We start from the raw sequence: 143,285 nt of genomic DNA on the forward strand, positions 1-143,285 counted from the left end.
CCCAATATCTTGTCCCAGTTTTGGGACCTTTTTACTAACACGCACTGCCGCAGTCTGTAATAAATTCCAGATTGTGCCTTGGAAAAAAAAAGCCCACATACTGTTTTGTCCCACTTCCTACATGCAAAATAAAGTGGTGGGTTAAAGTCCGACCTCTCATTTCAGTGTTTTTGTTTGTTTGTTTTTAGATTTTATTTATTCATAGAGACACAGAGAGAGAGAGAGGCAGAGACACAGGCAGAGGGAGAAGCAGGCTCCATGCAGAGAGCCCGACGAGGGACTCGATCCAGGGTCTCCAGGATCCAAAGGCAGGCGCTAAACCACTGCACCACCAGGGCTGCCCCGACCTCTCATTTCAGTTTGAATCTTACCCACTATGGGTTTTAACAGAATCTCAAGTGGTGTTTTTTCAAATTCTATGCATTTGACAAATCATTATGCTGAAAACTTACTGCTATTGAGGGATGCCTCAAGAGGAAGATACCATGAGTCGCAACCCATGACTATTTCATTCCCTGAGGATCACTTCCTCACAGGCAGGTCAGCCACGTCAGCGGAGCCCACTCAGACATCTCAGTCCCCACCACCTGAAGGCCTCTTTTCTGCATACCATTCCCCAAGAGCTGGCTGCCCAGAGACTTGACAACCTGGTACCGACTCCTCCCCCAGACACCCTCCCATTCCTCCAGCTTATCTCTGCTGTCAGAGAAGAATGCAGCCTCAGGCTTGTGCATTCCGGCTCCAGCACTTAGGGGAAGAACCCTCAGCAGAGCCTTCTGGCATTTGGAAAGCAGGGCCAGGGCCAGGACATCTGGCTGGAGAACCACCTGCCGCTTAGCGCAGCCGTCCTCAGCCCGTCCCAGGCTGCTACAACTGCGAACAGAGCTGGACAGACCCCCTGGGGGAGCACCACTTCTGTCTCTCGGGGACAACCCATATTAGGGGTATTGCTTTCTGGAGTTCTGGGGATAGGAGGGGGAGAGCCAGAGTCAGAACCCCTGGAGACTGCCCAGTGACCTGATGCTCATCAGGTATGTTTACTTAGCCGTACCTACGGGAAAAGACCTACAGTGCTGATGCCAGGGCAGGAGAGACCTAATCAACTAGGCAAAAGAGCCTACAGCCCAGAATAGATTAATGAGAATCAGGTCACCTTTCCTTCCCACTAGATTACTAGGATTCACCTCTGTGACCTCAGACAAGCCAATTTTCCTCTTTAGGGACCACTGTTCTCCCTCTAAAGTGGACAGGGAAGGGTGGAACCAGACAAGTTGTAAAGTCACTTTTAAGGAAGAATCTACAAGTTGGATTTTGATCTAAGTTCAGAAAAGAAGTATGGCCAAGTATATAATTGATTGCTGGTGCTTTTTTTTTTTTTTCCCCTGCAGGCGTTGGTTTTACTAAACACTCTGACCTTGTGATCTTCTTCCATGAGATCATTCCCCTCCAAATCCATGAAAGTACTGGGAATCTGGGTTGGAAATTTCTCTGTGACTCATTTCTCTCCTTCCACTTCCACCCCAACCCCACCCCCCATACCCCTTGTCCACCCCCACCTGATCTTGTTCAATGCTGTGATGCTGGTGGGCCTGAGAATTCAATGTTTATGGTTTTGAGTCCTGCCCCATCCACTCTTGGGCACTGCAGAGGACATTGACTTGCTGCGTCCTCTTCTCATTCATTTGTTGAACATTTCTCCCAAGGGATACTGAGAAAAACAAAGTGGCCCAGTTCTTAGGAAGTTGAATCCAGGGACTCCTGGGTGGCTCAGCAGTTGAGCGTCTGCCTGCCTTTGGCTCAGGGCATGAACCTGGAGTCCCAGGATCGAGTCCCAAATCAGGTTCCCTGCATGGAGCCTGCTTCTCCCTCTGCCTGTGTCTCTGCCTCTGTGTGTGTGTGTCTCTCATGGAGAAATAAATAAAATCTTAAAAAAAAAAAAAAAAAAAGAAGTTGAATCCATTCATTAAGGAGAAGCCTTGCCAGTCCACCTGATGGCAGTTAGCCTGGGTCACCTGGGAGAGAACATCAAGGGCAGGCCTGCCTGGGCAAAATCTTGAAGGGTGCTATTGCTGATGCTATAGATGCCCCCTCCTATCAGCGTTGCTCGATGCATGCTCAGGACAGGCCAGGGGTGTCAGGGAGTTAAACCACAGGAGGAAACCTCAAGCCAATGAGAAGCAGAAGCTGGTGGGTAAAACTCTCAATTCCTCACCACATCATCCTGAGGTGTGCTTCGCGGAGTCTCACGGGGTCCCAACGGGATCGAGTGACCTGCTCATTAACACAGCCGCGGTGCCTTCCCTCCCCTGTCTCACTTCCTAATCCCTCTCCATGCTCTTTAGGGTCACCTCCCAATTTGCTTATCTGTACCATGGGAATAATAGTACCTGAGGAGGACTCAATGAGATAATACATACGGCATTAGGCTCTGACTATAGTAGATGCTTGGTTTAAAAAAGGTGGTAGTGGTGACAAGCTGAGTACACCCACTGGGGCAAAGCCAACCAGCCACCTGGGCAAGACCAGTAAGCAAACTCTGCCATGAAGTATTTACCATCAGACTCCCCAACTCAAAAGCCCAACTGGGAAGCCCACCAAGGGTGTGTCTGCTTGGATTGGGCATGACAAGAGCAAACCAGACAGCCAAGCTCAGACACTGGGTCATCCTGTCCAGGCCAGGCTGTCCAGGCCGCCATTGGTGAGCTAGCCAGCAAGCAGTGAGGACAAGATATTGGCTCAAAAGGCCTGGGGCTCTGGGTAAGTACAGGGCAATGACTTCAGCTGGGTTCCTCAGCCTCCTTGCCCCACTGTTGTGCAGAAGAGCACCCAACATTGCTTCCTGGGATCCTCTTTTATTGGCTTCCATGGGGGGCCAACTTCCTCTTCAGGGTCGCTGTTTCAATAGATTTGACCCCTCTCATCTGGGGAGCCCTGCCTATACTCCTCAAACCTCTCCTGGCCTATAGAGTAGACCTGGCTGGTTTAACTCTGTGAGAAGGTTGGCAGGGAGGGGCTCTGGGGTCTGGGCCCTGGGCCCCCTGGATAGTGACTGCGTTGCCCCAGACAGGGTTGTACAGAACAGGCCTCTTCCTGCAGCCAGCTGAGGCAGATGAAGGAATGCTTCTAAGCGGCAAGGCCCCAGGCTGGCTCTTAGGCTGATATTTTGAGGCTTTTGAGAAGGCCTCAAAGGAGATCTCAGGGGACTTGCAATTATCCAATTAACACAACACACCAGTTCCAAGGCGTCCTGGAATTCCTCAGGGCTGCTCAGATAAGGACTGACAGGAGGAAAGATCCATGAAGTTCTGGTCCTTGTCTGTATACACAATGCTGGGGATGATTAATCCTCAGCCTGGGGGCGGCAGTGGGAAGGGGATGGAGGTGGGGGATGCAGATCAAAGCCTCTCAGACAAGATGACTAGTCTTGGAACTCTGGGAGAGAAGGGCACTGTCAGCTGTAAACAAAGTGTATTTAATATCATCGCTGCTCTTAGTAATGCGCATCCACCACCCCAGCCATGGGGCAGCAATGTTCTTTCTGCACTTCCGCCCCCTTTACTTATCTTCACAAGATAAACGGAGACAAATATCCACTCTGTCACCCCAGCGAAACCCATTCTTGGGGACTCCTGGATTTGGTTTTGTTGCAGGATTACTCTGCCTTTTAGTGCCTGCGGTTCTCGGTTCTCGCTTCAAAGAATGAAGAGGTGGACCAGAGGAAAGTGGCAGCAGCAAAGCAAAGTTTATCAAGCATGAGTATGAAGCTCCTGGAGAGGGAGGGAGGCCAGAGAGGGCTGACCCCGGAGTTTCTAAGTTCACCGAGTTTTGCAAGCTGTTTTGCAGAACTATCGTAAGCAATCCTGGGGTGCTGAGTCGTACCACTCAGGGCTTTGTTTACGTTATCTGTCTGCCTATTAGGTTAGTGTCTCTGTGCTGATGGTCATTTTTTGCTGACACCTGGGGGCTTAGGTCTTAACCACCCCACTCCCTGTGATAGGGACAAATGCCTTGTGCTTCATTGTCTTATTTCAGGATAGAAGTCATTTCTGCAAAGGCTGCAAAAAAAGAATGTCAATCTGGTCCTGTCTAAACTGCAAAACAGGGTGTCAGTGCTGTTTTCTTTCAGCTGTCCTGACTTGGTATTTTCTTGTGGGGGACCCCGGCCCTAACTACCGAACTGTCCAACTAACTCCTAACAGTTTGAGCCTGGCCCTGCTTCCAGACTCTTCTGAGGACCCACTCTCCTGCCAGTTTTTCCTCTAAAGTCCTGCAAGCCTTCCTATGGACAGAGGTGCCTTCCTCCTTTGGAGAAAGGGGCTTCCTCCTCATACCAGCTCATCATTCAGCCTCCAACTATCCCAGGAAGTGGGAATCACCCAGCAGGAGGTTCAGATTCCTCAGAGGTGAGAGTGCTGCCTTTGCCTCACTGCACCCACTAGCCCTCAGACTTCTCTCTGGCCAGCCAACTCCCTCCCTTTGTCAGGCCTTGGAAAGGCAGTGCAGGAAGAGGTAACAATGGTGGAGAGCAGGAAGGAGGTGCCAGGCCCAGCACCAGGGAGAAGGGAAAAAGGCAGTGAGAGCCTTGGCTAAGGACCACAAAGTCTTGGTGGGGAAGGAGGGGCTGCAGGGACTGGAGTAGCTCAGGCTCTCTCAGTAGGTGGGGCCAGGAGCAGGGGTACCTGGGAAACAGGCCTCTCTCTGGAATTCAGAGTTGCACGGCTGGCTGTCTAAGTCACCGACCTCTGGAATCCATAAGACAGGACAGAGGACTGTGAAGAGCATCCAGGGGTGCCATACTCCCGCAGAGCAGCTTAGGGTGAGTATGACATTCTCCCAGACCCGTGGCCTCCTGGCCTCAGTTTCCAGGATCCTTCCCATCACCTTGACCCTCAACTGGCAAGAGAGAAGCCTGGGTGGCTGCTCAGAAACCCGGTGGTCAGCAGAGACAGTGGGGTTGGGGAATACGACCCTGCAGAACTGGGGCCACATGGAGCAGTGACCTCAAGGCCAGGCCTGGTGGGAAGTAGCTTTGCCGCTCCCAAACCAGCCCCCGGGTTTGTGATCTACCCCTCTCCGGTTCCCCAGCTGCTCTAGAAACTCCACACCTAGGAGCCTGCAGCCACCCCCCTAGGGCAAGGTTGACCTCAGGGGTCCTGGCTGTCGTTGGAACCAGCATGAGACCAGGAAACGCTGGACTCTGGGTTCCCATGCCTCACAATTTTCTGGGGGCTCTTTTCTTCCCCAAAGGCAACCCTGAGTGCCCTCTCAAGAGGAAGTTCTGCCCTCTGAATTCATTTTAAAATATGACCTGCAAACCAGGTCAAATGCAAATGGGACTCACTTGTGGCTGAACCCTTCTAAGGGGAAAAACGGGGGCAAGTGAGTTTTGCTGGAATTGTCAAAGTCTTCTGAAAGTCCCATGCTTCTATTCCGGCAGAGCTTCTCCCGACTGAGGTCATTCACTGGCTCATTATTAATAGATGTTTCTGGAGCAGCATCTGGGCACCTGGGGAAAGTTTAGAGCAATAAGGGACACGGTCCCTTCGCTCCAGAAGCTCATGCAATGGGAACAAGGGAGGAGGTTCCTTGGAGGTTCAGGCAGGAGGGGACAGATGGAGGAGGCCTCCTGCAAGACGTCACCTGTGGATGCTAGCCCACGGCGAATGAGAGGGAAAGGCATCACTGGGAGCAGGAAGGGCAGGAGGTGCGGCAGGAGCGTCCCGCGTCCTTCGGGGAACATCCAGGGCCTGTGCACAGCCCCTCGGAGCAGGAGAGTAGAGGGGCTTACCTGCCCCTTCGGGGAGGGTTTCTGTGGGCTCACGAGGCTGCGGGGCTCTTGTCTCCCCAGCCGCTCACCATGTGGTGGGCCCCGCTGCCGCTGCTGCTGCTGCTGCTGCCCACCGCGCTGCGCCCCGGCTGGGCAGGGCCGCCCCAGGAGAGGGGCCCCCTTTTCCGGCCGACCCCGCAGGACCCCCGGGCCAGCGGGGCCGGCAACGCCACGGCCTCGGCCTGCGAGGGGCTGCCGGCCGCGGGAGCCTCGACCTTGAACCTCGCGAACCGCAGCCTGGAGCGCCTGCCCGGCTGCCTGCCGCCCGCGCTGCGCAGCCTGGACGGCAGCCGCAACCTGCTGCGCGCCCTGAGCGCCGCCGAGCTCGGCCACCTGCCGCGCCTGCGGGCGCTCACGCTGAGCCACAACCGCATCGCCGCGCTGCGCTGGGGCCCCGGCGGCCCGGCGGCGCTGCACACGCTGGACCTCAGCTACAACCGGCTCGCCGCGCTGCCGCCGTGCGCCGGGCCCGCGCTGCCCGGCCTCCGCTCGCTGGGGCTGGCCGGGAACCCGCTGCGCGCGCTGCAGCCGCGGGCCTTCGCCTGCCTCCCCGCGCTGCGCCTCCTCAACCTGTCGAGCACGGCGCTGGGCCGCGACCCCGGGGCCGGCATCGCCGACGGGGCCTTCGCGGGAGCGGGCGGCGCGCTCGAGGTCCTGGACCTCAGCGGCACGTTCCTGGAGCGCGGTGAGTTCGCAGCCGGGCTGGGAGGGCGCCCCCGGTGGGCGGGGGCGGGGGTGCGGGGGGTGCGGGGGGCCTCCCCAGAGGGTGGCGACCGGGCTCCTCGCTCGCGCTGCGGCTCGAAAATAACCCCACCTCGATTTCTGGGGCGCAGCGGGCCTTGTTCGAAGGTGGGGACTGTGATTCCTCGTCGCCGCTTTGCAGGGGAGGGGACCGAGGCACGGAACGATGAGTGTCCGGCCCGCGGTCTCGCCGCTCCAGCTCGAACCGGGCATCCGGGGTCCAGAGCCCAGCCTGAGCCTCTGCTCCTCTGCTACTACCCAGCAGAGCGCGCAAGTGCTGGCAGGAGGGGGGGGGGGGAGGCATGGCTTTGGGGCCCATTAATGAATGAATTTGGCACCAAGCATGCAGTTAGCCTGAAGCAACAGGTGCCCTGAGGATGAATTCATGGATTTTTCTACTTTGGCCCAAATTGTTTCTGTGAACGTTGAGTCTTCAAATAAGACACAGGGGGGAAGGGAGTACCACTTCCCCTGTACCTGGCACGTTTTGACTGATTCACAAGGTTGGTTTTTACTTCTTTAAAAAACACTTCGCGTGCCTATAATAACCTGTTCCACTACAGACAGAAGGAGGAGCGGGAATGGGGAACAGGGGAAGTGGTACATCCTCCATTTGTTAGGGGAGCCACAAAATTAGGTTTCTGGGCCTCATCCAGCCTTGCTTCTCCTCTGCTCCTTCCTTACCTCTCTCAAAAATGTCACCACTTTCAGTAGCCATTAGAGTGAAGCCTGGGGTAGTTCACTGTGGAGTTCAGCAAGAGGATGAGGTAGGAGAAGCCTTGGAGACCCTAACCTGGGTTTCAAGTCCTCGCTCCATCCTTTCCCAGCTGTGTGGCGCTGGGCCTGTCATTCTCCTCTCTGACTTTGGCTACCTCTGGGGCTGGAAGGAAGGACAGACTGGTCACCTCTGAGGGCTCTTCCAGCTTAAGTGGTCCATGCTCCTGAGCTTCCCAAAGCTGCTAACTGTGCCCATACTCAGCAATGGCCTTTACAACTCACCCTGTCCCTTTCATCGTTTCTGTAATGCTGTGTCAGCCTCTCGGGTGTGTGCCCTCCCGGGTAGTGGGCAGTTTCCCCTCTGTATTTCAGTGCAGTCAGGGTGGATCAAAGACCTGCAAAACCTCACATCTCTCTACCTGAGGAAGATGCCCAGGCTGAGAATCCTGGAGGGGGACATTTTCAAGATGAACCCAAACCTGCGGCAGTTGGATTGTCAAGACTCCTCAGCACTTAGCTCTGTCCACACGCACATCTTCCAAGACACTCCTTGCCTACAGGTCCTTCTACTCCAGAAGTAAGTGTTTCTAAAACACATGTGAATCACATAACTGATTTCTGCCCATTGCACCAAGCTGAACGCGTGTAAGCATTGTATAGCACTAACCAGACCTTAATTCCTCTCCCTCTGCTCCTTCGCATCCTCTCTGGATTTCTGTGCTTCCTCGTGCTTTGGGTGATATTTTGGTCGGGTACCAGATAGTACATTGGCCTAATAACTGTGCAACAAACTCTCATGCATGTAAAGTTTCCTTTAAGCCCAGGCTGAGAAACTTGCTGGGGGAAGAGGGGATGAAGCATCAGGTTCTTCTCTATTTCTGGATCCACTTGCCTCCCCCCACCTCCCCTCTGCCACCCCAGGTATTTATGCAATTCAGCCCTTTCAAGGTTTGAACATGTCTAGGGAGGAAAGGTGAGGGAGTAGAAAGGTCCTACTTGCAGCTGGGACCCAGGATCAGTCCTTTCAGGCCTGGTTGTCCAGAGTGTCACTGTATATACCTTCCTTATCAAGAGCAGCTACTGTCCTGACTTCAACAGGAGAAGCAGAATCCCTTTGCAGATGACCCCAAGCCACCTCCTTTCATGGGAGCCCGTATCTGGGCCCTGGGAAGCACCTTTGCCTCCATCATCACTTTCAGTGTAGACACTTCTTTCTTTTCTCTGCTAGCTCCAGCCACAACCAGAATATTCACTTTGAGGTTTGTCATGAGAGAAAAGGAAACAGAACATGCAAGAGCACTTAGCTCAGTGTCTGGCACATGGTGCGTGCTCTACCATTCGTGAAGATGATATGGTGGCTGTGAAGAAGGTGATGGGAATAATGGCAGCAACAGTGATGGTGGTAATGGCGTTGATGTTGGTAGTCATGGTGAATTGGTGATAGTGATGGTAATCGTGATGATGATGATGGTGGTGGTGGTGGTGATGTTGGTGAGAGTGATATCCTCTCTGGCTCTGACTCCTCTTCTGAGCTTCAGACTTGTGGATAAGGTATCAGATGAGGAGCCACAGCTCAAATCCTGACTCCATCCACTTTCACAGTCTCTGCAGACCCCAGGTTAAGAACACTTGTAACCCTGTCACTCCATTGAGGCAAGAGGTCGGTCTAAATCATAATTTGATTGAGCCTCCTGCCAAGTGAAAACCTTGCAGTGCTTCCCATGGCCTGAAGGAGAAGGTTGAACCCCTTCTGGCTCATCCTAGGCCCCTCTCCCCCCAACTCTACCACCTGTGCTCCAGCGTGGGGGAAGGAGCCACTTGCTTTCTTGTGCTCTCAAGTCTCTCCATCGGCCCTGCTGGGCCCTCTCTCCCTCTTCTCAGCCTGGCCTACTCTTGGCTCTCCTTAGCCCACCCGCCCCCTCCCCCGGGGAAGCTGTTCTAAATACCCAGTCATGTTTGGCTGCCCTAGCATAGCTAGCACCCACTGGTGAGGAGATGGCCACCTCCCTGGCTGCTCTGCCAACCCAGTGTGCCCAAAGCCCTCCAACAGTCCCCTCTGACATGCAGGAGGGAGGGGCAGTATTTCAGCAAAGAAGTGAAAAGAGGTTATTTGGGAGAGCAAATAAAACTTCTTTCACACTAGGTCTTTGTAGTTCAAATGGAGAGACATGCAACACACACCAGGATGTGAGCCAGGCCCTCCTGTAGCCCCAAGTAGGTGGTGATTCAACTTGATTTTATCACATGCAAGTTGCACAGGTGGCAGAAAGGGCCACCAGATAGGGAAAGGACTCATTTTCCTTACCTGAAAAATGAGCAGAATATTATTATGTCACTATATTGTCAGAATGATGTCAACGAGATGATGAATGTAAAGTACTGGGCAATGTTACCTGTTCAAAAATATGGTAATCCTTTCCCTCTCCCCCTTCAGGCAAAAAGAAAAATATTTCCCTGGCATGCTGAAGTACTAAGTAAACTCTCATCCTAAGATTCCACTCTAGCTCTGTGAAATCTGCTGAAAGCAAGCATGCATATATGTATATACTCATATATGTGCATTAAGAATCAATATAAATAGCACACACATGTATCTGGTGTTCCAGAGGGGACAAGTGTCAGGTCTCCATCACCCTGGAGTGTTAGAGCAGATCTGAGGAGTCGGTCCTTACTCACCTAGCACATGAGCTTCTCCCCAGAGTAGTTGAGGAAGGCAGAAGGTTCCCAGGCAGGTGGAGAAAGCCAGCCTTTAGTCAGAAGAAACCTGAAAGTCAAGTACAGCACCTGTAGCTCAAGATGAATTATAAGTATGTGTAAAAGAAGCCAGGAGACTCAAGGAATTGAGAAAGTTCAGGCCAAATGCTCTGTAAGACTCTAGGGAAGAAAGAACGGAGGATTGAGAGGGGCCCTGTCATTGCTGAGTGTGCTAGACCCTTTGCAAAATGGCCCCAGGAATTCCTCCCATCCTTGCGGACACACCCTTTGCAATGTGACTGCAGCTCCTCCCATCAAGAAGTAGAGTCTTTTCTCCACCTCTGGAACCTGGACGTGGCAATGTGACTCGCTTAGGCTAGTGAGACATTAACAAACGTGACATAAGCAAAGACTTGAAAGTGGTTGAGCACTGGAGCTTTCCCTTCCTGGCTGGTGGGGACCCCCACCACACCACCACCACCATGTACACTAGCCTGGGCTAGCCTCCTGAATGATGAGGAGTACATGGAAGGGGCCCCAGCAAACCTAGCTGAGGCTCCATAGACATGAGGCCAGCCTAGTCTTCCAGCCCCAGCTGACCTGACCCAGACCACAAGAACCACAGACTCCTAAGAACAAACATTTGTTATTTAAAACTACTAAGTTTTGGGGAAATTTCTACTCAGCCAGAGCTTAACTGATACACTTCAGTGAGGCATCTTCCACCAAAGGACTGGTGCTGAGTGCCATCAGCACTCAGTTCAACTGCCGTAGTATATATTCAAGAGTGTTCTCATTAATAAACAACTTCTTCCATCTCTTGTGACTGGTCTATAATAACAGTATCTCACTTTTATGTAGAGATTTACACTTTTAAGCAGTTTCATTATCACAGACTCTTTCTGATGTAACAAACGGGCAGGGGAGTATTGTCTCCATTTGATAGGAGGGGTGATAGTGACTGAGTTGGGCTGGTATCTTGACAGATGATAAGTGAAGTCTAAGGTCTTTAAAGAGTTTTGTCCAAAGTGGTGTCATCTAACCCCTAACAAAATGATTTTGCGGTGAAACCACCATGGCTCTCTGGGAGTAGTTTTGACTTGATTTTTAAGGCCTGACTTAATTAATTTTTGTGTTTCAGCTGCAACTTGAGTTCCTTCCCTCCTTGGAACCTGCATTCCTCCCAGGTCCTATCCATCAGCCTCTTTGGCAACCCCCTCATTTGCAGCTGTGAGTTGTCCTGGCTCCTCAGGGATGCAAAGAGGACCATCCTAAGCAGGTAATACATTTACAAAGCAGAGGACTAAGAGGCGAGCTGAGTTCTCACAGCTTATGTCTTGCTCATCTTGGGCAGGGTGGCCATCCCCCATGTAGTCACACTCAGGGCCCCCCAGTGAGGGAGGCTCTTCATTCCAGCCAGCCAGAGTGGCTCAGAGCATGGAGGAAGGAACAGACATGGCAGTTTCAAAGGGGCAAAGCCAGGAGGTGGGGCTCATCACTTCCACTCTCACCTCAGTGGCTCAATGTCAGTCAGCAGGCCACGTCCACTACAAGGGAGGCTGGGAAAGATAGTCTAGTTTTGTGCCCAGTAGGGGGAAAAATGGGCTAAGTGAACAGCTATATCCTCTCTGCCAAGATAGTTTTATCTTTGTTCTATTTTATGGACAAGTGGGTTGGGGCCCAAAGGGGGCGGTGCCTGCTTAGGGTCAAGCAGCTGTTGGATGAAGGAGGCAGGATGTGTCTTCCTTCAAAACTGTGCTCTTAACCACTGGGCCCCCCTAGTGAGTTCCCCAAGATGCAGCTGGTCTCCTGCATCATTCAGTCTAAGGCCAATGGGCTTACAGAGCTCTTGTGGACCAGGGGAAAAAGCAGTCCTTCAAAGACTTCCCATTGGGTGTTGGCCAGATGAGCTGTTTTTGCAGTGGGGAGCCATGCCCAGACTGGCCACCAGGAGAGAATGGGGGCAGCTAGGGACACCTCCGGTGACGAGAACCCTCACACCAGCTCCACAAGCAAACCTCTCCTCCTTGCAGCTCACTTCAGGAGACCCTTCCCCGCATCATGTGTGGTTGTTTTTTCACGTCCCACCCAAACCCAGCTGTGAAGTGGGGCTCCCATCCCCTTCATGTTACCTCCGAAGGACCCAGATCCTTTGCAGTGAAGGGTCTCACTCTAGTTTTAATGAAGAGGTTGAGAGTGCTGCCTCTTCACACCACTTACCACTGTTGATTTCGGCTGTATTGCTTGACCACTCTGTGCCTCTACTTCCCCATCTGTAAAATGGGATAATAGTGGCTACTTCATAGGGTCATACGGATTAAATTAGTTCATACAATACAAGCGCTCAGAAAATGTTAGCTAGTATTGAGTATTGTTACTAGTAGTCAGCCAGGAAGCAGATGGTCGGCCACCAAACGGCAGACTGCCTCGGAGAATGGGGACCACCACCCCCCGGCCTGCCCTGGGTTTGGGTTCCGCCAGCGGCTGTCCTGGGCAGCTAGTTCCTCTTGCTGAGCTTCTCTGCCCAACGGGGATGATGAGGGGCGCCTCCTCCACAGGCTGCCCCTAGGGTCAGCGAGGCGAAGGGCGGCCCGTGGGTAGCATGTGGCGCCCGCAAAGCCCAGCACCCGAGGAGCCCCGCCTCCAAGTACCTCCTAACTTGCTGGCGTCCCCTCCAGGGCAGCAGACACGGCGTGCGCACCAGCCTCGGGATCCCACGGCGTCTCCGCGGCCCCCCTCCCGCTGTCCCGGCTGCCCGCCGCCTGCCCCCGGGCCCGAAGCGCCGCCGTCCCCGAGGCCACGCGTCCCCCTGGGCCCTTCGCCCACGCGCCGCCGGCCCCGCGCGCCGCCGCCCCACGGAGCACCGCCCGCCCCGCTCGGCCTGCGGGAGCCGGACGCGGCGTCCCCGAGGCCCCGGGGCTGCCCCCCGCCTCCCGCGGCCCGCAGGCGCCCCCTCGGGCTCCCCAGCCGGGTCCCTCCGAGGGCGCCATTCCAGTCTTGCTGCTGGGCGACTCCAGCGAGGAGGAGGCGGGGGCGGGGGCGGGGGCGGGGGCGGGGGCGGGGCAGCACGGGCCGGCGGCGGCGCCTCCGCGGGACGCGCCCTGCGACTACCACCCCTGCAGGCACCTGCAGACCCCGTGCGCCGAGCTGCAGAGGCGCTGGCGGTGCCGGTGCCCCGGCCTCAGCGGGGAGGACACGGCGCCGGACCCGCCGCGGCTGCAGGCGGTCACCGAGGTCGGCGACACGTCGGCGCTCGTCCGCTGGTGCGCCCCCAACTCGGCGGTGCGCGGCTACCAGATCCGCTACTCGGCCGAGGGCGGCGCGGGGAACCGGTCGCAGTCGGTGGTGGCCGGCATCTGCGCCACGGCGCGGCAGCACGCCCTGCACGGGCTCTCGCCGGCCACCGCGTACCGCGTGTGCGTCCTGGCCGCCAACGCCGCGGGCCTGAGCCTGCCGCGGGCCTCGGGCCTGGGCCGGCCGCGGGCCTGCGCCGCCTTCACCACCAAGCCCAGCTCCGCGCTCGTCCTGGCGGGGCTGTGCGCCGCCTGCGGCCTGCTGCTCGTCGCCAGCCTGCTGCTCGCGCTGTGTCTGTGCCGCCGGCGCCGGGCCCCGCGCCCGCCGCGCCGCGCCGCGCACCTGGTGGCCTACAGAAACCCGGCCTTCCAGCCGCCGCCCGAGCCCCGGAGCCGCTCGTAGCCCGGCGCCCTGCTCCCGCCCGCCTCGCGCCGCCTGTGCGGGGGGGCTGGGGAGCTGCGGCCGGCCGAGGCCCGCGCCCCGGGGCGCACGGGGAGCCGGCCACGCGCGGGCTCGGGCGACGAACCACGGGCTCCCTGCCTCCCGCTCCTCCGGAGACCTTGGAGCTCGCACGCCCCCGGGTCGGCGACGATAGACTGGGTGTGAAAGTGGGAGGAGACGGAACGGTTCGTGCAGTTCAGCCCCTTTGGCCATTCGAGGTGACATTCTCAGGTCATTGCAGGGAAGTAGGGTCCTGGTCCCGGTCAAGCTTCCTGCAGTCTTCTGGGAGCATCTGAGAAACGCAAGGATAAGCTGTCCTTTTTGAAGTCAGTTTACTGTACTTCTCCACAGTCTAAGTGGTCAAAGAAACTATGAACTCCTTTTCTTAACAAAGCATAATAAGGTGACTTTCAGGATCTTTTTTTTTTTTTAAGAGAAGAAATGAACAAAAAAGAACCTCAAGGCTCTAGCTAGAGGCCAAAGCATTTTGCTCTCAGTTCCATCAAACAGTGCCTTCATGATTTGTATCTGAGTATGGATTATGTCTTACTACATCCTCTTTTCACTTGCATACCAACTTTAAAAAAGTGATTTTATAAAAATTATGTGGCTCCAGATTTTTAATTTTCTACATTAGCATTTATTTTACTTTTCTGTCACTATTATAACAATGATCACAAACTGGGTGGCTTAAAACAACAGAGATCTATTTTTACAGTCCAGGCAAGAAAACCACAACGGAGGGTATCCATAGGACTGGTTTCTTCTGGAGAATCTTGAGAATTATTCCATATCAGTCCTGGTTGCTGGCAATCCTTGGTGTTCCCTGGGTTGCAGATAAATCCATTCTATGCCATCATTGTCTATGGCATTCTGTGTCCAAATTTCCCTCTTTAAAAATTATTGCCCTCCATCTTTCCAGAGATATAATTGACATATAACTTTGTGTACATTTATGGTATACAGTGTAAGGACTGGATACCCCTATATATTGGGAAATGATTACAAAATACTTAGTCAACACATCCTTCAACTCACATGGTTACTTTGATGTGTGCTAAGAACTCTTAAGACCTACTTTATAAGCAAATTTCAAGTATACATTAACTATAATCATCATGCTGTCTTCTGAGGATCATTAAATCTCCCGAACCTACTCATCTCGTAACTGAAAGTTTATACCCTTTTATCACATTCATCCATTATCTTCCACCAGCATGAACCACCAATCTACTGCTGTTTCTAGGAGTTGGGTTTTGGTTTTAGATTCTATATACAAGAGGAATCAAACAGAATTTGTCCTTTTCTGCCTTATCTCACTTGATATAATGCCCTCAAGTTCCATCCCTATCATTACACATGGCAGGATTTCCATTTTAAGGTTGAGTAACATTCAGCCATAAATTTTATAAACACACACACACGTTTTATCCACTCATCCATTGACACTTGGGTTATTTCCATGTCTTTGCTATTATAAATAATGCTGTAGTGAACATAAGGGTGCAGATCTCCTCTTCAAGATGATTTCATTTTCTTCCAGTATATACCCAAAGTCAAACTTCCCTCATCTTATTAAGGCCCACCCAAATCCAATAGGACTTTATCATCCAGGGTTACTTCTGAAAAGATTCCATTTCTAATAAGGTCACATTCATAGGTACCAGGGCTTAGAACCTGAACATATCTTTTGGGGAGACACAATTCAACCCAACCAGCATTTATTTGTTTAAAAAAAAAAAAATCAAGTTTGATTCTCACATATCTTGCTTCCAAAATGTGCTGTAGCACCAAAAAAAAAAAAAAAAAAAAAAAAAAAAAAAAAAAAAAAAAAAACATGCTGCAGAAATTCAGTATATCCAGGTTTGACCTGAATAGGTATTTGAAGTTTTGAAAAGGCTTTCTAAAATTCTAAGGTGATTCCAAGTTTCATCACATATGTAACCCATGAGAACTGGATTAAGCAATCTTTTAAGATACCTACCAGCTCGTGATTAAAAATTGGAAAGCAAAAGCCAAAATTGTGACTAGCATAGACTCCAGACATGTAATCCTCTCAATGCCTTTTTTAGCTATCAGGACCGAATCCTATTTTATAAAGGAGGCACCAAAATGAAATTTGTTGTGCTTGACTCTGTATGCATGAATGTACACTCAAACATGCCTAATAGAATTCCAGTGTTTTGCAAACTAGCACAATTCATGTTTTACAACTGTCCAATATCCAAAACCCTCAAGAAACTTGTCCCATTTTTTTCTAAGGGTTGAGGTTTATTAACCAGAGCCAGATGAAGACCTTCATATTAAAGAGACTCTGGGTCCAACACATAAGTAACTCCAAACAGCATCAACACTAAACCATGAAATAAACATATGAAGTGCAAAATCCTAATTTTTCCCATAATCACTCTATCTCGAGTTCTCTCATTTTAAAACATTTTTGTGCTCCCACTTTGCTAGTGCCAAGACATGTTCAATGTGTCTCTTGGGTGGGAACTCCACCTCCAGCCTTACTCCCTCCCAAGTTATGACACTACACAGGAGGTTCCAGAAAGGGAGACTGGCCAGCTGCTAGAGGCCATCCTTTTCTTCCCTCACACCACCCTCCGTCTGATTTGGTGACAGTGTCCCTGGCTGCAAGCTTCAGTATGTTTCAAGCCAAGGGCAACTCAGCTGCCAGCCTGGGAACAAGGAAGTCAAGACCAAATGCAACAAAGGAGCATACTGATCCAAGGATGCCATTGCCAAGAAGCATGCATTTTGCTTCTTATAACTCCCATCTTAATTTAACACAGCTCAACAAGCTGTCTGGATAATCTCATTGCATCATTCCATATTACACTTATGTCTTACTACATCCTCTTTTCACTTGTATACCAACAGTTGGCAGCAGCTGGCCTCCACTGCTAAGAGGAAGCAACCAGCAACAGCCATTGTCTTTCCTCTTCCCTCTCTCTGCATCTCCCACTCTTTCAAATATTGAAGTGTAGTCAGTCAGGACTTTGTCAGATGGTCCCAAACAAATTATTTTTACAATGTAATTGCAAGTGATGTATCTGAATGAACTTTATGAATCAGAAAACTTAACACAACAGCAAGCACCACAGCATGCTATACAGAACACCACCACCGAAGGTACTTTTCCAGCTCTTTTATTCCTTTAATATCTTAACAAAAGATACCCCAAAAATTTAAAAACCTTTGAAAAATATACAGTTTCATATTATTTACATGGGAGTACAGGCTCCAATATCATACAAACATTGCTATGTTAGAAACAGTGGAAGATATAATATAATTCACTGCTTCCTGGATGGTGTAGGCTAATGGACATGGTTTTGTACTTCTACCACCTTGGTCGCTTGGTATCCTAGTACATAAACTATTAGGCACCTGAGAGTTTGGAAGACTACTGAACATGAACTTCAATACCTTCTGTTGTGATCTTAATTATTTTCAAAACTTACTGCATTTTCAATCTCTTTACAAGTTTACTTCATCCATAGCTAAGCTACCTTGTCATTATCCTAACTGATCAAATATTAACCAAATGAACTATTAATGTGTACACAGTTTAAATATCAAACATAAGATTATGTAGCCAAGTTGTGTAAGATAGATACTTAAACCCAAGAAATTCCCTAGTGCTTTGTAAGCAATCTAAACTCTGTTAAACAGAAGTGGCGACTCCAGTTTCCATGCTCTAGACTATGTTTTTAAAAAATGTATTAAAAAGTGACTGATGATAATTGGAATAATTGGTACCTTATAAATTAATCAAGAAACCTAAGATAAAAAACTCTAAATTATAGTTTTATTTGTATTTAAAAATACATTGGAAATTCTGCATATGCCCATGATCAAGCTTATTTTCAATGCACATTACTTAAATTTTGATGACATGGTTTGTTCTGACAAGTCCTTTTTCAAGCTGAACACCGAAATACGGAAACTCCTGTAGATTTCCACTTGCCCTGCCACCAATGATGTATATTGCTTCCTTGCTAATGATGATAGATGGCTTTCATCTCCCTTTTATCACCTGAACAGTTTTTCGACCATAATGATAGTAACTGTAAGCTGATGCAGCTGTGGTGAAAGCTGTAAAACACCTTTTATGGAAGAGAACAAAAATTTAGTTGTCAGGTCAAAAACACAGTAACCATGAGAATCACAAAAAATACATTTAGTAAGAACTATTTAATAAGCAACAACACTACGGGCGTAATTCTTTTAGCTATAGGAAGCTAAAGCTACTGCTTTTAAGATTTCATGTGAATTAGTCATGTCAAATAGAATCTAGTTAATGAGCCTGAAAAAGGTAATCCTAGCAATTGTCATTTTTACCCAGCCGTTATTCTAGGTGTCTTATGCCATCATCTTATTTTCACAACAACCTTCTCTTACCGAGCAGCATATGGATCCCCAGAGAACTTAGCTACAGGCCACAGAATCTTGTCTGAGCCTGGCATGGTTCCAACTCTAGAGCCCATGTGCTTTTTCCACTGCCCTATGCTGCTTAGGGTATTGGGCTAATACCCAGCAAAATTCGAATATCTGAGTCATCTTAAATAAAATCCAGTTTTTTGTTTGTTTGTTTTAATGATTTTCCCTTAAGTGAACTGCCAATTAACCAGATTCCCTTAGAAGTTCCATGGGTGATGTTCATCGCTTGCTGAGTACTCGTGGCCTAGGGGCTTACTTTCTATAGTGCACCCATGTCTGCTTCCACCAGCTGAGTGGGATGTCCCGGAGACTATTTTCGTTTGTTACCAAAGCTGTTTGTGCCAGTTTGATCATCTAAATCCACCTGAACCAATGAAACATACATGTAGGGAGAGTTGCTATTTCTGAGAACTAAGTGAGATATTTTGCAAATACTTTATAACAAGGTAAATTGCTAAAAACTACTGTCAACATAGGCAATGATTGTTGAAAGGTTGGAAAAATGGTAAAAATATAGAAAGTTTCTAGGTAAGATTGCTTTACAAATGTCTTAAGTTCTTATATCACTTTTAAGAAGCAGAAAACAAACATCAGAGAGGTTGTACTATGGATATAGTTTAGTCAAGAATGAGAACACTCCCACAGACAGATCAATACTTAAAGAAAAGGCATTAGTCCTCTATCAAAAGATGTAGAATGAATCAGAAAAAATGTACACATGTATTTTAGAAAATAAAATGTTTAGCATGTGTATCATCTTTAAAGCTTCTTTAGCTTAACTGACTTTGGTTAACTAACCATTTTCTGGCTCAGACTGCATCAAGCAAGGTTTTAGTTAAAGTATACTAAAACATAGTGCTTTGGTTTCAACGGGGCACATCTGGACTCCAAAAGTTTAAATTTGACACGATTTCAAGGTGATATATTTCAAAGCTGTAACTAAGGATAATAAAATAAAAATAAAACTACTTTCTCCAAGTTTCCCTCCCACCATGCCCCTCTGCCACTATGCTGGATGCACTTTCCCCTAACCTACTCTCCTACACCGGACTTTACTCAGGGCCAATCTTCACGTCAGTGGCCTACCCCAGTTTCTCCCTGTATATATACCCCAAATGGCACTTCTTCCTGAAGTTTTCCCTTCTCTCCCTACCTGGAAACAAGTATCCTCCCTCCCCCCAAACCCCAATACTTTATCCATACCTCTCATCACTTTTAATTTGCATGAAAGCTTCTGTAATTTCTATATCCCATGCTTGATAGTAAACTTCAGAAGAGTATCAGTCATAAAATATACCCCCCAGCTTTACCCAGTTAGTGCTCAATAAACACGGTAAGAACCAAGTTAATTCTAAAATTGTCACAATAAGACATTTTGTTGACATTCTCAGAGAGTAATTCTACATTTAGCTTACCAGAGTATCTGAAGATAAATGCTGTCAGCATAATTGAAAACTGGAGCTGCCAAAGAAGCTGCTACCAAGATTAACTGGACTGCTGTGTTTACCTAAAAAAAAAAAAAAAGGCATAAATGAGTGGTACCAAGGAGATCCTGTTGCAAGCTCAAGAGACAAGGGCACAGCCCACAATGCTGTAACATGACATAACCTCAGCGTGCTTGGTGTTGTAATATGTGAACTTCACTAACCGACTCACTCATCTGTCTACACAGGTGCCCTTTACAGTGAGGATAGGGGCATCTGTCAGAAAAAACTACTACCTTGAATTTCCATAGCAATTCAATAATGTTGCAAAGTTCTTTGCCTTTTTCAGTTTTCTGTTAAAATAGCCCTGTGAACATTGCAATAATAAAGTTACTGCTTCACAGATGAAAATGTAATGAGTTAAGTAACTTGCTTGTAGTTATAGCAGGCTATAGGACCTAACCCAGAACCTAGTTACCCAGCGCTTCATCTAGTGCTCCCTCACTTGCCTAAAGGTCAAACACTAGGGTATCAGTAATTTGAAATGCATCTATCTCTATGAGAGAGGCTCTGGAGGAAATGAGCATGTTTCCGTACCCTACAAGCCACAGAGGAGAACAGGAAGAACACAGAACCAAAAATGCACTGGAGACTGCCTACTCATCCTGAGAAGCGTACTGGGGAAGAGTGTGATAAGTATGAAGCAGTGGGAAATGTGCACAGAAGCATCTCTATCGTCCATTCTGCAACTAAAGACAAGGATTCCACTTCATCTTAAAAAATTAAATAATAAAACTGGAGAACTTCTTGCCCTTTTTGGGTCATTTTCTAAGCAGTGCTACACTCAAACTGTACTTGATACAAATATAAGTCACTTGAACCTCAAAAAAACAAACAAACCCATAAATGTAGGCAAAAGTCCACCCCAGGAAGTTTTAGGTATAATACTAATAACCCTTCTGTCTCAAAGATGATCTGGGTCCCTAACCTGTTAAACTTCTGTCACAAAGGATAGGGCAAAAGGATGATTAGAATGAACTTACCAAGGCTACTAGAAAAATAAACATGCTTTAAGGCATTAACTGTGTGTTCTCTGTATGCAAAGAGTGGCACAGGTGCTGTCCTGAAAAGGGCTCAGTAAGACTCGATGGAAAACTAAGAGTAGCAGCTGCTTATTAGTAAGTAAAACTTTGTCCTATCCTTTCCATGTAATAATTGTGAAAATGAAGAGCCTGATTTTATGGTGTTTACACCACAGAAAGGAGGGTAATGAAACTACAAAGGAGCCTCCATAATTTCTTTGTATCTCAATCAAGATGAGATTATAATTCCACTCCCTCCCCTTCCCTAAACGGTGACCTTAAGACCTCATGCAGAGACTTAACTATTCAGACCATCAAAGGCAAAACATAATGCATAGCTTAAAGACCCCAAAAGCTCAAAGGACAAAAGAACTGGGTTAATGACCTCACTATCTCCTACAGTCTCAGTGCATGAAATAGGTCTCATTTTCAGCTGCTCCAGACTAAGGTTTATATTCATTATAATAAACATTTACAAGGCAGTAACTTAAAAGCATGTGTGTGTCTCTTACCTTGCTGATGAAGGTTGGTTTTAACCTAGCAGTGGCATAGCAAGGATTGAAATACTTAGAAAGTGTTCGCTGGCAGAGGACAAAAAGATAAAGTTTATTCAATTTATCATTCAAGTTTAAAACAAACATTTTGTTATTATATGTAATAAATAGTGACTGAGTATTCACTGCATGCCTGGCTCTATGCTAGACAAGCCCTTTATCTGCACCTTCTTTTAATACCCTAAAGGAACAGTGTCTATATTCTTTTCAAATCATACACAGGTTACTGAAAACAGATTTTAATTTATAGATTACTCAATTCCTAGAAAAATCTAACACAGTAACTATCCTGAAGTGACCACATCCATTTTCTAAATAAACTCAATAAATCTCCCTTGTTATTTTCTTTCATAGACGAAAAAATGAAATGAATCAAATCCTGCTATTTTCACTGGACTGAGAAACTAAAGAGGAGGTTATTATGCTATCCCTAAATGCTCAAGTATCTGTAGAGCAATGAACTAATATGCAAACAAACCATTATGTGCTCATACAACTTTGATTTTAAAAACTAGTTCCAGACAGTCCACAGTAGAAGCTAAACCAGGCAGCAAAAGAGGCTTGGTTACATAACCACTCCTAACAGTTTGCTACTATGGATAGGGCAAGTTGGTCTGGGTTTTATGTGCTGTCAATTAAAAAGGTTTTGACTCATAAACATGCCTTTTCAAAACTGATCATTTATGTGTTCACTGAACAACAACCATTGTGGGTGATTTAAATAGCAAGATGAGAGTTATGTATGGTTTTTAAAAATTCTTGGAAAAAGGATAAAAAATAATGGCCATAAATTAGTCTCATAAAGTTAAACTCAAGATACAACAGAGTGGGTTTTTCTTTTAACATTAAGTTATAAGTAATAATAAAAGAATTTTATTTTTTAATTAATTTTTAAAAAGATTTTATTTATTCATGAGAGACATAGAGAGAGAGGCAGAGACACAGGCAGAGGGAGAAGCAGGCTCCATGCAAGAAGCCCTATGTGGGACTCTATCCCAGGACTCCAGGATCACACCCTGGGCCGAAGGCAGATGCTTAACTGCTGAGCCACCCAGGCATCCAAAGAATTTTTTTTTTTTTTTTTAAACAGACTCACCGGTGTTGGAAGAGTTCGATATCTGACGTAAAAAACAGCAGCAATCAACATTACATCTCTTGAAATTATCATATAAGTAAGTGGAACTGAAAATCAAATGTAAAATAATTTTGATTGGGATTTAGAAAATTACTGGTATTACATATACAATAAAGCCACATTCAGCCTTATCATGAACTGGTGTTTCACATAAGTAAAAATGTTTTAACAAAATACTTATTGATGTTTTAGGGTCCTTAGAGTGAACCACTGATTTTTATATTCATCTTTAACCTACCCTCTAAGTGAAAGACTATGGCTTTTCCTTTTTTTTAATTTAAATTCAATTTGCCAACCTATAGTATAACACCCAGTGCTCATCCCATCAAGTGCCCATCACCCAGTTACCCCATGCCCCCTAGATTATGGCTTTTAAAGTCTAAGCCTGCCTTTCAGAATGTCTATCCTCTTGCCTGCTTTCCTTCTTACCCATTTTTTTTTCTTACCCATGTTTTTAAGCTGTAGTTATTAGTATTAGTGTCAGCTCAATTCAGCCACTATTTTCTCCTTTGTTACTCTTCAGCTTTGTGCATTTGGAAAAATGATCACCATGCTCACATGGAATGAATGAAACAGTAGGGATCAGAAAAGATAATGGAAGACTCTAATCATGCTGACTCAGGAGCTCTAATGGCTTCTATCTTCCAGACTATTTTACATGTAGTAAAATTTGCTATATGTAACACTTGTGAAGAAGCTGGACATTTTCATTATTGTCTGGCCAGTTCCTATCCAGGAAATTGCTATTTTTTTCTCCTACCCCATTCAATGAATTTTTTTTTAATATCTTTTTTTTTTTATTTTATTTATGATAGTCACACACAGAGAGAGAGAGGCAGAGACACAGGCAGAGGGAGAAGCAGGCTCCATGCACCGGGAGCCCGACGTGGGATTCGATCCCGGGTCTCCAGGATCACGCCCTGGGCCAAAGGCAGGCGCTAAACCGCTGCGCCATCCGGGGATCCCGCCATTCAATGAATTTTAATTTAAAAAGAATTCAATCAGTTGATAGTTTTCTCATTATTCTTAAGATTCTATAGCTTGGGGGTGCCTGAGTGGCTCAGTTGGTTAAGCATCCAACTCTTGATTTTGGCTCAGGTCATGATCTCAGAGTCATGAGATCCAGGCCCTGAAGATTCTCTCTCTCCCTTTTCCCTCAGCTCCTCCTTACCTCCCCTAAAACATTCTATAGCATGGCCCCAAAGCCAGAGCAAGCAAAATATTTTATTTATTTTTTTAAAGATTTTATTTATTTACTCATGAGAGAGAGAGAGAGAGAGAGAGAGGCGCAGAGACACAGGCAGAGGGAGAAGCAGGCTCCATGCAGGGAGCCTGACGTGGGACTCGATCCTTGGTCTCCAGGATCACAACCCTGGGCTGAAGGTGGCACTAAACTGCTAGGCCACCTGGGCTGCCCAAATATTTTAGATTGATACCCAAAGAACCCCTGCTCCCTTGCTGAATAATAATGGGATGGCAGAGGTTCTGTTTCATTTCACATTCTCTACACTGTAGGAAGTCTTAAATATGAACATACATTACTTTTATTAGAAAAAATATTTCTTAAAAAAGAAAAAGGTCCTGACACTCAAATTGCTTCAAATTAAAAGAGGGTTATGTGTATCCCTTCCATAATACTTCCAAACAGCTCTTTTATGAATTACTTTTGAGATCATATTTATGATCCTCTCCAGTTCTGACATTCTATTCATTCTGCAACTTGAGTAGACTCTAATTACAGATTATAATTTAAATCTCTACTGGTTATGGCTATGATGTAAGTATAGATCGTTGGCCAATCCTTAATGACATGACTATCTGAAAGAGAAAATACTTATCTACCACTCAAGTCATGGCATTTGGAGCACACAAAAGACACAGCTGTCTGAGCCAAGTAACAAAACAAGTCAGCTATGATTTTTAGAAGCATTTTTGTGTCTGTAAAACAGACTTTTCTACAGCAATCATTAGCTAGCAAATTCTAACCATCAGATTTTAAGATGCAGCAAACTCATGCAAATTACATAGAGTAAGCCTGCTAAACATAACTCTAGAAGACAAAAAACACCTGTTAGTGTATTTAGTCACAGGGGAAAAGAGGCTAGGATTTAATCCTAAATAAGAAGTTTCTGCAAAAGAGATGAGGCAATTCAATAAACTACAAAGATTTGGGTTCTTCTTCTAACTAGCAACAACCCAAATTGCCATTTATTATCTGGCACTGTTTTAAGCATTTCATACATATGATTTAATCTATATATCAACTCCACAAAACAGGGACCATCATTACCCCCATTTTACAGATAAGGAAAACCAGCCTTAGGCAGATTATATAATCTGGCCAAGGTCACCAGTTAGTGAGTAGTACAGCAGTACAGTAGAGTAAGTAGTACATATAGCCAGAAACCTAGGAATAGAACCTAGGTCTAAGGAATTCATAGCCTATGCTCTGGTCAGTGTATGAGGCTTCAAACCAGCAGTGTGAACTGCGATTAGCATCTCTGGACTCAGCTTACCATCTGTAACAGTCTGGTGGTAGAAATAACTGTTAACAGAAATGAAGTGTTCTCCAAACTGACTGCCCACCACACAATCACTCTGGAAGAGCATCATAGAAGCACAGATGAAAGAAGCTACCTACCTGGAGGATTCGCATGCAGAGCCAGGCTAGGACCCTGCCTCACCAGGTGCTCTCTAAGGCCTCTGCCAACTGACAGTATTATATGCAGGTTCTTACTTTGGTCCTTTGGACAATTTTATTCAGTTCCCTGGCTTCTGCATCTTCTAACTATTCCTCCTTTCTCTCCAGCCTTCCCTTCCCTTTATTTCCAGGGCTAAAACAGTTTTCATTTTTGCCTATCAGAGTATGTCAGTGTGTTAGTGAGGGTAGAAGGGTGTAAAATGTGTCAAGGATTGCCCCAAGGTTTTCCTCCCTACTTGCTAATCCTATCTGAAATAGGTAATGTCTGCAACAAAGGAGTACATTACAGGCAAATTTTATTAGCATTCAAGGGAAATTAATAAGACAAAGTTACTTTTACATATTACAAGTGGTCATTATCAATATCATACATTACATTGAAAATAACAATAATTATTCCAGAAATCAATTCAAATCAGCAATAAGAATTTGCTATACAGTAAACCAAAAATAATACAAGATATAGAAAGGAACTGTAATTTAGTAAATATAGCAGAACAAACGCACATAAGTAAAAATTAACTTAGCTCACATCCAGACTGTTATAACAAATGAAATAAGTTATTTTCATCTTTATCTCTCCTCCCATAGAAAGAGCAAAGAGAAAAGCAGACTTGTTTATTATCCTAGCTGAGGAAGAAAGCACATTTCTTACTCTTGAAGACAACAAAGCTATCCAAATCAAGGTGGATGGAACTTTTACAAAAATGCAAGCAGTATAAAAATAAGATGCAAGACAGCATATATACCATCTCTTCCCCTAAAACCCTTCTAAAATGACAGTGAAGGAATGAAAAGAAAAAGTCACAAAGAGAATGGGAAGAGAACTCAAATTTCCCAGTTCTAAGTTTATTAGTAAGAGCTACTTTAATTCAAACTGATTAACAATATCATTAAAAGCCCAACAAATCCCAAGCAAGATAAATAAAAAAGAAACTCATACCAAGATATATCACTATGCAACTGTGGAAAACCCCAAAGACCAAGAGAAAATCTTTAAAGCAGCCAGAGTAAAAAAAACTTACCTTCAAAATAGAAATGGATTAGCAGTTGGCTTCTTATATACCAACAGAAATGAAAATTGAACAGTATATTAAATATGCTGAAATGACTACTAACCCAGACTTCTACACTCAATAAAAATATCCTTTAAGAACAAAGGGAAAATCAAAGAAAGACAAATACTGCCCAGTATCACCTATATGTGGAATATAAAAAATAAAATAAAATCTGAAATAGAAATGGCAAGTAAAAAAGTGGTTGCCAGAGTGGCAAGTAAAAAAGTGGTTGCCAGATAAATAGGGAGAGGTTGATAAAAGGGTGCAAACTTTCACTTTTAAGATGAATAAAGTCCGAGGATCTAATGTATAATATGGTGACTAGAGTTGATTTCACTGTATTGTATTAACTGAAATCTGCTAGGAGACTGGAACTTAAATATTCTCACACATACAAAAGAATAAAATGTTCTCATATACACAAAAGAATAAAGGTAAAATAAAAATATTTTCAGAGACACAAAAGACAGGAATGTACCTACCACCAGCTGACCAATATTAAAGAGATTTCTAGAGATAGACTTTAGACAAAAGGAAAATGATCCTAGATGGAAGGTCTGAGATACACCAAACAATGTAAGCCAGAAAAAAAGTAAATATGAAGATACATCTAAATGAACACTGGAAAAACAGTATCATGTGAGTTTAAGAAGTATATAAAAGTAAAGTACGGCAACAATAACCTAAGTTGAGAAAAGAATAAATGGAGGTAAAGCAGGGGCCCATGGTGCAGATTCATTAACACTGAATTTTGATAAGGATGAATGATATAATTTTGAGAATAACTAAGTGGAAACAGTATATAACACTGCCAACTGGCACACAGGGAAAACAAGTATAATGATAAAATCTATATAGATGTAGAAATACACATATGAGCCAAATGAAACACAGAAAATGGAAGACTGCTACACAAACATTAGTAATCACAGTAAACGTTAATGGATTAAATGTTCTAGTTGAAAGAAAATATTTTTAGACTGGATAAAGAGAACCCATCTATCTTTATGCTATTTACAAGAAATATCTAAAATATAAAAATATGGAGAAGTTGAAAGTGATTTATCTATCAGGCAAACACTGACCACAAGTAAGCTAGTGCAGTTCTAGCAATATTCAACAAGACTTTAAGGCAATAATCATTACTGAAGATATGGAGGGCCACACTTCATAATAAAGCATTCAATTTACCAAGAAGACAAAGAAATCTAATTCGTATGCACTTAACAGCATGACTTCAAAAGACACAAAGCAAAAATGAGACACAAAGAAAAATAATGGAAAACTACACAGGTAGGAACTAGTGAGAAACTAACCTACTCTCTCTCTCAGTAACTGAACAAGTAGACCAAACAGAAGTCAGTAAAGATTTAAATGTCAGGATTTAAAATTTGATCAAATGAATAAATATATAAATAACATCATGCCCAACTACCACATACACCGTCATTTGAAGCACATGTAAAATGTTTATAAAATGATTGTATACTGGGCCAAAGGGCTAAAAGCAGAGCATGTTCTTTGGATATAAGGTAATTATGCTTGAAATTAATAATAAAAAGATACCTAGAAAAGTCCACAAATTAACTTTTATTAACCCCCTTAAGTCAAAGAAAGAATTACAATGAAAATAGATTCTTTTGAACTCAATAATGGCAACGGCATATTTTACCAACATATGAGATGCAGTGAAAGGAATACTTAAGACAAAATGTACAGCCCTAAATGCCAGCTTTAGAAAAGCTTAAAGGAATGAGTTAAATATTCATCTACAGCTGTGCCGTTCAATAAAACAGCCACTACCCACATGGGAAGATAAAGCACCTGAAATGTGGCTGGTCTGAATGAGAGGTGTTGTAAGTGAAAACTAGACACTGGCTTTTGAGTTCATAGTATGAAGAAAAATTCACTAATTTTTTATGGTTTACACAATGAAATGATATTTTTGATCTAGAAGGTTAAGTGTTATTAAAAGTATATTTACCTGTTCCCTTTTGTTTTTAATAGGCTACTAGAAAATTTTAAGTTATATATTTGGCTCCCATTATATTTCTACTAAACAAATGCAATCTAAAGAAGTTGGAAAAAGAACAGCAAGGGAAACCTGAAGAAAAGAGCAATATTTAACAAAGTAGTAAGCATATCAGAAAAAGTTGGTTCTTTGAAAAGATTCATAACTGACACATTTCTATTAAGACAATTCAAGGGAAAAAAACAAAGAAAGGACAAACTAATAATCAGGATGAAGAGGGGAACACTACTACATATCCTGCAGATATCAGAAAGTTAATGTGGATACCATAAAGAGTTGCTAGTAAATCTTTATAAACGTAGTTGTAATGGACAAGTTCTTAGAAAAACACTGTAACTTACCAAATAGACAAAAGATGAACCAGAAAATCTGAATCATCCTATAACAAAAAAATAGGCATCACCTATTTGAAAACTCTTTCCTAAACTCCAGTCCTCAGTGCTTCAATAAGTTCTACCAAACATTTAAAGAAGGAATACTGCATTTCACACAAATATTTCCCAAGAATGGGGGAAAAAAAGACTTCCTAACTCTTATGAGGTTAATATATATTTGATAATAAAACCTAAAGTATACCTGTTGGATATTCAGAGAAAAAAAATCCAGGCCCATCTTGTAAATATTGAAACAAAATCTTCAACAAAATAGTAGAAACCAAATTTAGCAATATTTTCGTAATCTGTCATGACCAAATTGGATTTACACCAGGAATTTCACACTGTTTTAACATTAGAAAAATCAATAACATAATTCACCACACATTAACAGCTCAAAATGAATAAACAGGACTCTCATAATACATGAAGAAAAAAATTTGATAAAATTTAATATCTACTACTAATTAAAACGCCTAGCAAACTCCAAATAGAAGTGAACTTCTGTATCCTAAAAAAAGGATATCTATATAACCCTACAGGAAACATTTAACAGTGAAATGTTGATAACTTTCCTTTTGAAACTGGAAACAAAACAGACACCATTCCTATTCAACACTATAGTGTGCAGTATAGAAAAGGAAAAGAAAACAATTGAAAAAGAAGAAATATACTATTAATTACAGATATTATATAATTGAGGATGTAGAAAATCCAAGAGAATTTATATTTATATTAGAGTAAGAGTTTAACAAGTTTTGCTAGACACAAAAATCAACATCAGAAATAGAAAGGATTTTTATCCTATCAACAACAGGCAGTTATTACAAAATGAAATAGTAAAGCATCAAAATTAACAAGCAACACAGAATAAAACTAATAAATTGGTTTCCACCTCTCCAAAGAAAACATTCTAAGATTTTATTTATTTATTTTTTAAATAGTTTTTTGGTTTTTTTTTTTTTTTTTAAGATTTTATTTATTTATTCATAGAGAGGCAGAGACACAGACAGAGGGAGAAGCAGGCTCCATGCAGGGAGCCGACGTGGGACTGGATCCTGGGTCTCCAGGATCACACCCCGGGCTGCAGGCGGCGCCAAACCGCTGTGCCACCGGAGATGCCCTACATTCTGACATTTTAAAAAGACTAAATAGAGTAGATATATCATGTCTGTGAACTGGAAGATCAATACTGTATAGATATCAATTCTTTCAAGTAGAACTATAAACTCAATACAATCCCAATTAAAATTCCAACAGGCTTTTTTGGGGAATTTGAAAAGCTGATTCTAAAATTGACAAACAGGGGCGCCTGGCAGTCTCAGTTGGTAGAGCATGGAGCTCTTGATCTCAGGGTCCTGAGTTTGAGCCCCATGTTAGGTGCAGAGATTGCTGAAATAAACTTAAAATATGTTATTTTAAAAAAATAAAGTTTGTACACAAAATGGAAACAGCTAAGAATATCAAAGATGGAAGAATTTATTCTACTAGATATCAAGACTTTTAGCAAAGCAGTAATAATTACAATGGTACTAGTGCAAAAGTAGACAACTCAATGGGGAACAACTAAGACAACCCAGAAATGAACCCATGTATATATGGACATTGCAGTGAGTTTATAAAGTACAGATTTTTCAATAAAAAATGCTGGGATAGGGGTGCTTGGGTGGCTCAGTCATTAAAGCATCCAATTCTTGGTTTCCACTCAGGTGGTGATCTCAGGGTTGTGGGACTGAGCCCTGAATCAGGCTTCACACTCAGCACAGAAGCTCCTTGTTCCTCTCCCTCTGCCCTTCCAGCTGCTTGCTTTTTCTCTCTTGAATAAATAAATAAAATCTTTTTTAAAAAAAAAAAAAAGTGCTGGGATAATCTGGTACCCACAGAAATAGCTAGAAAATTTTTAGGAAAGATAATTTTTTTCTAAAATATCAACTAGAAAAATGTAAACAACAAAAGAAATTCTGAAAACTTTCCAATACAAAACATGATCACATATAAAGGAAAAGGTACCAGAATGGCATGAGACATCTCAACAGCAAAATGGAATTTGGAAGTCTATAGGACAGGGTCTTCAAAAATCCTGAGTAAAAATGATCTGCAATCGAAAATTACATCCAATTCAAATCTCAATCAAGTATGGAGGTAGAATAAACACATTTTAAGTGTCTTTAGAATAAAGACATTGTGGACTCTAAAACTCTGGCTGCCACGCTGCATCCTTGCACAGGAAACTAGATCGCACTCCACCAAAAGGAAGCCATGGGAGCTTTTAGAAAAATAGACCCAACACAGAAGAGAGACGACAGAAATTTCCAGAATAATAGCAAAAGAAAAGTCTCAGCTTGCAAAGCAACCTACACCAATTATTTAGGTAAATCTCACAGCAATAGTATCTATTATACTAAAACCTGGATACAGTTTCTTTGTTCAAAAGGGAAATGTCTGACCAACCTTTGCATAATAATGTAACAAAATACAAAATAACTCAAAAAACTGGAGGCAGGAAAGTATATACACACACATACAAGATCATTTGGATTTTGAATAATGTCAACAGAATGCTCTTTAGGTTCCTTTCTCCCCCCAACAAATTATATTAGAATGAGAGTACCCCTGCCCCTTCAACACCCCCAACCATATACACACCAAAATTCTGACTTTCAAAGGAAAGAAACATTAACCCAATTTTTAAATTTAGTATGGGAATTTAAAAGCCTAAAAGTAAACGAGAAAAAGAACCTGTAGACTGAGGAGACTAGACTGAAACCCCATTACACTTCTTCCTATCAAATGACAATAATAACATGCTATTGAAAGACCATGTGGCAGCATTTGCTTTATTCTCGGATTCTATTTCTAATACTTGGAAATTAACAGGTTAATCTAAACAAAGGGAGAAAAACTGAGAAATACAGCTTAAGTATAAAATGAACCACCAGAAAAGTACATGCAAAATACAAAGCAGAAGATCGTAAAATTTTGTTAAGAGTATTCAGATAATGTACAAACTGTATCTATGATTTGAAATTGTGTAATAATTTCTAAGTAAAACTAGTGATGTAGAATTTTATAAACATTTTCAGGATTTCAGAACTCTCATTTTTTATGATGAAACTATACTTAATAAGTAATAGATTTAAGAAAACTTTAAATTGCTTTCAAAAAGCCAGGCACTAAGAATATAAACTTATGGTTTCAAAAAGTTCTAAACTAATATGAATTGGTAATGTGAAATAATATTTGCTTAAATTTAAACAATCTAAGAAAACAACAGATTCTACTAATAAAACAAGGACACAAATTCTAAAGTAAAATAACAGCTTGACAAGCAAAACAGTTCAATAGTTTAAAATTAGGGAAACAGTTTAAAGTTGAAAAATATACTTTTGGAACAAAAATTAAACATCTCTCAATCAAGAAAAATCCTAAACTGACTAATGTCATTCTTCGCTATGCTATTTAAAAGTACGCATGATGGCGTTCTTACCTGGAATAAGATCTGCATAGGTCAAGCTAACATATAAGATACTGATAAGTATTTTATCAGCAAGTGGATCAAGAGCACTTCCCAAAGCTGATTTTTGATTGGCCCAGTTTCGAGCAATAAATCCATCCAACTGAAAATAGAAGTTTTTTTTAATAAATGTCATAATAGGTACAAAGTAGATATTTTGAAGGTTAATAGATACCAGGATAACAACTCTGTTTTAAAATGTTAATAAAACCTCTTCTATTTCTTACCCCCAAATCTTCTCATTCTTTTACTGGTATATGTTTAGTTTTCAAATTGCCAAATAGTCTATAAATAATTTCACTTTTCTACAGTACTTTTCTTTCTCAAGGCCTCCCGGTATTTCTTTTCTTTTCATAAGGCCTCTTTGTGGGTTGAACCCAAACACAAATTTAGAGATTTAAGGAACCCAAAAAAATCCCACTGAAAGCATGGCTGACATGGATTAGGAGCATGGATTAGGAGCCCCTCCTTGGGCTATTTCACTACAGCCAAAATGGCTGCTTTTGCTCACGAGGCCTACCTTTTAACTGTTAGACTTTGGTTTTTACTCCTACCTACTTTTCTAAGATATGACCCAATACTCTAAGTTTTCACTATTACTATTTTTCTTTTTTGTTTAGTCCAACTGTTAATTCCATGTCTGACTGTACGTGAATAAAAAACTCAATCCTCAGGGGGCAGCTAGGTGGCTCAATCAGCTAAGTATCTAGCTCTTGGTTTTGGCTCAGGTAATCATCTCGTGGGTCATGAGAGTAAGCCACATTCAGAGGCTCCACATTCAGTTCCAGGCTCACTGAGGAACCTGCCTGAGATTCTCTCCCTCTGCCCCTCCCCTCACAGGCATGTGCGCATTTTCTCGCTCCTTTAAAATAAATAAATAAATAAATAAATAAATAAATAAATAAATCTCTTAAAAACAAAAAAATCAGTCTTCTGTACCTGGCCTACTTAAAAATTTTGATACGCAAATTGCTTACTCACTATTCCTGGAAATAAATTATATCTCAAAGCAGAGGTCACACATGGTTACCAATGGGCCAATTGGGGCCTGGCAGTAGCTTTTTGTTTAACCCACCCAGAGCTTTTAAAAATGTAAATTAGTTGCCAATATTTAAATAGTCACAGTCTTACCACAAAAATCCAGATCTCTAGCTTCACTTGAGAAATGGAAAGAGCCAATCACCTGGGGCCACAGATGAATTGAAACCAAGTATCTATCACCTATTCCCATTAAATAAGGGGGGTTATTTTCTGGCTTTCCAAGTCTCTACTTGACTTTTATTCATTTTATTTAACTTCAAGCTTTAACAAATGTTTGAATTTTCTAGTCCTATTTCCAAGGAGAAAGTAACTTAGACATAATTAAACATGTGCATTTTAAAGGATAAATAAGTCCTCTATATCCTAAGTATTGTAGTGAGTTAGAGATAGCAGTACTACAGAACCATATCGTAAGTATTGTAGTGAGTTAGAGATAGTAGTACTACAGAACCATATCGTAAGTATTGTAGTGAGTTAGAGATAGTAGTACTAAAGAACTATGGTTAAGAACTTGCTCTTTGGCAGCAGAACATAACTGGTTCAAGTCCTGGCTCAACCATTTACTATATGACCTTGGGGAAATTATTTGGCCTAAGCATCCCTTTCCTCATCTGTATAGCCCACCTCAAAGGGTTGATTGTCTTCAGGACATAATGGGATTAATACTTCTTTAGTACTTAGTAAATCCTCAAGAGCACTTAACTAGCTATTACTACAGCAACAGAAAGAACCTACTTTCTTATAAATATACATGTAACAATGTCTAACAGAAAGTACCTGGAACTTGGTTGGCATCAGGGCCTTAGTAGATCCAGGTTTCAGTTCAGTTTTTGATCTCAAAGAACGTCAACACCTTCCACTTTTTTACTAGCACTCCCATCTGGATCTCCCTGTTCCTCTACCTACATTAGATTCCAAGGTCATCAACATCACTGCTCCTTTGCAAATATCTGTAACTCCCTTACTTCACTCTTCATCCACCCTGCTTACACACAGCTATCCATGTACTTAACTCCAGGCCTGCACCTAATCAACTGACCAGTGCTCAAGAATACTTAAGTGGGTGTCTCACTTCCAATTCAAGACTATAAATCTCCCATGGGCACTCAGCACTGCCTGGCAATCCCACATCTGCTTGTTTACCTTCTCTTTTCACACTGTCTGTTCTCACTTCAAGCCTACTCCTCCTTCATTCCCAAAGCCTCTCACTCTTATGATCCTATCTATACTTTCCTGGAAAAACAGAAACAAGATTGTCAGCACTGTTCCCACCCACAAGTCCACCGCCTACCTGCTGCATCCATACACATTCTCTGCCTTTCCCTGATTCATGATCGCAGGCCCTCTCACCTTCTGTGATTTGCCTCTCTTCTCCCCCATGTCTCCTGCATCAAGCTCCTCCTTTCTATTTGATCATTTAGTTAACCAGTTAATTAACAACAAAAATTTCCCCAGGATATATAGCTTTAAAAACTAGCCTTCCTTGACCCTACTTCCCTATATCCCTACAAAGCAAAGCTTTTTCAAAACAGTATCTTTGAAATCTATAATTGTCATTATACCTCACGTTTGTTGCCAACCACTCTGATTGTCTCTACTCCTCAAGAGGGTTCTCATCAAGATCACCAATGAATTCTACACTTTTAGCATACCTTACCTCAACACAATTGAAGCAATGACTTCACTTAACTTCTGGGACACCTGATGGCCTAATTTTCTTCCTTTCTCACCAGCTGTTCTCAGTGTCCTTTACTGGCTCCTTTACTTTTGCTCCACTTAACTGCTCATTTCTCTGACTCTGTCTCTTCTGTAACCCGGCCTGACTTCACCCAGACTTGACCATCCACAGCTGATAACTCTCACATTTATCTGTAACCCTGACTTCTTCCAACTCCAAACTACTACTACCCAACTAATACCTCTCTCTGTCGACAGGCACAACAACGCTTGGTACTTTTTAACTCTGTCCTACAGAGTGTTGTTCATCACAAAACTGTTACCTTCATGCACCAGTTGTTAAAAAATAAAAGTAACAGCCTATCAGACATAATTCCCTCACTACACATTAACAATCCATTGACAAATCAACTCTATCTTCAAAACATATCCCAAATTCATTCACTTCTCCCCAAACTCCCACCCCAGTCCAAGCTACTATCATTGCCACTCCCCTATGTAACTGTAAGCTCCTTAACTGGCCTCTCTGCTTCCACTCTTGCCTTCCTACAACTTCTTTCCCATTTACAACATAAATCAGGCCTGGTCATTCCCCTGCTTAAACCCTCCATGACTCCAGCCATCTGCCCAGTGGGCAATCTAGAGGCATCAAAACCTCCATGAAGTAAATGTGAAATACAGTGCCAAATAACTTAGGTTTTCACATACACTGCCACACGGATTTTGAAAAATGTAAATGAGGCCTGAGTTTGGTGAATATTGCAGTCTCCTGTGGCAGCTTAAAAAAGGTACAAACAAAAGAAGAGCAAATCCAGTAACAAAAAGATCTTGTTACATTAAAAAAAAAAAAATCCATTATCAATACAATGGCCTTTGACAGACCTGGAGTGTGTCTGAGTGGAGGCCTTCAGGCTTCATGAAGAGATAAAAGGAGGAACCAAAAAAAAGAAAGACTGTGAAAATGGGGAGAAATAGTAACAAACAGAAGCTAAACTCTGGAAAAAGAAGTGGGAACTATTTTGAGAGACTATTTTTAAAGCATATTTGGAAATGCTATATAATAATGCAAATGTCCTCCTCTGTTTACCCTGCAAATTCTTCACTATTTCTATATTGCTCACCAATGCTAATGGGAGAGTGGAATTTTGTTTCTGTGAACCTCAAAGGGAATAGCTGACATTACAGATACTGTACAACTGTAATTTACAGAAACTTAATCTTCATTCTCACTAAATAAGTATCACAAGCAATACTTTTAAAACATAAATCAGTTTGAAGAGGCACCAAATCATTATTGCCTGTCTGAGTGCTCACATGGATCTCAGACCAGTCTTGTATGAGGATATAATGTATTTATTTCTACAATTTAACTTTGCCCTGATTTTAAATTTTTCTTCCTTATTTTCACCAGTTTCCTTTACTGGGTTTTTGTAGGACATGTAATTTTAAAAACCATTTCAAATCCCTTATGCAACAAGGTGGGTGATAAATACAAGTAATGTCATACATACTGATGGCTGGTTAGCCCCAAAAGCCTATTTCACACGTATTTTGTCCTCTGCTATAAAATTATTTTCCAAGTTCTAATTTGATATAACCTGAATAAATACTTCCCTTTCTCAAAACTGACAAAGTGGTATAAAGGGGTTCTTTTTTCATTTTCCATCTACTGGGAGAGTAGAAGGAAGGATGCCTAAGGCCTGACCCAGGACAGGACCTTCTGCTAGGCACTCAGAGGGGTGCAGAGGCGGGATCAGAAACCAAATCCTGTGTGTGCCTATAGCCTCCTACCAGCATAAACCTGAGTAGAGCTCTGACTTCTACAAGCTCCGTGGTCACAGGTGACCCACTGTTTCCCCCTCCACCAGTAAAACTAAGTGTTGTTACAGATCAGAGTATTTCTATCACAATAAGTAGAAAAATAGTCTCACAACGTTTCTCCTTTATTTCTATTCCTAAAGCAAACACTTGGCTCCCTGGGAATTTCTAAAGGCAAATTTTCTTTTACAAAAAAGTTAAAAACCAAAAATAAAAAGCAGCCCCTCCTATGCCTCCCAACAACTTTCACCTCCTTCCTTAGATCACTTAAAAAATTGGAGTCCCACACAGATGCTAAAGACAAGTCTTTATACAAAGTACTAGGTTAAATTTATCTTGAGGATTTCCTTCTAGGAAAAAACAGACTAAGTCTCTGCCATTTCAGTGTACCAGAGACCCTGGGATTTGAAAAGAAAGCAAAACGGGGCGGGGGGGGGGGGGGGGGGGGAGAGTACATTTACAACTTACCAAATCAGTTAGACCAGCTAAAGCAAAAACTCCTAGTGCAATATTAAAATCCTCTTCAATAATCAAATAGCCCAAAACTGGGGCCAAGCCAATTCTCGTCATTGACAACATATTTGGGATTGTCCATGGGTTTTCATACTGAAACACAAAGACAACAAAATTTATATTAAATGGTAACTTATTAGAAAAATACATCAACTTAGGAGTCAGAAGCTACATAAACTTTAAATTTAGTACTCTGAGTTTTAAAATCCACTGTTTACAGACCATAGCTCTAAAACTGTCCAGAATACAAAAGATGAAGATATGTCATATGTCCACAGACTAAAGTATCTGCTATATATAGACAGTATATACAGTGTGTGTGTGTGTGTGTGTGTGTGTGTATACGGGGGTGGGGTGGGGAGAGACACATATATAGAGAACAGAGTATATGTACATGTTTCCCAAAGAGAGAAAAGAACAAAGATGTATTATTTACGATATAGGTCAAGGCATTAATATAGGACTTTATGATTAGAATTCAAACTTTATAACACTCTGCTTTTAAAAATGTAACTTCAAGATCTTATACTTCAAGTAGACAGTCTAGATGGAAATGTCAGAAAAAAAAACAAGGCAAATTATCAACCCCAGGCATTTTGGCTTAAAACATTTATTGCAAATAACCTCCCTCTCTCCTCAGCACATACCCATCAAAAGAAGGCTAAATGCTATATACAGTGTATGGACATTTGAAGAGGAAAAATAATTTAATTCCATAATCTCATGGCTAAATGGATAACTGGTGGAAGAAAATGGAACTAGAAATAGGGATTGAGAGCCTTAGGAAATAAAGAGAAATGTAAATCTGTTCCCAATAGCCATGAAAATGAAATGTTAAGATTCCCACCTAAAATCTGAGGGTTTTAGGATTCCTTGAAACTTCATTTGGAGCCAAGCTGTTTGAAGTTGGCACTAACAAAAGGGCTCTTTGGCAGCTACTATGAAAAACGTTACTTCCTTGCCAAACAAAATCTGTTTCATGAGGATATTTCAATTTTAAAAAAACCTCGCCCTAGTGGAGCTAGGATACCCTGCCCAACAGGATACAGAAATAATTACAAGAAAATGTCTCCCTAAAGCCTGGACTTTTTCTCCACTGGTGAAGGCTGCCAACCCATGGGACTATCTCCTCACAAGACTAACCCTACTCTTAATCACTAATCAATTAAAAAAAAAAAAAAATTCAGCGTCGAGGTTCAAGTTAAGTGACAGTTTCTATTTCTAAAGAAATCTTTTAAAATTCCATGAACCATCCCATAAGAAAAAGCAGTTCTCTATAGATACTAAATTTGTGTGTATAAACAAACTGGCAAGAAACATTCAGCTTAGTTTTGGAGGTTACTGTTGAGGTCAGATGCCAGAATACTGCCACGGAAAGCTACAGGAAAACTTCACATTCTGCGGGAAACAATCACTAAACAAGAAGCAGCACAAACTTCTACTCAGGGACCCTGTATTGAAAGTAGGCCACCTTATGTAATTAAATGGTAACATTCTTGGAACGCGTTCCAAATTGAAGTTCAAAGGCCAGAGTGTCTCAGAATCCAGAGAAAAAGAGAAGTTTGTTTACCATAACGTGGTACAGAGCTAGTCAAACACTGATCCAGTGTTGCAGCAACTTGGAAGAAAAACACATAGTTCGTGACTGAGAAACACGAATCACAAAGCAAAAGGTCAGGAGAGAGCCCCCCGATGAATGTCAGAAATATCCATAGGGCAAAATTAAAAGACACGGTGCAAACAGCCAGATCGCTTCATCTGGTGAACTAATCGACAGAACTATAATGTTGTCGGAACCGTGAAAGAAAGTTCTTTTTAGCTCCACATAAAATACTTTAAAGCACCTCATTAATTTCTAATCATTAAATTTGTAAAAGTTTCTACATTAAAATTAAGAGAGCTAATCTCAGATTACCCAACCAGATAACCTGTGGCATACTCGACCAACTACTGCCGTTCTGGGAAGGTCTTCACCCACGATATGGCAACCTCAAAGCATCCAGCATTCAAACCCTGACATGCTTTAGCTATTAGTGGAGCTGAGACCCCTGCCAGGATGTGGCCACCTCAACCCATGCTGTACAACTGATGAAAGCGGTCCAAGGGCCCACTGAAGACCTAACAATTGAAGATGTAATAATTGCATGAGTCCTGCTAACATGACATCAAAACCTCTCCCACATTCATGCTCCGGGGTCTTCTGCTCGGGCAGTACTTCAACAGGTAAGTGGAGAAATATTTTGTTCTATTACCTCAAGAGGAGAGTTGTAATCTTTTTCTATAATTAGAGATTAAAGAATTAGTAGTAGGACTTATTCAAGTATCCTTCATCTTACATAAGGTTAACAAAGGTCAAATGACAGTCAATACACAAGCCAAGAGGCTTGTCTCCTTTTCTAGAAATTCTTACTGACTTGTCCTAAACGTTGAGGAATGGCTTCAGAGAATCAAAAACACACTTAATAAGACAAGCGAAGGCTATTTTTACCAATGCAATAACCAGAGGCCGGTCCAGCTAAAGGTGCGGACGGAAAGGGGAGTCAGGGGAGGAGGGATTCTAACCCGACCGCCGAGGCTGACGGTGGCCTCCTTTGGCACCCCTGAAATTCATCCCAGGGCTTCTCTTCAGGGCACGGCCGACAGGTTCTGGAACCGAAACGTCCGACTTGGGCCGGTCAGAGCGCGTTATTCGCGTCCGAGTCCGATCCCCCCGCGGGGGCCCGCGCGCCCACCCGGGGATGCCCCTCCGCGCCTCCCCGGTACCTACCAAGCTGGCGGCGCTCGCCTGGCCCCATCGGCCGCCCCGGGCCTCGGCGGCGGCGTCCCCTCGCGCCACGGGCCGGGGGGCCGCCTTCCCCGCGCCGGAGCAGTGGCCCCGTGGGCCGACGCCAGGCAGCCGCAGGCCGAGCGCGGCCGGGCGCAGCCACCAGCGCTCCGCCAGGCAGCCCCGGCAGCCCGGCCCCGAGCGCAGCACGGCCCCGCGGGCGCGCCCCTTGCCCGGCCGCGCCCCCGGCGCCCAGGCCGCGCTGCGAAGGAGCCCCCACGAGCCGCGCGCCACGCGTGAAGCCAGCATGGCCCTGCCGCCGCGCCGCGAGGACACAGGCGGCGAGCGCTCAGCAGCCTGGGGCGCCGGCGAGTCCCCGCTCCGCAGAGTCTCCGCAGCGTCGGAGAAGCTCGGGAGCCTCCATGGCAGTTTTCAAACCCCAGCACGCCTCGCTTATACAGGTGGCCAGCAGCCGCCAAGGACCGACGGCTTCGCGACGCTTTTGCGACACCGTCGGCGCTGGACTTCCCGGCGCCCCCGGCGGTCGCGGGAGCGCGTGCCGTTAGGCGCCTTGGGGTGCGCCGGGAGCCGCGGGTCGGCGGCGGCGTGGGCGTCTCTCGGCTCGCGGGGGTGAGCTGAGGTCGGTGCGGGCTAGCAGGGCGGGGCGGCGGCGCGGCCCCATGTGGCTCGGGCCTCACGCTGAAGCCCTCCTGCAGAACGGCCCCCTCCGAGGTGTGGGGGGCGCCCCGGGGCCCTCGTGGGACGTTAAATATTAGTGAGGTCGTTAATACAGGCTCCCTGCCCTTTTGCCTCTTCTGGACGTTTCGTAAACCAAAGACGGGTATTAGGAGATGCCAGTAGTGGCGATTACGGATTGTGTGCCAGGAAAGTGCTTCGTACAGCTAGATTCTAGTGCACTCTCCCATTTAATCCTCCCAGCAACTCCAAAATAGGTTCCTTTTTATTACCTTTACTTTAAAAAAAAAAAAATTTGTTTATTCATAAGAGACAGAGGAGAGAGGCAGAGATCTAGGCAGAGGGAGAAGCAGGCTCGCTGGGGGAGCCGGATGCGGGGCTCCATCCCAGGACCCGGGGAGCAAGACCGGAGCGGAGAGCCACCCGGCTGCCCTATTACCTTTACTTTCACAGATAAGGAAATTGAGGCTTAGAGAGGTTAAGAAACTTGCTTCTTAGAGGAATATGCAGAATAACTAAGAATCAGTTCGTTGTTGACTGATTAGTATCATTATACATTAATACTGCAATTATATATTAATTACTGATGTATTATTATGCATTAACATCGCAGTGTTGCAGAACTGTTTTCTTAATTGAGTTCTGTGTCAAACTGGATTTGAATGGTTTTTGCGGCCTCGCCACCATCCCAACCCCCCCCCCCCCCCCCCGTCTGTGATGACAGACCCACCTTAAACTCTTAGTTCAGGAGAGGAAAAGACCAACTGAATTTGAGAATCATTGTAGATCTGAGTATTTATCAAAAGAAATCTTTAATTACTCATGCATATGCTGAAATACCGACATTGAAACTTAGACTTTTTGTACCAGCAATGTAAAAAGATTAATTTTTTTTAATCATCTCGAAACCAAATATCTACAGTTCTCATACACAGACATCGGATAATCCTGTCAAGTGAGAGAGAATAGGCAGTATTTCAGCCTCTCCTTTGCTTTCCACTCACTGAATTGCCTTTATTCACTCTTTGCACTTCTTACCAATTTAAAACAGTTTCTCATTGTTTCTTGGGATTTTTCTTCTCTCTGCTCCACAGATGTTCTTGCTGCATCCGCCTGTAGTAGTTGGTATAACACGATCTTTTCTCTTATTGTGGTAATCATTTGCCAATATATACTTGTTTCAAATCATCAAGTTAAATATACACAATGATGTATGTCAATCATAGCTCAAAGCTGGAAAAATTTTAATAAAATATAGCAAACTAATATATATATATATTTTTAAAAAGCCACCTTTACTATGGACTACTGATATTACAGCTTATTATAAAGTAGGACGGTAAAGTATCTGGCATTTTGGCCTAAAAGACAATGACCACTTAATACATACAACTGGAAAGTAGGGGTGCTTGGCTGACTTAGTGGAGTGTGTGACTCTTGATCTTGGGGTTGTGAGTTTGAGCCCCATATTGGGTGTAGAGATTGCTTAAAAATCTTTTAAAAATAAACAAAAAATAATGAGTAACAGTGCTTCTAGCAATGCATTTCCCTAACATTTTCAGACAGGAGAATATCCAAATATTAGTCCGATTTCATTTTCTAGAACGTGACAGGTGTCAATAAATGAACAGGATAATCTGGGATGAAGGATGGAGAAAATGCAGAAACCCAGGAAAATAATTCCAGATATAAGATATTAGGTACATATAGTAAATAAAGAGTATAACTATATTTCCTAACATTGTTTGGAGGAGGGCAGAGGAAACCTAAAAATTCTACAGATAGTATTTGTTTTATAATAAGTTCATTTTCTGTTTTATAAATTCTGTAATTGTTCATTTCTAACCAATGGGATGAATAGATGAGCAGCTTACATGTCTGAGGGGATTGGGAATCTCTATCCCTGGAACTGTCCCAAATTTGGGAAAAATAATTAGAAAAATAAGTCTAACAAAAATCCAAATAAAAATAAAAATTCATTATGTAGGGGCACCTGGGTGGCTCAGTTGGTTAAGTGCCTGGCTTTGGCTCAAGTAATGATCTCAGGGTCCTGTGATCTTCTCCCTCTGCCTCTCCCCCTGCCCGTTCTCTCTCTCTCTCTCTCTCTCTCTCATCAATAAACAAAATCTTTTTTTAAAATCCATATGTAGGGGACCCCAGGGTGGCTAAGTCATTTGAACGTCTCCCTTCAGCTCAGGTTATGGTCCTGAGGTCCTGGAATGGAGCCGTGAGTCAGGCTCACTGCTCAACGGGGAGTCTGCTTCTCTCCCCACCCGCCCTCATGCTTGCACGCCTGCATGCACACTCTGAAATAAATAAAATCTTTTTCAAAAATCCGTAAGTAAACTCTTAGGTCTCATGCTTGAAATTAATTTCGAATTTTTATATCTCTACCCTTTTTATTAGTATAATTTTTTTAAAAAGCAAAATATACTAGTCAGGTATCTTATCCCAAGTAATCTAGTCAATCATGTAAGTGCTAATATTAAGAGAACAAAAGAATATGAAAAGAAAAAAGATTGTAAATAATTAACCTTGGATAATTAGCCAGTTGACAGTGTACTTTAGTGCTTTGAAAACGTAAATACCATTTAGAGCCACTAATAGCTATTGTGCAATCACAGCTATACTGTGTTTGGTTCCTTATCCTTTAATTGATTCTTTGCTGAGGAAGTTGTTAGAAATAAAAATCCCACCCATAGAGAGTAGTAATATCTTGCCACTTTTATGCTTTCCTTGGTAAGTTGCAAAGCACTGAAGGGTCTGGTTGTGCTAAATATCAACACATCTTAGGCTTTTGAAAATTCTGCAACCCATTCTTTCTCACTTGTCACTTCTATTTGAAGCATAAGCTTTTTGAAAAAAAAAAACTGTGCCAAGTCTATTATTTTCTACTGATAAATTGACAAACTAGAAACGTGTTTGTCTCCTCATATATCAGACATACAATGAGGCATAGGTTTGTTATTTATAAGTTTTCAGTGTGGGACACACTAAACTTGAGTCACTTTCTGTTTCTTGAGACCAGAAGAAAATAGTGATAATGCAAAGTAGCTTTGCAAATGGATCTCATATAAGTAATAATGATTGGGAGTTAAAGCAAACCAGAAAATTGACATTATTTCTCTAGGAATCAAGTTAAACTTTGTAGGAGTGAGCCATAATCATTGACACAAAAAAGCCAGTAACTAGTAACTTAAATAAGGTACAGGTTTAAATCCTTGTAACTGATAGACCAACAGCCTTAAATAGGAAGGAATAAAATGATTGGGTTTAGATTCAGAACAGGAGAGGGAATTTGTTATAGGGCAAAGCTCCTCAGGACTTGCAGAGATTAGCTCCACCTATACTCTATAATTTAGTTTACTCTTTAACTTACTAAGAGTTTAAAGTATTAAGAGATCTAAACTAATTCTTTTTTCGTCATCTTCTAGTGCCAACTTTTCCTCATTCCTCCCAATAAGAGTACTGCTGGTACTAGAATATATGAACTATCAAGTCTTTACCTAAGAATTTTTATGCAGTCCATTCTTGTAGGAACCTCTAAAAGAAATAAAAATGCTCACGTAGGCAGGCATTATCTACAAATAAGGGAGTAAAATGGTTTTAATATATGGTAATAATGGTTTTAATATATTTAAACCTCTGCCCTTAATAAATATTTTTAAAGTAACAAAGGGATTTTTAATATTAGTGTATGACTTGTTTTATTTTCCATTCTATTCCCCTTTGCTGTCAAAAATTTAAGATTCTTTTCCTTTTTGTAGCTTAGAGACAAAGCTACCTGTTGTTGGCAGCTTTCTGGTGATCACAATGCTGTTTTAATGTTATTATCTATCCTTTCCATTTCAGGACAAGTGACTGAATTTTGGAAAATGAGAAATCACTCCCACTCCCCACTGGAAAAAAATTAAACCAATGCTGTGGACTCCTTCAGTGCTTTACTTCTGAGAGAAACCTTCAAATGTGAGTACAATTTTTTTTCCTCCACAGAATCCTAAGCACCTTAGTTAATTTTAAAAGTGTTCACATAGGGGCACCTGGCTGGTTCAGTTGGTGGTGCATGTGACTTTTGATCTTGGGGTCATGAGCTCAAGCCCTACATTGTGTGTAAAGATTATATAAGAAAAAAATAAAGGGGTTCATGTAATTACCGAAAATGGAATGCAAGTATGAGAGTTTTATATTTTAAAGTGTTTTGGGGGGCACCTGGCTGGCTTGGTCAGCTAAGCGTTCAGCTCAGGTCATGATCTTAGAGTCCTAGGATAGAGCCCCACATCATGCTCCCTGCTCAGTGGGGAGTTTGCTTCTTTCTCTCCCTGCTTCGGTACATGCGCGCTCTCTCTTTTTCTCTCTCTCATATAAATCAATAAAATCTTTAAAAAAATAGTTTTTTCTCTCTCTCATATAAATAAAATCTTAAAAAAATAGTGTTTCTGAATATGACGCATACTCTTCAGCTGTTAATTTCCTACACACACTTCATATTCCTTAAGAATTGAGCAGAGTTGTTCATATTTGTATAAACCATGTCTCCATACAGCTCAGCATTAATTTTTTTTTTCAGTTAAATCAAGTTATTTAATAATGTTATTTCTGGTAAACATGCTGATACATAGGAAAAGAGGGTGTAATGCTGGGCAGCTTGGTACTGATAGCATTAAACATAGTTGTGTTTCCTGACAACATTGGAGTCAGACTAGGTCCCTTCTGACGTTATGAGCAAAAGTAAAGGGCTGGATCCCTTTTGAAATATTTTTCACTGTTTTCTCATTAAAACTGAGATTTTACTCAGTAGAACTAGGTATTACCAAAGTAGGGTCAGCTTGTATAGCTGTCAGCCAGAGTTTGGGATGGATTTTCTGGTACAAAAGCCACCCTCTCAGGATGCCTGGGTGGCTCAGTGGTTGAGCACCTGCCTTCTTTCAGGGCGTGATCCTGAGTGATCCTGGAGTTCTGGGATTGAGTCCCACATTGGTCTCCCTGCAGGGAGCCTGCTTCTCCCTCTGCCTCTCTGTGTCTCTCATGAATAAATAAACAAAATCTTAAAAAAAAAAATAAATCCACCCTCTCTCTTCTGTTCTTGTCCATTCCAAGTCCATTTCCTGGGAGGAAAATTAGATTAAATATGTTCTTTCCCTTTTTCCCACAAATACTTAGAAAACTGTTATATGCCAGCCAGGTACTAGATTCTAGGCAATCTGCACATGTCTCTATTCTCAGAAAACTTACATTATTGGACCCTAGCCCCTAAAAGATTAAAAAAAAAAAAGCCTTCCATGAGATGTTTTCCAGGCCTCCTATATAAACTGGCGAAAACTCTAAAAAAATATGCAACACAAATTTCATATAAAATTTTAAAGGATGATGATTGTAGCCCAAGAGCCCTTTCTCCTGCAGTCACATCTTCTGACACTGTCCCCCTCCTGCCTCCCTCTGCCACTTTTAATGTTCCTTCTGATTATCTCAGGCCGGCTCCCCAGTATGGAGTTTTTGTGAATTCACTATAAGTATCTATACTCATAACTAGAAGTATTGTATATGATCTGGGTGGAGTGCTTTGGATAGGATGTATGCATGAGGGTTTAGTTGCAGGAAATACAAATCCCTTGTAGCCGCGGTAAAAACAAGGATTGCAAAATGGAATTGGGTGCTTGTGATATTGTCAGAAGGGCCGGAGGAGTGGGTGCTTCATGGTGGGTCTCCAGAACTGACTCTCAGAAAAATGTTGCAGATCTGGCTTGCCACAGAAGCTTCTACCCCCACAGCAGTGAGAAAGGTGGAGAATGGGGTGTGCTGCCATCACACCACAGCTGCTTCTCAATGGTTGGTAGAATTCTGCTGCAGAGAAACTAAATGTCTCCTCAACTACACATGCCACCAGAAAACAACAGGCAGGGGGAAGATTGTTCTCTTCACATCCACCTCCAAATCTCACAAAGGATGTCCAGTCCCTGCAATCCAACTCAAACTCAGAACACCAGCTGCAAAAGGAGTTTGGGAAGTGTCATTCCTTTGCTTCCCAGGCTCTGCATGGCAGATACATGAGGAGGGAGGAATGAAAGTTAGTATCAAATCACTGTATTTACAACATTCATCACTTTGGCTAGGCAATATACATCTACAAAATTCTACCGATTCATAACCTGTGTAACAAGAGCAACTACAACAGGTTCATGCAAGAACCACATTTCTCTCCTTTATAAAAGGAGAGTTGTTTGTGCAAGCCCATCACTGTGTGGTGCATATTCCTCTTCTGTTTCAGCTACATTCTCACCCTGATAACCTCTTCCAAAGGACTAAATTATCAAGTTAATTATCACCGATGCATTTAAAACACTAGAGGAAAATAAGAGGGTGGGAAGCAAATTGAGTAATGTACAGTGCAGGCCTCTCCACAACTGCACATGAGGTTGTTAACGTTTAAAACGGTCTTCCTCCATTCCCATTCCTTACTCCCTTTCCATCTCAGCTGCTCTGGATTCTTTACCTGATAGAGTGACTCAAAGCCTCATTCCTGAGGAGTCTGAGCCTTTAGAGATCATGCCTATAGCCTTCCACCACTCCTTGCTGGTGGACGTGTATATAGTAAGAGCTGCCCCAGAAGATTCTTTAAGATTCAGAAATCTTAGAGATTTCTGCCTCTATTTGTAGGAGTGACTCAGTTCCCCCCCCTCATTCTCAGGTCTGGCATTAATCCTCTTTTTTTCTTCTTCATAGGCTTAAGAGCCCAGTATGTTTTGGTGGCAGTTTCAACTCCCAGTTCAGTGCAGGCATTGCTGTGTCCTCTGACAGATGTATTCCTCCTTTATTATTTTTTTTTTAATTTTTATTTATTTATGATAGTCACAGAGAGAGAGAGAGAGAGAGAGAGAGAGGCAGAGACACAGGCAGAGGGAGAAGCAGGCTCCATGCACCGGGAGCCCGATGTGGGATTCGATCCCGGGTCTCCAGGATCGCGCCCTGGGCCAAAGGCAGGCGCTAAACCGCTGCGCCACCCAGGGATCCCTGTATTCCTCCTTTAGATAGAAGGACCTCTAGCTAGTAAAGCCCCATTTTATGGGGATTCAAAACAAAAACGTTATGAATGGTCATTAGAAGAACAGTGAAACTGTTCTAAAATTTGCATCTTGTTTCCTAGGCCCACGTATTCTGGCTGTGGGAGAAACAACCATAGAGTGGTCACTAGCTTGGAGAAGTTCACATAGAACAGTACCCCAGACTTACAAGGTGTTGCACCTAGCTGGCATGATAACAGAATCTTCATTATCTGTTCCAATGTTCCCTAGGGCCAGATGCTTTTGGTTAAATGAGGTACATAGTAAAGACAGTAGCATATGAACTTCAGCCCATTGCCTTATTTCTTCAGTTGTAAAGTGACTTTATCAGGGGTAATACTATGTGGGATATCATGGTGGTGAATAAATTGAATAAATTCACATATGGCATTGTTCAGAGAAGCAAGGCAGGAAGGACATCCAAAATAAGCTCCCTGCTCACCCCCAGTGAAAACAAATTGCTGCCTCCTAGAGGCCCAGTGTAATTGATCAAACACCAAGTGGCAAGTTAGTCCCCTTGAAGCATGGTACTGTTATTTCAGGATAGATTGCTCCACTGGCTGATTAGATACTCAGCAATGGTGATAGTATATGTCACCCTTGGTGAGGGGAGGTTCAGGCTTGGTGAGCGTAAGCCAACCTTGGCCTCATGGTCACTATGTTCATGAATTCATTGAGCAAGGACTCGGGAGGCGAGAGAAAATGACTAGCTGACATTCATGGAGTAGGTGAATCCATTGAATTGTGAAGCTCCTTTACAATGCTCCTTTAGTGAGCATTCACATGGACTGAGATATTCTCATGCTCAGAGCATATTCTGAGAAGCTCATTCACACGCCTCTTCCCCAGACTGACTTTCACTCAGCAAATATTTACTGTGTGCCTGTTACATGCCATGTACTGCTATAGGAATGGGAGATTTAACAGTGAAGATGATAGTAAAAAAAAAATTCCCATCCCTACGGCTTACATTCTAGTGGGACTTAAGGAAACGGGCATGAAAAAGACTACCTAGTATATTAGATTGTATTGTTTGCTACAGAGAAAGCAGGGAAGGATGATAGAGTTGGGGGGAGTGCAGTTTTGAACAGTGTCTAAGAAAGATGGCACTAAGAAGGTGACATTTGAGTAATGACCCAAAGGAGTTGGGAGGATGAGCCATGTGGCTCTCTGGTGGAAAAGCATGTTGGATGGCAGAAACATGTGCAAAGGACCTCAGGTAGGAAATATGCCAGGCATGTTTTAGGACCAGCAGAGACCAGTGTGGCTGAAACAGAGTGATTGAGGAACATGAGAGCAGTGAGAATTGAGGTTAGAGTGTGAACATGGGAAAAGGTGTGAAAGACATTTTTCTATTTAGTAGCTGCTCCCCTTAGCTACACCCACTCACCCACCTCCACCTCCACACAGCTCTAATCTACAGTGGTATTCTGAGTTTCCTGAGATTCATGTTAGCTCACAGGTAATACATGACATTTGTTTTTAGGCGTATCTTGCATACAACAGTTTGTGAACTCATCTGAGTCTTTTTGTTTCAATAGATGAGTTGAGTCCATTTGCATTTATTAATGTGACATATTTAAGGTGACTTTTGTCGTGAATATGTTGGGCTATTTTAAAACTTTTCCTGATGTAATGTTTTCTTGTTCTGTTTTTGTTTCTTTTCTAAAGTTTGTACCTGGGATTTGTTTTAATCAGGTATGGTAAGTTCACAGACACAAGACAATTGCTTTTGAAAGCATTAATTATATTTACCAACGGAAGGGGGCATACTGTTCCACAAAGGACCACATGGGGAAGCACCCAGGTTGGTCAGGAGGCAAGAGGGAGGGGAACGCTAGGCCTTTATTGCTGTGGTTGTGGGAAGTATTTAGGTGGGGGATATCCCCTACTGGGCAGGAAGTGAAACAAAAATGTTGGGGTTTGTGGTTAGAGGGTTAGTTGCAAAAGCTGGGATCACAGAGGAGATGTAAATAAGTTTGGTCTTGTGATTAATGGAGGCCAAATAGACAACCCAATATGGAAGAAAACTGGAAGAGATTCTCCTGATAATTTATTATCATCTTTTTCCCTATAATTTTATATAGTTGTTATAACCTTTGAGTTTTTAAACAGTAGTTTTCTTCTTTAATATAATGTAATATATTTATACTTTATATATATACACACACACATGAACAAACTATATATTACATATCCTTGTCCTGTCTCATCTACCACTTTATTTTGATGTTCTGTCTTTTGTGAAATATGCTTTTAATTCTATTAATAGATTTATCAGCTTTATGTATCTTTTAAGCCCCACCCCAGCCTTTAAAGATGAAATCGTATTTATACCATTTTCTCCCTCCTTTTTTTCAGACTCATATTTACATTATGTTCTATGGCAATCATTCCCACATTTATCTAGTTTTTATCTGACAGATAAACAATGTACATTGCCGGTTTTTCTTCCTGTTCATCTAGTTTGCTATTATTGGTCATATTTTAGTAGATTCTACAAGAATGGCTCACTTTCTGAGTTCCTGTATGTTAGGAAGTGTTTTTTGGCTTTATACATGAATGGTATTTGTCTGGCAATCGAGTACCATTTGAACACTCTCCTAACAAATGAGAAAGCTTGGTTTTATTGGTCTTGCCTCACTAAAGCAGAACCCAAAAACTTCCCTAGCATTCTATGGAAGGGACATTTAATCTAGCCTTCTTCAATCAGATGTTTCTAAATGAGATTTCTATTTCAAATGCAGCAATTTAAGGAGACCCCATGAAGAACACTTTGTTGCTCTTTTGGTGTGTGTGTGGGGGGGGACATTCTTCCACTTTTCTGCAGGGGCAGTCATTTCCCAGTGTCTCTAGTATAGAAGTGGCACCAGTGGGCTGTGGAGGCACAGTACTTTCCTCTAGGGTGTGCAGCAGTAGAGTGGTAGTGGCTTCCTCTTCAGGTCAGTTCTAAGGCATGGTTTTAGAAAGTGCTCCTTGCAGCATAGAATTTTGGTCCACCAATCTTCCAATAATTCTGTGAGCTAACCAAAATTCTTTAAAAAAAAAAACAAAAACCATAAAACAAAAAAAAACCCTCATTTTCCTGCTTAATCAAGTCAGTCAGTTTCTGTTGTTTGCAACCCAGATGCTGCAAATTATAGCCAAGTGGGCCAAGTCTGACCCACTACCTATTAAGTAATTCTTAAGAATTAAGAATATTTAGCATTCTCAGAATGAAATTTTTATGAAATTCAGATTTCAATGTTTGTGAATACAGTTATATTGGAACACAACCACACCCATTTATTATGTATGGCTGCTTTAGAGCTAAAATGACTGAGTATTTGCGACAGAGACCAGAGCCCAGAAAGCCAAAATTTTCACTATTTGGCCCTGTACAGAAAAAGTTGGACTCTTGGTTTGCAATTAAGAAATCTGACTAAAACATCTGGGTATAAATTCTTTCTTAAAAACCTTGTAGGCATTGCTCTATTGTTTTACTGATAAATATTGCTTTAGAGAAATTTGAGAACAGCCAGATTTTTTTTTCTCCTTCAAGGTAGCTTATCTGTGTGACTTCTCATTGAACCTCTCTTCTGTTTCTGTACTCCAGCAAGATCCTGAGAAGCTGCTGCTGTCAACCTGTATGCCATATTCACACTATTGCACAGGGTTTTACTTTTTGCCCCAAATGGAGTATATAGCTTATTTTAAGAGAAATACTTTGTTGGTTTATTCTACAGTATTCACCACCAGACATCATCTCAGCCTCTTCCCTCTTGTAAGGCTACCTAGATCATCCTCATAGTTTTTGGCAGCTTTTCCTAGTATGTTAGAGTTTGGGGGTTCAGTTGTTTCCTGGTTCATAGAAGATGCACTATATATTTTTATCCTTCAGTTTCCTTATTAGTTTTGAGCAACTTCACAGGAGCGAAAGGGGAGAATGCCTCCATCTTGTTGCTAGAAACCTTTTATTCTCTTGTTATTTTTCGTATTTTTTTTTTAAATTTTTATTTATTTATGATAGTTACAGAGAGAGAGAGAGGCAGAGACACAGGCAGAGGGAGAAGCAGGCTCCATGCACCGGGAGCCCGACGTGGGATTCGATCCCGGGTCTCCAGGATCGCGCCCTGGGCCAAAGGCAGGCGCCAAACCGCTGCGCCACCCAGGGATCCCCCGCTGCGCCACCCAGGGATCCCTATTTTTCGTATTCTTAAATAAAGTTGGTTACCTACTTTAAGTTCTGTGTCCCCATTTATAAGTGGTATAATCACCCACTGTATGTGTATCCAGCATACGGGTATGTGTCAAAATCAGTCCTACCTGCTGGGACAGAAGCAGCAGAATAAAGCAAAATCTTTGTCCTTACAAGGCAGAACAAGAGATGGTAGCTTGGTCCAGAGTAATGGAACTGGAAGTAACTAAAAGTGCTGAGTGAATTTGCTGATGGACTGATAAGAAGATAAAAGAAAAAAAGAGGTAAAGATAACACCAATATTTTTGGCATGAGAAACCACCAGGATAGTTATTAAACATAAAATTTCAGAATACCTGGGAAAAGAAAGATCCAAGTACCTTCCCAAGAAGAGAAAAAAGTTCACATGCCAAGAACAAAAATCATAATGGCCTTGGATTTCTAAACAGCAACACTGAAAACTAAAAACAATAGAGCAACATCTATTTTTAGTCTTACAAACTAAAATTCTATACCCAAACTATCAATTCAGGGGTAAGGGTAGAATTTGCCTTATGAACTTGTTCTCAGGAAGCTACTAGAAGATGGGTTCTACCAAAAGGAGTCAGTGAAACAAGAAAGAGGATGACATAAAAGCCAGGAAATGGGACAGAAAATGAGAAGTCTCAAGATGATAGCTGTGTAGTTCAGACTGGAAAATGCTAGAGAAATCCAGAAGAGGTTTCAAAGAAGTTAAAATAGATTTGATTTGTTTGCATGTTCTGAGAGGAGACTTAGACGTACAGTGGAGCCTCAGGACCAAATTAGTGGTAGATACAGAGAAAGCTAAATAGCTGAAAAACAAATTAATTATTAACTCTAAGGAAAACAAAAGTCCAGTACCAGAAAGGAAATGAGTAATATTCAATAGTCATAATAACGTTACGGCTAAATATAGATTTAATGAAAACCAAGACATATAACTAAACTGGAATGAAATGGGAAAGTGTGTGTGTGTGTGCACGTGTGCAGAGGGTTTAGAGAAGAAGAGCATCTCACCTTCTGTGTGCTAAGTTAATGAGGCTCCTTAGTTTTTTTTTTTTTTTTTTAAATCTTAATTTCTTTTTTTTAACTTTATTTATTTATGATAGTCACAGAGAGAGAGAGAGAGAGAGAGAGGCAGAGACACAGGCAGAGGGAGAAGCAGGCTCCATGCACCAGGAGCCCGACATGGGACTCGATCCCGGGTCTCCAGGATCGCGCCCTGGGCCAAAGGCAGGCGCTAAACCGCTGCGCCACCCAGGGATCCCTCCTTAGTTTTATATAAGTCTTGCACAGCTATTGACTTAAAACAAGTACATATTTAACTTTGGTAATACAACATAATATAGTTTAAAATTTTTTTAGTAGCTAAGATGTTAAATATGTCAATAAAAATTATCTCCAATTTTTTTTGGAACTGAAAGTTGGTTTCAATTTATTTCTAAAGGTATTCAGTTTTTGTGTATCAGAACTAATTAAACATTAAGATGTAATTTTGTAAATACTTACCCAGATGGACATTTAATATGAAAAACTATGAAATATTTATAAGAATAAAAGAGGTCAAAAATAACAATATGAATAATATATATTTACATCATTAAAATATAAACATTTTTAATCTTTCAGAGGAGCTGTAAAAAATAAACACCTAACTTTATCACTTCTTAAAAATCAACAGTCTCTTCGTATTACATTAGTTTTAGGACATCATTTTCCAGAGAACAGTATTTTTTTTTTAACATATTGTTTATTAATGAGATGGTTTGTTTGTTTGGTTATTTATTTATTTATGAGATGGTTTTGAACTGCTAATAATCCTAGGAGGTCCTGGTTCGGTAGTCCACTTACATAGTTTGAAGCTGATAAACCTTCGGGCCTTTTTTCAAGAGGTAACCTTGGTCATTTAGTGATCCAATAAAATTTTCAAAATCAACAACCTGGAATAAAGTATCAAAAAAACAGCCCATTAAGTAATATGCAAAAATATGATTTATAAAATGAATCACTCAAACAGAAATAAACATTTCTCAAGTTTCTTGGGCAAATACATTTATTTGTACTTCCTCATAGAGAAAACTGCTTACATATAAGCCTTTAATTTTATTATGATTATATTCTAGTTGATTAGCTGAGCTAATAAAAAAAAAAAAGCAGAAACTTCATTATCCAGAGTATTTTTTGTATTTGTTTTAGATTAGCTTCAAAAACAAAATTAGAGTAGCTTCAATTTTGAAATTTATTAGGCAATTTTCCATATAAACTTTTACATGCTTAAAGTTGTATTACATCCATCTTCACTAAAACTTTTAAGTAGGTAGAGCTGTCTGGCCCCAGGAATTACAGCTATCAAATCATTCTGAACACCTGTGAACTCAGCCAGGGATCTAAGAAAAGAACTGCAATTCTACAAATAGAAAAGCAACCAGTTTCTGCAAGAATGACAAAACAAAACCTCACTTCAAGAAAGAGAATAAGAGGCAGTACTGACTGCCAGGGACCTAATCAGTATGGATATAAGTAAGATGTCGGGACTAGAGTTCAGAATAACAATTATAAAGATACTAGCTGAGTTTGAAAAAAAGCATAGAAGACACTAGAGAATCCCTTTCTGGAGAAATAAAATAAGTCAAAATCAAAAAGGCTATAATGAAATGCAGTAAAAATGAAGGCTCTAAACGCTAGGATAAATGAGGCAGGAGAGAGAGTGATCTAGGAGACAAAATGATGGAGAATAAAGAAGCTGAGAAAAAGAGAAACTACGACTGGATCACGAGGAGAGAACTCAAGAAATAAGTGATACCATAAAGTGAAATAATATTAGAATAATCCCAGAAGAAGAGGATTCCAGAAGAGGAAAGATAGAGAAGGGTAGAAGGTACAGTGGAGCAAATTATAGCTGAGAACTTCCCTAATCTAGGGAAGGAAATAAGCATTCAAGTCCAGGAGGCACAGGGAACCACCCCCTCAAAATCAAAAATAGGTCAACACCTCGGCATGTAATAGTGAAGCTTGCAAATCTGAGACAAAGAGAAAATCCTGAAAGCAGCTTGGGGCAAGAGGTCTGTAACCTAAAAGGGTAGAAACATTAGACTGCAGTAGGTCTATTCAGAGAGACCTAGCAGGCCAGAAAGAACTGGCATGATATATTCAAGGTGTTAAATGAGAAAAATATGCAGCCAAGAATACTTTATCCAGCAAGGCTATCATTCAAAATAGAAGGAGAGATAAAGAGCTTCCAGGACAAACGGAAACTAAAAGAATTTATGATCACTAAACCAGCCCTGCAAGAAATATTAAAGGAGATCCTTTATGGGAAGACAGAGCCCAAAAGTAACATAGACCAGAAAAGAACAGAGATAATAACTGAAACAGTGACTTTACAGGTAATACAGTGGCATTAAATTCATATCTTTCAGTAGTTACTCTCAATGTAAATGGGCTGAATGCCCTAATCAAAAGACACAGAGTATCAGATTGGAATAAAACAGCAAGACCCATGGATATATTGTCTGCAAGAGACCCATTTTGGACCCAAAGACACCTTTAGATAGAAAGTGAGGGAGTGGAAAACCATTTACCATGCTAATGAACACCAAAAGAAAGCTGGAGTAGCAATCCACATGTAAGACAAACTAGATTTTATTTTATTTATTTATTTTTAAAAAATGTTTATTTATTTATGATAGTCACAGAGAGAGAGAGGCAGAGACACAGGCAGAGGGAGAAGCAGGCTCCATGCACTGGGAGCCCGATGTGGGATTCGATCCCGGGTCTCCAGGATTGCGCCCTGGGCCAAAGGCAGGCGCTAAACCACTGCGCCACCCAGGGATCCCGACAAACTAGATTTTAAACCCAAGACTATAATAAGGGATGAGGAAGGACACTCTATCATAATTAAAGGGTCTATTCCAACAAGAAGATCTAACAATTGTATTTATGCCCCTAACATGAGAGCAGCCAATTATATATACCAATTAGTAACACAATTAAAGAAACACATCAATAATAATACAATAATAGAAGGGGACTTTAACACCCCACTCACAGCAATGGATAGACAATCTAAGCAGTAGATCGACAAGGAAACAAGGGCTTTGAATGACATACTGAACCAGATGGACTTCACAGAGATATTCAGAGCATTCATCCTAAAGCAACAAAATACATATTTTTCTTGAGTATATATGGAACATTCTCCAGAATAGATCATACTGGTCACAAATCAGGTCTCAACTGATAGCAAGAGACTGGGATCATTTCCTGCCTATTTGAGACTTGAATTCAATCAGAAGAGATGTGGAAAGAATTCAAATCCATGGGAGGTTAAAGAGCATCCTACTAAAGAATGAATGGGTCAACCAGGAAATTAAAGAAGAATTTTTTTAAATTCATGGAAACAAATGAAAATGAAAACATAACCATTCAAAACCTTTGGGATGCAGCAATGGCAGTCCTAAGAGGGACATATATAGCAATACAAACCTTTCTCAAGAAACAAAAAAGGTCTCAAGTACACTAACCTTATACCTAAATGAGAAAGATAGCAAAGAAAGCCAAAACCCATCAGGAGAAGAGAAATAAAGATTAGAGCAGAAATCAATGAAATAGAAACCAAAAGAATAGTAGACTAGATCAACGAAACTAGGAGCTGGATCTTTGAAAGAATTAATAAGATCAATAAATCTCTGGCCATACTTATCAAAAAGAGGAAGGACCCAAATAAATAAAATCATGAATAAAAAAGTAGAGACCACAACCAATACCACAGAAATACAAACAATTCTAAGAACATATTATGGGCAACAATATGCCAAAAAATTAGGCAATCTGGAAGAAACGGATGCATTCCTAGAGATGTATAAACTACCAAAACTGACACAGGAAGAAATAGAAAACCTGAACAGACCCATAACAAGCAAGGAAATTGAAGCAGTAATCAAAAACCTCCCAACAAAGAGGAGTCCAGAGCTGATGGCTTCCCAGGAGAATTCTACCCAACATTTAAAGAAGAGTTATACCTATTCTACTGAAGCTGTTTCAAAAAATAGAAATGGAAGGAAAACTTCCAAACTCTATGAGGCCAGCATTACCTTAATCCCAACACGAAACAAAGATCTCACCAAAAAGAATTACAGACCAATATCCCTGATGAACATGGATGCCAAAATTCTCACCAAGATACTAGCCAACAGAATCCAAAAATACATTAAAAGGATTATTTACCATGACCAAGTGGGATTTGTTCCTGGATGCAAAGGTGGTTCAACATCCACAAATCAACTGATGTGATACACTACATTAAGAAAGAACAAAAACATATGATCCTCTCAATAGATGCAGAAAAAGTATTTGAGAAGGTACAGCATCCTTTCTTAAAACTTTTCACAATGTAGAGGTAGAGGAAATATACCATAATATCATAAAAGCCATATATGAAAAGCCAGTGAATATCATTCTCAATGGGGAAAATGCAGAGCTTTTCCCCTAAGGTCAGGAACACGACAGATATATACGCTCACCACTGTTGTTCAACAGAGTACTAGAAGTCCTAGCCTCAGCAATCAGACAAAAAAAAAGAAATAAAAGGCATCCGATTCAGCAAAGAGGAAGTCAAACTCTCACTCTTTACAGATGACATAATACTCTGTGTGGAAAACCCAAAGGCTCCACCCCCAAATTGCTAGACCTCAAACAGGAATTCAGCAAAGTGTCAGGATATAAAATCAATGCACAGAAATCAGTTGCATTTCTATATACTGGCAATGAGACAGAAGAGAGAAATTAAGGAGTCGATCCCATTTACAATTATGCCAAAAACCGTGAGATACCTAGGAATAACATAACCAAAGAGGCAGAGGATCTATACTCAGAAAACTACAGAACACTCATGAAAGAAACTGAGGAAGACAGAAAGAAATGGAAAAACGTTCCATGCTCATAAACTGGAAGAACAAATGTTGTTAAAATGTCTATGCTACCTACAGCAATCTATACATTCAATGCAATACTATCAACTTTTTTCACAGAGTTGGAACAAATAATCCTAAAATTTGTATGGAACCAGAAAAGATCCCAAATAGCCCAAAGGAATGTTGACAAAGAAAACCAAAGCTTGTGGTATCACAATTCTAGACTACAAGCTCTATTACAAACTTGTAATCATCAAGACAATATGGGACTGGCACATAGATCAATGATACAGAATAGTAAACCCAGAAATGGACCCTCAACTCTGTGGTCAGCCAGTTTTCGACAAAGCAGGAAAGAATATCCAATGGAAAAAAGACAGTCTCTTCAACAAATAGTATTGGGAAAATTGGACAGCCACATGCAGAAAAATGAAACTAGACCATTTTCTTATACCATACACAAAAAACAGACTCAAAATGGATGAAAGACCTAAATGTGAGACAAGAATCCATCCAAATCCTAGAGAAGAACACAGGCAGCGAATTCTTCAACCTCTTCAACCTCAGCTGCAGCAACTTCTGGCTAGACACGTCTCCAAAGGCAACGGAAAAACAAAGGCAAAAATGAACTACTGGGACTTCATCAAGCAAAGGAAATAGCTGACAAAACCAAAACAAAACCAACAGAATGGTTGCAAATGTCTTATCAGACAAAGGGCTACTACCCAAAATCTATAAAGAACTTATCAAACTCAACATCCAAAGAAAAATAATCCAATCAGTAATGGGCAGAAAACATGAACAGACGTTTCTCCAAAGACAACAGATGGCCCACAGACACGTGAAACAATGCTCAACATCATTCGGCATCAGGAAAATACAACCAAAACCACAATGAGCTATGACCTCTCAGACCAGTCAGAATGGCTAAAATTAACAAGTCAGCAAACTACAGATGTCAGCAAAGATGTGGAGAAAGGGGAACCCTCTTACGCTGTTAGAATGCAAGCTGGTGCAGCCACTCTGGAAAACAGTATGGAGGTTCCTTAAGAGGTTAAAAATAGAGCTACCCTATGAGCCAGCAATTGCATTACTAGGTTTTACCCCAAAGATACAAATGTAGTGATCCAAAGGGGTAATTGCACCCCAGTGTTTACAGCAGCAATGTCCACAATAGCTTAGTTATGGAAAGAGCCCAGATGTCCATCGACAGATGAATGGATAAAGATGATGTGATATATACAGACACGTGCGCACACACGCACAATGGAATACTACTGAGCCATCGAAAAAATGAAATCTTGCCATTTGCAACAATGTGGATGGAACTAGAGGGTATTATGCTAAGTGAAGTTAGTCAATCTGAAAAAGACCATTATCATATGATTTCACTCATTTGTGGAATTTAAGAAACAAAACAGGATCATAGGGGAAAGGAGGGAAAAATAAAACAAGACGAAATCAGAGAGGGAGATAAACCATAAGAGAAACTGAGGGTTGATGCAGGGGAAGGGGGTGGGTGTATAGGGTAACTGGGTAATGGACATTAAGGAGGGCATGTGATGGAATGAGCAGTGGGTGTTATATAAGACTGACGAATCACTGACCTCTACCTCTGAAACTATAATGCACTATATATATTAATTTAATTTTTTTAAATAATTTCTTCCTTGTATGCTCAGTGTTGTTGTTTTTTTAAGATTTTATTTATTTATTCATAGAGATGCAGAGAGAGAGTAGCAGAGACACAGGCAGAGGGAGAAGCAGGCTCCATGCAGAGAGCCTGACGTGGGACTCGATCCAGGGTCTCCAGGATCACGCCCTGGGCTACAGGTGGCGCTAAACCGCTGTGCCACCGGGGCTGCCCTGAATTTAAATTTAAAAATGTAAAAACAAAACAACCCCACAAAGATGTTAAGATGACTTGCCCACAAGGGATTGTCAGAAAAACATGGAAAGTGAATCTTGCTGTATTTTGAAATACTCCAGAAAAGCCTATTCCAACCTTTTCATCCAAATCTTTATTTTTTTCAATCTCCATTTTATTAATTCCAGTATAGTTAAGTGTTATATTCAAGTGTACAATGGAGTGATTCAACCATTCTCTATATTATTCAGTGCTCCTCATGATAAGTGTACTCTTTTTTTTAAGGTTTTTTCTTCTAATGATTTACTTATTAGAGAGAGAGACAAAACATGTGTGCGAGCACACACATGGGAGAGAATCTTGGGCAGGAGAGAATCTTAAGCAGACTCCTTACTGATTGCAGAGTCCAATGCAGGACTCAATCTCAGGACCCTGAGATCATGGCCTGAACCAAAATCAAGAGTCCGATGTTTAACCAACTGAGCAACTCAGGCACTCCTAAAGATTTTTATTTTTTAAGTAATCTCTACACCCAATATGGGGTTTGAACTTGCAATCCTGAGATCAAGAGTTGCATACCCCACCAACTGAGCCAGCCAGGTATCCCTCATAAAGTGTACTTTTAATCCCCTTCACCTATTTCACCCATCTCCTCCTCTGACCTCCCCTCTGGTTACTGTTTGTTCTCTATAGTTAAGAGTCTGTTTTTGGTTTGTCTCTTTTTTTTTTTTTTTTTTTCGTTTGTTTTCTTAAATTCCATATATGAATGCAATCATATGGTATTTATTTTTCTCTGACTGGCTTCTTTTGCTTAGCATTATAGTCTCTAGCTCCATCCATGTTGTTGCAAATGGCAAGATTCCATTTTTTTAATGGCTGAGTAATATTCCAGTGTGTGTGTGTGTGTGTGTGTGTGTGTTTATTGCATCTTCTTTATCCATTCATCTATTGATGGACACTTAGGTCACTTCCATAATTTAGCTATTGTAAATAATGGGGCAATAAACACAGCAGTGCATATATCCCATTGAATGTGTTTGTATATTCTTTGGGTAACTGCACAGTAGTGTGAATGGTGGATCATAGGGTGATTCTTTTCTATTTTTTTAAAAGATTTATTGGAAAGAGAGAGAGCACACATGAGAAAGTACAAGGGGCAGGGAGGGGCAGAGGGAGAGGGACAAGCAGATTCCCACTGAGCAGGGAGCCTGACTTGGGATCATGACTTGAGCTAAAGGCAGATGCTTAACTGGTTGAGCCACCCAGGCACCCCGATCACAGTGTAGTTCTATTTTTAATTTTTTAAGGAACTTTCATACTGTTTTCCATAGTCACCCAAATCTTTTTGATATTTAGAAGTTCTATACTTAATATAAGACCTCGTGAAATTGTCATAAAAAAGATTTATTAAGTATTTGGTTTACCATACCTGAATGTTTAGCTCTTTGGCAATCTGCCGAAGTTGTTGAAATTGAAATAAATTATTGTAAGTTCTTTCAGCAATGTTGTTGAGAGCAGAAATAAATCTTTTTGCTGTTGACCTGTTGCTCATTCCAGAACCATGCTGGGATCGCTCAAAATCTAGTTTCCCAAATTCATCAGAGTAAGTTCCTAGCATGCTTAATGAAAAGAAAGAAAAACAAAGTTACCCCATGTGGCATGGCTATAGAAATCTTTGTTCCAGGTTATGAAAAGAAAAATGTGGAAGTAACCATGAGGCTCTCATATAGCAAAGATTTAAACATGTATTCACTAAATGGCCACTATGAAATTCACTATGGTATGAACTATGTGGAGATAAAAACATTTTTGGACACAGTTACCACTTTTAAGAAACATATGAGAAGAGAAAGGCCAAAGAATACAAAGTTGATACACTAGGGTATAAATACCTGGAGCATTCTTTTTGATTCATGAAAAAAAAAAAATGAAATTCTAAACATAGTAAATCTAGGCTTTAGAGGATAAAGGTATGTTCCCAGCTCCTAGTGTAGCATCTGACAAATCAAAGATGTTTAAAAATACTGTGGGAATGAACTAGAAGACTTGCAGTAATGATGAAAGGATCTACCTATTATTTCCATTTTTCTGCTTAATCTTATTTTCACAATATCATCAAAGAAAGACATATGTACTTTGTAGTAGATTTTAGCCAGAAGTCTGAAAACACCAGAGATACAGTTAGTCATCATCTGTAACCCAGCTTAATGGCTGATTCCCTGCCTGTACAATGGAACAGATACAATCTCATAGCAAGGCTTACAGGCAAAGATGTTATTTAATCAGGAATTGGTTAATCAAAATAAATTGGTCACTTGCTAGGCAATAGACTTGTAGTGGTGAATAAAACAGTAATAATTCCTGCCCTTAAGGAGCTTAAGGCAATGAGTTTACAGAATTACTAAAATCAGCTTCATTTTGTTCGTGAATAGTAAGAGCCTACATGAAAGAGAAAGCTATACAAATAGGAATGAGTCATCCAAATAAGACTATAATAAATAATTAATATAATTAATGTAAATAAATATTATGAAGAGCTTATTCCTCTTAAGTTACTTTTTCAAAAATGCTTTAAGCTACTAAGTTAACTATTAACAACTAATATTTACCGTAATCACCATATGCTATCCCATTTAGTACAACAATCCCCTGATGTAGGGACTATTCTTATTCCCATTTTACAAATGAAAAAGCAAAGTCTAGTAAGGTGAGTGACTTGCCAGAGGTTATGCAGCCAATGAGTGGCATATCTGGGATCTGAATCTCAACTATATGGCTTCAGATGTGAAGATTTATAAATATCTGAGCCACTTTCCTAAAAGAGAAAAAACTCAATTATCTTTCATCTTTGAAGGTGGATCTATTCTCCTGTACTTCCTGGTATATTTTTAATTTTAAAGAAAACATGTTTACCCTTGCTCATAAATATTTAGCTTTTATAGCTATGTGCTTTACTAACTATGATGAACTGTATCTCACAGTTTTGACTTTTCTTATTTTGGCTCTGCTTCCAAGTTAAAATGTAATTTTACAGGTCCAAAACCACATTAAGGGCAAACATTCAAAAACTCAAGAGAAAGAAACTCTGAAATGGAAGAGTTAATAAATAAAAGATGATTACTAAAGGTCAACTTTACTATCAATGCAGTACATTTACTGAGGGCATACTGTGCTAAAAAGTATGATCCTGGATCCTGGAAGTATACTGGTATACTCACAGAGTATATACTCACAGAGTATAGACTAAGGTCAGAAAGCATGGTAAGTGTAACAAACAATAATTCACAATCTAGTCTCAACGTGTTTAACTGGGTCTCGAAATCTACTATGGAACTAATGGCAGGTAATTCTAATCACTAGGAATCAACCTATTCTCATTATCTGAAAATTTTTATGAAAGCCAGTAAAGCACATTGAATTCATGGAAACAAATTCATATCTCACTGTTAATACTTTAACAATGAGATTTTTTTTTTCAGAAGCCCAGAAGTAAACTGACAGCCTAATTCAGTTACAAGCAAGGCAACTCTGAGAAGCAGTAGAAACAAATACAAAGTTCTACAAGAAATGCTGAAGAGTTCCTCTTGGATGGAAAAGTATATATAAACACTGTCTGATGTCCGGATTTCAGACACACAGAACCAATTATAAATGAGAAATACAAGATTTTTATTGAAATGGTTTAAAGCATAATTTATCTTAAGCATAATGCTCAGATATGAGAACAAATCAGACCAGTGGACTTATTGTGGAGAAATACCAGATGACTGCTTGAGTCGGTGTATAGGGCCTGATCTGAGGCCTAGGGGAAGTAAGTAAGGGTAAAGCTTCAAAAACAGAATGTTACAGGTAAGAGAGGGTGACAAGGTAACTGGATCCCTGATTTTGCTAGAGAGCCAAAGTGTAGTGCATACAACATTGTTCCGTAAAGCCAGGCACCAGAAGACCCAAAGGGTGAGAGATCGTTAAATGGAAAAGGAAACCAGGAGTAACAATGTTAGCTCCACCCTCAAAGATGGAGAGTTTAAGAGCAAGATGCTCAGAAAGATTGTAAACAAAGTGGCAACTTTTTGTCATTAAACAAGAAGTCCTTACTATTGGTCCTTGGTTTTAATTGGGGAAAAAAAGTTAGAATCCGGAATTTTGGTTAGATTCACTGACTTAGTTTTCTAGTGAAAAGAATGTATCTATTGGGGCAATCTCTAGGTTTATTAGTCTGGTTTACCAGAAGTCAGGCAGACAACTGGTATTTGTGGCCATTCCTTTATGTCATATGCTAGTACACTGAACTCCTGGCAGCATGTTGTTGAGACAGTCATTCCTAGGTTATCTGGGTGCTTACAAATGGCAACTGAAGGGTCTCCAACACAATGAAGTCAGTTGGAGAGAATGATGCCAGCGTGGTAAAAATTTCATCCACAAGACCCCACAAACCCTAGTACTGAATCATGTAAAAGAGAAAACTGATAGTCCAAGCTCTGTGTAATATTAAACCAATACAATAGACAAAAGGTAATGTTAGGAATTGATTGAAAGGATTGGTAGTCATCAAGTGTTAATGATTTTACCCATATGAGACTGTTGCTTTTGAACATTCTCAAAATATGTACTTCTGAATTGAGTTTAGAACTATGTGAATGTATTACCCATTCGAAAACACATTTTTAATATAAAGATTATGCATACAAATATTTTAAACCAAGAGTATAGTTTATTCAGAGAACAAATCGACTAAGTAAAAATAATTTTACTTGGCCTAATTAAATTTATAATTTGAGATGGAAAGAGGACTGGTATTTCATTTAAAAAAGCATTTAAAATTTAATCTTACCTATATTTCATAACTTCAACTATATCCTCAGCATCTTCTTTGGTTGCTTCCTCTCTTAATTCCAGTCTTGCTCGTGCCTTGGAAGAAAAAAGAAGCATTTTTAGATAACAAAAGTAGGTATATTTAACATTGTTTGAGGAGGGCATGGAATGTTGAAGCTTATTTCATTTATTCATTTTACATAAAATCTGATTTTGGGGGGAAAGGGGACTGTAACACAAAAAGAATAAAAATTATCTGAAAACTTGAGTATGAAAATAATCACTCGGGCAGCCTGGGTGGCTCAGCAGTTTAGTGCCTGCCTTCAGCCCAGGGCATGATCCTGGAGACCCAGGTTTGAGTCCCACATCGGGCTCCCTGCATGGAGCCTGCTTCTCCCTCTGCCTGTGTCTCTGCCTCTCTCTCTCTCTCTCTCTCTCTTTCTCTCTCTCTCATGAATAAATAAAATCTTTAAAAAAAAAAAAAAGAAAAGAAAATAATCACTCATTTAAAATATGAATGAAAACCTATTTGTATCTACTAACATACATCTTTTGGAGTGTTCATTTCAGAAAACTTGGTTATGGTTTCTCCTTGTCTTTTACTTTCGGGAAATCATGCCTAACCATTTTGTTAAAACAACATTGAAGGATTAATCTGATTTTATTTTTATTTATTTTTATTTTTTAAAGATTTTATTTATTTATCCATGAGAGACACAGCTGCAGAAAGAGAGGCAGAGACACAAGCAGAGGAAGAAGAAGCAGGCTCCATGCAGGGAGCCCAAAGCAGGACTTGATCCCAGGTCTCCAGGATCACGCCCTGGGCTGAAGGCGGCGCTAAACTGCTGAGCCACCTGGGCTGCCCTGATTTTAAATGCAAAAAGCCCAAGCTCCAGCTAATTTTAACTGCCAGAGTTCTTTTTGCATTCCAAACCTGTGAATAAATGTTATTACTATTAGAAAAATACATACTATCCTTATAGACCTGTCATATCAAATCAAATACTGACACATTCCATGTTCCCATATATTCAACTTAGAGTCTCAGAATCCTTAAATAACCTAACCACTTGTCACACTCCAGGAGGCTTGAATGTCAGTAAAAGGGGGACAAAACATTGCATGATAAGTAACTAGTCCTGTGCTTAGAAAGAAGTAGCTATACTTTGGTTGTGATACAGATATGTCCAAACAATTTTTAAAAATTTTTACATTCATTTCAAATGTCTCTCAGTTGGAAGAAAAATCAAGGTAATTATGCAGGAAATTGAGAGAAATCATATCACTTCTTGCTCCCATTTTTAAGGCAAAAAAGCATGAACTTAAAAAAAAAAACCTCTGTTAGACGAATCAGAGATTCCAGCTGCCTAGTAGTGATGGGTGAGCTATTTAACCGCTGGCTCTGTTTCCGGAGCTCAAGGTAAAAATCTTGAAGAATCTGAGCAGCTTCTGTGGATAGCCTTGGATAGACATACTGCCGAGCGTAACCAATGTACTTTCTCAATAGCTGGTGGGGAATTAGATCTATTGTTTCTCCAGGAACTACCTAAAGCAGGATAAAAAAGCCCAAGATTACAAGGATGGGAAATAAAGTCTTTCTGTTAAAATAACTTTAGATACATATAAAATTCTAAAAGACTTTCCAAATAAGTAAAACACTGTTGTTCGAGCTCTGAGTCTAACCGACTTAGATTATTTCAAATGAAATAGTATAAATTTTTGTATAAAGCCTACTACTGTAATATAAAAGGTTTTGATATGAAAGCTATATATTACTGCTCTACAATAAGCAACATACTGAACTGACATTCAAATAGAACAGAAATAAAGATTAAGAAACAGAAACCTACCTTTAATCTTTCTGATAATGGTTTATCAGACACTACTTCAAGTACAGAAGTATTTGAATCCTGACTATTCATACGAGCTATGGTGGCACTGCTAACAGTTCTCTGCTTTCCAGCTCTTATTGCAATCACATGTTCAGAGAGTAAATGATCATGATCCTCATTTGGGGTATCTAACAGGATAAAGACCAAATCAAATCTGGACAGCAGGGCACTCCCCATTCTAAGAGGCATAAAAGAAAGAAGCAACAATGATTGGAATCTAAACAAATAGAAAACCGTTTCCTCACTTGTTTACTACTCGAGTTCCATGTAGAACTTTTAAAAAAAATAAAGTTTAGGTTAAAGTAACAAGCAACAGCTTTTGGATTCAATACACCCACCAACTCTCAATTCTGGAGAGACACCAGGCCACACACCCTTCAACAGGTGAACAAGCAATATATGCACCTACCTTTGGTAGGTTGAGAATAAGGCCCCTTCTTACACCATCTCTGTGTTCTATGTTACTACCTGATGGTGAGCTTTGCAGTGACTTTGAATTTTAAAACAAATGCCATATGATTCATCAGAAATTGTCTAGTTGGGTGGTTTTAGCCCTTTGTGTGTTTTCTTTCACCAAAACACAGTCTCTCAATGTATATATGATCACTTAGAAACCTCACTTTTTCTTAATAGTCATTGTTAATGGGTGGGTTAGTTGGTTAAGCACCTGCCTTGGTGTCAGCTCAGATCATGATTTCAGGTTGTGAGATTGAGCCCTGCATCAGGCTCTGTGCTGGGTGTGCAGCCTGCTTAAGATTCTCTCTCCCTCTCCCTCTCTCCTTCCCCTCCCCATTCTCTCCATCTCTTCAAAAAAAAAAATAAGTCATTATAATCATTATAATAAAAATGCTATGTTCTACTTAGTCATCTTCCCTGATCCCACCAATCAGAATATCCTTCTATTTGAGACAAGAAAACTAAAATCCAGAGTGACTCAAGAATCTGGCCAAGGCCCCAAAGCAGGTTTGGGTACCACTAAAAACCAGAATCCAAGTCCATATTCAATAGGCTCTTTCTGATCTTTCCAATAAAGCACTTTTTCATTTTACTAAGAAAAACTGATAGATTGACATTTTTGGTGGTGGTGGTATAGCATCTCCAAGTACAATTATATATTTTCCTATGCATCGTTTCTATATTAAAGGTACACATTATCAAACATTAGGAAATTTGTTTTTTTTCTCTAGAATTTAAGCTCCCAATTTTTCACGAGGCATTCTTTTGTCTTTTTCTCAATTCTGCATTACTTCAATTTATTTCCCCCTTCCTATACCTTTTGTCCAATCTATACAGAACAAATTAGAGCATACATGCATACAAATACAAACTTTGTTTTTGGAAAAGTGTGATCATACCCCATTTAGAAGAATATAATATGCTCTTTTCATTTAACAGTAAAGCACAGAGCTATCAGCACATATGAAGCTACTTCCATTTTTGTAATTGCTACTTTCCACTATACAGCCTTGCCATAGTTTAACCACTTCCTTATCAAAGGGCATTTTAAGTTGTTTCCAATTTTTGGTGGGTGATAAACAATGCCATAATACCCAACCTGTAAATATATCTCTGTGCACTTGTGTGACTATTTCTGTGGGTATGATTCCCAAAAGTAGAACTGGCTAAAAACAAATGGAATGTACATTTAAAATAGTGATAAATGGGGGCACCTGGGTGGCTCAGTGGGTTAAGCATCTGACTTTTGATTTCAGCTTAGGTCATGATTTCAGGGTCATGAGATTGAGCCCCAAGTTGGGCTCTGCACTTGGCATGGAACCTGCTTGAGATTCTCTCTCCTTCTCCTTCTGTACCCCCCACCACTTGCTCATGCTCTTTCTCTTAAAAAAAAAAAAAAAAAAGGTGAAAAACATGTCAATTGTTCTTCAATATACTAACCTGAACATGTGAGAATCCATTTCCCCAACCCTGTGCCAAAATGATCATTAATATTTAAAATGTTTGCCAATTTGGTAGCTATCAATAGTATTTCATTGTTTTAATTTGTAGTGCTCAAACATGTTTTTGTACATTTACTGGAACTTATAATTTCTGTGAACTATTATATCCTCAGTTATCTTTTTCTTATTGATTTATGGTATAAATATCTGAAGAGACTTACTTTAAATTCTCAGAAACTGTTTTGGCTTTATTGTAGTGTCCTCCAACTGGATTTGCAGCAGCAATGATGGAAGTTCTGGCAGGGAGGCTACAAACCATGCCAGCCTTAGCAAGACTAATACTTTGCTGTTCCATAGCTTCTAACAAGGCTTGATGTTGATTCCCCATCTTATCAAATTCATCTATCCCACAAATACCTACAATCACAGTAAAATAATACAGACAGAAAGTTTTCTTTGATCGAGTTCCAAATCTTACAGGGTGAAAACTGTTCCATAATAAAGAATTATTTACAATTGTTTCTAGCAGTTAAAATTGTAAAATGTCATACAGTTGTGATTTTGTGCTTGTTTTACAGCAAATAAAGTACTTGTCTTAACTTTTATGTAATATTTTCTCATTCAACATTTTCCATAACCAAGGCACTGTGTTGTGAGGGCTAAAAAAATGAAGACATGAGAGTGAACCTCAAAAAGCTTAAAGACTTACATTCAAACAGATGAGAGAATGTGTGTGTGTGTATATATATATATACACACACACACACACACACCTTGAGCTTTCACTCTGAGTGAGATAGGGAGCCACTGGGGTTCTGATCAGAATAACTTGATCTGAGTTTTTACAAGATTGCTCTGCCTTGTTAAGAACAATAGAGCAAGGGTGGTCCCAGGCTTCCAACTATGAGATCACATTAATAATCCATGTAAAAGATGATAGCAGCAGTGGCAAAGTGGCTGGATGCTGGATATAAATGGAAGGTAAAGCCTACAATATTTATTGATAGACTGGATATGAGGTATGAGCAAAAGTCAAGGATGACTGCACATTTTCTGATTTGAGCAAACGGATGGAATTATCATTGACTGAGATGAGAAAGATGATAATAGGTTTGAAGGGGAAATCAGGATTTCAGTTTTAGACATGTTAAGTTTGAGGAAGTTATAAAGATACTGCAATAACAGGGAGACAGAACATGGAAGACTCCTAACTCTGGGAAACGAACTAGGGGTGGTGGAAGGGGAAGAGGGCGGGGGATGGGGGTGACTGGGTGGCAGGCACTGAGGGGGGCACTTGACGGGATGAGCACTGGGTGTTATTCTGTATGTTGGCAAATTGAACACCAATAAAAAATAAATTTATTATTAAAAAAAATAACAGGCAATAAGAAACACTGCCTGGAGTTTAAGGAAGAAGGGAGATACATTTGGAAATTTTCAGCAAATAGGCAAATTCATGAGACTAGAGAAGATCATCAAGAAGGTAAGCATAGACTAAGAAGAAAAAAGGTACATAAATGAAGCACCTAGAGGTGCCAATCAGTTAAGTTTGGGGAGATAAAGAACAAGAATGAGAAGCCAGTCAATGAAGTAAGAAGAAAACCAGAAGAGTGTAATGTCCTGGAAACCAAAGAGGGAAGGTATCAAGGAAAGGGGGCAGGTGAAGGTGCTAAGAGGATCTGGATTCAGAAGTGGAGGTCACTGGCAAACAAACGAATGAATGACCTTAACTGAACTGTAATCTGGGCATTGCCTGATGTATACATAGGAACATGTTTTCCAGTAGGGTTATAGCATCACAAAGGTAGCAAAGCTTAATTAGAAATCCCTTCTTGCTGAGCCCTTCAACTCAATTTCTTATAAACTGTAAGTCAAATCCTGAAAAATATCCAACAAGATGGGTTAAAATATAGCAAAACTTCTAATTATAAAGTAATAGCTCTAAATTCTTATTTTAAATCCTCTGAGAGTAAAAGGATAACATTCACTTTATTTTCAGTTCCAAGGCATCTAAAACTATTGTAGGCTAAGTAATAGCAATGCATTCAGCAAGTATTTACTATGCACCTTATGTATTAGGCAATAGGAATATGTCAGTCAACAGGATGACCAAATCCCATCTCACAGAGAACTTACTGTAAAGTTTTAAAACAGGCTTAAAACAAGATCACAAAATGTGATGGTGGTTATGAAATGGGAAGTACAGGAGCGAGCTATACCTATTTGACTTGATTGATTTTTATGTATAATTGTGCCTGTTGCAAGATTCTGAAAATGAATGACAATAAGTACCAGTTTCAGTTCTGTGGTAATAACCTGTATTTCCAGTGATTTTTTTCTGGCATTCACTCTCAACTCACTGGTTGATGCAGTGCTATCTGAACAGAATGTAAAGAAATTACTTAGAAAGGAAAAGGCTCTAAAACAAAACTCCAAAGCTCCAGAATTACTAATTATTTTGACCTGGAATAATTCCTTTAAAACCCTTGGCTCAATTTAAAAATAAAAGCTGTAATATTAATGGAAATTAAATATTATAAACAGTGGAGAATTTGGTCTCTTACCTTGATCACCAAGTACAAGGGCACCAGCTTCCAAAGCAAAATCTCCAGAGGAACTATCCTTTGAAAGAGTTACAGTCAAACCAGAGGTAGTTGTGGTATTACCACAAACATACACACCCCGTGGAGCAACGTTGCATACTGCCTAAAGAAACAAAAGGTTTAAAAGAATCAGCCAGGGGCACCTAGTGGTACAGTTGGTTGTGCGTCAGACTCCTGGTTTTGGCTTAGGTCATGATCTCAGGGTTGTAAGACAGCCCCATGTCAGGCTCCATGCTAGGCATGGAGTCTGCTTCGGATTCTCTACATCTCCCCCTGGCCCTCACTGGCCCCCTCCATGTGCTCTCTCTCTAATAAATAAATAAATCTTTAAAAAATAATAAAAAGAATCAGCCAAAGTAAAAGGGAAAAGATAAATAGTGACTGCTTCACAAATGTCAGCTATATGCCAAGTCAATATTGTTCTAATAGCTTTACTGTACAACCCTCATTACCACAGTTAATAGGAAGGTATTATTACATCCCCATTTAGTGACATAGAAAACAAGGCCTGCAGAGTAACTCACAATGCTATGAAAGTATGAAGTGAGAATTCAAATAAACCCAGGCAGCCTGCCTCTGATGCCTGTGATCATGTGAACACTACAGTTTCATTTTATGCTTTGTTTCCAAGTTCAAACAGACAAAACATGAATGCCAATCAATCTCAAAGGCTTCAATGCTTCTATATACATCAGGAAATAAGATGGCTTAATAATGCATTCCTTGTGAGTAAACAAGCTATGGCAGGTCAGAATAGTGGTTAAATAGCACAAGAATTAAAAGCATGGACCTCCAGAGTCAGGCAGACCTGTTTAAATCTTGGCTTTACCCTTTATTGGCTCTGCTGCTCTCAGATCTCTCTGAGCTTCAACTTCTTTATGTTTTATCACATATATCCCTGAGAAATATATAAGATTATGTATATAAGGCACTTAATCTGGTACCTGGCACAAATAAGTGCCCAATGCAAGGCCACTGTGTATGCAGTGCACTGCACAACTGCAGGAGACAATATTCACACTGCTATGTCGACAATGCACTCTGGACATGTGCAGTGCCTAACCCAAGTGAACCTATGGTGCTGAGCTTATACACAGTAGCTGTCGTTATTTTTGTTATTTATAATTCCTTATTAGTCTAGGAGGATGATGATGGCTTACTAAAATGGTCAGAGGAAAACAGGATTAAAAATGTGAATAATAATAATAATAATAATAATAATAATAATAATAATAAACGTGAATAATTCAGAACTGTTAGTGTTAGCCTAACTTTTAAAAACTGGTTTAGCAGGGCTAGAAGACTTACATACAATACAATCCACTGTTTACAACATTTAATTTCTGCTAATATTACAGCTTTTATTTTTAGAATAAATGCCATTATTCCAGGCCTAAAAAACATGAAAAATTGCCAATGTCATTTCTTGGTATTAAGTTTTTTTCACTACTATTAAATGTATTTTGAAACCATTATCTGCCAAGATCTATTTCTTAAACTAAAAAAAGAAAGGGGAACCTGGGTGGCTTAGCCAGTTGGGTATCTGACTTGATTTTGGCTTGGGTCATGATCTCTGGGTGGTGGGACTGAGCCCCACATCAGGCTCCATGTTTGGTGAGGAGTCTGCTTGGGATTCTCTCTTTCCCTTTGCCCCTCCTCACTGTGCTAGCAGTCACAGACATGTATGTGCACATGTGCTTGCACTCTCTCAAATACATCTTAAAAAAAAGGAATAAGAAAAATAGAAGTTTATTTGTATAGATAATCAAATACTGTGGAGGTTAAACCAGGCTTCTACCTATAATACACTAATTAAAAAGTCAAACACATATGCAAGGACATAAAAGAGAGGAAAAAAAGCTATAACAATTCAGGTCCCCACATGTACCTTTTACATGCACAATCTGGCTAGGTATCCAGTTTTCATTATTATTATCAATTGTTTCCCTAACAACTGGGTGCTCTGTGCCTCAGTTGTCAGGCTTATAGCAAGGGCTCAGAACTGAATTTTTTTTTTTTTTAAATAGGTCCAGTTGGTCCAAAGGAACATGGAAATATAAATGAAATGTCAGAGTAGAAGTAAAATGATGACTGATTTAACAATAAAGCATAAGGAATAAATAGTAACTCTGACGTGAAAGACAGTGGTTTTATAATGCAATCATTAGGTCAAGGCGGTTCTCAATTCTGGTTGCACAGCACAATCACCTGTGGAAGGTTATACACACACAGACACTAGGACCCTAATCCAGAGGCTCTTAGTTCAGTTAGACTAGGGAAGGCCTCAGGATTTTGAGTCCCAAAGGTGATTCTGATATGCAGCCAAAGGTCTAACCCCTGGACAAAGATTCAGTAGCCACAGGACTACAACTTGCCAAAGAGACCCCTGGTCTAGTCACATTTGTCTACACGGGGGTGGGGGGTGGGGAATAGGACATATGAGCATTCTCTGAAAGGACACCATGACTGGCTTACCAAGTGTCACTCCCTAGGTAACCACAACTACTCCAACAGGCAAAACCTTTTAGGGCCATCATAAGCCCTGGACAGGAGAACCACTAGGCTCTACTGGCAGAGGCAGAATCTTCTTGAGGACCAGCAAGAAGCCGGTCATAAGAAGATGCCTTGCTTTAAAATCAGAGAGCAGCAGTGGAGATGCATACAGATAGATCTCTTACCTTTATCAGACTGTTCCTAAAGCTCAGTACAATGTTTATGTAGTTGTATGAAGACAGGATGTGTGGACACCTGCTTCCCTGCTCTTTACTTTCTCAAACTATTTTGTTCATAGGTGAAGTCACAACACCTAGCTTTGCTAGCAAAGCTGATACCAAAGAAAAAGGGGGTTAGAGAAATGGTTAACATTTCACAATGGTTGACATCTCAACAGACCATCATGTATGTCTGCACAGTCTATGGAACAGAAAATAGGCTCTATTTGAAAGGATGCCTGGACAGAAGTGACATATTACTTAAACAAACCCCGATTCACTTCTACCCCCATACCAACTATTTCTTCTGGAATAAAAATACTACATGGTTTAAGAAAATTCACTTGTGAATCAGTTATATGTTTCATAAGGAATACATCAAATACTAGATGAGAAATTTCCTACCTGTAACATCTGACTCTTTCCCAAGCCTGGGTCTCCAACAACAAGGACATGTGGATCTCCTCGAATAGGAATTCTGTTTTTGTCATCTGCATATTTTTGGCTTCCTCCAAAGAGTGCTAATGCCAAACCTGCTTTAACAAGCTCAAGTATAAAAGGGGGGAAGGGGGAAGAAAAACCTCAAAAGTGAGAAAAACATAAAGATGACTAGCAAAAAAGGGATGCTTCTTCTATATTTACATTTAATTGAGAATTTTTTTTGAAGCATGATTGAACTTTTTTCCCCTAAGAAAATTAACTTAAAATATAAACTTCCATAATGTAAATGATTAAAAAGCAAAAATTAGGAAGCACATAAAATCATAGAGGTATTTTTAAAGTCACTGAGTAAAGACCTACATTGCAAGGCATGAATCTACTCCACAAAACTGGGAAATAACCTGCTAGCTGTCGCTTTAGCACTTAGTGCCCAAAGTCACTGTAGGAGTACCTCATTCCTATTAGCTCAGATTAGTAAGCAGATCGTTCATACAAGGAGCTGAAATCTGGCTTTCACATCATTTATGGAGAATAATGACATATTAAAATACAAGTAACTGGCTAACAATTAGCTTTTTGCCAACTTTATATGTTTTTGAGTAAAGATGAAGGAGAGTACTTACTTCATGACCAAAAATGACAGGGCAAAGTGAGCTGAAAAACAGAATACAATTTATAAATCCCTATTTATGCTTCATCAATCCACTAGAAGATCTACATTACAACTTGCTTAACTTGCTTTATTTAGCATCAAAAAAAGAAAAAGACAAACATAAAATTTACATCCCTCAAACAACTCAAGACATTTTACTCTGTAAATTTCTCAAAATTCTTGATTAATCCATAAAGGGAAGAACACTTAAAAAATTTTACATGTACAAAGGAGACGAAATACTTGCATTTTATTTTCATTTTTTTGAGAGAGAGCACAAGACCAGGGGCAGGGAGGGCAGAGGAGAGGGAGAGAATTTAAGCAGGCTCCACACCCAATGTGGATGGAGCCCAACATGGGCTAGATCTCAGGACCCTGAGATCATGACCTGAGCCCAAATCAAGAGTTGGATGCTTAACTGATTAAGCCACCCAGGCGCCCCTTTGCAAAGCATTTTAAAGTAACCAAATAGACTGTTATCTATCACAAGCATTTAAAATACCTCATAATCATTGTCTTCTCCTTCGGGATACAGAATTATGTTGTATATTACACAAACACACATTTTCTATGTAGCCAAGTCACTGAAAGGAGGCTAACAGGTGAACTGAGTAAATAATATCTTAAGATGAGACAAAATGTCATTACTTCACATTAATTCAAAGGATCAGGATAAGATCATATATGAATACGTGAGTATATTTACATTTATCAGTTATAAAAACAAGGATCAAGCAAAAAAGGCTTGATCATTATCCCTTTTAATATCTGTAAAGACAGAAGATAGTGTCCTGCCACATCCCTTGGTACTCAGTGTTAAGCATGTTCCCACATAATCTCTAGTGGCTCCTGATCACACACCTGCACCTGTCTGCTGAAGGGCTTTTTCTGGAGGCAGAAGCCTCAGCAGTAGGCAGGCGGGTCAGGCTGAAAGTACCACCTAGTAAAACTAGGCCCTTCGATGGAAAAATACTGAGGCTAGTTCTACACAATCTAGTATTCTAGAGGCCTCAAGAGGATTAAGCCTCAGATGCTTGTAGTAACCTCTTCTTTGAGGCACCATACACTGACTACCATCCCTTCTCACTCTCCCATTCCCTTACCAGTATTTCTGGGATCACCTCCCAAACAAATGCTTACCCAAATTACTGCTTCTAAAGAAACCAAAACTAAAACATAACCTTCCATTGTCTTCTCCATTCTCCTTTCATACCTTTTCTACCTAGCAAAGGTAGACAAACTTTTTCTTAAAAGGCCAGAATGTAAATCTTTTCAGTTTTACTGTCTGGGTCACACTACCCAACTTGTCAAAAGCAATTATGTAGATGAATGGATGGCACTGTATTCCCATAAAATTTTATTTACAAAACCAGGCAGCCTGCCAACCCCTGCAAGATTAATAATGGACGACCATAAAAAATTCGAGTTTTAATGTTGAAATCACAAATTTAGGACTAAAGGGTAAGAACAACCTCTGAAAAGAAAACATTTCTAGTATGGCAGAAGGACCACTGTACAGGTTCATTCTTATTTGAAACAGGTAAAGGAACCAAAGCGGTGTTTTGATCTTCAACCAGGTGGTTCTTCCCTACCTGCTCACAGCCCACTCATCACACTGTCCCTAATCCACAGATCACAACCCTACTCTAGCTCAGAGCACCCCTTCTCCCAGGGTAGGTATGGATGGCTATCTATTCAGAAGTCTCTGAGGGTTTAAAGACTCCCTGAGGAACTCTATCCTTTCTCAATTGACTAACATATTAAAAGCAGAAACAGTCAAGTTCTTTTAGTGCCCAAAGCCTAAATAAAGGAAACACGACAGGGTTAAGTGTTCTAATACAATGCATTTCAAAACCTCAGTTCTTTACTACTCTTAGGTACATCTACTTTTCAGTCTCTCTTGTTTTCCTATTATTTCTTCAAAATATCCAAAAAATTGTTTAAAAGGTTTTAAAATAATGGTATGTTGTGTTAATTATGTTAAATACATTATTAAATTTCATGTAATCTTGGGACAACCTTCTGGGCAAGAATTAGTTCTATTTTGAGAAAAATGAAGGAGGTAATAAGTAACATGCTCCCAACCTCATTGGAAGTGGGATGGATTCTAACTTAGCTTATCTTTAAAAAAAAAAAAAAAAAAAGCTCTTAACCACTAAAGCAAAAATTGCCTCTACTGTGCTTCTTCTCTACTGCATGGCAATAACATGAAAATAAAAGAATATTATGAAATACTTAGTGAATGTAAGTGACTTCTATGTGAATCTCCTTCTTGTTTTTTAAAAGTAAACACCCAAAAATAAATAAATAAAATAAAAGTAAACACCCTACATACAACTAATTGAAATGACTGGAATTCACAGTCCCATCACTCTTTGTTGAGTAACCAACTTCTAGTGTGAGATAGTAAATTTTCTTTATAGATTAAACTAGACATCAACAAAGTTTTCCATACAGGTACAGACAGTAAATATCTGTGAGCTATTATTCTCTGTTGCAACTACTCAGCTCTGCCACTGCAGCCAGGCACTGGCACTACATAAATGGAAAGCAGCCAGGCCTACATAATAAATGATTATGGCTATGTTCCAATAAAAGTTTATTTACAGGAAGTGAAATTTCAATTTTATATAATTTTATGTGTCATGAAATATTCTTTTTTTTCAGCCATTAAAAAAATGTAAAAACCATTTTTAGCTTATGGGCATATACAAATGGGCAGTTAGCTGGATTTGACCTGCGAACTGTAATTTGCAATCATTTTGACTAATTTTTTGTTACTTGTAGCCAAGAGCACCCCTATCCTGCATATACATAATAAAACTTCAGATAACCTCATACATACTTGACAATGAGTTTAAACAGGTTTTCTTCAGCTTGAATCTCTTGGATAGCATAAAGGTCTTTAAGTGAGAATTCCATCAATGCTCCATGCTTACACCCATCCTCAGAGGTCTTTGTTTTTTGTCCTTTGCTATTACTAACAGAATTTGCTTCAATGTACAAAAGGAACATGCATTTGTCATTCTTATTTCGAGAACCTGTAAATTTCAAGGTATGAAATATAATAATTGGTATTTTCATTTTCCCTACAAAGACTCAAATACCATGAAAAAGAAAGGCACAGTAAAATACATATAAACTTGTATTTTAAAGGAAAAGTTTCACCTATGTAAGAAACAAGGAATTCCCTGTATCTGTGGAAATTCAAAAGTACTTTGAAAAAAGATGAATCCTGACAAATTATTGAGAAACAATCAAAATAAGAAAAGAATTATACAATACCTTCTTCAGCATTTGAGACTTTCACAACTCCAGTAATAGTCACTGTGTCTCCTGGGACACAGCTATCCACAAGATCATGAACAAGTTCACACTCTATCGTTCGTGGAATCCGACCTGCTTCTCGCTGATCATCAGACATTAGCTCCTGGATTCTAAAATGTTAAAAAATTTTCAGTCAGTACATATACTGACTTTAAGTTATTTCTTCAACATGTCAACTATTCAGGACCCACAAGATACAGAGCTAAAAGGCAGATTAGTTAAAAAAAAATTTCAATGGTATATCTAATATTACTTCAGTAGTTTCCAATTAAGAATGGCAGGATGAGAAATTGGGATCCCTGGGTGGCGCAGTGGTTTGGCGCCTGCCTTTGGCCCAGGGCGCGATCCTGGAGACCCAGGATCGAATCCCACGTCAGGCTCCCGGTGCATGGAGCCTGCTTCTCCCTCTGCCTGTGTCTCTGCCTCTCTCTCTCTCTGTGACTATCATAAATAAATAAAAAAAAAAAAAATTAAAAAAAAAAAAAGAATGGCAGGATGAGCATGTACATTTGCCTACCCTCTCTCCAAAATGTCCGCCAAAATGGTAGCCACTAAATAAGACAGGTTATAGGGTGTGCAGAGGTGTTATCAATAAACACAAGCTCTTAAAAGTTCAGAAAACAGGAAGTGGAAAAATACTGATGGATAGAACAAAATGAAATTCAAAATACACACAGGAAAAAGTTACAAGGATCTAAGAGAAGTGGGGGCCAGTATTTTTTTTTTTTTTTTTTTTTTTTTTTTTTGGAAAGACCTTTTTATTTTTTTAATTTTTATTTATTCATGATAGGCACACAGTGAGAGAGAGAGGCAGAGACACAGGCAGAGGGAGAAGCAGGCTCCATGCACCGGAAGCCTGACGTGGGATTCGATCCCGGATCTCCAGGATGGCGCCCTGGGCCAAAGGCAGGCGCCAAACCGCTGCGCCACCCAGGGATCCCAGGGCCAGTATTTTCAGCAGAGCCCTTGAGAGCCTTCTAGGTTGGAGTTGGTAGGAATGCAGAGTAGGGATGCTTGGTTTCTTACACAGGTGAAACTTTTCCTCATTTCGGTGGATGGCTAAAAGGAAACAGGATAATCAACTGAAAGATAAGTCACAGAATAGCTGTTCAACTTTTTGGTAGGTGGGTGGATAGGTGGGTAGGTGAAGAAAGAGGGCATTCCACCAAACCACGCTCTACTGTTTAACAAAAACCAGAACACTGTTCTAGAGAAATGGATCCATCCACTGTGTGAGGGGAGCTACAGCATCTAATGAAGGCATCAGAGCTCCAGAATAAAAGTCTCCTCATTCTGGCATCTGAGAAGTTCAACTCCAATTCAAAAACATATTCATAGGGCAGCCCCGGTGGCGCAGCGGTTTAGGGCCTGTAGCCCAGGGCGTGATCCTGGAGACCCTGGATCGAGTCCCACATCAGGCTCTCTGTATGGTGCCTGCTCCTCCCTCTGCCTGTGTCTCTGCCTCTCTCTCTCTCTCTGTCTCTATGAATAAATAAATAAAATCTTTAAAAAAATAAAATAATAAAATAAAAAAATAAAAATTAAAAAAAAAACATATTCATATAGCAAAATCTGATCATCAAAAGAGGGAGAGAGGCCTCATGAGGAAAAACTCCTACTTATAAAATAGCAACGGAAACCTATCAAAGGAGTCCAGATAATTTCTCAGTGTTCATCAGATATTTCAGGATGAAATGGCATTAATTCAGGAAAGAGAAGGGCATTAAAAACAAAACCTGCTGAAGAGTTTTTGAGAAAACTTTACCATCATAAAAACAAGAATAAGCGGCTATAAAAAGGGAACTACTAGAAAACTGTGAGATCGGGAAAATTAAATATATATATACATATATATATAAATCAAATATTTATAGGAGGGAAACAAACACACAAAAAGCACACAGAAAGTAAAGGGTGAAAACAAGTTAAAAGACGAATGAACAGTCCAACGGATGTATGTGATTGGAAGCTCAAAGAGAGAAAAGAGATATTCGGGAGTCCAAGACAACACCAGAAGAAAAGGACTGATCACTGTCACACAGGATGAAGACACGTTTAGATGTACTCTCACTATTCAGAACACTATAGAAGGATTTCAAAAAGTAGGAAAAGCACTAAACAACAAAGCTGTAGTCCAAATACGAAGCATATAAAACGGGAGAATTCAAGGGAGTAGAAGAGAATTCATTTTGATTTTGAGACTTGGATCATTTCTGTTAAGGGACAGAAAACAAAACAACATGGTAACATAAATTACATTTCCTTTTCTAAGCATCTGATCACTTTCTTTGTTACTTTGTGGAACAAAGATAAAATTATAAATGCTCTTGTTTTTGTTACATATGACCTATAAATTAAACAAGGAAGACAGTTATAACTGGAAAAGAGAAATAAACCTTGACAATGTAAAATTCACATCTTGGCTGAAAGAAATCTAGTGGTAGAAGGGGAAAAAGTAAAAGCGGGCTTTTCTTTACTCTGTCCTCCAGATCTCTGACCTGTTCTTCGAGTCTTCGATTTATTCACCCTAGTTTATCTAGTACCTTTATAACTATTACTTTAAACTCTCTATCAGGCATATTACTTATCTCCATTTCATTTAGGTCTCCTGCTGTGATTTTGTCCTTTTTGTTCTTTCACTTGGGACATACTCCTGTCTCATTTGACGAACACTCCATGTCTGTTTCTGTGTTAGGAAAGTCAGCCATGTCTCCTTCTCTTGAAAGCAGTAGCCTTATGAAGGTCCTATAGTGCCTTGCAGTGCAATGTCTCCTATTCTTAAGACCTTGGCGCTTCAGGGGTGTCTCGTATGTGTGTTGCATGTGCCCTACTACTGTGGCTAAGACATGTCTGTCTTCAGTCTAGTCGTCTCTAATGGTTCCCTTTGCCTGTTGTGGGCAGTGTTTGGTCCCTATGTTGTTAGTGGGCCAGTGTGGGCTGCCCTAGGCTTGAGGGAAGTTCGCCAGGTGTTTGCCAGAACTGCAGGAGCACCAAACTACAGGGTGCCCTCCCTGTATTATACCCTGAGAAGTTTCTGTTGGTGGACAGGGCCTACAGTCAGACCAGATGTCTGTCCCCAGCCCACTGCAGAGAGACAGCTGGATTGGCTGAGTGGTTATCTTCCCCTCTCCCCAGAGTAGAAGTCACTTTGGAGTGCTGCTGACCTCTGTCAGGGCTGCTTGCTCACTGCCATTATTGTGGTGCCACTTTGGATGGACTCCTGCAGGAGAACGTAGGGGCAATGTGCACAGTACCAGCAAGGTCCACACCAGCTGGCTGTAGGAGGGGAGTTGTAGCTGCTGGGAAAACTCCTGTACAGAAAAGTACAGGGGTGTGGTGTCCATTAGCAAGCTAAGTGGAAGTGGAGAGTATTTTACTGTCCTGGTTCCCACAGGCGTCCCTTTAACTAGGCTGGGGGTCCACGGAGGGGAGACAGCACCAATCAGCTCTTTTGTTTTGGAGAAGTCTCTGAAAAAGCCCTGCCCCTCCAGTCTAGTACATGCTCTGAGATTAGCCAACAAATTTCCCTCATGTAAACCCTAGGCATTTTTCAAACTGCTGCTTCTATACTGTATCTTAGCAGAGCTGTTTGTTGTGCTCTCCCTTTAAGGGCAGGGACTCCGTTTTCTCTCACCACCAACTCTCCTAGAGCTGAGCCACTGATTTTTTCAAGTTTCAGGCTGGAAGAACTCACAAAATTAGGCCTCTTTGGTTTCAAAGCCAAATGTTATGGGTCGTCACCTTCCCCATGCAGGTTCCCGGTGCCTGGGGTGCCTGCTGTGGAGGTTTGCTTCTCTCCCCTCCCCACAACTGCTAAGTCTCTCCCTCTCACAGTCGCGTGGATCCGTTTGGCTCCTAACCACATCTCCACCTTCCTACCCTCTTGGATGTGGCCTCTTCTCTGTATTTAGCTGTGGAATCTGTTGCACCAGTCTTCAGGTTGCTTTTGGGGTTATTTACACTGATGTGGGTATTACCTACTTATATCTGTGGGACCAAGTAAGCTTAGGATCCTCCTACTCTGCCATCTTCCCTTGAAGTCTTTAAAACTTCTTTAAATAATGAATGTAAGTAAAAAAAAAAAAAAAAAAAAAAGAATGTAAGTAAAAATCACTGAATGTTAAAATAATAACTTTGGAATACATTCATTATACATCTAGGTAAGCCTCTCAATTCCTCTGAGGTCACAGCCAGGTATCCACCTAACCTGCACTACTTCAAACCCTGCTCCTTCTTCACCACCACCAACCCTCCACCTTCACCCTCCGTGCACACTCAAAACACTGCCAGACTGCAATGAGAAGCCTCAGAATGACACAACATGCTAAGGATGTCTTGCTTTAAGAAATTAGATATTAATACTTTTCTTATTAAAACAGATTAACAGAAAGAAGAAAACAACTCCAATCTCACTTCCTAGAGAGTATATTCTTAACATGTATTTCTTGCCAGTTTTGTCACTAGAAACACTGTACATGGTTTTTTTATGTCATTTCAAAATATTCTCCTGCACCATCATATTTAGTGGCTACACAATAATCCGTTGTACCATCCTACTTACAATATTTTCTTCAGATGTTTAGGCTGTTCCCCATTAAAACACACACACACACACACACACACACACACACACACACAGTGAAAACATACTTTCAGCAAGCTATTTCTTCACATATTGTGACTGTTTTCATCAAGTAAACCCCTAAAACTGGGACTGCTTCAACTGCAAGGCCTTTGATATACATTGTAAGGCTTTCACCTTGATGCATTCAAGTTATTCAAAGCACTAGCTGAGAAAAAATAATTAAATTCTTTATGAACATTCCAATCTAAGCCCAAAGATCTTTCACTTAGGGCAGATAGTCATTTTATATATCTACACATTGGTAGAATAAAACAATAATGTAAGATAATATTGTACTAACAAAGTTTTACTATAACTCATTCAAAATGAACTTTAGCAATATCTTACTTTTAAAGATTCAAGAAAAGGATTTAAATGGCCTCCCCTCTCCTTTTTTTAAGATTTGTTTATTATTTTAGAGGCTGGGGAGGGGTCACGGGGTGGGGAGAGAGAGAGAGAATCTCAAGCAGACTCCCCTCCTGGTTATGGAGCCTAAGTTTAGGCTCATTCTCATGACCCTGAGATCATGATCTGAGCCAAAACCAAGAATCAGACACTTAAATGCCTGAGCCACTCTCAGCCTCCCCTAAATGGTCTCCCTTTCTAAGTCTGATCTAATATCAAGAGATCATCATTCAAATCCAACTAAAATATTTGAGCCTATTTTCTTGTCCGCTATTTTTACCAAAAAAGCAGAGAGATTTTGTATAATTAAGTGAATTACCCTGGACCTTCTGTGAACTTACCCTATTGTGAACCTTGCAGCTCCTGAGAGGCCCTCATCACTCTCTTCAGAGGTGAAACTCCTACACTTTCTTTGCACACTGTTGTGAACTAAAAGAGCACAAGACCATGCTCAAGAGTCTTTAACATAGCCATAAAAAAGAATGACATCTTGCCATTTGAAACAACATGGATGGAGCTATATGGTACAATGCTAAGTGGGATAAGCCAATTAGAAAAAGACAAATACCATATTTCACTCATATGTGAAATTTAAGAAACAAAGATGAACCAAGGAGGAAAAAGAGAAACAAACTAAGAAAGAGACTCTTAACTATTGAGAACTGTTGATTACCAGAGGGGAGGTGGGTGAGAGATGGATGAAACAGATGAACGGGATTAAGAGTATACTTATTGTGATGGGCACTAAGCAACCACTATATTATATATATATATATAAACATAATATTGTAGGTTATCTACGTCGGAGTTAAAAATTTTTTAAATAAAATGTAAAAGTCTCAAACATTTATTTTATAAAATGGAGTTTGTGAAGATCTCAGCATATTGTACATTTATTATATATGTCAGTCTTAGTTTTCGCAGAACAGAAGGAGGTAAAGCTAGGACAGGGCTTGGTAGCAATCCATCTCACTGTTTCTCTAGGTTCTTGGTTTTTTAAATACCTTCTGCTGTCTTAGCCAGGTTTCTTGGGTAGCACTCTGACTTCAAACCACCCATTATTTTATATTCAGGGATGAGTTACGGGACGATGGTCAGATAAAACACAGTAATTTGTTGGGTTAAAAATACCATACACACACACATACACACACAAAACCATATGACCTACAAAAAACAGCTTAAAAAAAACCCCATAGTAAAATGCCTCATAGATAGTGAGAATATAAAATGAAACATATCTATTTCTAAGGCATTCTTTGTTTTAACACTTCTGACAACATTTCTATCACAGCTCATGGAAAGAAAATCATACAGCTTTGTTGGTCTACATCCAGTTCAATGAATCACATGAGAAATAAACTATTCCTCAGTAGAAAAAGGACAGGATACTTATAATTAAAATCCTTTCTGCAATCTGATATAGAACACATTTCAAATAAAGACAATTATCATTTCAATATATAAACTCTCAAACAAATAAATCTTTTACTATATACTTTACCATTGTCTACAGATAAGACTCCCAATATAATATATGAATATTATAGATTTACTGCCTAGTAAATCTATAACGTGAGATCTAAAACCTGTGTTTTATTTATAGTCTGCTTACTTGATTGACTGCCAGTCCATCGTAACCGTGAGAGGAGAGTTACGGAGAGCAGTGAATGACCTCCCTCGACATGTGGGCACAGGACACTGCAAGAAGATTAATTCACATCCACATTTTGATAAACTACAATCACATCTAAGGAAAATGCAAGTTAAAATGCTTCATTTAATACTACTTTTACTTGGTCACAGAATGGTGTTATAATAAAATGCAGTATGAGCATAATGACTACTTTCTTCTACATTGATTCTATATTACAAGCTTTTGAGGCACTTTTCCAGCTAGTCCCTCTTGATTACTGCTCTTATTCCTTTTACTGTGGGTGTGCAAGGCTCCTCACAAGCCTCTCACACTGAGCACATATTCCTTCCTTTGTGCACATTCAGTCTCCTGATCCTTGAATCTTGAATGCCCTCTCGCATTCACAATATCCAGCACCAATCCTCCCCTTTTCTAAAGTCTTCCTGGGTCTTCTTTGATCCCGAGCTCCCCTATCTCACTTGCCTTTGCACTGTGAGACAGTCCACAGAGACAGTCCTCAAAATGTAAATGTGTTTAAGTTTTTAAAAATCACTTATCCGCTATTTGGACCTCAAGATGCATTTGTAAATTCAGAGATTGTGGCCAACTGTATTTTCCAAATATGGCTGCAACAGTATTTTTCCATGAGCCTTTCTAGAACCCTCCCACTCCCCCATCAAAAGATGGAGTCTGATTTCCCTCTCCTGGAATCTGGACAGGCTTATGACTTATTTTGTAACCAATAGAAGTGATGCCACCTGTTTTCTGAAGCTAGCTCAAAAGAGGCAGCCATTTTTTCCTGAGAGCTGGACCTGTCTCTTGAAGCTATCAGCAGCCATGTGAGCAGATTGAGTACCCTTAGCTGCCATACCATGTACAAGAAACCAAAACCAGGCAAGAAAGACACATGGAGAAGAGATGCCCAGCCAGCCCCCAGCCACTCCAGCCTCTTGCTGTTCAGCTCTATCTGCTATTTGACTACAATTCCTTAAGAGATCTAAATGGGTAACTACCCAGCCAAGCAATTCTTCCAAACTTTGGACTAACAGAAGTCTTGAGAAAGAATTAGATGACTGCTGTTATTTTGAGCCACTAAGTTTTAGGGTGATTTGTTATATAGTAACAAAAATAGTGACTAAAATATGGATCTCCTGAACAAACATCTTTCTTGTCACTTCAATTCATGCAAGTTCAGACACATGCAGAACATTTCACACTAATGCTCATCCTGCGAGTCAGCATTACTACCCACTACATTGGAGAGCATGGGAATACTTTGACCAAATATAGTTTACAGAAAATATCCAATAAATCAGGATTGAAATTCTAGCCTCTGAACTAAAGACAAAGCCTGAACCTTAAGCCCAAAGAGTAGATGACACTCATTGACCAACACCACTGATTATTCAGAATCAATAGCCAAATCTCACACATCCTGTTCTTCCTAGAAGAGAAGGAAACCTTACAAATTTCAATTAGTGTAAAAATGTAATAAATGTAAAAATTTATTAAAATCCAAGGATAGTAAACACAGTTCCAAAAAAGAAGAATAGATATGGTAGTCTCCCTGCCTTATCAAAAACTTTAATGAGATCAATATAAATAGGATTGTACAGGACCAGCAAAATGAAATGGACTCACATGTCCATAGGACAGTGCACCATAGAAGAAACAATACACATCAGTAGGACTGATAATAGAGGACTTAATTAATAAATGGTGCCAAATGGCTTTCACTTCAAAGAGCAAAATTAGGTCCTTAGTGTTATGCCATTCCCAAGATTAAATTCCTGATGGGCAAAAATCCAAGTATAAAAACGAAACTTAAAAGTATTAAAAGAAAATGTAAGAGATATGTTTATAATGCTCAAATGAAGAAGGCTTTTTAGGCAGGGCATAAAACATAAAGGTCATAAGGGGAAAAAAATGATCAATTTAATCTGTCAAAATGTAAAACTGTAGAACAAAAAATATACCACAAAGAGATAAAGCAACTACTGGGAGAACATATCTGTAATATACATAATCAATGATTAGTACCTAGAATTCATAAAGAATTCCTATCAATAGTATAAACAGGAAAATAAGCAGAAGATTTAAACAGAAAGTTCAATAAAGAAGGAAACTGGATGGCCAAAAAGATGTGAAAAGATGTTCAACTGCAACAGAAATTCATATTAAAAATGAAATGCCATTTACACCCATCAGAATGGCAAAATTTTAGAAGTCTAACAATACCAAGTGTTAATGAGAATACAGGGAAATGGCAATTATTTAACACTACCAACAGAGGGGTAAGCTGGGACCAACACTCTGGAAAGTCATTTGGCAACATCTAATAGTTAACAATGTTATATCCCACAACTGAGAAATTCCTCTGCTAAGGAGGAATGTACAAGAATGTTCTCTGCAGTATCACATAACTGTAAAATACTGAAAATAACACAAATGTCCACTAGGAGAATGGATAATAGTAGCTATTCATTCAATGGAATACTCCACAATGGTAAAGATGAAAGAATCAGGTATGTATTGAAATAGGTAGTCTAAAACAACCAAGTGAAAAAAGAGTTGGCAGAGTGTTACATTCAGCATACTATTTATGTAACAGCACAACAAAAAAGTGCGTGGAACTGGGGAGGGCAACAGAGAGAGTTCAACTTTGATAATATTTTATGTTTAAAAAATTAAGTTAATGGCGATCCCTAGGTGGCTCAGCAATTTAGCGCCTGCCTTCGGCCCAGGGCGTGGTCCTGAAGTCTGGGATCGAGTCCCACATCAAGCACCCTGCATGGAGCGTGCTTCTCCCTCTGCCTGTGTCTCTGCCTCTTTCTCTCTGTGTCAATCATGAATGAATAAAATCTTTAAAAAAATAAAAAATAAGCTAAAATCACAAAATATTAGTACTTGTCAACTCATAATGGTGCATATACAGATATTCTCTCCACTTTTCTATGGCTTTAAGATCTATAATAATCTTGGGATGCCTGGGTGGCTCAGTGGTTGAGCATCTACCTTTGGCTCATGGCATGATCCTGCGGTCCTGGGATCAAGTCCCACATCAGACTCCCTGCATGAAGCCTGCTTCTCCCTCTGCCTATGTTTCTGACTCTCTCTATCTCTCATGAATAAATAAATAGAATCTTTTTAAAAAAAATCTATAATAGTCTAAAAAAAAAAAAAGAAAAAAGGAACACATCACTTTCAAGCAGCAGAGTAAAGGAAACAACGTGTATACCTATTAAGTCTAAATATAAAAATATGAATGGAAAGAATACACATTCACTTCAGGATAATGATCTCTGGGAATGGTACAAGCAAGGGGGTACCAAGGAGATACTAATATCGGTTTATATCTTTATATCATTATGCTTTATATCTTTAAAAATATATCTGGGGGGCAGCCCAGGTAGATCAGCGGTTTAGCGCCGCCTTTGGCCCAGGGGCCTGATCCTGGAGACTTGGGATTGAGTCCCGCGTTGGGCTCCCTGCATGGAGCCTGCTTCTCCCTCTGCCTGTGTCTCTGCCTCTCTCTGCATCTCTCTGTGTCTCTCATTAATAAATAAATAAAATCTTTAAAAATATATATATATCTGGAACTGGCAAAATGTACATTCTGGGTGGTGACTGGAGAAATATTTTACCTATTTTTCTATACCCTAAATTATTTCTTTTTTTTTTTTAAAGATTTTATTTATTAAAAAAAAAAAAAGATTTTATTTATTTATTCATGATAGACACAGAGAGAAAGAGAGAGAGGCAGAGACACAGGCAGAGGGAGAAACAGGCTCCATGCTGGGAGCCCGACACGGGACTCAATCCCAGGACTCCAGGATCGCGCCCTGGACCAAAGGCAGGCGCTAAACCACTGAGCCACCAGGGATCTCCTCCCTAAAGTACTTCATAATTTAAAAATTGAAAATTAAAAATAAAAATTAGCTCCGTGTACAGAAACACTGGGAAATGTTTTCTGTAAAATGATCTGCCTTCTTTGCCAAGATAATTCAGTTAAAGAATAGCTTACCTTTGTGGGAAGATTATATTTTCCATCTGGAAGAGAAAAACTCTGAACTTCTCCACATGCAGCACAAAGAAAAGCCATCTTGGTGCAAAGAGGCTTTATATTACTGACACGAACCACTGTCCCTCTCAGAGCAATGTATTTTCCGTAGTAATTTGCCCGGACATTCTTGAGGTGTGTCAACGGCTCATAGTTATACACCCTAAAAGCAAAAACAAGAATGTATTTATCATTGAATTTACAAATGAACCAACAGTGAACATTATCTATATTTTCACAACTTCCTTTTAGGAGCAACTGGAGTTCTCCAACCATATCATCCCTATATATCAGAAATTTCACAAGAATTAAATCATCCTTAAAAATTAAAAAATGCTAAATCTCCCCTTTTCTTCTTGTCTCACTGGCTGTTCTCTGATGGGGAAAAAAGGGGAAAAAAAATGCCAACAGGAAAATTTTGGCAACAAAAAAATGACTTCCAGTTTCTAATTTCTTTTTCAAGAACCGTTACACAATGTCTTCTATAAATTCTAGAAAAGAAAAACAAAACCCTGATGATTACCTTATTCATTTCTTCTAATGAGAATTTAAAATCTTAAAGATGAATTAAAGAAAAACAAAATTCCATTTGTTCTGTGTCTAGTAGAAACCTCAAAATTTTAACAAAATATAATCAAGCACTTAGTGTATTACTTTTCAAATAGCAGGGACTTGATAAGGACACACCCATAATCAATCTTTACCAAAATGTGAAGGTTAGGAAATCATCTCATTTTAGGCAGGAAAAGTTTATTTTTGTCATGATTTCTTTGAAGAATTCTCAGTGGGTTCACTTAGGTGTGATAACCAATAGATGGCAAAGAACTCGTACCCTTTTTACTGATTTCTTTGGTTTTATAAAATGAGGTTCTCCTTCTTAAACAGTCTTAAATGCCAGATTCTAAATAATACCTTAATGACAGCAAATCCTCACCTGGCATGAATGTGTGGCACATTTACCATTGTTTCCCCATCCCTAGAAAATCCTTCTTGGGCTTGTAATTCAGCTGCATGCCTTTCAAGGTCCCTAGTTAATACCTAAACAAAACAGGTATTTACTCAAAAGTTGGAACAAAATACCCTCTTGAAGCAAAACTCTTTTTTAGAAAATATGAAGTTTATGAATATAAACAGTTCAGAGCAGAATATTAACAAAACTGTAATAGCCCTTTAAAACTCTGATATTTAATTGTAACTACTTATAGTGGATTGTTTTACCTGGGGTTTTGTTGTGTCTGGAATGGAAAACTCCAGCATTCCTGTCTACTACTTTATGTTCAAACTAAGCTTAATAGTAAAAGTCCTTGCAATAGTCCTCAAAGCTATTACTTTTGGACAGGCTCTGGTGATAACATATTTTCTACTTCTCCATATTCAGTGATTTATTAAGGTAGAGAAAATAGAGATAACTTCTGAAATATCCAATACGCACTCCCTTGGCATTTGATATTAAATAGTTAATAACGTCTTGTATATAAAGCAGTATGCTGACAATCTTAAAAGTGAAAACGAGATGTACATATACAGCTATAATTGCTATAAAGACCACAAAGATTTAGAGACAAAATACTATGCAAGTTTTGAAAAAAAGGTCATGAGAAAGGTTTCCTGGTGAGACAATAGTGTCAGGCCCCCCAGATTTGGATATGCAATGCAAGGGGCATTCCACGGTTAAGGGATAGCATGTGCAAGAGATCAGACAATTGAAAGACTCCTGAGGAGAGCTCAGCTAAGCTGAAGGGTAGTGAGTGGAAGTGGGGAGGAAGTTGAATCAGATCATGGAAGCCTATAACACCACAAAAAGGATTTAGATTTCACTCGGTAGAAAAGTAACTACAGTTTCCAAAGACAGATCATGTTTTATCAGGTATAGCAATAGTTTAGGAAAGATAATGAAGGTTTAAGACTGAGGCAGTAAAGGTGGAAAAGAAATAGATTTAAGAGATGTTTCAGAAATAGAAATGCAAGCATGTGGTGACTTGGATACAGAGAACTAATGAGTGAGAGGAGACTGAAGACAACACCAAGGTTTCCAGTCTCAGGTACCAGCAGTGGACACATCTTTGTAATGAATTATTCCTGCTCCTGGCTACCATTACCTCCTCTGCTCTATGTGCAGTTCTCAGTACCCCCTTTAAGACCCATAATAACTCTACCATCTCTACAAAGTCCTCTAAGCTCTCTCCATTTCTCCCCAATAACTCTTTATCTCTGAATGCAGCCAGTATTTTATCTGTGCTTGTTCTGAGATTTACTAGTCTTTTCCTTGAAGCATTTATCTCTTTGCCAGCCTAAATAATACTTTTACATATATTGTGTCAATTGATCCTGAGAAAAACTCAGGCAGACACAGCACATATTGTTATTTTCAGTTTATATATAGGGACACTCAGGAAGTGTAAGTGACTGGCCTCATGCCACAGAACCTAAATCTGAGTTGCTTTCTAAGTTTGCAACAGATAATATGATCCTAGTCTTATCTTCCCTGAAATTGTTTCTAAGGAACTCTTTAATTTATGTATTATCTTCAATAGACTAAACTAATTCAAATAAATTAAAATAAATGCTATATTTAGATAAGCTATTCTACATAAAATAAATGGTATCTATTAAGACAAGATTGTAAGCTTTCAGTCCTAGCCAACATCTGTTGGTTAAAAACTAAGTATCTTTTAGAGAAGATACTGTTACTGCAAAATCTTCCTTTAAAATTTTGACAGAAGTCTGCACAAAATAAATATTTACCTGATGTATTGCCAGACCCATGCAAGCCAAGGTTTTCTCAGGTGTATCCCTTAACTCATTTGCTATATTTGGTACCAAGTCAGCCATTTCATTGTCTTCTGTTAGTTCTTTAAAATCCACCAAAATACTTCCCTTTCTTTCTATTTCATCCTATAAAATATTAAGGCATGAACACAATGATGCCTTTTTTGGAGCCAACTATCATAACTAAACATTCAATTACATACTTTGAAAAAGAATATGTTTATATGGTGAAAACAATGGGTATAATAAGCTTTACATCAAACATATTTACACTATTTAAAATATATTAACTTATTTATGCCTCTTCACAACTCTTTGTGGTATTAATACTACTATGCCCAACTGATACAGGAGAAAACCAAGGTACAAAGAATGTAGGTAATACACCGAAGTCCACACTGAGCTAAGTGGCAGAGCTGGGATCTGGATCAAGGCTGTCTGGCTGCAGCATCTCCTGATTAATAGCATCTCAAACACATTGTTCAAGAAGATAATAGATAAAGGTAGACTAGTAGCTTTGTTGTATAGGAATCTTACCTTATCATATAAATCAATACGCCTTGTGAAAAAATTTTCAAATGCTTGAATCTTCTGAATAAAAGGAGAGCTACTGCTGTAAACTAATCCAACAAAATGGCATTAGCACTAATAATCACATGTGTACAGGCATATCTTTCATGAGACGGAAGAAACACTTAACATACATGGTAGAAGACTTTTAACTACTTTGCATTCTGATTACATTTACATAAGAATATACATAAGTACTGAGTGAATAATTAAGATTTTTTTTTTAAGATTTTTTTATTTATTTATTCATGAGAGACATGGAAAGAGAGAGGCAGAGACCAGAGGGAGAAGCAGGCTCCATGAAGGGAGCCCGATATGGGACTTGATTCTGGGACTCCAGGATCATGCCCCGGGGTCAAAGGCAGGTGCCAAACCGCTGAGCCACCCAGGGATCCCAATAGTTAAGATTCTAAAGCAAGTTTAGGTCTGCATAGTCTTAAATGCAAATAAGAAGTATCTCTCTATAAAAGCACCAATATCTGGAAATCTTTGACTGAACCGCTGATACTTAATAGGACCTAGTAGTTCAAATAACTTACATAATAAAGCTTAAAAAATGAAAACTATAACAAAGCCAAAGCTAGACACATGAACTAAATTCTTATTTAGAAACAGAGCTAACAACAATCAGTCTTTGCAAAGTAAATTCTACTAGTCCAAATTGCCATATCCTGCGATCAGTGGAGACAGACCACTACTTACTTCACTCCAGTCCTAAAACCTTTATACTATAAAGTTCTGTAACATTTTCAAATTGGTCTTCCACAGCGATACAATAACATGAAGTAGTTTCGAAGTAGAGATGATTAAACCCAAGGCATCTCCTGAACTCCATCTTTAGGATCAGTCTAAAGATCACTTCTAGTGTTCTGGGCTAACTGCCAGGGAAATACTGCATGTTGGTAGCTAAGGCATTCTAAAGCAACAAAAGACATATCACTTAGGAAACACATCTGTGTATATAGTAGAAACAGACTCTCAATACAGAAAACATTTGTAAAGCACTTTATTCATTCACCAAATGAACACTGAGTGCTTCATATGGAGCAAGATCCTTGCCCTTAAAATACACAGCCTAGTGTACACATAACCCATAACTCATAAGACATAATAAACATAAAAACTGTAAAAACCCAGAAAAAACTAGTCTCCAAACCTCTAAATATGTGTATGTTAGCTGATGTTCTTGATTATAAAAGGGGAGATTCCTTAAGTGTGTTTCTACACAAACCTGTGTTGGTGGTATCTCAGTTCCAAGCCCACCCTCCTATTTTTCTGCTCTGTGATGCTGTAATTGAGATCTGCACAGTGCATTTTCCAGACTTCTTTTAAGCTCTGCCAACTGGAGCCACTTTAAAGACTGGAAGGTGGCAAGAAAGGAGGATTTTATTTTTGTTTCTAATTCTTTGCAGCATCTCTCCAGCTGCAGAAAATAGCTACAGTTCCAGCCTCCAGCTATAAGCATCAACTGTGCAATCCTCCCACTGGAGTTACCGGCAACAACTAGCTTCATTCACTGCAGTGATCTGAGCACAGATTAGAAGGGTACCCTTTAGAGGTCCAAGTACTACTTTGAGGGGGCCCCTCAGTAGCTGAAGCAACAGCTGTTCCTCTGAATTCCTAGGTCCTAGCAACCTCAGAACTTCTTACCTTTTGTACCCTCAGCCATAAGAATGATGCTGCTTCCAGAAGTTACCATTAGCTGGGGGCTTATCTCAATGCTCCTCTTTTGCTCTTTAGACTTCCATCTGTATATTCAATTCCCCGTATTAAATCCCTTTTTGAAATACCTAATGTAGTTTCTGCTTTCCTAATTGATATAAAACCTAAAAATATTCTTGAAACAACAACATTTAATTGTTTGAGTGAATTAAAATTAAAGAAGGTGGTATCTATCAATAAGCCAAATGAATTATAGTAATAATATGAGATGTAACATCCAAAGACAAGTTAAGAAAATAGAATTTACAATACTTTTTGCACTTTTAACTCTACCTTCGGAGAAATAAAGCTTCCAGCCTTTATATGGTATGAACTGGTCCAATGTTGATTGTAGTAGCGAAGACTGTGAGGTTTGTTCTGAAGAAAACAGAATACACTAATTAGTAGAAATAGTATATGTGCTGCCAAGCAAGCACTAGCTCAGTAGAAATAGAACATTTTTTCTAATTTGCTTCTCCTTCCAACAATGAGAAATTGATATGGTATTACTAGTTGCAGGTAAAGTTAGAGGTTTCAGTAAAAACGTTGGATTTAATGTTTAAATACTATTTTAAGGAGTAACATCATATAAGACTCTAAGTTAAACTGTTCTCTGTAGGACAGGCAGTTTCCTTCATGAAGGAAAAAAAAAATTGAACAATTTTTGACCTCCTCTACCAGAAGTATGTTTTCTCATGGTTTTATTCAGATCAGATCTGTGTTCTTTTTCTCTCCATTGTCCTGTGAAGCTCCCACCACCTCTTCCTCTTTTCCAGCTTTGAAATCTTCCTCGTCCAAATCCTCTGCCTCTATAGTCTCCATTCATATTTTCTAAAAGATAAAGACCAAAAAAAAATCCTCATCAAAATTACAGTGAAAATAGTGTTAAGAATGTAGTAACATAGTAAATACAAAATTAACATATTCTAATGTGAGATTAACAAACAGGCCTGCAACAGTGTAGCTTCAGACACTCCAGTTACTTTAAGTTACTTATTTCCATCTCTCTCTTTAAGTTTTTATTTAAATTCCAGTTAGTTAACATACAGTGTAGTAAGTCTCAGTGATTCAACACTACCATACAACCCCAGGGCTCACCACAAGTGCACTCCTTAATTTCCATCACCTATTTCACCACCCACCTCCTTCTGGTAACTATCAGGGGTTTTTTTCTCTATAGCTAAGAGTCTGTTTCTCGGTTTGTCTCTCTCTCTCCACCCCCCCCCCCCCACTTTGCTCATTTGTTTCTTAAATTCCACATAAGAGAGGCACCTGGGTGGCTCAATGGTTGAGTGTCTGTCTGCCTTTGGCTCAGAGCATGATCCCAGGGTCCTGGGATCGAGTCCCACATCAGGCTCCCTGTGGGGAGCCTGCTTCTCTCTCTGCCTCTTTCTCTGTCTCTCATGAATAAATAAAATCTTACCAAAAAAAAAAAAAATCAGATTGTTTGATAGCAGTACTGAGCTCCCAACTCCGTCTTCAGACTCCCGCGTGAAGCGCTACTTTGAGAAGACTACATGCCATACCTTTTAGAAATGGGATAAGAGTGAGAATACCTAGTAAAGAATTCAAAAACAAACTCAAGAAGGACTGTAGAACTGAACCCACGGGTGGGTCCGCTGTGCTTCGTTAAATACCCTCCTTCATTTACATCTCCTCAAGCTGTTCTGACTTGCAAAGGATATAGGTCTCCAAGCGCTCAGTTCTCAGCGGGGCAGGCTCCCGGGTGGCAGCAGGTGCACTCCGCTTGGCTCTCCCTTATTCCAGGGGGAAAGGAAATAGGCGGGGCCAGGAAGAGACTGAAGTCCGACGTCCTCAGGTGACGCCTGCCCAAGTCCCTTCCGTCGCAGTCCTTCTGACGTCCCCGCGCGGGGCCAAGTCTCCCGTGTCGGAGCAGCTCGGAGACCTCCGTTCCTCACGACACTTCGCAGGCTCTCGGGAAGATATTTAGCTACTCACGCGGAACTCACCTGCTTCCAAAATCTTTTTTGGCGCGTTTTGTGACGTAACTTCCGCCCAAGGAGCGGCGAGACGAGAGGGAACGGAGTGCAGCCAATCAAGGAGTTCGGCCAGGCGGAAGCTGCGAGGCTCCCGGAAACTGTCGGGAGGGTCCGACCGGAAAGCGGAAGCGGCGCGCTGCACGTGGGGGCGGTGCCGGCCGGAGGCTTCTACGTCCGTTCGGCTGGTGGTAGTGAGGCTGGCCGCGGCGGCCGCGGAGGACGAGGGGCGGGGCGCGGGGGCCGCGAGAGGCGCTGAAGCGCGGGGAGAGCGGCTGAGCTCCATGGAGGACTCAGGAGAGCCGCTGGACCCACAGCCACCGCATCCCGGGGACCACCGCATCCGTGACGGCGACTTCGTGGTGCTGAAACGGGAAGATGTGTTCAAAGCGGTGCAAGTCCAGCGGAGAAAGTAAGTCAGGTGGCTGGCCTTCGGGGTCGCCGTCCCCGCTTTCTAGATACCCCTTCCCTGCAGGTCTTCCCACAGAGCATCTCCCGCCAGGGCCCCGTTCTTGATTCTCTAGTTCCCCAACCTCCTCCTTCCCTTGGTCTTCCCACAGCGGCCTTTTCCCCCAAAGCCCCATTCTCGGCCCTCCGCGTCCCATTCTCCCCTATCCCCCCTGTCTTCCCGCAGAGTGCCCCCTACCTGGTTTCAAGCCTGGCCTTCTGCCCTCAGCATCCATCTCGTTCCGCGGGGCCCCTTTCCCATCCTTGCCCCTCGGATGCTCAGGTGCTCTCCCCGCCGCCCCCCCTCCCCCCGCGTCCTTCTCCCTCTGTCCAGGGTTCTTCCAGGTCCGTGAGACGTTCTCTCCTCTTATCTCACAGAACCCATCAATCATCCTCTGATATCCTTGCCTCTCAGGGTTCTCCCCTTCCCTACCGTTTCCCCATAGACCATCCTTTCACCCTGTTCCCTCGGCAGGATCAATCCCACAAAAATGAAACCTCTGCGATCTTTTCTGCCCCGTAGGCTCTTTTCTCTATCCAAACTGGAATAATTGTTTACACCTAATTATATCGGAGAACAACTTCTCATAGCACGTAGGATCACTCTAGGGTTCCCTCACTTTATGGGAAGGGATATGAGGTCTAGGAAAGTTAAATTCCCCAAAAGCAATTCGCTCAGGGTCTCAAAACTTGAAATTAGGCTTGATTTGTGAGCCTACTGGTTAGTTATAACTCTGTTTTAATATTAGAGAAGTGGGAATTTTTCGTGACTTCACGACAGGGATGTTGAGGTTGTTAAACCCCAACAGCTCATTCATGCTGAAAATCTGTTGAGATATTTCAATTAGTTATCTGAAAAGTACAACCAAGCTTTCTTTTGAGTTAGCTTATTATAGTACTTTTGACAATGAAATAAGTTGAGTTCAGTGTAAGGAGAACAGTTTTCTGCAGACCATAGGTTTGGTAGTGGTAGATTTGGAGTTTCTAAGAGTGCACGTGAGATGAATGATTTTACTCCTGTGTGAATCAAACTGTTGACTGGTATTTAAAGTGAAACAGGTATCATTGGAAAATAGTCAAGTAACAGTTCCCAAAGCACCATACTGGTGACAACCAAGTTTTATTGCACGAGAATCAATTTAGTAAAGACAAAGAAATACAGGGTGGTGGGGGGCGGGGGGAGTTCCCTTTAGTCCAGAAATGTAATATCTGCACCATTTTCTTTTTAGAATTTCCAATTAGAAATATGGGCCTGGGCCAGCCTTCAAGTATGTATTTTTTGGAAAGAGCCAATACTACTTATTTAAATTTTATAATTGAACAGTGCAGCACAGCAGTGCAGCAAAGTCCTTGTAAGTTTGATGAATGCTTCCAGAGTTTATACAGCTGTACAATGGCCATACGGGTGAAACTTTGGTCTTCTTTCCTTTTTCATACTGCCCTTTTAAGTTGCTTGATTTTAAAATGTGATTGTTAATGTGCTCTTTTAGACAAGAGCTTTTTCATTACCAACAAGGCAAATAGTAGCATCTTCATTTCTAAAAAGTACTTTGTAACCATACGAGACATATTTATTTGGAAACACTTTTCATTACTTCTCTTGGCAGAAGCCAGTACATTAATTTCCATTTTATTCAATAAATGACGCTCTGAGTTCATCTACACTGCAAGGCAGACTCTCCCTTCACTCTTCTTTGAGTCTGTACACATCTGATTGAGCAGAAACAATCCTGACTCACTGAGAAGGAGACTTAGCAAATCTTACTCCTTCTCAGTGAAAACATGGCACCACATTCTTCTGCCTGGTCCCCATTTTCCTGATTGGGGCAGTGACCTCTTGTCACATATCAGTTTGAGTGACCTACTCTTCTTTCCATATCAGACCAGCTACCAGAAGGGTAAATCCAACCCAGCTCAGCCTCAGTGTTTCATTAGCACCAGGATGCTCAAGGGATGAGAGTATGGGATGTATATCTGGGCTAACTGAGTTTCAACTTGGATTGACTGGATGTATGTCAGCAAATATTTGGAGAGTGCGTTATGTTCTGTTATGTTTTAGAAACAAGGCACTTAGCAAAGAATCAGAATTGATCCTATATCTGGATCACTTAGGATCTTATGGAGTTCACTCAGATGGTTCAAGTGAAGAGATTTAATGAAGATGTGACACATACACATACAGTGATGTGGCAAGATTTAGAGAACCAACAGAGAGTGGGAATGCACCCAGGGGTCTATCAGTGGTGGGAAACTTTTGGCAAGGGAGGTTGGGTGATGTGATCTATGGGTTCTGTCATAGACTCCTAGAGCACAGAGAAAGGGAAAGAAGGTGTGGGGTGGGGCACAAACAAAATTAACCAGTATGTGTCTTCCAGGATTCAGAGTTCTGTGGACATGGGCCATATCCTAAAATTAAGGGGGGCTTCGTGAGATCCATTGGTCTTTCCTGGAGCAGACTGTGTGGTAGAGTAGAAGGAACCAGGCTTTGGGATCAGGCAGACCTGGATTTTAATCCTGATTCCCACTTTCTAACGATGTATCTTGGACAAGATACTTTTCCCTAAGCCTCAGATTGTTCATCTGGGAAGAGCTATGTCCTAGGATTACTGTGAGAATTAAATTAAAAAAAAAAAAAAATGAAACACGCTGGCACGTACTGCCTAGCTACTGGTCAACACTCAGCAGATATTAGTTTTCTTTTTATGTGTGTGTAGGACTTTCCTTTTAAATGATAATAAGATAAAAATCCAGGTAATGGGGAAAGCTGAGGCTGCCTGATCCTCAGTAGAGCATTGTCAGTGTTAGGCAGCATTTCCAAACATATAGAATATCAGTAATGTTTATTTGTAAATATATTTGCCTTTACTGGGTAATTTTATTTGTTTGTAGTCACCACACCCAATGTGAACTCATGACCCTGAGATCAAGAGTCTCATGCTCTACTGACTAACCCTGGTTTTACTAGATAATTTTTTTAAAAAATAGCCAGTTAGACCAGGGAATTTGTTAAATCCTTGTCATCTCAATGACTGTTCAATTTTGCGAGTTTCTCGCTAGAGTTGCAAGGGGTGTTAACACTGTGTGTCCAGTGGCCTGACAGTGACTTTATGCTTTATGCTATTCATGAGATCCACAAAGCTGTGAGTTTGGATGTCCTGTCAGTGCAAATTGGAGTCAGAACAAGGCCTCAGAAGAGGAATGTCTTCTGTCCTTGTTTCTCCTTCCAAGTTCAGTGTTTTTGTGGGTTCTTACTAATTTTATGTCTCTGCCCCAGCCCAGTTCTCTCTAGTTCACTTGTCAGTTTATGTTCAGAGATAACGCTGATCATTCTTTATGGAGACCAGTTTTGAAATAAACTTGATTGAGCCTATCTTTTCTATACTGAATGCAAATGAGGTTCAGCTATTTGCATTTTCTTCCCCAGAAAAGTAACTTTTGAAAAACAGTGGTTCTATCTGGATAACATCATTGGCCATAGCTATGGAACCACATTTGAAGTGACCAATGGAGGAAGTCTTCAGCCTAAGAAGAAGAAGGAAGAGCCTACTTCAGGTACACTATTTTGGATATATGAAATAGGTGCTCTTGAGCTGGCTAGTCAGAAACCTGTTGACCCCAATTTTAAAATGCTAACCCAGGCTATCCCCAAAGAAATGTAAACTTATAATCTAAGAACTGTAGCTTGGTGGAATGAAGCAAGGTCTGCCTTTGGCTTTGGGTCCCTGGATTCTGGCTCCAGCCCATCACTAACTGGCTTTCTGACGTTGGGCCAAATTTTTAATCCTAGAAGAATCCTTGCTAGTTCGGTGCTAGAACAGGTAGAGTCCTTTCAGTGCCCAGAAGTTACATAACAGCTGCAGGCAGTTAGCATGTAGGGTAGGAGTAAGAGTCTGGCTTTGACTTTAACTGACTATGTTTAAGTTCCAAGTTCATCACTTGCCTTGTAACCTTAGGCAGGTTACTTGGTTTCTCTAGGGCTTGTATCTTCATCTGTAAAATGGAGCCATAAATACATTTTATGTCAAGGCTATAGCCAGTGTTCAGTCATGTAACACATAGAAAGGTCTTAACCATGCTTTGCCTATAGCAAAGGCCTCATAATTTTAGTTGTCATTGTTAATTAAATACTATAACACTTGTTAAAATAAATGTACCTGAAATATTTTATTAATAAAATAAAATAATTGGCTTTTAGAACCAAACAACTAAAATACTAACCAAATCAAAGTTTTGGTTCAGACCAGTTAATAAAATGCTTTTACTCTAACCTCCATATTTTTATTTAGCACTAAATATGGTCCAGGCATGATTAGGCACTGTCCAAGTCATCTTATTAAGTGTACTGAGCAGTGGGGAACACCAAGAATGAGTAGACAAACAGCATACTTGCAGATGGTGATATGTGCTGTGAAGATGGTAAAACAGGGAGGTATACTGGAGGCTGATTGGGTGAGACATGGCTGAGATAATGAGCTCAGCCCTGAGTGATGGAAAGGACCTAGGCAGAGATCTGTCATGAAAGCAGTGCCAAGTGGAGGGAGCAGCAAGTGCCAAAGCCCTGTGGTGAGCCTGTGCTTGGTTTAAGGAACAGGAGGGCAGTGTGGCTGAAGTACAGGGGTAGTTAGAAAAGGTAGTCAGGGGCCAGAACATATACAACCTTGCAGATATCTTTAGAATGTATTGTAATTGTAAGAAGCCACTGTTTTGTGCATGGGAGGATTCGATGAGCCAGTTTGCATTTTACAAGGAGAATACTCTAGGTGTCTGGGTGGATTGTAAGGCAAGAGTGGGAGCAAAAAGATGAGTTAGAGAGTGGAACAGTCACAGCAACAAAGAATAGTGGATGAGAGGTGGGTCGGGGAGACAGTGGAACTTGAGTGGCTGATGTGCTGAATGTGGACATGACCTTAGAGGAAGAAAGATCTTAAATAACTTCAGATCAGAAGTGTCATTAAGCAATTTCCTTCTTTAGAGACCAAAGAAGCAGGCACTGATAATCGAAATATAATTGATGATGGGAAATCTCAGAAACTTACTCAAGATGACATAAAAGCTTTAAAGGACAAAGGCATTAAAGGAGAGGTAATGTTCAAAGGACATTGTGTTTTGTTTTTGTTTTTGGTATTGAGGAAATTGCTTGGTTTTTAAAGCAGGATTTACTTAAGGTGAAACATAAAAATACTGTTTTTCTATTAGAAATAGTTTGACATGTACATGCCATTCCATATATCGGAGATTTCATTTCTTATATGCAGGAATTTAAGTGAGTGGCATTACTGATATTATTAGCAAAAGAGAATTTAATAATTTTGGGCGCATCAGAGCTTAACTTGGTTCATTTTCAGTAATGTTTTCAGCCAGTGTCTTCAGAAATGACTGTTCTTTTACTCCCCTTTTCCCTTCATCATGTATCTCTGTTTTGTGGGGTTTTTTTTAACCCTATTTTAAGTGCAGGTACAAAGTACTTGTATTTTATACAAATTCTAGATAGAGTAAAAAGAAATGCGGTTTATTCATTTGGACTTCTGTGGAAAAGGGACTGGAAAATCAGACCTTTGGATACATTCTGGGGTAAGAAACCTCTGAAGTTATCATTTCAGTGGAAATAAAATTTCAGAAAATCCGCTTGTTCCTTTTCTTGTAGGAAATAGTTCAGCAGTTAATTGAAAATAGTACAACATTCCGAGACAAGACAGAATTTGCTCAAGATAAATATATAAAAAAGAAGAAAAAGAAGTAAGTGGATTTTGTTTGAAAAGAATGAAAGTGTCAAATCATTATAAATTTCTGAAATTTTCAAAATAAAATATTTTTAAGCCAGTTTTTAAAAACTAACATCTGCTGTTTTCTTCTTCCAGGTATGAAGCCATCATTACTGTTGTGAAGCCATCCACTCGCATTCTTTCAATTATGTATTATGCAAGAGAACCTGGAAAAATTAAGTACGCTTTGTTTCCTTTCAAAAATATAATTGGGGGAAAATATATCTTTAAGAAAAGTCATGATTTTAAGTAAAATGAAAAACTTGTTCACCTGCATAAAGTGTCCTCCTACCTCATAAACTGTAAGTTCTTTTTACTGTGCCTCCAAAGCAATCTATAATCTTATCAACATAATTTTTGTGAAACATACAAACAAAACTTGAAAAAATGATTAGAGTAGCTGACTCTGCTTAGCTAAAAATAAATGAATCATTCTTTTTTCCTCAGCCACATGAGATATGATACACTAGCCCAGATGTTGACCTTGGGAAATGTCCGTGCTGGCAATAAAATGATTGTAATGGAAACTTGTGCAGGCTTGGTGCTGGGTGCAATGATGGAACGGATGGGAGGTAAGATGTAACACTTTCAGGTTCATTAAAGCACCACCATGATGTGAGTAGAAGGGCCTAAAAACTCAAACACACAGAGAGTGAGGTTGAGTTCCGGCAAGATTAATGACATGGTTTGTGTGGGCCCACACAGCCCCAGTCCCTGGGACCTTCCCATAGAGTCCACATCTCCCTGCCAGTGCTGTGTTGGTGCCCCTGGATGGCAATTACCCTTTCCAGTTTCAACATCAGTGGGGATGTTTCTGAAGCCTTTGGCTGGCTTAGACCTCCAGGACTGTGATTTCAGTAAATTTTTGGATAGCTGGTGCTCATTTTTTTGGCCTGAATTGAGGGAATTGGATGAGAAGAACACAAGGGAAGAGCACAACACAGCATGGTTTGCCTGCCCTCCCTCTAACCCTGTGGCAGATGAGAACTTTCAGCTGCTCTGAATGAGGATTGGATTGGCAGAAAGCTAAGAGCCAGTCACCAATCATGTGACACCCAAATTTTGGGTGATCTCAGGGTTTTAACCATAGTGTCAAGTGGGGGTTCATATGTTTTGGGATGATATTTCCTTCACTGGGAATATTCATATACTGGAAAGACCTGCAGAGGAGCTGCATCATCCTATAGCCCCTGAACAGAGTAGAGACCTTCAGTCTCCATTCTGTGGAGGACTCTTGAGTATTTGCAGAGTCTAGAGTCACCTCCATCAAGCAGATTTTTTTTTTAATCTCTTCAGGTTTTGGTTCCATTATTCAGTTGTACCCTGGAGGTGGACCTGTTCGGGCAGCAACAGCATGTTTTGGATTTCCCAAATCTTTCCTCAGTGGTCTTTATGAGTTTCCACTCAACAAAGTGGACAGTCTCCTAAATGGAACATTTTCTGTGGAGATGTTAGCTTCAGAGCCTAAAGACAGTGCATCAGTTGAAGAAAGTAATGGGACTCTGGAGGAAAAACAGACTTCGGAACAAGACAATGAAGACAGTGTAGCAGAAGGCCCAGAGAGCCATCACCCACCAGAACAGGAAACAATGGAAATCGTCTCTCAAGATCCAGAATATAAGGAGCCTAAAGAGAGAGGAAACAAAAAGGATTATGTAAGTGTTAAGAGTCCCCCTTACCTTCATAATATTCCCTTCAGAGTTTCAGTTAACTTCATTTAAGCACAGATTTGGTTTGGCTTTGGAGCATCAGTGCCCAAGGTAATAAATGCCAAAACAGGTGGAGAAAGTGTGTGTGGGTGTACACACGTGTGTGGTGTATTCTTTGGGATGGAGCTTTAGGATCCAGAAACATTGTATAGGCAGGTTCTGATGGTCCTATTACAAATGGGTTTGTGTTTTCAACCTCCTCATGAATGACCTTCTTGCTTTAGTCCAAATTGATAAATACGTTGAAATGTTTTGACAGACCAGCATTTCCATAAACCTGACTGAATGACCTAAGTACATTAATTTTTTCTTTTTCTTCTTGAAGATTCAGGAAAAGCAAAGGAGACAAGAAGAGCAAAGGAAAAGACATTTAGAGGCTGCTGCTCTGCTGAGTGAAAGAAACGCAGATGGGTGCGTTGATGAAAGAATGCAGATATCTGGGTGTTCGTGGGCTCTGCTTCAAACAGCTTAGAATTCTCTGCCTGTCTGCTTTGATTATAGCTGAAGCAGAGATGATGATTCTGTCTTGATTTTTTAAAGAAAGGAGGCTGCATCTGGTGGAGGTGGGGAAATTGGTTGTGCTGGTTTCAGAGTTTTAGAATAAATTTGAAATTTCTCTAATGACAGTGTATCAAATGGGTCTGTGTAGTCCTGCTACATCTAAGGAGTGGGGTATTCAAATTGATGTATTAATGGCTAATTAGGTAAAGGCTAAGGAAAACCTGACAGGAGGTGTAGACTCAGAGATCTGCCAAGCCAGAATTACAGTGTTGGATTTGTTTCCAGGTGATTTTTTTTTTTTTTTATAATCAAGAATGTCATTAAATGCTACCTAGAGTTGCCAAGGACCACAAGAGCTTTTAATTAATTTTGTGTTTCTTAGAAAGTAATAGCTCATGATTTTATTTATTTATTTATTTATTTATTTTTGGAATTTGGAGAATATTGTATTTAAAGGTCTTCCCTGTATGAGTCATGGCAAATGAATAGATGATCGTTTTAAGTGCATTTTAAAATCTATGCACTGCTTTGCCGAGTAGAGAAGTAATTTGTCTAATGTTTTCCTTGCAGTTTAATTGTAGCTAGTCGTTTCCATCCCACTCCACTACTGCTGTCTTTGCTGGACTTCGTGGCCCCTTCAAGACCGTTTGTGGTCTACTGTCAGTATAAAGAGGTAATGCTGACATGGAACGGACGGGAGTTCTTTCATCTGCATGTTAATACTCAAATCGCAGCCCTCGAAGTCGTTCTTAATAGAACTCTGTTTATGCCTTTAGCCTCTGTTGGAATGCTACACAAAACTGCGGGAAAGAGGAGGCGTCATCAACCTCAGGCTGTCTGAAACCTGGCTTAGGAATTACCAGGTATGTGTACTTAACAGCAGTTCCAGAGAGCTGATTCTCCTGAGTCGCTCTGGCTCTTTGCAGTAGTGCCAGAAGTTGTTAAATAGAGATACCCCTATTTCTGTCAACAGAGATGAAATCCTCTCCTGCCTATAACTCAGAGAAAGTGCCCTGGGTTTTCCTGACCCTTTTTCCTCCTTTCATGTCAGAGTCTATCACTCTGTAACTCCAGTCCAGAAACACAAACAGTTATGGTTCTTGTTTCTCCAAGGCCTTGAGATCACTGTGGAAGGGAATAACTGATAATAGCAAAATCCCTAGGTCAACAAGAAAATGACTCTCTCCTCTTTGCTGGGATGTCTTTGTAGCAGGTTTTCAGGATTTACTGGTGGGCTCCATGTCAGTTCAGGTCCTTTGGAAGGCATGTGCTAAGATGAAATTAGAAGTGGGAAGGGATTTATTGGGGAGGATGCCTCTGAAAGATGAGGGGGGAGAGGGAGCAGGATCAGATGGGAAAGCCCTCAGACCATGGCAGATGTCTGATTGCTATAAAGAAGGGAGACAAAGGAAGATGGAGAGGAAGAGCCTGCAGCCCTGCCTTCAGAAAGTCTCAGCCAGGATGATGGGGAAAGCTAGAGCAAAGATTGCCCATTAAAGGAGCCCTGTATTGGGCAGAAATGTTGCGGTCCTGGGTACCCATGCTCAGTAATCGACTTGGAGCAGCCCATGGCCTCCCTGGGTCTAAAGCTGCAGAGGATCCCAAAGAGCAGCAGCTAGAGGCTTTCTGCTGCCTGAACTCCTCACAGCCAGTTCCCTCTTGAAGGAGCACCTCCATGGCTGCCACAGGCCCTGCCCTGCTGCTTGGACATGGTACTACATAATCCAGAATACTCAAAGCCCTGAACGGACTCTGCCCGTTAGAGTTAACAAGGTATCAGGGAAAGGAAGCTCTGGATATATGTCTAGTAACTACTTCTCCATGGACCCAAGCTCCACCGTTGGCCATGAAGCTTCCTGGAGCCAATAGAAAGAAAGATATGCACAGGCCCAGTGGACTACAAAAACATTTGCTCATTTGCCACCAGAGACTCGCCTCAGGTTTGAGAGCCACAGCTTCAGTTTTATTTTTCAAAAGAAAATCATTTAAGCCAATTTCTACACTTTCATCTGCACTATCAGGTGAAGGAAAGGAGCTCTTTAGGAAGTGGTCAGATTAAATCTTTAAGAGAATCTCTGTCCTTTAAATTCAGATGTATGGCCTGTGTATTGTTAGCATGTGCTTTATCTGCTTAGGAAAACATGAATGTCTTTCTGTCTTGATTAGGTTTTGCCAGATCGAAGTCATCCCAAACTACTGATGAGTGGAGGTGGGGGGTACCTCCTCTCAGGCTTCACTGTTGCCATGGATAACTTTAAAGCAGACCCCAGTCTCAAATCCAACGCAAGCACTTTAGAATCAAACAAGACTGAAGAGCCAGCAGCGAAAAAACGGAAATGCCCAGAGTCTGACTCTTAACCTTTCAAAAATTGCTCTGATTTTTGTCCTCAGGCATTATACAGTTAGTAATTTGACTTTAAATGCCATTACTAATCGTTTTCTCATATTCTGAAAGTAAGAATGTGTCTATACACTTGTTCCTGGGAAGAACAAGTAAGCCTTTGTCCACCTCTGACACAGATAAATTTGGTCTGTCAGAACATCAAGCCAAAACACCCAAGTCTGGGGTGTATGCAGTGGACTGGTATGTATGGCCAATTCTGTTTATTTCACAAAAATCCTCTAAGTACTTTTAGTACTCTGAAAATATCTTGAGAATTTAGACCTCCTAAAAATATATTTATACAAGACTTTGTTTATATGTTAAGCTAAGTGGAATAACACAACATACCTAAAACTTGGGTACTGAAAGCCAGAATCTGTGGAAGAAATTTCTCGTGTTCATTCCACTGTCTTAAACTGAAGCAATATGGCTGTGTGAGTGTGTGAGATTTACAGTACCAAAAATGTCCTCCCTGTTCCCTCCAGTGGAATAAACTTTTTTTAAAACATTAGGTTTTTTTTTAATTTTATTTTAATAGTTGACAACTTAGGAAAGTTCTGAGTATTTATTTTACTGCTTTTTTTTTTGTCGATACACAAAGGTGTAGTAGGGTACTTTTTTGTGTTACTTTTCTCATCCCCTCATTCTTTGTTTCAAAACAAGTGACTATAATTTTTGTGTACTATTGAATTAAAGGAAACAGCGAAGGTTTTTTTCCCCTACCAGGGACTTACAGAGCTACACCCCCACCCACACACGTTTGTGGTTGTTGGTATATATACATACATATATATATATATATATATATGTATATATACATATGGAAACAACGCACTATCTGTATGATCTATGACAAGTTTAGTGCAGGGCTTAGACCAGTTCTCATTGCATTAGTGTCACTCCTTGTCAAATGTATTTTAAAGTGCCTTTTTTGGTGATTATTAATGCTGGTTTGTTGAGCTCTGGCATGATTAGGTGGTTAGCCTTTCTAAGCTCTGAAAACATTTAATCAAATTTGATCATCTACTGCAGCCAAGGAAAGTATTTAGAGTAAGCCACAGCTCTTGTCTTGCTCACTAAACATGCTCATACTGTGTGTTGTTCACAACATTATAGCATAGATGCAGATCATCCAGCAAGGAACATCTCAGAAAAAAAATTACATTTTCCTAGTAGCATGTACTATCCTGATAATGGTCAGTGTGATTACCAAGAGTTTTGATTCCTTTTTCTTAAAACAATTGCTTTTAAAGAATAAAAGTGTTTCTTATTATGATTTGTCTGATTTCCATTAATGATGTGGTCAGTGACACCACATTCACTGGCTTTCAGCTGATTGTGATATGTGATCTGTCGAAGAAAACGTGCCCAAATTGACACCTCACTGAACACGTCCTTGTAAACAGTCATCATCCACATACAATCAGTCGAGTTTTATCAAGGAGAACACGTGTGCACAGACTGAATTCAGTAGTGTCAGGTCTCCACTGGTTGCTGTTAGAATCCTCTCCTACTTGGGATTCATCCAGTTTTCAAGTCCCATTTCATTTCACTCATTCTGGAAGTCTGCACTACCAAGGCCTTGTGCATTCATGTAGCTGCCCCTGGAGTTGACTTGTGAACTCATATGCCAGCAGCAAAAGTTAGTGTTAACCTGCATTATTTTTTTCTCTTGCATAAAATTTACTTCATCTTTGAAGACTGATGCTTAATTCAATAACTTGAAAACTTAGTATGTGCGAAGATTCCCTGGAGGGCTTATTAAACCCAAATTGTGTAACACCTCAAAGTTTCTGATTCAGTAGATCTGGGGTGGGGCAAAAAATTTGCGTTTCTTAGAAGTTTCCAGGTGATGCTGCTGGCCCAGGGACCACTGCTTGAGAAACACTCCTGTGTGTGCACCCACATCAAGAGCTTGGCAAAATACTTGATGCTTTTGTCTTGTTTGTAAAGTAGATATTCATTTTTGGAGCAAATGAATGGATAATTGTATGACTTCTGAACATCTAGCCACCAGGAGAGTTATGTGAAATAACACTTTAATAAGTGGCAATCAGAAAATAAAGACAAAAATTTTGTAATGTCCACCTTATTTCTTCACTGGGTTAGGATCTTGGAAATATACAGTGGTGGCAATTAGATGATTTTGTAGCTTAGAGGTACCCTAATATTGTGTGAAGCATATCCCCCCACCTTTGTCAAATTATAATTGACATGTAACATTGTGTAAATTGGGACACCTGGATGGCTCGGTTGAACATCTGACTCTTGGTTTTGGCTCAAGTCATGATCTCAGGGTCCTGAGATTGAACCCCCGAGTCAGGCTCTGCATTTAGTGGGAGTCTGCTTAAGATTCTCTCCCTCTGCCCCTGCTCCCAGTCATGTGTGTACTCTTTCTCCCTCTCTAAAATAAATATTTTTTAAAAACCAGTAACAACATTGTGTAAGTTTAAGGTATATGACATGTTATTTTGATACACTTAATATACTGCAAAGTGATTACCACCATAGCCTTAGCTGACACCTCTATCCTATCACATAATTACCATTTCTGTTCGTGGTGAGAACATTTAAGATCTACTCTCAGCATATATCTTCAATATGTAATGCAGTATTGTTAACTATAGTCACTCTGCTGTATATTAGATTCCTAGAACTTGTTCATGTTATAACTGGAAATTTATACTCTTCGACCAGTGTCTCCTTAGTACCCACCCCACCCCCTCAGCCCCTGGCAACCACCATTCCACTCTCTGTTTTTATGAGTTTGGTTTTTTTAGATTCTACATACAAGTAACACATTATCTTTCTCTGGTTTATTTCACATAGCACAATGCTCTCAAGTATCCAGGTTGTCACAAATGGCAGGATTTCCTTTCTTCTCATGGCTGAATAATGTTCCATGTGTATAGCTACCACATATTTATCCATCCATCCATTGACAGGTTGTTTCCATATCTTGCCTATTGTGAATAATGTTGCAGTGAATGCGGGAGTGTAGTTACCTCTTCAAGATACTGATTTTGTTTCCTTCAGATAACATATCCATACACAAAAGATCTATAGTTTATACTACTTTCCTGTGTTTTGTGAATTTTATTTCACAATTGATTTTTTTCATATTGTATATCCATTAACAAACTACTGAATCGTTATTTTTAATCCTTTTGTCTTTTAACCTTTATTCTGGAATTATAAGTGACTTACCCACCACTATTACAATGTTCTGAATTTAACTGTATATCAGTGAGTTTTATACTGTTTTCAGGTTACTACCAATTAGCTGATTAGTAGCTTCCATTTTAGCTTAATTAATTCCCTTCAACATTTCCTGTCAGGCCAGTCTAGTGGTAATGAGCTTCTTCAGCTTTTGTTTGTCTGGAAAACTATTTTTCCTTCCCTTCTGAAGGGCAACTCCAAGCATTCTTAATTACATTGAGTATTGTTGATTGGCAGTTTTGTTTTTGTTTTTTTTTTCAGCACTTTGAATAATATCATACCACTTCCTTCTGATGAGGAGAATTTCCTCTTGAAAAACCCACTGATAGTCCTATAAGGGTTTCCTTGTAGGTAACAAGTTGCTTTTCTCTGGCTCCTCTTAAGAGCATCCTTGTCTTTAATTTTTGACAATTTAATTATAATGTGTCTTGGTGTAGGTTCATCTTATTTGGTACTCTTTGGGTTTCTTGGATCTGGATGTCTGTTTCTTTCTCCAGGTTAGGGAAGTTTTTAGCCATTATTTCTTTAAATAACTTTTCTGTCACTTTCTTTTTCCTTCTGGGACCCAGATAATGCATATGTTTGTCCACTTGATGGTGTCTCATAAGTCCTTTATGCTATCTTCACTCTTGTTCATTTTTTAAATTTTTTGCACCTCTGATTGGATGACTTCCACTGCCCAGTCTTTGAGTTCATTGATCTTTTCTTCTCTCTGATCTATCTACCGTTGAACCCCTATATTGAATATTTTAGTTCACTTACTGTATTATTTAGCTTAATGATTTCTTTGTGGTACTTATTTATATTTTCTGTCTTTTTAAATTCTCACTTCATTCATGATCTGACCATGGTGAGCACTTTTATGACCATCATTTTGAACTCTATAGAATAAATCATTTATCTCTGTCTCATTAAGATCTGTTTCTGGAGATTTATCTTGGTCTTTTGTTTGGAACATATTCATCTGGTTTATTTTTTCTTCACTCTACTGGTGCTTGCATATTAGATATGACAGCAATCTCTCTCAGTCTTGACAAATTGATCTTGTGCAGGAGATAAGCCTCACCAATCAGCTCAGTCTGAGCTCCTGGTTGTCTGTCAAACCTTTGTGATTGTCGGGAACCTGGGTGGCTAGTTGGTGAAGCATCCAACTGTTTCAGCTCAGGTTGTGATCTCAGGGTTGTAAGATAGAGCCTTGCATCAGGCTCTGCACTGGGCCTGGAGCTGGCTTAAAATACGGTCTCTCTCCTCTGCCCCTCCCCCCCCAAAAGAAAAAAGGCTTTGTGATTATCTAAACCACCATCTTTGTTCTGAGTGGTCCCCAGTAATTGAGAGTGTGCCAAGACCTGCCAGTATCACAAAGGATACTGAAAGGGGAGAATTTCACTTATTTATTTATTTTTAATTTTTATTTATTTATGATAGTCACACACAGAGAGAGAGAGAGAGAGAGAGAGGCAGAGACATAGGCAGAGGGAGAAGCAGGCCCCATGCACCGGGAGCCTGACGTGGGATTCGATCCCGGGGGTCCAGGATCGCGCCCTGGGCCAAAGGCAGGCGCCAAACCCCTGCACCACCCAGGGATCCCGAAAGGGGAGAATTTCAAAGGGGAGAATTATCAGCCCCTAGAAGCAGGCTGATTAGTGGCAGGATCTTCAGGCAGCAGGTAGGAATGAATTTTCTTTTTCATTTTTAAATAGTTGGGACAAGTAAGAAAAATAATTTTGTGACACATGAAACTTACATGACATTCAAATTGCAGTGCCCATAATTGAAGTTTTAGTGGAAAACGGTACTGTTGGTGGCTGCTTTTGTGCTATGGGGCAGAGTTGAATATTTGTGGCAGATACCATGTGGCCCTCAAAGCTTAAAATACGTGCTATGTGGCCATCCAAAAGATATGCTGATCATGGATTTAAGTGAAGTGGTGAGAGGAATTGTGGGGGTGAAGAAACCAGGAGAGCAGCACTTTGGAGCAGCCACAGCAGAGAGCTGGTTTGGAGCAAGCAGCAACAAAAGATGTAAAGTGAAATCCAGAGCTCCTTAATGGTCCTCTAGACCTACAGACAGAATTTGACATGGTCGACCTCTTTCCTTGCGACAGTTTTTTTACTTGGCTTCTAGGACACTATCTCTTCTGATTTCCCTCCTATCTTTCTGGCTATTCTTCCCCCATCTCTGCTGCTCATTCCTCTTCTCTGAGGTGATTGTTTAGAACAACAATGGCACTCCAAGGCTTAGCAGTTGCACCCTTTCCCTTTTTTTGTCTACACACTGCTAGGTGTAGGTGTTGGAGGGATCTGGGGTCTGATCAAAAAAGATATGACCATGAGGTGGCAGTAGTACCCACATGCTTTATTGAGTGGTGGTTCTGCCCAGACAGGTTAGCAAGGAAGGGGATGTTTTTTCACAGTGAGAATCTATCTAGAAGCAACACCATGGGGAGTACTTCTCAGAAGAGGAGGGCAAGGGAACCCCCAAGGAAAGGGGAATTTGAGAAGGCCCTCTTGTGTCTAGGTGGAGTCTCTGGATCTGACTGCTCTGAAGGACAAGAGTCTTATAACTGTTTTTTTTTTTTTTTTTTTTTTTTTATGATAGTCACAGAGAGAGAGAGAGAGAGAGAGAGAGAGGCAGAGACACAGGCAGAGGGAGAAGCAGGCTCCATGCACCGGGAGCCCGACGTGGGATTCGATCCTGGGTCTCCAGGATCACGCCCTGGGCCAAAGGCAGGCGCCAAACCGCTGTGCCACCCAGGGATCCCAAGAGTCTTATAACTTAAAAGACTTGGGATCAATGGTCAGCAGATGCTGGGTATATGCTGAAGGTATGCAAAGCAGATGGACCCTAAATGTCTAAAAAATTACTTATTTGGGCTCTGTTTAAAAGAAGTGGATGTGTAAAGTTTGAGTTTGGCACCAGCAGGCTTTTGAGCTAACAGTTCTCAGCCTATAATGAAGAAATAACCACTCTGCAGCCAATGCATAGGGGCCATCTTTCACATAACCACAGGTGATCTTACTTAGTTTTAAGGATTTGTTTGTTTTTACTGAGGCATAATTGACATATTATAACTTTATATAACATATAGCTTCAGGAGTACAACATTACAATTCAGTATTTGTATACACTGAGAAATGATCACCACAATAAGTCTAGTTACCATCTGTCAGCAGACATAGTGAAAAAATTTTTTGTGTGTGATGAGAACTTTTAAGATTTACTCTCTTAGCAACTTTCAAATATGCAATATGATATCATTAACCATAGTCACCACACTGTGTGTTATATCCCCAGGACCTACTTGCTTTATAACTGAAAGTTGGTACCTTTTTTTTTTTTTTTTTTCATTTTAAGTTTTTATTTAAAGTCACATATAAGGTTACTTTACTCCTGCATCTTCTCAATGGTTTCTTCCTTATATTTGCCCTTTTCCTTTCCTACTTGGCGAGATTTGGCTTTACGCTCAAGGATCTTTTTGCGGTCTTTGTCCAGTTTTAGTCTAGTGATAACCACCTTGCTAGGGTGAATGCCCACGTGCACAGTTGTGCCATTTGCCTTCTCTCGCTGTACTCGTTCAATGTAGATGACATACTTCTTCCTGTAAACCTGGACTACTTTGCCGATTTGCTGACCTTTGTAGTGTCCCCGCACAACTTGCACTTCGTCATCCTTCCGGATGGGCATGGACCGCACGTTGTACTTCTGCCTCAACTCTTTGGAAAGCGGGGAAGACATGATCTTCCTGCGAATGTGGGAAGGCGCATTGAAATGCCGCTTACGATTCTTGCTCCGGTCAGAAGTCACAAACGGATTGAACTTCATGTTGGCTGCGAGCGCCTCAGCGATGGCCGCCGAAAGTTGGTAACTTTTGACCCCTTTCACCCATTTTGCCCACCCCACTAGCAGCCACCAATTTTCTGCATCTATGAGCTTGGTTTTTTGGTTTTGTTTTGATTTGTTTGTTTTGTTCTTTGTAGAGTCCACATATAAGTAAAATCATACAGTATTTGTCTTTCTCTAATTTCTCTTAGTGTAGTTGCCTTCAAGGTCCACCCATGTTATCACAACTGGCAAGATTCCATTCCTTTTTATGACTGAGTAGTTTCACATTTGATATAAATATATATAATGTATGTGTATATATATGTACATATATAAAATATATATAAAACATATTTTTTATCCATTTATCCATCAGTGGACACTAAGGTTGTTTTGTAAATAATGTCGCCCTGAACATGAGGATGCGTGTAAACACTAAAATTAAAATTAGTGTTTTTATTTTTTTTTTTCAGATAAATATCCAGAAGTGGAATTGCTGGATCCTATGGTAGTTCTATATTAAACTGTCCTTCCTCTATTACATATTCTTGGATCCTTTATTGTAAATTAATTGACCATATATGCGTGGGTTTATTACTCTATTTTGTTCCCTTGGTCTATAGGTCTTTTTATGCCAATATCATACTGTTTTGATTACTATAACTTTGCAATATAGTTTGAAATCAGGGATGATGGTATCTCCAGCTTTGTTCTTCTTTCTCAAGATTGCTTTGGCTATTTGAGGTCTTTAGTGGTTTCAGACAAGTTTGGGAATTGTGTTTTATGTGAATAATGCCATTGGAATTCGGTAAGGATTGCATTGAATCTGTAGATTGCTTTAGGTAACATGGACATTTTAACAATCTATGAGCATAGAATATCTTTCCATTTATTTGTGTCTTCTTCAACTTTTTTTGTCAATGTTTTATCGTTCTCAGTGTATAGGTTTTTCAATTTCTTGGTTAAATTTAGTTCTAGATATTTTATTCTTTTTGATGCAGTTGTAAATGGGATTTTTTCTGAATTTCTCTTTCTGATAATTCATGTTAGTATATAGAAATACAACAAATTTTTGTATATTGATTTTTGTATCCTGTAGCTTTACTGAATTCTTTTTTGGCAGAGTTTTTAGGGTTTTCTATATATGAAATCATGTCATCTGCAAATCACAACAGTTTTACTTCTTTCTTTCCAATTTGTATGACTTTTATTTCTTTTCCTACCTAATTGCTTAGCCTAGCACTTCCAGTACTATGTTGAATAAAAGTGGCAAGAGTGAGCATCCTTGTCTTATTCCTGGTCTTAGAGGAAAAGCTTTTCGTTTTTCACCATTAAGTAGGATATTAGCAAAAAAAAAAAAAAGTAGGATATTAGCTGTGGGCTTGTCATATATGGTTTTTATTATGTTGAGGTAATACCTATACCTATATCTCTATACCTACTTTGTTGAGGGCTTTTTATCATAAATGGATGTTAAATTTTGTCAAATACTTTTTCTGCATCTGAGATAATTATATGGTTTTTATCTTTCATTTTGTTAATATGGTGTATCATGTTAATTGCTTTATTAGATGTTGAACCATCCTTGCATCTCTGGAATAAATCTCATTTGATAGTGGTGTATGATCCTTTTAATGTATTGTTGAATTCAGTTTGCTGAGGATTTTTGTGTCTATGTTCATCAAGGCTATCGGCCTGTAATCTTATTGTGGTGTCCTTGTTTTGGTATTAGAGTAATGCTGGCCTCATAGAAATAAATTTGGAGGGATTTTCTCCTCTTCAATTTTTTGGAATATTTTCAGGTGGATTGGCATTAATTTCTCTTTGAATGTTTGGTAGAATTCACCAGTGAAGTTGTCTGGTCCTGGACCTTTGTTTGTTGATAGGTTTTTGATGACTAATTCAACCTACCTACTAAAAATTAGTCTGTTCAGATTTTCTAATTCTTCATAATTCAGTCTTGGAAAGTTGTATGTTTTTAGGAATATATCCGTATCTTCTAGGTTGTCCAATTTGTTGGCATATAATTATTCATAGTAGAGGCACCTGGGTGGCTCAGTGATTGAGCGTCTGCCTTTGACTCAGGTCATGATCGGGGGTCCTGGGATTGAGTTCCACATTGGGCTCCCCATAGGGAGCCTGCTTCTACCTCTGCCTATGTCTCTGTCTCTGGGTCTCTCATGAATAAATAAATAAAATCTTTCCAAAAAAAGTTTAAAAAATTATTCATAGTAGTCTCTTTGTGGTGTCTGGTGTAACAGCTCCTCTTTCATTTCTGACTTTATTTGTTTGAGCCCTCTCTTTTTTTCTTGGTAAGTCAAGCTAAAAGTATGTCAATTTTGTTGATCTTTTTAAGGAAGTAGCTCTTTGTTTCACCGATCTTTTCTATTGTCTCTTTAGTCATTATTTCATTTATTTCCACTCTGATCTTTGTTATTTCTTCCTTCTACTAACCCTGGACTTTGTTTATCTTTTTTCAAGTTTTAAGGTTTTAAATGCCATCTCTATGATGATGACTCCCACATGATGTCTTTAGTGCGGTCCTTTCCCTTGAGCTCCAGACCCATATACCCAACTCAACACCTCCACTTGAGTGTCTGGTCACATCTCAGATTTAACATAGCCTGATCTGAACTCCCCATATTTTCCTTCCCAAGCCAGTCCTTCGTATAGTTCTCCCCAGCTCTAATGTTCCCCGTTGTTCAGGCCTAAAGCTTCCATCCTCAATGCCTCTCTTTCACTTATGCCACACCAAATCCCTCAGCCCTACCTGTCCTCTGTCTCCAAAACAGACCCATAGTCAGATGACTTCTCTTTATCCCCAGTGCCACACGCTGGTCCAAGCCATCACAGTGACCCACTGAGAATTTTGCAGTGGTCTCCTTACTGGTTTTTGTGTTCGTACCCTCACTTCCCCTACAGTCTTCTTTCAACCCAGGAGCTGGAGTGTTGTTATCACATAAAGCAAATCATGTCAGGCCTCTACTGATATCTTTTCAATTTCAAAAGCAAAAGTCTTTACCAGGGTGTACAAAGCCCTGTGTAATCTGGCCCATGCCACTTCACTACTTATGTCCACATGGGCCTCTTTGCTCGTCTTCAAACATACCAACCACATTACTCAGGGCCTTTGCACTTGCTGTTCACTCTGCCTGAAGTGTCCTTCCTCTGGGGGTCCACATGGTTCACATCCTCACTTTTTTTAGGGGTTTCATTTTCTCAATGAGGCCTGTTATATACCCAAATGACTGGTTTCTGGACCACAGAGTAGTAACTATTGTAGTCAATTAATTATTTTAGCATCTGTGATCTCCCAATTATACTATATTTTACAGTGTTGTGTATTTTCATTTTGTAATGCTGGGACCCTTTTCCCCTCCTGTTCCATAATTGTGCTTTAACTCCTCCTTGATAAAATATTAGAGACTATGACAATTAAAATATTCAAGTACAATTGCCAAACTGTGGAAGGAGTCTCGGTGTCCATCGAAAGATGAATGGATAAAGAAGATGTGGTTTATGTATACAATGGAATATTACTCAGCCATTAGAAACGACAAATGCCCACCATTTGCTTCGACGTGGATGGAACTGGAGGGTATTCTGCTGAGTGAAATAAGTCAATTGGAGTAGGACAAAAATTATATGGTCTCATTCATTTGGAGAATATAAAAAAATAGTGAAAGGGAATAAAGGGGAAAGGGGAAAAAATAAGTGGGGAATATCAGAAAGGGAGACAGAACATGAAAGACTCTGGGAAATGAACTAGGGGTGGTGGAAGCAGAGGTGGGCGGGGGGTGGGGATGACTGGGTGGCGGGCACTGAGGTGGGCACTTGACAGGCTGAGCACTGGGTGTTATTCTATATGTTGACAAACTGAACACCAATAAAAAATAAATTTATTTTAAAAAATAAAATAAAATATTCAAGTAGGAGAAGAGCTCTAAAATACAGATGATTACATCTGCAGAAGGATTTGGAAGGAAAGGGTCAGAGGCCATTTGTTTCTGATCATATTAGATACCTAGGGCCGCCTTAACAAAAGACCAAAAACTGAGCGACTTAAAACAACATAAATGTGTTGTTTCACAGTCCTGGAAGTCAGAAGTCCCAAATCAAGGTGTTAGCAGGGCTATTCTCACCCTTGCAGTCCTAGGGGAGAATCTTTCTTTGCTTTTCCAGCTTCCAGTGACCCCAGATGTTTCTTGGCTGGTGGCAGCCCAGCTTCAGTCTCTGCCACCACCTTCACATGGCCATCTTCCCTCTGTGTTTATGTCTTCACATGAGATTCTCCTTGGTGTCTACACAGATCTCCCTCCTCTTACAAGAACACTGGTCATGTTGGATATGGGCCCACCCTAATGACCTCATCCTAACTTGATTGCATCTGTAGAGACTATTTCCAAATATGGTCACACTCACAGGTGCCAGGGGTTAAGTCTTCAACGTATCATTTTGGAGGACAACAGTTCAACCCATCACACCCACCATATGCTTTTCAGGACGACCTGATGTCTTGCCATCAACATATATTACTTTTCTCAAAAGAGGGAAAATTAGTGGTGTAGGTAGTCCTTGAGTTCATCTCAAAGAAATGGTGGCATGGCATCTCCAGAGATCCTAACTGCACTCTGTTGGCACCATGGATTGGGTGGAATTCTCTTGAATGTCTCTTGTATCCTTGATAGGTCTTCTGTTCCTACACATTCCCCTGCCCTGAAGTGTTTACAAACTAAACTAAAAAGATGTGCTAGTGCATAGGACATCAACAGGAGGCCAGGACCATGCAGTGCTATGTTCCACCTGCCAGCAGCCAGCAGCCTCTCATGAGCAGTGCCGTGTGTGCGTGTGTGTGTGTGTGTGGCTTGCCAAACTAGCATTTGGTGCTTTGCAGTGTTTTGCCCTCCCTTATCCAGTGAGTAAATCCTTTTCATCTTGGGCCCTTGAATCCTCTTTATTAGGAAGTGATTTTGTTTTCTGCTGAATTGCAATAAAGAAAAAGGAGAGACGTGTCTATTGCAATATGTTAAGCATTTCTTAGTAACTTGTATCAAGATGCAATAATACAAAGGGTTACAATGGTGGTATATTAAATATATTTACCATGAGACTAGCTTGGCTTTGGATGGTTTCTTAGATTCAGGTCCCCAAGAAGCAGACCCTGAAATAAGAAGTTGAGGACAAGCAGTTGATTTGGGAGGCGACTCAAGGCAACATCAGTTGAGGTTACCAGTAGGAAGTGGGGCAGGGAGATAAAGATAACCTAGAAAGGGTGTATTACCAAGAAGCTCACTGCTATGGCACCTGGGGCTCAATCCCTTGGGAGGCACCATTGGTGAGGAATGAGATGACAGAAAAAGAAAGGAGAACAGGAAATTTTCCACCTGTCTTGCCATAGGAAGCTAGCTGCCGAGTTAATAATGGTGGCAGCCAACATTTCCTGCACCATGCCATATACCAGGCACTATTCTAAGTGTTTTGCGTACTCATATCATCCTCGTAACAATCCAATGAGGCAGATATCCTTGTTTTACTGATGAATCTGAGGTCCAGAGAGGGAAAGCAACTTGTCCAAAGTCATACAACTACTTAGTAATAGAATCAGAGCCCTGTTGGGATCCTTGGGTGGCTCAGCGGTTTTGGCACCTGCCTTTGGCCCAGGGCGTGATCCTGGAGTCCTGGGATCGAGTCCCACATCGGACTCCCTGCAAGGAGCCTGCTTTTCCCTTTGCCTGTGTCTCGGCCTCTCTCTCTGTGTCTCCCATGAATAAATAAATAAAATCTTGAAAGAAAAAAAAAAGAATCAGAGTCCTGTTTTTATACACAGTAAAAATCAGGCCTTGAGGGCCCAGGGATCTGTCTGGATCAGCCCAGATGTTCTGATTCCCAGTCCAAAGTTATCCCATTATCTAGGCTCTCTCTTCCTTAGCCCTGAAAAATGATCCTTAGTTGGCTACTCTCAGAGATTTCCAGATAATAGAATTTAAAAAGTAAATGTCTTATGGTCACTTTTGAAATAGATTGTTCAAGTCTATTTAACAATCTTTCTTTACTCTAGGGAAAAAGATGTCTTTTCTTGTACTCTTTCGCTTTATATCCTGGACATTCTTTTACTTCAAAGTTTTGCACTTTCCCTCCCCCCCCCCAATTCTGCATCCAAAGACCAACAAATCCTAGTGCTATCTTTTAAAATTTACTTTAGAGAATGGATTTGAAAATCACACTCCTCCTTGTTAGCCCAAAGAAGGCTAAGAACATGAAGCTTTGGCCTCAGGTGAATCTTTTATTATTTCAAACCAAGACAAACATATTTTTTCAAGGATGACAGCACAATCATTATCACAAGCATGTTAATATGTCTATTTCAAGAGAAAGAATATACTACAAGTCATGCTATTCATATTTTCAATAGCATTCTGGCATAAATTAAAGCATTTCCAGTTGTGTCAAACATTGAATGAACAGTAAATTCTACTTTCTGCTTTTGGGTAAATAAATGGTGTCTTTCAGTGAAGTGGCAGAAAATAATGTGAGGGCTGCTTCTTAAAACCGCCCTTTGCTCCAACAGCCATCAGCCCCTTCGGTTACCACTGAACTTCTCAGCTATTTTCTGTAGTTCCATATCCATTGCAGCCAGGTTCTCAAGTTCCTTTTCCTAGAAAATACAGAAAAGTGGAGGCATGAGGTCCCAGATCAATAAATTTTATTGTGGTCTGAGGGAGTATGAATAGAAGGGAATTTTTTGATATCAGAAGCCATATGAGACACCCTACATCAGTGGTTCTCAAAGTGTGGTCCCCTGATCAGAAGCATCAGCATCACCAAGGAACCTGTCAGAAATGCAGATTCTTGGGCCCCACCTGCAAACTACTCAATCAGAAACTCTGAAGGCTAGAAATCTCTTGAGATTCTGATGCACATTCAAGTTTAAGAAACAGCAACCAGCATAATCAAATTAGGAAAAATCATTGTTTAGGCAGGAACCGTTCTAATCACGTTAACTCTCTGAGATGTAAATGAATTTTTATAGTCCAATAGCTGATAAAGGAAGACTAAAGCAACTAATTTCTATATCATATGTTCCTTCTTATCCTGTGAAATAGTGATGAAAAGTTAAATGACCAGGAAGATACCAAATTGGGGTTGTCAACGTTGGCCGAACACTGAAACCACCTGGAAGCTTTGAAAAATCCTGATGCCCAAGTAGCACCCAGCACCAAATAGACAGAATCCCTGGGGGTGGATCCAAAACATCAGTAATTACTCAAGCCCTGCAGCTGATTCCTGTGTGCAGCCAAGGTTGGGAAGCACTGCAGTAGGGTAAGTGGGCAGGGACAATGGAACTCAAACCCAGAGGTTGTCCCCACTCTCTTACTGAGGATACATTCTCAAGGTAATTAATTCCCACCAGTTTCACCACATTAATTTCAGGTAGTCTTGAAGACATTAATATTAACCATCTTAATTTTAAACAAAAGCCCCACACGTTACCTCTTCCTCCGTCAGAACTCTCTGGCCAGCCCTGTCCTGTTCATTCTCTGCTGCATGGTGTGGGCTCATCTGCTCCTCAGAGTCATAGAAGTCTGGAAATTCGGCAGACTTCTTCCTGTAGTGAAGGAGCTGGTCCAGTTCAGCCACTCTGTCATACTGCCTTTTCAGATCCAGTTTGGGGGAGAGATTTCTCTTCTCATATCCCCAATTCACATCGTCCTCGAAGGGCTTTTTCTCCCACACATCATAGTTGTATTCTGGGAAGAAATTCTTCTCATTCAAGGTTAGCCCATTTTCCTCTTCCCCTTCAAGAAAATTGTCATCCATGTTGTCTTTTCTCTCAAAATGCCTGCTCTTCCACTGGGGAGGATCATAGTATGGGTTGAGCAGCTCCCCTAATCTCTTCCTCTTGTCAGTGGTGTAATGAGGACCATACTGTGTACCTTGAAGCCTAGCTTCCTCCCTGCTCTCTTTAGCATCTTCCAGGTCCTCCTGCTGCTGCCACTTCCCTTGGGCTCCTTCCTCACCTCTTTCCTCACCATAGCTGAGGTAATTTCTGTCCTGCTCTTTCCACTCACCTTGTGGATACCTCCTTACCTTGTCCATTGGGCTTTCTTGAACACTGTGGTATCCTTCACCCAAGAACCGTTTTTCTTCTTTGTCTGGAATGGAATATGCACCTGGTCCCCCTCCCCTGGCTCTGTGGTGGTGTTCCTCCTCATGGCCCCTCTCTCCCTCACTTTCTTCATTATATCTGTGGGCCGTGTGGTCAAACTCTGAGCCGGGGGGATTTCTCTTGTCCTCCTCCTGGCTGTCCTCACTGGGAGGCCTTGGAGCCCTGTACTCCTCACTTCCTCTGCCGCCATATTGTCCTTGCTCCAGGTCCTTGGGAGCCTGGTAACTCCTCACTTCTTCCCCATATTCGGGTTCTTCCTCTGAAGCCCTGTAGTGGGCTGGATGGTGGTCCCTCTTTTCCCCTAAGCTGGCCATGCCCATGTCTGACTTCTCGGATTCCTCACGGAGGTGTCCTCTTTGCTCAGAGGGAGGTGTCCCTTCTTGAGAGGACCTGTCAGGCCTGGTCCTCCCATGGTGGTGTCTTGGCTTCCAGTGTCGTTTGTCCACCTCAGGGTCAGTATCTTCCTCACTTTCCTCAGATTCTTCCCGGCTCCCAACTGGGCTTTTAGACTCTTGAGGGTGTTCCTCCTGGCTTCTTGTATCCTCTCCACTCTCCTGGCTACTCCTTTCTCTGCTGTGTGTCTTCTCCTCAGGGGTGCTGGCAGAGTGTGTACCATATCTGGCCACTAACTCCTCTTTTTTCTTAGCTGAAGCCTGGTTTCTTTTGTTGAGAAAGGCATTTTGTGTCTCTCCTGGCTCCTCCAGGTTTTTCTCTTCACTGCCATCTCTTCCATGCTCCCTTTTCTGATATTTCTCCCCCTCCTCTTCCTTCCTGTCCTCTTCCTCAGTTTTCTCAGAATAGTGTGTCTTTGCTTCTTTAGAGACTTGGCTGTCAGGGAGGTATAGGTCCCCTTGGGATTCACTTGCTCCTTCTCGGCTGTGCCCACCCTCTGTGTCTGCCATTGTCGGGCCTTGGGTGCCCCCCTCTCCTGGGGGTCTTGCTTCTTCCCTACCAGAAGGCCTGTTGGCATCTGAGGCATCAGTTGGGTCTCTTAACAATCTTACTTCAAACCGTGTGTTTTCATTTTCACTTTTCTCTTCATCTTTGACCTCTTTTCTACCTATATGAAAATAAAGAAGCTTAAGTGTAATTTCAGAATTGTGCACCAGCCTCAGTGAGCACTACAAAACTGAAGGACCTGAAAAATCACTTGGATACTTTTTAAAGTTAATAAAAAGTATAGTCAGACTCCTTTTGAAAGAAAATGGGATGAAAGCTCGTTAGTTGTGTTTAATAATAAACTCTACTTTTACTTTTTCCATAACACTCAACCAGCATGTCTCACTGGTACTAGTGATCAAATTAAAATCCAAATAGAGATTTATGAAATGTTAGAATTTAGAACCAGAAGAAACCTTAGAATTCATCTATTTCAGCCTCTCCTTTTTGCAAATGAAGACATTGAGACTCAGAGAGGTATAATTAGGGACCCTTCTTTCCATATTTGTTCGAGTAAGGATTAAAAAGTTAGCCTTATGTAAATAGCTCTAACTAAAATCCAACTAAATAAAGTTAAATAGCCAAAATGGGAAGTATCAGGAGGAAGTATCAATGGAGGATTTAAAATTTTAAATTATTAGTTTATCAGCCTTTTAATCTAATCAACTGTGTAGACTCAATGTAGCAGTAAGAGACCATGTAACCTAGTAACTGGTGGTAAGAAGGGTGCATATTTCTTCCCTGAGAAAACCGCATACCAGTAGAAAGAACCATTTCTTCCATCACTCAGATCCCATCTGCCCAACGTATTCTCAGATGTTGAAGATAAACATCAGTATACTGAGTTATCTTTGTTTCATTAGTCAACAGTAGATGGTACAACTGATATTTTAATTGAATGTGTTCTCTCCTATCTCTTCCAAATGTCAATACCTCCTTTACTAAATCCTCCTTAATGCAAGAGCATTTCATGAAAGAAGACATGCAGCTAGCATTGTCTGATTGTTAGCTGGAAAGGCTTGAATTTCAATTTATGTCACTGAGTTCATATAGAACTCCTGAAGCCAAGGCCCCTCATAGCTCTGGGTCTAGATCTATACTGTCTGTTGTGGGAGCTGCCAGCCCTTTATGGTTCCTGAGTACTTGAAATGTGGCTGGTCCAAACTGAGATGAGCTATAAGTCTAAGATACCTACCAGATTTTGAGGACTTTGTATGAAAAAATTGCAAAATATCTCAAATTTTCATATTGATTGTATATTGAAATAATATTTTGGATGTATTGGGTAATATATATTATAAATATACTGGGTGTGGGGGCACCTAGCTGGCTTAGTCAGAAAAGCATGTGACTCTTGATCTTGGGGTTGTAAGTTCAAGCCTCACATTGGGTGTAGAGATTATTTAAAAAAAAAGATAAACTTTATAAGTATATATATACACAAATCTATTAGATGGGTAAAAATTATTTACTAAATAAAATATATTGGATAAAAATAAAATACATTATTAAAATTAATTTCTCCTATCTCTTTTTACTTTTTTAACATGGCCACTAAGAAATGTGAAATTAGTGATGCATGGGTGGGTCAGTCTGCCTTTGAATCAAGATGTGATCCCAGGGTCCTGGGATTGAGTCCCACCTTGGGCTCCTCTCAGGGAGCCTGCTTCTCCTTCTTCCTGTGTCTCTGCCTCTCTATGCCTCTCATGAATAAATAACTAAAATCTTTAAAAAAAGAAATATGAAATTATATTTGTGGTTCACGTTATATTTCTATGAAATGGCACTGATGAGTCATTTTGAACTGACATTTGCAAAATGGAAAAAAATGGTCATTGGAAAAATACTCAAGAAATAGTGGATGGTCTGTACCTTTCTCCTGAAATCCTAGCCTGGCATGATAACATTCTCATGTTTTGTGAATCAACTGAAATGTCTCTGACCTTTCACATCCAGAGAGCTGGTCCCTCCCCAGGGATTTTGTCTTTGAAGAGCCAGTGCAGCATTGAAGCAAGTGAGGTCGTCCAGGTAGGCACAGGTAAGCTGACATAGCCCTAATCAGACAGGGTCTCAGCCTTCCAGGGCAGGCGCTGTGCCACCCCTTTCCTACTGCTTACTGGTCAGTAACAGAGTATTTTTATTTTTTCCCAGCTAATTCTGTGCTCTCTGTAGCAGCTTGTGCCTGAGTCTTAGCACTTCCTCCTAAATTTAGCTCTAAGTCCCTGCAGGTGCGATCAGAAGAGGACTGTGATTAGCAACACATAGTCATTGTCAATCTGTAAAACCAAGGTATGAAGCTCATTCTTACTTTCAAGTAAAAAAGGAGGAAATGTACCTTCCATCCTTAACTCTGTTGCAAGGATGACAAGATTAACCTGGACAAAGAGAGGCTTATGCCTATTAAGAAATTGGGCTATGTATTCCCTAAGGTCTCTTCACGCCATAAAACAATGATTCTCCTCTATTCCCCCAAGTGCTCATTCACCCAATAAGTGTATGCTTGCTCCACAGACACCCTGGAGAGAATGGGGAGTGGGGATGGAGATGGGCAAGGGGTAGGAGAGAGAATCAATCCATCCATCCAGCTGGCTGAAAAGCTCCAACTGATCTTCTGTTTAAGACATATCAGCAGGAGAGAAAACTAGAATCAGGCAGAAGCCACAAACTGGTAACCCAGAGGTGAGTTCTGGTTGCCCTAAATCTCATTTTACCTCATTTCAAATTCAGAGGCAAATACTAAGTACCAGGAGATATTGCTTACAAATCCAAATTTTAACTTCTTTTAAAAAATCCCAAATCTGATAACAAAGTCTGTATTTCTCCAGAGTAGGGTTGGAGCTACAAAACATCTGCCCTCCACCCCCCGCCCCCCACTCCCACCCAGAAGGACATGTATCCTCTAGTTTTTGAGTCACTTCCTATTCTGCTTTACTCCTTATGCTGTCAGGCCCTGGCTGCTGTCTGAGTCTGCAGCCCAGAGGAGATCTTAAACCCTCCTGATCTCAGCATTATATATAGTTCTCTGGGTAGTGTCACCAGGGTCCGATAGACATGAGTCATTTGATTTTAGCCAGTTTCCCTGGGCCTCTCTCAACAGACATCAAATGGCCCCAGGGCACAGTCAGTGATAACAGAGGCTAGAATCACTATGGCCACAATATAAAGGTTGAGTCTGATCTTGACAGTTAAGCAGGGCCCTGCATTCAACAGCTCTTCCTAAGCAGTCACAGTTCTTTGATGACCTACTATGGCAGGCCCCACACTTTTGCATCTATCTGGTAAATGAAGGAAGGGGAAGGGAGATAGTGAGGTTTGTCCAGAGGAGCTGGCTCTAGTCTCTGCCTGAAGACTCATTCTGTTTGTATTCATTCCCTGTAATGGCTGGAAAAGAAAGTTGGGGAGAAATTCAGAAAAACATGTGTAAGCTGGGATTGATAGGGAAGCTTCCTCCCACTGTTCATGGGGCTCATGGAGGCTCAGGTCCCCACATCTGTGATTACCTTGAAGCCCCCAGTGGTGGATTGAGTCCTGCCAGGTCAGTCTTTTGGTCAGTTGTCAATATTTGTTTTTACCATTTTATGCATGAGGGCTCATGTGCAGCAATAGCAAGAGACTATTATCTTGCAATAAGAGATTTTGGAAGTGACAAGAAAACAAAAATCTAGTCTTGCCAGCCTAACTAAAAATTTAAAAGCAGAGACTGTTGGAGAGAACAGTGGTTTTTGGATTTGTTTGAATCAGTTTGATTTCATGCATAAAAGAGACGGCATAGTTTTATAAAACTGGTCTTTTAATGTCAACTCCCAGTGGATACCGCTTGCATTACTGTTGAAATTTGTATAGAAAATCCCACTCTAGATTCAGAAGGTCATAGCTCTGACTCACTGGATGTTCCACTTCTCCTTTCCTCCTCTAGTTCTCCACCATTTGGCGGTACCTCCCATTCTAATCAGCTCTACATTAAAATGGCTTGAGCAATCTGTCATGTAAAGAGGACAGAAGTTTCCAAGTCATCCTTCAAGCTTCTAACTTCTCACTGTCAGAAGAGCAGAAGGCAAATAATTTTAAGTTCTCTTTCTATCCTTTCATCTCCCAACATTTCCAGAATACTTAACTCCTGCTACCTAATCACAAACCAGCACTCCCCACACTTCTCTCCACCCAAATGAAAACCTGTTCTAAAAATCCAAACTCTGGAACCAAGGAATTTAAGAACTGATAGATATATCAAAGGCTATCATTGAGTTCAACTCCCTCACTTTACTTTGAGAAAATAAGCCCAGAAAGTCAAGAGATCTTTCCCCATGGCCATACAGCTATGAAGAGGCAGAGTGGGACTAGAAGTCATATCTTCTGTCTCCCCAGATCCTAGTCTAGCCTATATTCTTTCCATTTCATTATGCCCTCCCCTGCCCCCTTTCATTTGGAGGTAAAGTAGTAGGTGAAGTAGAGGGAGCAGGAGGAAGGACCATGTGAGAGACAAAAATCTCCTGCAGTGTAGGACACTTACTCTTTTTCAGGACTTGGCGACACTCAGGGGTGATGGGTGGAGCACTGGACTTTGACAAGGCATTTGAGAGGACCTCAATGATGCAGCGAGTCACCTGGAGGGAGACCCAAAAGCATGTTGGCAAAAGCTGGTGTCACTAGGATGACACACTAACTCAACCTAGAGCTGCTGTAGCAAGAGGCTTGGCTCTGTGGCCTAGACTGGTGTGGAATCCTTGGGGCAGAAATGTAGAGTTATAGGACCACAGTGAAATCTCCCAGTCTTCTCCACAGAACAATGCAAAACAGCATTGGGTCAAGATTTCACAAGAGAAGAGAAATAAACACCCATTTCTTGGGGCATCTGAGTCGCTCAGTTGGTTAACCATCTGCCTTTGGCTCAGGTCATGATCCTGGAGTCCCAGGATCAAGCCCCACATCAGGCTCCCTGCTCAGCGGGGGAGGCCCTCCCTCTGTGCCCCTCACCCTGCTTCTGCTCTCTTTCTCTGTCTCTATCTCTGTCTCATAAATAAATAAATAAATAAATAAATAAATAAATAAATAAATAAATAAATAAATAAAATCTTAAAAAACAAACATCCATTTCTTGCAGGTTGGAAGGAAAATGGTGATGACAGCTACCCTCAGGGGGCACTAAACACATCCAGGAAGGAAGTGAGACCCCAGGGCAGAAAGGACATTCTCTGCCACCCTTCCCTCAGGGATAAAAACCTGGCTTTGTAAGACTATGTTGTAGGTTTCTTGTGGCTGTCATTTGTTTTTGTTTTGTTTTGCTTTGGTTTGGTATGGTAAGTAGTGGGAGATTCTAGACTTCCAATCCAACTTACCATTTCTTCATTGTGGTTCCTGTTATCCACTGGCACAGAACTGACTGCTTTGAAGGAGAAAAAGAAATGGGAAGACTTGAGTTGATTTTTGGAAGTTGTGTGACCCCACACTCACAAAATTACCCCTACGTTCCGTACATTATTTGGAGAGAGGAGCAGAATCACAGCTGAGCAGAATGGAGATAGTTGAAGAAAATTAGTTCAGGAGCCATAATTGCCCCAGTTGCGCGCACGCGCACACACACACACACACACACACACAGATGTTTTCCCTAGCAGTGTCTTAAACATGATTTGGAAATGAATGCTATCTTATATGCAGTATAATTCAAATCCAGACCACAGACAAAGAGAGCTTCTGAGATACTGGCAACGTTCTATTTCTTTTTGTTTGTTTGTTTAAGATTTATTCATTTGAGAGAGAGAGAACAAGAAAACGAGTGGGGGAAAGGGCAGAAGGAGAGAGAGAGAAACTCAAGCAGACTCCCTGCTGAGCGCAGGGCCCACAGCATGGCTGGATACTATGACCCTGAGATCATGACCTGAGTCAAAACCAAGAGTTAGATGCTCAACCAACTGAGCTAACCAGGTACCCTGGCAACATTCTGTTTCTTGATGAGGGCACTGATTATACAAATGTGCTCACTCAGTGAAAACTTCATTAAGCTGTATACTTACCTGTGCAGCTTTCTAAATGTATATTATACTTAAGTAAAAAGTTTTTAAAACCTAGTTTAAATGAAACTAGAGTACCCTCCTCAGCTCTTCTGCCTATCCTCTACCTAGTCCTGTCTCTAATAAATTATCCCCTCCCAAAACTCACTTTATTTTTAGAGACATGGTTGCGATTATCTTATATCACTAATTACCTAATTTTTACCCCCACTCCTTTGCATGAACAAGCTTGCTTATATCAGTGTTGTTTCCTTTTCCCCATGTTGTCTGCAGCCATGTGTAAAGAGCAGGGAAGGGATCTCATTCTACTAGTACAGCATCAAGTCCATAATACCATGTACAAATAGGTTTTTAACAACTGGCTTATGAAGATATTTTAAAAGAATAAATTTTAATTTATTCAAATTAAATTTCATGAAGCTCTGCTTGTTTTAAACCAGCAATTCAAATACTTTATCCTCTTAGGAGATGTTTTAGATGCTTTTAATTTTACAAAGCACCCCCCCCCCCCCCCCCCGCTTTTTTCTCCAAGCTGCTTTGATTTCTTTCATCTTTCACTTTGACTTTGTTCTTGTCTAAGCCCTTTCTATTGGAGAAGCTAAAGCATTTACATGTAGGCCCATCTCCACAGTTCTCCTGGTACGCCCTGGAGTAGACAACTGCTATTTTGGCTGAAGAAGCTCAGTGCAGGAAATTCTAGGTCCTTGAGCAAGAGAAGAGCTAGCTGGAGCAAGAGCAAAACTCTCAGACATCAGAGATGAAAGCTACTCAAATGTAGTTTATTTTTAACCAGCAACCTGACCTCTCCTCACAAAATGTTTGCTCTCCAAGCCTCTTTAACTGCCTGCCTCTAATCAGTTACAGATCGTAGGGCTCAATCTAGAAATAAAGCACCTATTTCATGTACTCACCTTACTGAATTTTCCTTTTTTAAAACATGGCCAGGGATCTACTTCAATTGTTTCAAGAAGCCCAAAGCTATCCAGCATATTAAAATCATTTGTAAACCGTTTAAGAAATGGTGAACAGGTAAGAAGACCCCCAAAATCTTTCTAAAAGGTACTTCAGACAAGATCCAGATGTCCTCCCTTTGGCACCCAGGCTTCAGTATGCTGGGCCATTATTTATCCCTCAAATGGCTGTTATTTGGGAACATTCCCACTGTGGCACTTTTTCTTTGCACCTGAATCTGTAAAATTCTCTAGAAAGAAATAACAGAGAATTACTCCTCTCATAAACTAGAAGGTGCCTTTTTAAAATCTAGCTTTATTAAACCTTCTTTGGTAATACAGTTTCTTTCTAACAACTTTTTTCCCCACAAATGTGAAATCAGAGGACACCTAGGTGGCTCAGCGGTTGAGAGTCTGCCTTTGGTTCAGGCCCTGATCCCCCGTTTGGGGATCGAGTCCTGCATTGCGCTCCCTGTGAAAGGCCTGCTTCTCCCTCTGCCTGTCTCTGCCTCTCTCTGTGTATCTCTCATGAATAAATAAATAAAATCCTTAAAAAATAATTGAACAAATTTTTTTAAATGTGAAATCAGTGTTTTTATTAACTACTAACATTGCCAAAGTATTAATAGTCATCAGATTTGGGCAGACAGAAATATTTTTCTTTATCGCTCTAAATAATTTATAGCTCATGTTTGTTATTGCAGGACAGTCCTGTTTCTCTGACTGAGATTTTTTCAGACCTGTTTTTGATGGAAAGGAACTAAGGTCTCCTTATAAAAGTGCATTATGCATCTCAGTGAGACATTTAAGTTCTGTATTTCTTCCAACTGAATCTGTGACAGCAAAGTACTAGCCAAAGACACATTAAATCCCCAAAAGTAGTTTAACTTATTTTTGTATAAAGTAAGATTCAGGAGGCACCAAAGAAAACCCAAGGATTCTAAAAGTGAAATAGTCAGGCGGTAGAAAATCTTCAAATTATATTGTATGATAAACCTGAAAATAATTTCTGAAGTATTATATACCACAAGACTATCAAACTAAGGTTTGATTCCAGAATAAAAATATAGCTATAATTTAAAAAATTAAGCAACCTCATCTGGGCAGAAACTACTTTACCCTGTACAATATGGGTGTCACATAACTACTTCACTCATATTAAATTTTTAGAGTGCCCAGTAGCTATTATAGAAAGGTATGGATTTCCCTTCAGAAGCTCTTCAGGGTAGGAAATGAGCCAGATGGTTTCCTGAGGTTTTCTTCAGTCTTGTGATTTTGCTAGATAATAAACTTTGCTTGACGGCTACCATGTTTCATTTCCAGGCATTTGTGAAGACAGAAATGGGGAATGACTGCTAATGGGCATAGGTGTTTCTTTCTGGGCTAATGAAAAACTTCTGACATTTGATAGTGATTACAGAATCTGTGAATCTAAATTATGCACTTTAAAAGTTTTATGGTGTGTGAATTACAGTTCAATAGTTTTTTAAAGAATATAATATCTATTTTAGCCGATATTAAAATATGAGCCCTTCTTAAAATATTCTCTTGCATAAAGGATCTCTAAATGTTCTGCCACTATATTAAGTAAGTCTCACAAATGACACTGTCTTGCAGTCTAAAGCACAATGTATAGCTGTAGCATTTTAAGTGATTTCTTTCTGAAAATATTTTTGACCGGAAAGGACTCTAAATATTCATTTAGTTTTCTTTAAGAACACTTATAGGCAATTTATAAGTTACAAGAATGTTAGAAATTTCTGAATGTATGTGGCTTGCAAGAAAATAAATTACCACTGGCTTTCATTTTGTGTCTTTACATTTGGGAATCTAGCAATTGCTGTCAATGAAAGCTTCATATTCATGGATGGCAATACTTCAGTTCCAGTTAGGAGTCTCAATCTCAGATAAGAACAATATCCTATGAGGTTATTAAAACAGCCACCGAAAATCTCCAGTTTAATCTGGTGATAGCATACATACTTCTCAGTGGTCTAGTGATTTTACTTCAATGCACACACACACACACACACACACACACACATTTTTTCAAATCTCCAGAGATAATTTCTTCAAGATTCAGAGTAGTTTGAAAGATTAGTCCTACAATCTTCCATACATAAAGAGATACTGTCAAATATCTACTACTTAAAATTTCTTTCTCCCAATTGACTAAAAAGATTTTTTTTTACTTCTTCAAGGATATCTTTGTGGTTATTTTATCCTTGTTATTTTCTTGAAGTACAAAAGTCAAAATATCTACTGCAATTTCCATTAATAACTTAAAAATGGATGGATTTGGGTATGAGATTACCTCTTCTCAGAAATGGAACTATAAAATACCCCCCAAAATGACATTAAACTTGTACATACATATACATGAACACACACACATAGATGAATATGTTAAGAAAAAGATATGATATCTTAAATACATACGAGACTTACTTTCATCTCCTCATGTTTAAATAATAATAATAAGGGAAATTATATCCCAGGTGCCAACTAATACAAGTACTCCTGTGTCTCCGTAGTTCCCTGGCTTTAAAAAAACCGAACAGATACTTAATTCCAGTTACATATTAAGGTTTTGGGAGCATCTCTTTAGACAGGTAGAGAAGGCAGAGAGCGTGACATTTTACAAGTAAGCACAAAATGTGGGGTTTCCTTGGAGGCACAGGCACGTTTCTATCTACAGAAAAACTCAAATATGAAAAAAACTGAGACTCTTCTGGTTGGGCTAGGAAGCCCTCTGGCTTTTTCCAAGTCAGACGATGAAGCAGAGAGTTTCGGGAATTAATCATCTCAAGCAAGAAGGAGAAATCTTCCACCCAACCCTTCCTCTCCCCCAGTATCTATCTACAAGCCTACGGTCCCCAGCGGCCGAGAGAACGCGGCAAGCGCTGTCCGCGGTGCTGATCAGCCCGCGGAGCCCACTCACCGGCCACCACTGCAGCTCCCAGGAGGCAGAGAAACACTGCAGGCTGCATGGCTCCGCTTGCCCGAATCTGCACGAAGAGGATGGCGGCTGGACCTGTGAGTGAGATGCGGGCAGAAGGCAAGATAAAGATGCTCCGGGAAAGCAGCTGTGTGTCCAGGTCCCCGCGGTGTGGCGCGGTTGGCGCAGGACCCGCTCTTTTAAAGGGCAAGCCGAGCCGGGCCCGCAGGGCCAGGAGGGGTGGGAACCCACCCAGGAGGCGGCGCCCCCTCGCTCAGCACTGACGTCACGACCCCCACCCCCACCCCCACCCCCCCGCGGGCCTCGGCGCAAGTAGAAGGAAATTTACGCCAGTTCAGTGTCCTGGGTGCTTGGGGTCTGGAGCGGGGCTGGGGAGTAAGGCGGGCGTAGGAATGAAAGGGTGAGGAGAGAGTGCAAATGTGACGCGAGAGGAGAGACGCAGGTCCCTCTTAGATTGCCCAAGCTTGGTCATCTTGGTCCATCCCACCTCCAAACCTGAAAACGTGTGTTTGAGGTTGTGTATGGTATGCGGTTTTGTTGAGAATGTGTCTAGGGCTAAGTCTGTTTTGTGTCTTTACTGCCCAGCGGAGGATAAGACTCCTGCTAACTGAAGAGGACTACATGGTGGGGGGACGTGGCAAAAGAAATAAGGGCTTTAAAAGCAAAAGATGCAGCTGGAAAATATGAAGCCTGCTGTTCCTTCACATTTTTAGTTTTAAATCTGTCTACCTACCCATTATTCTGTGTCTACCTACCTACCTACCTACCTATGTACTATTTGTGATTCTCTGTCTTTCTCTCCCTCTGAACACATAACATAGGGTTTAATATAAATGTCTCCCTTCTACCTCTATTTCCCCAGGTTCCCTAATTATCCTCTGCAGAGTCTATACTACTTAACCACTTTCTGTTGTTTAGCATTAATTTATTTTGAAACATACACAGCTTTATCTTTTTTTTTTTGAATGGCTGCATTATATTACATTGACTGTATTAGCTAGAATTTATTTAACTAGTCCCCTTTCTGATGGACATTTATTTAGGTAGTCACCCTTTGGCCTTTAATTACTCCTTTATAACAGAGGCCTAGGGACAGGAGTGGGTAATGAAATACTAGAGTCTACTGCTTGTAGACTCTAGTCTAGTACATCCCATAAGCACTGTGCATCCTTTCTCGCTTTAAAAACAAAATAGGAAGGTATTTCATTATTATGTGCGAGAAGAAGGTGAAAACATCTTCCAGGATATTTTTTAAATGAGTTCTTTCGGCCTAATGAGGAATCAGGAAAAAGAAGCAGGCAAATGAAACACCAAATGAAACAATCCAGAATCTTCTCTGATAACACAGGCTTTGGGCAATAGAGTGAACCTTCATTTGAGGTTTTTTTTTTTTTTTAGGGAAGGCAGATGTCTGCATGCACAGCTAACGGAAGTTTCAGTGTCTTTTTTCCTGAAAATCAATGACGCTCAAATTCTTTATGCATGCACTACATCTTGAAAAGCTGGGAATGATTTCCCTGAGACCATGGCCACAGAATATTTAAAAGAATAGTCCTGAAAAGGATATTAGTGGGACAACTGGTAGAATTTGAATAAGATCTGTAGATTGCATGATAAATATTGTATCAATATTAATTTCTTGATCTTGAGAATTGTACTATGGATATGTAAGAGAATGTCTTTGTTTTTTAGGAAATGCATGTTTAAATAGCTAGAGATAAAGTGGTGTCATATGTACAACTTACCCCTAAATGTTTTAGAAAAATTTAGGGAGAGGAAAAGAGGGAACACTAAGGGCAACATTTGGGAAATTGGGGTGAAAGGTATATAGGAATTTTTAATACTATTTCTCATTTTTCTGAAATCTGATATTGTTTTAAAACAAACAGAAAATAATATTCTTGGCACAAGAGAGTCTATATAAAACCTCTGGAAAGAAGTGGATACAAAAAAAAATGAGGGAAGGCCCTTCCTTGGGTGCTGATCTAGGGGAAATTCTTTGGCTATTATTAAAATTGTATAAGGGTTCCAACTGCTGTTTAAAAGGCACCAATTGCCAATAGTACCTAGAAATTGGCACCTTCCAGGAGCATCTACATTCCAGTGTTTCAGCAATTTCCCTTTTGACTTGCTCTCTTGTAAAACACAGGGTTAAAAACGTTAACGTCATTCTGTAGCTTCTCAGACAGGGCTTGGGCTGAGTTTATTACCCATCAAGAACAGTCTTTTCATTATTGTGAATTGGCCCACAGCCAGTTCCTATATTCAGGCTTACTTTTTTTCATTCTCATTATTTTACAAACTTTTTATTATTTTGCCTTTTGCATTTAGATCACCACGTACTAGGGGGGAAGAAAAGCTTTTGGAAAGAGCATTTCCAAGGAATTCTTTCAAAGCGGAATGACAGGGGAAAACCAATATTTTCCTCGGGAACCAGAGCTTAGAATAAACCTGGCATGAGTTAGAGATATAGTCACACTTTTTACCACGTTGCCACTTAACGTGCACTTAATTCTCAGTGTCCTGAGAATTTTTTATTGAAATTACCATCCTTTCTCACCTTCTGTGTAGTGTCACTGAAACAACAACAACAACAACAACAAAAACAAGAAACAAAGCCTAGAGTTCATATGTGCATAGGTATGTTTCTAGACTCTTCCAGAATACTGATCCATTCTGTCTCATTTTTCTATTTATCCTTGAAGCAGTATCACACTTTCTCTATCACCATAGCTTTTTTTTTTTTTTAAGATTTTATTTATTTATTTGACAGAGAGAGAGAGAGCAAGAGAGTGAGCACAAGCAGGGAGAGTGGCAGGCAGAGGGAGAGGGAGGATCAGACTCCCTGCTGAGCAGGGAGCCTGATGTGGGACTCCATCCCAGGACCCTGGGATCATGACCTGAGCCAAAAGCAGACACTTCACCGACTAAACAACCCAGACGTCCCCACCACAGCTTTTTAATAAGTCTTGCTATTTGATGTAAAAGGTCTTCCCACCCTGTTTTTCTTCTGGAGGGCATTGATTAGTCTTGGCCTTTATATTTTCATACAAATTTTAGAATCAGTCGCCAATTGCCATGTGAGAAATCTGTTAGGATTTTGATAAGAGTTGAATCAAATGTATGGATCAATTTGGAAGCAGCTGATATCTTCACGATATTGGGCAGGCTTAGCTTTTTCATTACTGATAATACTTTGGATATAATCTTAAGTAGCATAAAATACTATTACCACAGGAGAAGAAAAGAAGCCATTTGTCAGGAATGCTTTCAAAGAAAAATTAAGGAGGAAAACATATCTCCCTTAGGAACCAGGGTCTAGAATAAACCATCGTTTTGTACATGGCTCCTGAAATAGGTTATCCATGAGGGTCTGGCCAGGAAAATGAAACCCTTAGAAGGAATTTAATAAGGAAAAAATACATAGAGATTAAGAAAGCTGAAAGAGCAAATAGGGGAACAAGAGGAATCCCAGAGATTAGTAAATGCAGGCAGCTGCTACATCCCTAGGGAATGGAAGGATAAAGAAATGCTGTGTCCTCACTGGAGCCCAGAAACATGGGCCATTTGGTAAAAAGTGGGAAATTCTGCAGGCTAGGAAGGCAGATTCTGGGGCCATGGAGGAAAGATTGTCTGGTAGGAGCTGGAAACAAAGAAGAGAAGCAGCCACTGCTACCAATGCATCATCCTCTTCCCAAGGAGAGAAAGGGGGAGAATTATCTTGGCTTCCCTTTTCTTTCAGCACCCGTGCCTCTTATTGGCTGAACATAACTGGGTAAGACTGACAGGGAAGCCTGAGCAATGTAGTTTGCAAGGAACAATTCCTCCAATGATACAGAATAGTGCAAGGAACCAGAAAACAAACAAGTGAATGGCATATAGGTCAGAATCACCTAGCAATACAGGTACTAAATTTTGGTTTTCTCTCCAAACGCATTAATTAATTTCATTAACATATATAAATATTTACTACGTGTCAAGCACTCTGTGTAGTACATGCATATTTGCCTACAACAAATTACATGGTTAATCCCAATATTAGTGGCAAAAGGAAATGTGCTCCATCTACTCTAGCAGAGTTCATCAGCCAGTCAGGGAGAAGAGGTGGGAGTGGTGAAGGGTAGACTCCAGGTCTGCAGAGGAGGGTGAGAAAGCAAGGCATGTCAGGAAAATGGCAGTACCATGGAAACTGCTGCCCTGCAAATGTACATCTACAGAATGCTGAGATTTCCCCCAGATTCCCAGATCCCTCTGAGGTGTGTATTTCACATAGGCTCTAAGAGTTTCTCAGTGGGACTAAGCTTTAGTTATCCACAATGGAACTTTCCTGATAGCAAGCTCTTTGGGGCTGCCTTTCCTTCCCTATTTTGCTTCTCCACTGCTTGACTCTGTTTCTTAGAAATATCTCCAAAATAAATTCTTTCCAGTCAAATTCTTTATCTCAGGGTCAACTTCTGGAGGAAATTGAATGATGACACATATATTCACAAACCTATTACAGACCATTAAATATAGTTTTTCTTATTATGTCTGACTTTTGGTTGAAGCCTCATAACTAGGGAACATGGGCTTTAAGTGTCCACCTCTTCCAAGGAGGAGTCAGGTACATCTCTTCGGGACTCACTAACAGGCACAGTGAACTGGCACAGTGACTATCACAACATCTGTGAGGGAGAACTAAAAATGCAAAGGGGACTGATTGGAGAAAGAATATGTTTGATAGGGAGCCCTGTACTGTTTCATGATTCTTCTTCCTATCTCAGCCAAGTGAGAGGCCCCTAGAGAACAGTTCACAAAAAGTGGGGCTGCTTGCAGGAAGGAAGACTGACATCTCATTTCCCAGCTGGATGCTTGCTGAGCTGCAGGCTCCCAAAGATTTCCTATAATGCTACTAGAGGAGAAGAGGAAAGTGGGAAGGAGACCATAGGGCAATTTTATTTGAGAGTTCAAGAGCTAAGTGAAGATGGAGGCAGTGGGAGGTCAGCTGGAGCAGCTTGCAAACTGGGGAGGACAGTGGCTGGAGCATCTGTGCATCTGGAGTTTTTCCTTGGGCCAAATGGACTGCATGGATTGTTACTGGTCATAAGCCACCCAAAAAAAGTCCCCTGCTTGATGAAGCAAGGGGACCCAGGGATGTACTGATGATAGTAGCTTAGAGGTGTTGTAAAAGATCAGACAGGGAGCATCACCCCTGTCAGGGGTTCGTGGGTTGAGGATTACCATAGAGGACTCTAAAGAATCGAGAAAGGTCTCTTATGAAAGGGCAAGCCAGCATCTAGAGGTTCCCTGGGGGAACTACAGAGGACACTGGTGACCTCTGATCCCTTCTCAGTCTTCTTTGATCTGCTGCCTTGTTCCAAACCAGAAGGAGCTGGGTGGAGGGGACTGTGGGAGGGGGTGGTTATGATAGGAAAGAAAGAAACAAGGAGAACAAAAGAATGAGCCAGACTTACCCTCTTTTCCATGATTGGTTCTGAGTCAGGCAGCAGCTGGGTGCTGGAGGAGCTTTGAAGTGGGTGAAAAATAGAAGTCTGGACTGTTGTAAGGGTCCAGAGTTAATGAAAAGCTGTCGTTACTGCCTGAGATATTGTTCAAGGATCAGGAAAGGAGATTTGACAGAGGCAGTTGTAGGAGAAGATTGAAGCTATTTTCCTGAGTGTACCTTCCAACTTCAGTATGTTCCAAATGATATATGTGTAATATAAGATTGAAAAATGCTTCCACATTGTTTACATACATGAGTGTTATAGTAATAAGAGGGAATGCTCCAATTGGACCAGAAATCCTGAGGAGTCCCCAAAAGATAAAAGCAGATGGTTTCAGAGTGAAAGAGAAAATTCACAGCCTGTAATAAGATAGAACTAATGCAAAAGGTCAGATGAATTTTGGAGTTCCTCCAAGCCCAGAAGCAGGAGGGAATCTGTGGGCAACTGTTGAGGGGTATGGGGTATCTGGTGGAAGTGCTTGGGATATATGGCCCTCCCTTCCTCCAGCACTTGGGCCCAGCAGTAGGTAGCAGAGATGCCCAGACCTGCGCCCTGTGCTGTTGGGTTCTTCTCATCTCTTAGTAGCAACTTCCCTCCACCTCTGATACCTTGATTCCTGCAGCTTCTTTTTCTTTTTCCCATTAAAAAGCCTTCTCTCTATGGCACTCTTCATAGAGATTTTTTGAAATTTGGTCTCATTCCAAAATATGTAGCTCAATTTGTGGAATTTCCAGCACCAAGCTAGGAACGGTGGTCATAACCTTGAAGTCACACCACCTTCAGGCCAGCATGGCTGTTACCGGACCAGTCCTCTGCAGGCCATTCTGAGATCTCCCTCTTGTGCTGTCTGCTGAATTCCCCTGGTTCTCCTCTCTGCACTCATCCTCAGGAGTCATGAAAGGTAAGTTGTTTCTGCCTCTGTGATTCTGAGAGATCTGGCAAACTTAAAACTGTTTCTGCTCTGGGAGGAGGCATTCTTCTGCTGATGCAGAATTTTTAATTATTTATGGTGAATATTAGAGCATATCAGCTCCCAGGCAGGCTTCTTCTCTACAAAAATGTATTCTGTGGATGTAAACTCTGGGAAAACTCCATGTAGGCTAATTTTGGTTTTACACCTATGAATATTTTATTTCCCAATCATTCATAATGGTCCTTGAGGAGCCATTACTATTAAGTAAATACATACAGTCCCAAACCTCCTAAGATGTAATTGCCCATATTTTTGTACTGGGTAACAAATATATATATGTGTATATATATATGTGTGTGTGTGTGTGTGGTGGGCTACTTCTCATAAGTTTTATTAAAAGATTGCTCTCCATCTCTTTCTTACTCTCCTCTAGGTGCCTTTTCTCTCTTTTGTACTCACAAGGTTGAGGTAAGAGCACCAAAAGATATTATACTGCCATATAAACATGGTACTCTCTGAAACTATAAATTACCAATGGATGAACTATTCTCAACTCAATATTTTCGTCTTTTGGAAGGCATTTGATCCAATCAGGCATGAAAATAAGCATTGGAACACTTACCTAATTTGGTCCTTTCCCCCTAGGAGTATAATGGAGGCACACCTCATAGCTAACTTAAGAAAAGAGAAAGAACCTTTGCTGGAATATGACCCAAGAGGCAAAGTGGTACCCTACGTCCTGCAGACTAAAGCAGAAGCCTCAAGGTTCATTGAGCCTGAATCTTCTGGAACATGGGCCAGTTTCCAGCCCAGAGGTGGAAGAGGAAGCAAAAGGGCATCCAAAAGACTTCACTGAATCTATAGTCAAAGGAAATGTTGGAGATAGGTAAGAGCAGCATAGGAATTACCTCAAGGGAGATGGTTTAGTCACTGAAAAGTGAACCTGAATCCTTCAATTCCTGAATTCACCCAGGGACTGCATGAAATGGATAGACAACATTCTTCAAAATCTAGAGCAATGATTTATTTGCATAATAATTCAGTTTTATTATGATACTCTGGACATTTTTTTGAAAATAGGAATGTGGAGGGAGAAAAAAACCAGGAAGAGTATATAAGAAACAGAGTATCATACACACAAGTTCCTATTCTCTGCTCTCTGGGTAAGCCCACATTGGTATTCTTGGATGCTGCTACTTCTTGATTTGGGGGAAAGGAGGTAACAGAAGCCTCAGAGCAGGCATCAAAATGTCAAGTCAGTCAATGGTCCCAATCCTCCCCTTACCATACCCTTTTCCATTTATCCTTGTCCCTCCAGATAAAAGAGAGAAATCAAAAGAACTTGGGGAGATAAGGCACCATGCTCTGTCTTCTTGTTATTCCCCTCTAGAGTAAGCAACCAAATGTGCCAGCTTCCATCATCTACTTCTCTTTCCAGGATGATTAACATCCCACCATGTCAGATCTAAGAGTGAAGAGGTAACTTATACAAAATATACTGTTACAAGGTGCTAATGAATGGTGGGGGACTCCAAACCAATATTACTCCTGGAACCATTTCAGAATAACTTGTCCCTAAAGATTTCTGAGGGGTGGAAATCTATGAGTAGAATTTCAGCACAGTGCAGAGGTCCCCCAGAAACCCACTTCAGTTAAGAACCTTCTCAGGATCTCTCAGCTCACACATTACCTGAGAGCCATGGCCCACTCAGTGAACCAACTCTGCTTGGTGCACATAAAAGCAATAGCTCCCATGGTAACATTTTTGGAGTTGGGGACTGCTGCTGAAGTGGACATTTATGTGAACACTGCAGAGTGGATGATGGTTTGGAAGACCTTCCAGAACTCCTGGAAAGAGGGTACAAGTCTTTTTTATTTGTTTTAATCTCTGGTAACCCTGATAGCATCTGGCCCACCCTCCACTGAGGTAGGATCTGGAAGATGTCTTTTGACTGCCTCTGTCCTTCTCCTCTGTCCACAACTCACACTCTTTACCCTGTGCCTGTGGAATCAACCTTGCCTGAGTCTTTGGGTCTCACTCAACCTCTGTGAGGAGAGATACACAGAGTTCAGCATTAGGCCACATATTTCTTACTGGTCAGGCCCAATCTGGAATCTGACTTCCTGTGACTAGTCTTGTTTCTGATCCATCTCTGACCTTCCTGAGCCACCTCTACTATAGCCCAAGGTTACATAATGTGTGATAAGAATTTGAGACCTCATCCCAGTAAAGGATGTCTCTTTGTACTTTTGGGTGCTCGGCCACAAACCTCAGAGTCACCCTTAACTCCTCTTCCTCTCACATCCAACATTTGATCGGGATTTGGCAAATCCTGAAGACTCAGGCTTTAAAATATGTCCAGAATCTGGCTGCTTATTTCCAACTCTAACTCCTACTGCCACTGCTGCAAGTCACCATCTTCTCTCAGCTATATAAATGAATGGCTTCCTCACTGGTCTCCCTGCTTCTCTCCTTGTCTCTTGATAATCCATCCTACATAGTGCAGCCACACAGAGCACACTACAATGTCTATTCAGCCCATGCTATTACTCTGTTCAAAGTGCTCCAATGTCTCCCATCTCATGCACAAAACCAGAATCCTTACACTGAATACCAGCCATTTAGGATTTGGCTCCCTTTACCTCTCTCACTTCTCCTGCCACACTCCCCTGCACACTGTGCTCCAGCCATGCTAGTTTATGTGCTGTTTCTAAAACATGCCAAGCATCCTTCTGCCGTAGGTCCCTTGCACTTGCTGTGTCTATATACAGAGCCAGAGATCCACACATCCCCTCCTTCCTTGAGAGCTTTGCTTCAATGCCACCTTCTCAGTGAGGGCTTCCCAAACCTTCTCCCTCCCCTGTTGCAGACATTCCCTTATTCTTCCTCCTGTATTATTGTTCTCCAAAGCACCTATCACCACTAGTAAAACAACATATGTATTTTACTTATTTGTTCGTTGCCTACCTCTTCTACTAGAGTGCAAGCTCCATGAGAGCAGGGGCTTATTTGCCTTTTTCATTCTATACTCTATTCCTTTTTTTTTTTTTAAGATTTTATTTATTTATTCATGAGAATACACAAAGAGGAGAGAGAGAGAGGCAGAGACACAGGCAGAGGGAGAAGCAGGCTCCATGCAGGAAGCCTGACATGGGACTTGATCCCCGACTGGTTTCTTTATAAGAGAAAGGAGAGAGAGGGACACCTGGGTGGCTCAGAGGTTGAGCATCTGCCTTCGGCCCAGGGCATGACCCTGGAGTCCCTGGATCGAGTTCCACATCGGGCTCCCTGCATGGAGCCTGCTTCTCTCTCTGCCTATGTCTTTGCCTCTCTCTGTGTGTCTTTCATGAATAAATACATAAAATATTTTTTAAAAATTTGTTTTAATTTTAAAAAAAGAAAAAGGAGAGGGAGATTTGGATACAGAGACAAAGGAGACCCAGGAAGAAGGCATGTGATGAGAGACACAGAGATTGAAGGAATGCCAAGGAATGCCAAGGACTGTTGTCAGCCACCGGAAAGTAGGAAGAGGCAAGGAAAAATTCTTCCCAATAGGATTCAGAGGGAGCATGGCCCTACTGACATCTTAACTTTGGATTTCTAGTTCCAGAACTGTGAGACAATAAATGTCTGCTGTTTTAAGCCCCCCAGGTTATGGTAATTTGTTACCATATTAGGAGCTAGGTTACCATATTGGGAAACTAATACAGAACTACATGAACGAAGAGAATAAGGTAGGGCTGTGCATAAGATTAAAGGAGAGGAAAAATAGGAACTATCGTCATTCACTTATTGAGGACCTTTATATGCCTCCTCCATTCCTATCATGTGCTTGCTGCATGGTCAGCATCATTTCTGTTCATCCCTTTTTTAAAAAAGATTTTATTTATTTATTTGAGAGAGCGGGGGAGCAAGGAAAGGGGCAGAGGCAGAGGGAGAAGCAGGCTCCCATCTGAGCAGGAAGCCAGCTGCAGGGCTCGATTCCAGGACCCTGGGATTATGACCTGAGCCAAAGGAAGATGCTTACTTAACTGAGCCACCCAGGCATCCTCATTTCTGTTCATCCTTAAAACAATCCTATGAGGTAGGGATCATTTTTGGTTCATTATCCTCATTTTGAAGATAAGAACATCAAAGTTCAGAGAAGTTAAGTGACTTACTCAAGGACACATAGCTATTAATAACTTAAAAAACAAACTTGTCTGGCTTTTAACACTCATCTCCCTTCCCCTGTGACACTCTACCTCTTTGACGTTCTCTCTCAGGTGGGCAAGAGCCATCTCAACATCTCAAATGATAGAGACAGTGATATTAAAATCCTCAATATTTATATCAAGGAA

The 143,285-nt window shown here is 40.7% G+C and overlaps 6 protein-coding genes across 18 annotated transcripts; 2 read left to right on the top strand and 4 right to left on the bottom strand.

Annotated features, from left to right (window-relative positions):
- Positions 1 to 4,421: 4,421 nt before the first annotated feature.
- Positions 4,422 to 13,675, top strand: LRRN4 (leucine rich repeat neuronal 4). Its single transcript, XM_038572978.1, has 5 exons — positions 4,422 to 4,816; positions 5,849 to 6,512; positions 7,658 to 7,862; positions 11,121 to 11,258; positions 12,658 to 13,675. Exons 2-5 carry the CDS (start codon positions 5,858 to 5,860, stop codon positions 13,673 to 13,675), a joined length of 2,016 nt encoding a protein of 671 aa, XP_038428906.1. The 5' UTR covers positions 4,422 to 4,816; positions 5,849 to 5,857.
- A 3,175-nt stretch (positions 13,676 to 16,850) lies between these two features.
- CRLS1 (cardiolipin synthase 1) lies at positions 16,851 to 40,334 on the bottom strand. 5 transcript variants are annotated; one of them, XM_038571661.1, is made up of 7 exons: positions 39,851 to 40,334; positions 37,039 to 37,176; positions 32,008 to 32,137; positions 22,317 to 22,402; positions 21,179 to 21,247; positions 19,576 to 19,667; positions 16,851 to 17,826 (listed from the first exon to the last, which is right to left on the bottom strand). In XM_038571661.1, the coding sequence occupies exons 1-7, from the start codon at positions 40,154 to 40,156 to the stop codon at positions 17,739 to 17,741; spliced, it is 909 nt and encodes a 302-aa protein (XP_038427589.1). In that variant the 5' UTR covers positions 40,157 to 40,334; the 3' UTR covers positions 16,851 to 17,738. The 5 variants fall into 5 exon arrangements, with proteins under 5 accessions (XP_038427589.1, XP_038427591.1, XP_038427590.1 ...); XM_038571663.1 differs by lacking the exon at positions 39,851 to 40,334 and adding an exon at positions 39,023 to 39,175 and having other exon boundaries at positions 17,618 to 17,826; XM_038571662.1 differs by lacking the exon at positions 39,851 to 40,334 and adding an exon at positions 39,012 to 39,170 and having other exon boundaries at positions 17,618 to 17,826.
- Positions 39,035 to 108,556, top strand: TRMT6 (tRNA methyltransferase 6). 5 transcript variants are annotated; one of them, XM_038571660.1, is made up of 11 exons: positions 39,035 to 39,306; positions 44,396 to 44,509; positions 99,548 to 99,675; positions 101,768 to 101,859; positions 101,982 to 102,065; positions 102,333 to 102,457; positions 103,182 to 103,540; positions 103,920 to 104,005; positions 104,666 to 104,768; positions 104,872 to 104,958; positions 106,262 to 108,556. In XM_038571660.1, the coding sequence occupies exons 3-11, from the start codon at positions 99,628 to 99,630 to the stop codon at positions 106,451 to 106,453; spliced, it is 1,176 nt and encodes a 391-aa protein (XP_038427588.1). In that variant the 5' UTR covers positions 39,035 to 39,306; positions 44,396 to 44,509; positions 99,548 to 99,627; the 3' UTR covers positions 106,454 to 108,556. The 5 variants fall into 5 exon arrangements, with proteins under 5 accessions (XP_038427588.1, XP_038427587.1, XP_038427586.1 ...); XM_038571659.1 differs by lacking the exon at positions 39,035 to 39,306 and adding an exon at positions 40,362 to 40,477; XM_038571658.1 differs by lacking the exon at positions 39,035 to 39,306 and adding an exon at positions 40,365 to 40,487.
- MCM8 (minichromosome maintenance 8 homologous recombination repair factor) lies at positions 53,370 to 95,858 on the bottom strand. 4 transcript variants are annotated; one of them, XM_038571655.1, is made up of 20 exons: positions 95,331 to 95,643; positions 95,106 to 95,205; positions 94,349 to 94,511; positions 93,974 to 94,057; positions 91,946 to 92,028; positions 91,385 to 91,534; positions 89,574 to 89,677; positions 88,604 to 88,802; positions 84,559 to 84,644; positions 77,873 to 78,024; positions 77,433 to 77,628; positions 74,559 to 74,589; positions 73,900 to 74,040; positions 70,745 to 70,886; positions 68,402 to 68,597; positions 66,241 to 66,460; positions 65,727 to 65,936; positions 64,410 to 64,486; positions 61,008 to 61,197; positions 53,370 to 53,739 (listed from the first exon to the last, which is right to left on the bottom strand). In XM_038571655.1, exons 3-20 carry the CDS (start codon positions 94,503 to 94,505, stop codon positions 53,647 to 53,649), a joined length of 2,511 nt encoding a protein of 836 aa, XP_038427583.1. In that variant the 5' UTR covers positions 94,506 to 94,511; positions 95,106 to 95,205; positions 95,331 to 95,643; the 3' UTR covers positions 53,370 to 53,646. The 4 variants fall into 4 exon arrangements, with proteins under 4 accessions (XP_038427583.1, XP_038427582.1, XP_038427580.1 ...); XM_038571654.1 differs by having other exon boundaries at positions 94,349 to 94,510; positions 95,103 to 95,205; XM_038571652.1 differs by lacking the exons at positions 95,106 to 95,205; positions 95,331 to 95,643 and adding an exon at positions 95,650 to 95,858 and having other exon boundaries at positions 94,349 to 94,510.
- Positions 108,557 to 113,043: 4,487 nt separating the features above from the next.
- LOC608703 (60S ribosomal protein L26) lies at positions 113,044 to 113,554 on the bottom strand. Its single transcript, XM_038571363.1, has one exon. It carries the CDS (start codon positions 113,517 to 113,519, stop codon positions 113,082 to 113,084), a length of 438 nt encoding a protein of 145 aa, XP_038427291.1. The 5' UTR covers positions 113,520 to 113,554; the 3' UTR covers positions 113,044 to 113,081.
- Positions 113,555 to 119,782: 6,228 nt separating this feature from the next.
- CHGB (chromogranin B) lies at positions 119,783 to 132,774 on the bottom strand. 2 transcript variants are annotated; one of them, XM_038571667.1, is made up of 5 exons: positions 132,528 to 132,774; positions 127,962 to 128,008; positions 127,136 to 127,229; positions 121,011 to 122,746; positions 119,783 to 120,174 (listed from the first exon to the last, which is right to left on the bottom strand). In XM_038571667.1, the coding sequence occupies exons 1-5, from the start codon at positions 132,574 to 132,576 to the stop codon at positions 120,091 to 120,093; spliced, it is 2,010 nt and encodes a 669-aa protein (XP_038427595.1). In that variant the 5' UTR covers positions 132,577 to 132,774; the 3' UTR covers positions 119,783 to 120,090. The 2 variants fall into 2 exon arrangements, with proteins under 2 accessions (XP_038427595.1, XP_038427594.1); XM_038571666.1 differs by having other exon boundaries at positions 127,962 to 128,005; positions 132,528 to 132,723.
- Positions 132,775 to 143,285: the final 10,511 nt, after the last annotated feature.

Source organism: Canis lupus, chromosome 24 (assembly GCF_011100685.1).
Source record: "Canis lupus familiaris isolate Mischka breed German Shepherd chromosome 24, alternate assembly UU_Cfam_GSD_1.0, whole genome shotgun sequence".
In the NCBI taxonomy this organism is placed as follows: Eukaryota; Metazoa; Chordata; class Mammalia; order Carnivora; family Canidae; genus Canis; species Canis lupus.

Excerpts from the sequence above, each read along its gene's own strand:
- LRRN4 (XM_038572978.1), top strand. The coding sequence starts at position 5,858 with ATGTGGTGGGCCCCGCTGCCGCTGCTGCTGCTGCTGCTGCCCACCGCG. Across the intron at positions 6,513-7,657 it reads CGGCACGTTCCTGGAGCGCG|TGCAGTCAGGGTGGATCAAA; the intron begins GTGAGTTCGCAG and ends TCTGTATTTCAG. Across the intron at positions 7,863-11,120 it reads CAGGTCCTTCTACTCCAGAA|CTGCAACTTGAGTTCCTTCC; the intron begins GTAAGTGTTTCT and ends TTTGTGTTTCAG.
- CRLS1 (XM_038571661.1), bottom strand. The coding sequence starts at position 40,156 with ATGCTGGCTTCACGCGTGGCGCGCGGCTCGTGGGGGCTCCTTCGCAGC. Across the intron at positions 32,138-37,038 it reads TAGCTGGTCTAACTGATTTG|TTGGATGGATTTATTGCTCG; the intron begins GTAAGTTGTAAA and ends TTCTATTTTCAG. Across the intron at positions 22,403-32,007 it reads CTATGCAGATCTTATTCCAG|TTCCACTTACTTATATGATA; the intron begins GTAAGAACGCCA and ends TTTGATTTTCAG.
- MCM8 (XM_038571652.1), bottom strand. The coding sequence starts at position 94,505 with ATGAATGGAGACTATAGAGGCAGAGGATTTGGACGAGGAAGATTTCAA. Across the intron at positions 84,645-88,603 it reads AATATAATCTTCCCACAAAG|TGTCCTGTGCCCACATGTCG; the intron begins GTAAGCTATTCT and ends ATCTTCTTGCAG. Across the intron at positions 53,740-61,007 it reads CCAAAGAGCTAAACATTCAG|GTTGTTGATTTTGAAAATTT; the intron begins GTATGGTAAACC and ends ACTTTATTCCAG.
- TRMT6 (XM_038571656.1), top strand. The coding sequence starts at position 95,961 with ATGGAGGACTCAGGAGAGCCGCTGGACCCACAGCCACCGCATCCCGGG. Across the intron at positions 101,206-101,767 it reads ACAAAGGCATTAAAGGAGAG|GAAATAGTTCAGCAGTTAAT; the intron begins GTAATGTTCAAA and ends CTTTTCTTGTAG. Across the intron at positions 102,066-102,332 it reads AGAGAACCTGGAAAAATTAA|CCACATGAGATATGATACAC; the intron begins GTACGCTTTGTT and ends TTTTTTCCTCAG.
- LOC608703 (XM_038571363.1), bottom strand. The coding sequence starts at position 113,519 with ATGAAGTTCAATCCGTTTGTGACTTCTGACCGGAGCAAGAATCGTAAG.
- CHGB (XM_038571667.1), bottom strand. The coding sequence starts at position 132,576 with ATGCAGCCTGCAGTGTTTCTCTGCCTCCTGGGAGCTGCAGTGGTGGCC. Across the intron at positions 128,009-132,527 it reads GGGAGCTGCAGTGGTGGCCG|CAGTCAGTTCTGTGCCAGTG; the intron begins GTGAGTGGGCTC and ends TCTCCTTCAAAG. Across the intron at positions 120,175-121,010 it reads GAGTTCTGACGGAGGAAGAG|GAAAAGGAACTTGAGAACCT; the intron begins GTAACGTGTGGG and ends TGTATTTTCTAG.